Source organism: Sceloporus occidentalis, unplaced genomic scaffold (genome assembly GCF_023333645.1).
Source record: "Sceloporus occidentalis isolate IW3139 unplaced genomic scaffold, rSceOcc1.0.p SCAF_99, whole genome shotgun sequence".
Classification (NCBI taxonomy): domain Eukaryota; kingdom Metazoa; phylum Chordata; class Lepidosauria; order Squamata; family Phrynosomatidae; genus Sceloporus; species Sceloporus occidentalis.
This window is the reverse complement of record NW_028317079.1, coordinates 3,526,945-3,639,077: the sequence shown is the minus strand read 5'-3', so window position 1 is coordinate 3,639,077 and position 112,133 is coordinate 3,526,945. Positions and strand designations below refer to the sequence as shown.

Sequence of the window (112,133 nt, the reverse complement as noted above, 5' to 3'; positions counted from 1 at the left end):
AATACAGTGGTCAAGACAAAGAAAGAAAAAAATCAACCTTAGCATGGTTCAGGTTATGACCTGAAAAAATGTCCTATATTTTAAATGTATCTTTCATACGATAGACAGGGGGGGGACTATGATTAAGCCTTTGAGTAAGAGCCATGAGGCTCTGAATATGTTAGGCCAGATCTCTACTCCCTGCTATTTGTCCCCCCTGTCTATCATTAGCAATAAAGTCCTTTTCGTATCCGGATTCCGGAGGTGTCATTCAAACTATTTTCTGTTTTGCGGTCCTATTTCCCACAGCGTCGGATCATTTTCTCCACATCCTCATTTACATTTCCATACCTAGGAACCCTAAAGTTTTGTTTTTGCTTCAAGTTTTACATCTTATTGCAGGGGCACTGCCTTATAGTCTAGGTAGATTGTGTAAAATTACTCCCTTTCTCTCTTTCCCACTACTGTAGTTAGTCTCTGCTCTGAGACCTACATTTCATGTTCATATATAAGACTTCTCGAGGGCTGTTCCGAGCTTTTCAGACTCTTCCCTTGTCAATAGTCCTTCAAAGTCTTGAGACTTTTTCAGGGAAGCCTATCAACTGACAAGTTAACTTCTATTCCTCCCTCCTAGCTCTGCCTCACCCTTTGTACCCTTACTCCTGCTGTCTCCCAACATACATCTTTCTATTCACTGAGTCTATTCCCACATGTTGGGCAGGCTAGATGGGCCCGATGGTTCTCATCTGTCGTCACTTTCTATGTTTCTATGTCTAGTAAAATGTTTTTCAACTAAGGCTGGAAATTCATAGGGGCAGCAAAGCAAACCTAGAAAATATGTACATGACTAACTATTTAACTTTTTTAAACATAAATCAATCCTTTAGATAACTAATTTTCAAAGCTGATTCTAGTCAAAGGGTAGAGTTTCTTATTTTCTACTGATGTATGCAACAAGTCAATAGACACACAAAATCCCAGCCTGATAGTTTGTTCAGTAATAAAAAAAAACTTCATCTCTTGTTCAAATCAACCTGAGTCCCTTTAGACTGTTCAAACAAGTGCATGTCCATACAGTGAGCATTAAAAAAGCCAGAGTATAAATTACTGTGTAGTGAGGTTTACCCAAGAAACATTGTCTATTAAGTAGCCACCAAAGGATTAAAGTCTGAAGAACCTAATCTCCCACTTAAGTCAATTGTTTTGCTATTTTCCTTTAATTTCTCACTTTGACAACCTTTTACCCTCTGCTCTAGGACATGATAGGCATTTAAATAACAATGTACATGAAGAACACGTTTGACCAGTGGTGATCATGGTCCCTTGGTGGTTAAAATGTTACAATGTACAATGGCTTCATTGTGTTACTAGCAACGACATTTCTGACTATGTTACAGTGACTAAAAAGGCTGAAACATTTTGTTGGACTATCTCTGATCAACTGATAGCACAGAGTTTAAGCATCTGTTCAAATTATATACCTGTTTGTCTACATAGAGTGGTCTGAACCCAAGTGTATAAAGTAATAATAAACTTCATTTCTGGGCGTCTGGCTTCATATTTGCACATATTGTATATGCATAGACATAGAGAGATAGATGGATCCCGGTGGACAATGGTATCAATATATCCGTAAAATATGCAGGATGTGTACCAAGGGACCTCATCTTTTCCAGGACACATACAGTACATATTTTCACATAGTTCTGACCAGGACATGTAAAGTGCCGCCTCATAGTATATGTTATAAATAGACAGATATGGGAATCATTTACACAATTATACATCCAACTTACAGCACTTTACTAGTGCTTGTCAGCAACATGTATAATGTGGTCTGGTAAAAATGCACCATAATTCATATTGAACACTATGCATTGTGGAGTTCTGGTTTTATTATCTAGCAGACAGTCCCTTGTATTCACTTACTCTTCCTCTATACTGTTACCTGGGGATTTATCTTAGATGTTGAAAATGTTAACCTTATTTTTTTTAACTCAGGAGAGCTGTTTTTGTTACTATTGTCATGTTGTACCAGACAAGTAATTCTTTCAGGGTATACTGTAAAACAATTAAAATTGTTCAGACTGTATTCAATACATCAAATACTTAAATGAATCCTATGCCATTTGATTTTGATAATTTTCCCTTATGTAAGCTCTTTGTGACTAAATCTCTGTTATACTTAAAGGACCCCTGGGAACACTGTGCTGAGATATAGACATCATACATAGTGCATGCAGAAAAGTTTGTCCTGCCCATGATTGGTGCAAATAAAGTACACCAGAGTACAAATGTACAATACAAACTTTAAGTTGGAAAAATTTTGTAGAAATATTATGTCCCCCTACCCTGGATGCCTAGATGGTCTCCAGATCAGCCTCTCTCCTAGTATTGCAATCGCTGTCCTGTGATGGGCTCTATACAGGCCAAGACTGGACATCTCACCCAATCTGCTGTTTAAGCAGCCGATTGAGTGTTCCAGTGTGTGACCATCGATGATTATGCAACGTTGCATGTTATTTGAGCATAAAAATGTATATCCATCCAGGTGGCTGCACTTACATCATTAGGAGCCATCAGTGGCCCCTCATTATTCCCAATCAGCCCATGGTCCACAACAAGGGCAATTTTGCCGAGTGAACCTTCAAGTTACTTCAAGACAAGAAAACCACCATCGTCAAAGACACAAAGGGATGCAGGGGGTGAGGGACACATCAATTTGGACTGTGGTTATGCTTCCCCTTTGCAGGACCACTTACCCTTTGCAGGACCACCAAGGGGCAGGAAGAATATTGTTCCTTGGGTCATCTGATTTGAAGATTTTGGGCCACAACCTGAAGCTTTTCTGAGTGTTTTATAGAAATTTTAAGTGTAAGCAGCCAACATGTCTAATGTAAAAACGGCTTTTAGTGGCATTTATGACATGATCATTTTGGGGGTTTTGCATACATTCTTCTTTTGTAAACATGTTTAGGACAGGATCATTGCACATGAAGCATGGTCTCTGCCAGATGTATTTTGTGCAGCTTTGTTAACAGGCTCTTGTGCTTGACTTGGCTCTAAACGTTGCTAGCCCTGATCTGCCTATTTGACATTTTTCCACAGAAGTAAAATGGATATACTTCTAATATTCTATTTTTTATGCAATCAATTGCATGTTATATTCCAAAAAAATGGTATTTTAGGATTGATACCCTCACTAATTAAGGCAGGTAACACAAGTACAATTTTCTAAAATAAAATCAAGGGTGATAACTGCAAATAAGAACATACATATAAGGTATATCTCTTTTTTTCCCCACATCATTACTGTTTTATATAAATCCTTCTGACTTAAATTAATTATATTCTCCAGCTTTGTTTTTCCATTTTCCAAGTAGCACCGTATACTAAGTAATGCAGTTTATACAAAAATATATGTAGCACTAAAGTCATGACATATGCATACATGTTGAACTCATTCAGTACCTTTAAATTGCATTGACACAGGACATAAGGTCCTAACTGTACCAACCCCAAGTGCTGCATTTGAAATCAGCTGTTGCTTTACCCATTTACTTGTCTAATAAATAAAGATGGACTAGTCAGACTGTATTTTTTTACTTACCTATTTTGTGATATTAAGCATCTGTCTTTCCCATTTGCTTTCAGAAGACAAAGAAAGCATCCACTGCAGGTACATGACAGACCTTAAGTCCACAGTGTTGCTAGAAGTCTCTAGATTTTCATTGTATTCTTGTTAAGTAGCATGTACTGATACCGAACAGTTTTGCTACCAGCGTGTTCATAAATAGATTTAACCCGTTCTGCTTTGCTGTAGTAAGACCTAGAGCAGTGGCGTGTTTGAGAGGTTGGTATCTAGTGTGGATGGATTGCTTCCAGTCTCTAGACAATAGTGGGAAATAGTAACCAGCTTTGTGTGTGATTCTGGCAGAGCTGGGGAATTGCTGGTCACCAAAGCAACTGCCCCCCTGCAGGGAATACACACAGGAAACTCTGAAGCTAGTCTGTATTCATGACCAGCCAGAGGGAGAAAAACAAACATAGCTAATGCATGCATATACTATAGGCTTTAGCAGACAATGTGCAGAGACAGAGAGAGAGCGAGAAACCCACAAGCACGTTCTTATAGAGAAGCGGACCTGCCTGCATGGCTGGTGAAGCCCCCGAGTTTGACATCCCCCCACCTGGAAAGCAGAAAACACACTGGTGTTTATTCAAAAAAATGACAGACCAAAAATATTTAAAACCATAACATAGAAAATAATTAACAGGAATATATAAAAATAAGGGGAGGTCTGTTTAGGGTATACCTTTCTAATTTACCATTGTTTATTGCATACTGGTGTTCCACCAAGCACAGTAGCAACTAGGCCGCTTTTGGCTGAATCCCATTAACCTCAGGACCTCAACCCTATTATCAAAAAGCTGCCCTAGGAACCAAAGGATCATACTGTGACAGAACCCTCCATCACTGGGGCCCCTGGAGAGGCCTGAGAGCCAGCCTCCTCCCTATCGACTATGGGCCCAGGCATTGTAGAGACTCTGAGTAGTAAAACATGGGGAAAATCAGCAGAAACTGAACCCCTGTATCTACACACAGAAATCTCTACAAGGCCTGGGCCCATAGTCGATAGGGAGGAGGCTGGCTCTCAGGCCTCCCCAGGGGCCCCAGTGATGGAGGGTTCTGTCACAGTCTAAAAAAAAATCTGCCTCATTAATACTTGAAGTGAAACTTAAATGGTATTGATTATGATTAACAAAAACTATAAATTCATCTGAGATCTTTTGACCCCTGCCAAATAATGAGAACATCATCTATGTAGCGGCGCCAGAGCACCAGGTTTGAGCTGAATGGATTTTTGGTCCAGATGGATTTGGCCTTTTAATCTGTCACATTTTGGTCCTTTCCAGCTCTTGCTAATAGTATTTTAGTTCTCGGGGAGGAGTACGGTGGACTGTCCAGATGCGCTGTCCCTCTGCAGGTGCACGATGGTTTTGATTTTGTCATCACGCAAAGTGGCCGGTCCATGGGAACAAGGAAGTAAATTATCTAGCCATTATAAATGAACATTAGACGGAGGTGCCATTTTTCTTCATTTTGCGGGAGACTGTTTCAGAGGATTTTACATTATTACTATTGTTCCTCCTGAGGAAGCCGGGTCCAAACTTGGTAAAACGCCTTGAGAGATCATTAAGACATCATTAATACAGGTAGATTAACATTCATTCCTACGAAGTGGGAATCTGTCTATGTTAATGACTGTTTGTGCGTGACATATCCGTTGTGGCACTACCTCTTGTAAGTGTATTCTCATATTTCTATTGAGCTACCAGTGCCATTGGAGTTCTGTTACTGTTACAGATTTTAAAGAAGATATTAGACATCTTTTCTCTATATTTCTTGATGAGCTTGCTTCAGACTTCATGTTTGTGAGTGTTATTAATCTATGATTTTTTTTTGCTTTTTGGTCCATACAATATTGCACTATTACATTTTCATTTTTCATTGTAGATACACCCCATGCTGTTTTGACCATATTTTTAATACTAGAGGAGTGTTTCTTGGGCTGCAACAGTACTTTGGGAAAGTTTTTTTATTATTTCTATTTACTTCCTCACGTGGGATTGTTGTTGTTTCCACTATCCTAGGTACCAGCTGCTTGTCGTCATTTCACAGGGTACGGGGCCTAATCTATCAGGCAGGTGGCAAAGCCTAGACCTGGAACCCCTAGAAGCCAAGACTGTCCAGGAAGTAGAAGGAGAAGGCCTAAGATTCAGACCCCTAACTAGTTACCAAACATATCCTAAGTGGATTTTTCATAAGTGGACAGATGATAGGAGTTACACTAGGTTTTCCAGCCATCCTTGGTCATCATGCTTGCCTTCAAATTATTCTAGGAATAATGAATCACCATAATATCTTCCTCTCTTGCAGGTATGCTTATTTGAACACGTCATCTGGTACACCCTGTACCCCTCATCTCTTTCTTAACCCTTGTTTTTACCTGGTATACTTATTTGCATAATTCATCTGGTACTCCCTGAATCCCTCATCTCCTGCTTAACCCTTGCTTTTACCTGGTCTGTCTCTATCCTGCTTGTCTCCATACCCTGCTGATTTCAAAATGTTAACTCTGGTGCCCTCTTGTCTAGCTTAATTACAATTGTTAAGACAAGGTGTAAAACATTTTAGTATACTATATGCAATCACCTTATCTGACTACTTGTGAGGTAGTCCTATGAATTCCTAGGCCTCACTTAGAAGTGTAGCTGCAGTGGACTCTTCATAAGTGGACAAATGATAGGAGTTAAACTGGAAGGAAACTGCAACACATTCTTCCCTGGCACTCAGCAAGCAACCCACCTAATCTGTTATCCCACTTGCACTAATTCCTCATGATCAGGCCCGGACTGGGACAAAATATAGGCCCGGGCATTTCAGACTGAGCAGCCCATTTTTATGAAAAAACATATATGTACATACATATACATAATACTTGGTCATTCAACATGGGAAGCCTGAAGCCACAATTTAGTGCGACTAATCCTTGAAATAAATATTATAGAGTAAATAACACAATATCTTATCTTTTCCACCAAATGATTTCAGGGCCTTAAATGTTTTGTCCCCTGAAGTCACTACAAATTCAGGAGGCCATTTTATCTCTGGATAAGTAAAAATGAAATAGTTCCTACTGTAATTTAAGGAAACAGATAACCAAACACACACACCCGGACAGGCATTTCCACACCGACACCCGGACACACACACACCAGGACAGGCTCTGCCACACCAACACCCAAACACACACCAGGACAGGCTTTGCCACACCGACATCCAAACACACACACACACACCAGGACAGGCTCTGCCACACCGACATCCAAACACACACACACACACACACACACCAGGACAGTTAAAAATAGAAGAAATGGTTCAGCACTCAACTCCCAGGAAACTGGGAGCTAGCAGGAAAAAAGGGCAAAACAAAAACAGAAAGCATAACAAAAATAGCAACGTTTCGGCCAAACAGGGCCTTTTGAGCTTGACAAAGGCCCTGTTTGGCCGAAACGTTGCTTTTTTGTTTTGCTTTCTTTGAATAAAGTAACCTAAGGATTGGAAGCTGATTGGAGTGCTGGGGTTCTTTTCTGTGTTCGTACACACCCCAGGACAGGCTCTGCCACACTGACACCCGAACACACACATCAGGACATGCTCTGCCACACTGACACCCAGACACACACACCAGGACAGGCTCTGGACAGGCACACCGACACACCAGGACAGGCTCTGTCACACCAACACCCATACACAAACACACACCAGGACAGGCTCTGCTACACTGACACACACACACACACTAGGACAGGCTCTGCCACACCGACACCCACACACACCAGGACAGGCTCTGCCACACCGACACCCAAACACACACACACACACACACACACACACACACACACCAGGACAGGCTCTGCCACACCCACACCCACACCCAAACACACACACAACAGGACAGGCTCTGCCACACTGACACCCAATCACAAACACCAGGACAGGCTTTGCCACACTGACACCCGCATCCGGAGGGTTTCCACGGACGGTTTCACTCAGCCTGCCTGTGGCATCTTAGGCACCTTAAAAACAGCCTGCCTGTGGCATCTTTGCCACCAAAACAGCCTACCTGTTGCATCTTTGCCCCCCCTTACACATCCATGCTATCACACACACATATTCATTCACTCGTTCACAAATATTTATTCACTAATTCACAGATAATCATTCACTCATTCAGATATTCATTCATACATTGATACTCATTAATTCCCTCATTTAGATACTCATTTACATATACTCATTCACAAACATTAATTTACTCACTCCTTCACAAATACTAATTAATTCACTCTTTCATTCAATTTCACATACGCCATACGTTTTTTTGTAGGACACTTTGTTAGTCTCTTCTCGCCAATTGTCACGCGTGTTGCTGCAATCTACCGACCTCCTGGGCCTATTTTCCAAAATCTTTCATAACTCTGCTGCGTGGCTCTCTCACTTCCTTTCCACCACCATCCCTACACTAACCCTGGGTGGCTTCAATATACTGATTGACGACCTCCCCTGCCATCTCCAAACTGCTGTCAGTCTCCTCCTCTCTCGATCTCTTACAATGGCCCACCTCCCCCACGCACTGTGATGACCATCAAATTCATCTAATGTTCTCCCATATATGCTCAATATGTTATTTCTACAACTCTCTCTTCTCACTTATCACAGTCTGCTAACACTCAACCTTGCAATACCCCCCACACCTCCTCTACCCGAAAAACCACCACAGACCTATTGAAACATCCGTGACATTAACACCCCACAGCTCACTAACACACTTCAGCCACTTCTTTCATGCATTTCTACCTCCTCCTGTCCTGATGTTGCCACAATTTTTTACACTGATCAGCCATAACATTATGACCACCTACCCAATGTTGTGTAGGTCCCCCTTTTGCGAACAAAACATCTCTGACCCCTTGGGCATGGACTCCACTAGACCTCTGAAGGTGTGCTGTGGTATCTGGCACTAAGACCTTAGTAAGAGTTCCTTTATGTTGTGAAGGGGGGCCTCCATGGATGCATCCTGGTGCCATGTGTTATCCAGGTAAGGGCTGCACATGCACCCAGCCATCCACGCGATGTAAAAGAAAACATGATTCATCAGGCCAGACCACCTTCTTGCATTCCTCTGTGGTCGAGTTCTTATGCTCATGTGCCCATTGTAGGTGCTTTTGACAGTGGACAGGGGTCAGCATAGGCACCCTGACTGGTCTGAAGCTACGCAGCCCCATACGCAAGAAACTGCAATGCACAGAGTGTTCTGACACCTTTCTATCAGAACCAGTATTAACTTTTTCAGCAATTTGAGCTACAGTAGCTCTTCTGCTGGATTTGACAACACAGGCCAGCCACCTACGTGCATCAATGAGCCTTGGCTACCCATGACACTGGTTCACAGCTTTTCCTTCCTTGGACCACTTTTGATAGGTACTGATCACTGCAGACCGGGAACACCACACAAGAGCTGCAGTTTTAGACATGTTTTGACCCATCTAGCCATAACAAGTCGCTCAGATACCTACTCTTGCCTATATTTCCTGCATCTAACAACTTTGAGGATGAAATGTTCACTTGCTGCTGAATATATATCCCACCCATTGACAGGTGGTATAACAGGATTACCTTTCAGTGGTCATAATGTTATGACTGAACAGTGTATAACCATATGCTAGGCTCAGTCCTACATACAGTAGTTTCTGTAGCCATGGCATTCAACACAGATGTCTCCTCCAAAAGTGTTCATGTACCACTGAGAGCTCTTATGCTCTGTTCATATATATCAATCCTCCATCTCACCAAACAAACCTACTTAATCTCCCTCTCCCATAACCTTAAACATCTGTTCTCCACATTCAACACCCTCCTCTGTCCTCTAGCACCTCCCTCCCCTTCACCCCTACTGAAGTTTCTGAGGTTCTTGTCCTCCCACTATGTCTTTACCTCTCATTCCTCTGGCATATTCCCTAATTTAAACATCAGCTACACATCCTGAAGAAATTTGAGCCCAGATTTCCATCAAATTACCATCCAGGTTCCCTTTTCCTCTTGGCATCCAAACTGCTGGAACAATTACCTTATAATCAACTAACTACATTTTACCTGCACAAACTCTCTACTTGACCGTGGTTTCAGTTCACAGCATTCCACCGAGACGGCGCTCAGTAAAATTATAACCTCATCACCACTGAAACCAAAGGCAATTTCTCACTGCTTATACTCTTGGACCTCTCTGCAGCCTTTGACACAGTTGACCACCCCCTCCTTCCACAAACCCTTCATGCTCATGGCATCTGTGACACACCTCTTTCCTGGCTCAGATCCTACCTCTCTGACCATACCTCTCCCTTCCTCAGGGCTCAGTTCTTGAGCCTCTACTCTTCTCCATCTACACCTCTTCACTTGGACAACTCATATTTTCCCTTGGTTTCCAAAACCACCTATAAGCACATGACACCCTAATCTATATCTCTTCTAACTGGCCTCATGCACTGTCTTTCTGGAATTGCATTATGGATGGCGTTGCATTACCTGAAGCTTAACATCTCCAATACTGAGTTTATGGCAATGTTGCCATCTGCACTGTCCACAATTCCGGCCATCTCTACCTATAAATATTTTACATTTATCCTACCGACTCGGATTGCAAAGCACGAAGGAATCTGGCAGAGTGATGTAAATAAATGTAATGTATGTACATCCCTCAGCCCTTATTCAGCCACCTCACATACGGTTACCACCAGCTAACCAAGGTCTGCCCTGCTAGGCCAGCTCCACATGAGAAATATAATTTGAGATATGCAGGGATGCCTCATATTCCAAAATACATGGTTTCATTGGGTAAATAGAATTGGTCAACTTCATAGTGCCCTATTTTTGGGAAGTTATAAACATTGGATATTTCTAAACTCAGGATAAATATTAGAACCTATTTAGCAGGTTTTTCTATAGCTTTCTTAGATGAGTAAAAGATTTTTCAAATAAGAGTCAGAAAAAGTGTTTGTGTTTTTATTTTAGTGTTTTTTTTATTCTTCAAATGTTCATCATATTTTATTTTTTTTATAGTAAATCAGTTTCACAGCGGCCAAGGCTCATTGCGCCCCCTCTTGCATCAAAGGCTGGCCTGTGTTTTCAAATCCAACAGACAAGCTACTGTAGCGCAAATTGCTGAAAAAGTTAATGCTGGTTCTGATAGAAAGGTGTCAGAACACCCAGTCCTGTCATTCATTTGGATGTTACTTTGACACGTACCACCAAACTAAGCATTGTTGAAGACCACGGACACTGTATTTCCCGATGGCATTGGCCTCTTTCAGCAGGATAATGCACCCTGCATCGCTTCAGGAACACAACTGGTTCAAAGTGTTGATTTGGCCTCCAAATTCCCCAGATCTTAATCCAATAATGCATCTGTGGGACGTGCTGGACAAACGAGTCTGATCCATGGAGATCCCACCTCACAACTTACAGGACTTTAAGGACCTGCTGCTCACATCTTGGTGCCAGATACCAAAATCACACTTTCACAGGCCTAGTGGAATCATGCCTTGACGGGTCAGGGCTGTTTCGGCAGCAAAAAAAAAAAAAAAAACACAGGTGGTCATAATGTTATGGCTGATTGGTGCATAACATGCGGGTACAGTAAACGAGAAGAAAATTACAGCTAAAAACATTTTTGCAGTGCTTGTAAAAACAGCTTGGTCCTTAAAGGGTTATAAAAAAAGTGCAAGCCACCTACAACCTCATTGTATAGTACTAAAAATAAGGAGGTTTCAAGATAACAGGTGAGAGGACCAAGTGTAAGCAATTACCCCCTAAAGAAAGCGTGGAACAAAATTTACAAATGATCTTATGCTAACGAGGCTGGATACAGATATGTATCAGCCATACAAATAAAAGAACCTCTAATACATGGGCTTCTACTACCAAATTCTAAACATACTCTGGAGCTTTGAATGTGCTTTATAACATATTAATATATTAACATTACAGAGCTTTATAAAAATGTTTACACTAGTTACCACATTATTTTGAGCAAAACCAGGATAATTCATATTGCCATTTTCAGAGGAAATATTTATATTTGCAGGGCTCATCTTTGGTGTGTTAAAGGTTGAGCATTCTAACTAGAGAAAGGGGTAAGGAAAGCAAGCCATTCCCAATGCTGGGGGATTGTATATTAACATAATAGAACCAGGGTTGCCACCTGGCCAGTATTTTACTGGAACAGCCGGTATTTAGAGCACCCTGCCGGTATCAGCATATTAAGAAATACCAGCAATGCAATGGCCGGTATTTTTTGCAGGGCAGACCGTCAGGAGGGGGAGCACCCATTAGAGCGCTCCCCCTCTTGCCGCTTTCTTCAGCGCAGTGCTATGTGCCGCAACGGTGTGATTGGCGGAGGCTGATCGCTGGGGGGGAGCGATGTTTAATTTCATGACGTCACTTCCCCTAGCGCTCTGGAGTCTGGCAGCATCTGCAGACCGGCCGGCCTGTGCACTCTGAGGAAAAAGCCTTATGTCCCTACTACTCCTGCCCGCACTGATAAAAGTAACTAAGGTAGGCATACATTATGTTTCTGTGATAGGAAATATGGGGGGGGTAGGCACACATTATGTTTCTGTGACAGGAAATATTTTGGGAGGGAAAGGTAGGTGCACATCATTATTTCCTCTCACAGAAACATAATGTGCACCTACCCCCCCCCCCAAAAAAAATATTTCCTGTCACAAACAATGTGCAAGTACCCCCCCCATATGTTTCTGTGACAGGAAACATTTAGGGGGGTAAGGTTTCATTATGCAAATTAACATGGCTGTTTTTTTTGGGGGGGGGGGGGTTGTTTAGGGTGGCAACCCTAAATAGAACCAGGTGGGGGATTGCCTAACATGTCTTGTAGGCATTGTCCTGTAAGTTAAACTTACTAGTTTCTGGGTATGCCCACTCCATCCACCTTTTAACTAGAACAGATAGGAGAGCAAGGGGGATATAGAGCCCTTATCTGATGCCCATTCAGGACTGTGAATCAATGTTATTAAATATTCAGATATATATATATATATAGATTTTATGGGAGGAGGGAAAAAAAGAAGCTGTAAATGATAATTCTCATTAGGCCACAGATCCAAAAAGCCATAACATAAAAATCACATCGCTGGAAATGTAATTCAGCTGGTCTGGTGGAACATGAATCAAAGCAATCAGAAAATCTAAAATAAGGACCAGGAAGATTGTCCATGCTGAAGACATCAGTAGTTTATTGGTTTAGCTTGAACACATTCAAAATATGGAAACTGAAGTAAAAATACTCTCCATCAGCAACACAGTTACTAGTGTCCACTGGCATATAATGTTTAACATATTACAGCAAACAGACGGGAGAGATCATTCAGCACGTCTCCAACACCTATGTAGTCAAAATATGGGAATGCAAGATGGTGTCAATAGAAATTCAATGATTGGCTACTATTGAAAACAAAACATAACACCTAAACAAGAATGAACATTAATGGAAGGGAAACTACAACTTGGTTAGTGAGGTACATTTACTGAAAAGACAACACTGAAATGTACACAGAGTAGGTGAACAATCACCAAGTAAACTTTTCAGATATGTATTCAAGATATAGAAACTTGAAGCCGACTCTTAAGCGTAATGGCTCTGATGCTTCTCTAGAATGTTACATTACACTTTTGCTTAGTCCAGGTTCCCCTTTGTCGTAACACAATTGAGATGGTGACAGGGAGTTAAACGGGGGAGAAAAAAAAAAAAAAAAAAAAAAAAAAAAGAAGTACACAACTTTTGGCAAATTACTTCAGTTGCTAAATTTAAATGAAGATATAACCAGTCCAAGATTTGCTGTATCTTCTAAGGAATTCAAGTACAATACGTCCAGGTAACAGATCGCAAATGTAAAAATTTATAACACAAAATATATATATGTATATAAAATTATAACCATGAGAAATCTGCGTCCCAGAAAATTTATGAAATAGTGCAAGACTTGCCATTAAACACAATAAACCTCGACATAAAAAAAAATAAAAAAAATAAACCCTTTATTTTGCCTTGCGGACTGGAAAAAACATTGTGCACAATCGTTTTAGAAGAGGCTCAGCAAACAGTTGCATAAGTCAAAGCAGCGTGTTACCTCATGTGTACTGTTATTAAATTTTCCTTAACGGAAGGAGTTCCTCCGACATGTCCAGAAGCAGCTTTATGTGTTCACACTTTTACCCTCTTTGCATCACTGAACATGACTGCACCAGGCTGATCAGTATCTTCTGTGGTAATATGTTGGAATGTGTGCATTTTGGCAGGCAACCGTCATGATACGGTACATTTCAGAAGTCCAGCAGAGATCGATGGATACTAAATGAGGTGGGGGAAGGAATTAAACCCTCCCGGTCATTGAGGGAGCAATGTGCATGTTAAAAGTCTTGTAAAAACCCTGTTAGATACTATAAAACGCAGACACTTAAGAGCTGCTGCTGACAAGCATTGAAATACATCCTCTGCTCCAAGGATCAACAGAGCGAACAAGTGAACAGAAAATGCAGCTGGACATTTGCAGGGCAGCATATACAAACAATCCAGAACTACGTATGCACTTCTAGGAGCTACACTTACAGCTATTGACACAGACATTACCATTTCATCTCATACAACAAAGTATACCCCACGCTTTTGGTAAGTAAATACCAACGGAACTGAACTGTAGGAAAAACAGGAACTCTTAACTTCTACTGATGTACATATACTGCAGTTTGGTTAGACAGGCGTTTTTTTCTTTCAATGATTCTTGAATGTATTGAAGCTGTTTGGCTTTGCAGCACAGTAATTCATTCACTGTACAAAGGAAAATAAAAATAAAAAACACCAGCAATGACTGGAATGATGTATTAGTAGAAGGCACCATCATGCTTATTACATTACCAGAGAGCTAATACATTTGAGTATGTTTTTTTTTTTACTGTACAAAGCTGAAGGGGATTCGGAGGGGATGGAGTAGGTTGAGCAGCCAGCCATCTCCATATCAAGGGTCAAGTGCAAAAAAAAATCTTCATGTAGGAAACTTTCCCTAGTAATTCTGATTATGCCTTCTGGAGTATTGAAACACTGCAAGTTCAGTAAGTAACCAAAACTATTGGAGAATTTATATCTGTTATGGTTTGCATGTCTTTGCCATGTAGTTCATGGTCAAACCAGATGTCATCATTAGGATCTATTTCTAATGGATTAGTGCATTTTGACGAGTGCATAACCATTGTTTGTTTTTGAGCCAAAGCCATAAAAGAAATGGATTTGTAGGCGACCAGCACTGCCCATTTGTTTCCAACGGTGAAACCGTAATACTAGCCATGTGCAACAAAGGGGTTTCAAAAGAGAACCTACTAGGACAAGGCTTTCCAGGGTCTATGTGATTATTTGCAGTGCTACTGGTCCTCTCAGTCCTTAAATTTCCAAAGTTGGGATGCACAAATTAACAGTTGAAATCCTGCTGGGAAACTGGGAAAAGAAAGTTCACCTCAATTGAAAAGTAACAAAAAAGATGTTTTCACATCAAAGAAATGAGGAAGAAAAATTAAAGGCTGTGTCACATTCCAAAGCTAAAAATTAACAAGAATGCAAACACGACGAACAATGTACCACTGTAGGTATAACTGTATTAGACTTATTTCAGCGACGTTGCCCAGTGAAACGGCCATCCATAGGTGCAGCACCTCTTCCTGTGCCCAGCTTTTGAGTCATCCCACCACGGAGAGGAGGACCTCTACCATCCCGTTCACGCATCATTCCTCCACCAATGACTCCACGGGGTCCTCCAGCTCCTCTTTCATTGCGGCGTATCTCTCTGCGGTCATCAGAGCCTCGAGTTTCCCTTTCACGGGCAGCCCTAGTCTTCTTCTCTTCTACATTCAACCTTACTTCTCCACGGAACATAACTGGCTGAAAACAGAGATAAAGCTTTAAATGAATATCAAATTGTAGACATACAAAAATTGTGTTGCTGGGGTGGTTTCATTATCTTTATGCAATGACAAAACATGACCACTGTTATACCTTAATATTTCATTTCAGTAAACCGTTAGTTAACATGCTAGTGAGTTTATGTTGCAAAAGGTTTAGTAAATCTTGCAGCTTCGACCAAGATTTAGGCAAATCCTTGCTTTGAACACAAGTGATTTAATAAGCCCCAGCCCGTCTGAGCTGCTGTGTCCATGCTGGAATTAGCAGAAAATCTGGGATTTGCGGACAGATGGAAGACGGACTCCAAGAAGGCAGGAATTATTACTGAGAAACTGTCTGAAGTAAAGGTATCGTAACATAAGGCAGCACTGTGCGAATAGCCCTGGAAGTTTAATGGTTTTCTTTTTGTGTATCATTGTGAAGACATCTGCTGTTTTGTTTTTTTTAGAAGATGTGACTGTTTACTGAAGGCTACAAGCCTTTAGCCGCTTGTGGCACACTTTACAACAGAGGCTTCTCCTGGACCAATACCACTACATCAACTTTGCTTAGGTGAGTTGTACAATACGACTCCTGGATATTACTATGCGCTACAAATGGCCAAGCCCAGTAAGCTTCCGGTCCTGCATAATGCATAACTAAACTGCTGAGAACTTTCATGAGATGCCTCAGCATTGTATTATGCAGGCTCATTTCAGGCCACCTGCAATGGATTAACAAATCCCTAACAAATGGATTTTCAACTCATCTAGATCTAGGCAATGGATTTTTTAGTGGCCTAGCATTCATACTTTTGCCTGCAAAATCCTCTGAACAGGTTCAGCATCGTCAAACACAACAAAGCCAAAGTTTGGAAGCTTCCCGCCAACGCCTTTGGTATTAATCCGGAGTTCCATCACATTTCCATAACCTGAAAGAAAAGAAAAAAAATAATTTTTAACGAGTTGCTTTTAAGTTTGCCCCATCTTCCACCCACCCACCCACCCAGCTATTCTCTCTGCATACAATGCATTTTGGCCAAACATCTGCCTGCACGTTATATATTGACCTCCCGTCAGGACCAGCACTCACTTGGTGAGCGCTGCTGGTGTGTGGGCCTGTGCAGAAAACACTACCGCTTTGAGCAGCCAATCAGTAGCAAGAACCACTGGCCTACAAAGGGGGAGGGGCAGCTGCAGCTAGTGTATCAGGCAAAAGATTATTTTCCATCTAGAAAATGTACCAATAAAGAACTTTAAAATGCATTTTCTTTGACTAGGGCTGTCAGGGACATTGTTTTTTTCCCTCTCATCTAATGCAATTTAAGTTGCCTTCAGTTAACCAGCGAGCTATAATGTCTCACAGATGATGTCTGAAAATCTCATATCTCATCCTTATAGTGAATATGAATGCAGTTCTAGGGATGCTGCATTTAGTGTTTGGATTAAATGCTACTTACTCATGAAAAACTCTTTTAATTCACTTTCATCAATATCGTGTGGCAAATTGCCTACAAAAAGTTGGTGGCTGTCAGGATAGCGGAACATACGACGGTTATCCGACTCCCCTTGTTCGGTCTCACCTCGTCCTAAATCAATTACAAAAAAGTGGGTGGTGATTGTATGAAATCATTCTGTAGTAAATATGTTAACAAAGAGGACTTAATAGCTTCTGAAAAAGCTGTGTAAACAAATGTGATGTTAGAGAAAAAGAAATTTAGTTATAATTAACTGGAAAGTTCTAGCTCCTAGAGAAAACCGCAGCGCGTATTCTGCTGCAAGGTAGGGAGGAAAATTCAGATACTAGCAAAAAAAACATTCAATACAACACAAAAAAGGTATCTTTTAAACAAAAACACGATTTACCAATTTAAGAAGATTTAATGAAAAACAATCCCATACAATGGTATAAGTGCAAATCTAAACTGGCAGATCTAGAACGTGCAACTATCCCAGATAATGGATTAAGGCATTTTACCTGCTCTAGGACCTCTGGGCTGAAAACTTGGTCTTTCACGGGGACGCTGTTCTCTCACACGGGAAGACTGAATTTGAGAGTCAGCCTTATTTTCACCTCTTGCCTGCAATATAGAATTTTTTAAAAAAGTGATTACGCTTAACGGCTGTGCATGGAAGAAAAAATAAAAATGAAAAATCGAAGACAAATCGCTGTGTGGCAAAGCCAACGTTGAAGCTTTAAAGCAGGGGTGTATGACCCTAAAAATAGCAGGTTTATCCCGGATTTGAAGCATCACTCCATAACAGCAGCTTCTAGCAGTGCATTCAATATTTGTTTAAATGGGTACAAATTAATCGAACTGGGGTTCACATCTAAAATGATATCATACATTTCAACAAAAAAGTCATTGATTAACTAAGTATATAAGGAAACGTCTACAGACCGGTTACCTGCGAAGCAGGAGCTTTTATTACGTGGGGAGGAATTCCTGATGACGGGACAGTGCCACTTGGAGGCAGGTTTTTACTGGTCACTGATGCCCAGGAGAAAGCCTACAGAAGATGATACATGCCAATACTTATGAAGCTGCAAAAGAAACCTAGATTGTTGACAACCAAATACTAATGGCGTTTTGAATTATTTGAATCTGTGAGCAGATAATATGGAAATATGTAAAAAAAAACAACTAGTTGATTAGCAGGAGACAAAAGAAACAAAACTGGGAGTCACTAGAAACATTGGAATGGGTGCATTGTGTTATTTTGTGACACCTATAAATATACATACTGTAAAATATTTGGTATAACATACAAAGGTGCGTAAAACCTGTGTGTATAGTTTTACAATTTTGTAGGAAATAAATGAAAAGCCTGTAGGGACTAAAGACACAAGCATTCACTTCTACACTCCCCGAGATTTTACATTTTATCTTCATGACCCAAAAGAGATAATCCAAGCCCATGATTTGCCAGTTTATAAATGTAAAGATAAGGCAGCAAAGTCCGCGAGTGAGCACCACATACACATGAAACATGCAAGGCTATAAACTGCTGTTTTGTCTGCCAGTATGCCAAGCCTTTCATGTAATTTTTAGAAATTATGTGACAATAAGGTTCTCCTAAAGAAAGTACCAGTGTTACTATGCTGCCTTATACCAATAAGGCAGATTCCTGACACACAGATCAACAGAATGTCTTAAGAGTGTCAAACTAAACTAATAATAAAGTAAGACAACTGAGTAGGTGTGCTGTAGCTTAATTTTTTCTCCTTTGAGTTAAGGAATGCACATTAAAGTAATTTAATATACATGTTTATAGGGCTGCAACAACTGAAAAAAGCTTCTTATATTTGATATGCTCTGAAAAATACCCCTCATCTTATAGTGGACGTTGTCTTATAATCAGACCTCAAATAGGAGGTTGGACTATAACACTAAGATCCAGATCCCCCGCAGCACTGCACTAAATTTTGAATAACCGGAAAATGTACATATTTTTTAACCAATTAATCGAAAAATCGGGAAACTTATAGCTGGTGGGAACGCATGAGGCACTGGAACGTTACTTTAACGTCATATCTTGAGAAAGTGCTGCAAATAATTCTAACACATACAAAACGACAGATTATTTTTTTGTAGTTCAAGAACCATACATTGATCTGTTAAAAATAGCAACACATTAGAAATAAAATTATACTACAGCTTTTATACAGCTGCTGTCTAACTAAGACAAAATAATAAGTGATCTAGTATGTTAAGCACATAAATCTTAGCAAATCTAATTTTGTTCTTTTTAAGCTGAAGGCTTAAAACCAGAAAGCACAAAAAAAAAAAAAACAATCAGTTTCTATAGCAACAGTCTATAAGTGCCTGCTTTGGTGTTGTATAGCTATTAAGTGTTCATGGCAAAATTATGTAATTGAAAGTATCTCAGAGTGTCTGCCGATGCAATGCATTCTGAAATTACAGCGAGGGGGGCATACGATGCTCCATAAATGGACCCTTCTGATTTTAAGCAACTAAATCCATGTTATTGACAAGTATAAATATTACGACTACAGAGAAGTAGAAGGTTACCTTGGGTGGTTCTTGAGGAAGAATGGTTGGTTCAACGGGTGGTGGTGTTGGAGACTTCTCCTCATGTTCCTCCAGGCTCTTCTCTTCTGGTTCTGGTTTGAGCTCTTCATTCTTTAACTCTGTTTCAGGTTCAGGCTCAGGAATAGGCTCTTCCAATGACTCTTCAATGCCATTGCTGAAAGAGAATAGCAATTAAATAGGACAGTCAAACATGAAATTACCAATATTATACAAGTATCGTGGGCAGTTATACAACAGGCAACAAATTAAGACTGAAACTTTACAAATCTACAGGCTAAGAAAGTTTGCTTATAGAAAACTATGTTCTCTAGGGCATTAAGCATCTCTCCATGCATTTCCAAGAAACAGAGCTACACAAACAATTAAGACACATGCACAAAGACAAATACACGACATTCTGAGACTGAAGAAAAAAAATCCAGATACACTTGTGCTTTTAGACAATGTAAACGTGCGCTTGCATTTACACTATATGGACAAGAGGCATTGGGACCATTACACAGACTTATGTCATTGCATTCTAAATACATAGACATTAATATGTAGTTGGGTCACCCCTTTGTAGTGTTTCTGTGGGAATTTTTGCACATTGAGGCACTGATGTTGGACAAGAAGGCCTGGCTCACAATCTCCGTTCCAGTTCATCCCAAAGGTGTTTGATGGGTTTAAGGTCAGGGCTCTGTGCAGGCCAGCCAAGTTCTCCAACGCCAAACTCACCCAACCACGTCTTTATGGAACTTGCTTGGTACGCTGGGGTAAACTCATGTTGAAATAGAAAAGGGTCTTTCCCAAACTGTTGCCACAAAGTTGGAAACAAAGCATTGTCAAGAAGCTCTTGGTATACTGAAGCATTGAGATTTCCATTCACTGGAAGGAAGGGGCCCAACACAGCCTCATACCATTATCCCTCCATCACCAGACTTGACAGTTGGCACAATGCATCCGCCAAACACAGACTTGTCCATCAGACTGCGATGGTCCGAAGTGCGATTCGTCACTCCACATAAGACGTTTTCACTGCTACAGAGTCCAGTGTAGTGGCGTGCTTTACACCACTCGATCCAACAATTGGCATTGTATTAGCGACGTGAAGGCTTGCACGGCCATGGAAACCCATCCCATGAAGCTCCAGCCACAGTTTTTATGCCACTAATAACGCCAATAGGAGTTTGGAACTCTTCAGCCATGGAATCAGCAGAGCGCTTGTGACGTATGAACCACGCGCTCCGTGACTTTATGTGGTCGTGTTGCTGCTGTTCCTAAACGCTTCCACTTTAACTGCTTTATTTTATACACCTGCGGCAAGGGGTCTGACGGAAACACCTGAAGTCAATAATTAAGAGTTGTTTCCCAATACCTTTGTCCATATAGTGTATATATACAGACACACACACACAAATAAAAAAGTTTCAGCATACGTCACAGGATGTGCATCGTAATAAGAGTTGTTTGTGTTTTCTGCGACAGGCTCAGGAGACGGCTGCAATTCCTCTTGCTCCTCCTCAACTTCCTCTTCAGATTCTGCAGAAAATATCAAATCAAGACTCAGAGTAGTTGATCCACACTGAAATCAGTTTATAAACGTTTATAATAAAAACCCAGAACAGAGAATAACATACCATGAGACAAGCAGCTGTTTGACCTTTGAGTGCCATTGGTTGTGACATTATTCCATCTTGGCAGGCCAATTACACAGTAGTTATATGCCAAGTCATTTATAAATGAATGTTTACACCAATGCACCCCTTATACAAAAAAAACATTTTCAGACTAAACATAATCCTGGTATAGATGGAAAGTGACAGTTACACAAAAGCTATAACTAGAACTATTTTACTACACAACAAATCTGCAGTTCCAAGACCTACTGAGAAGTTGGTTCATCATAGCTTTGGTGAGGTAGCAATACAAAATAGATTTATAGACACACACTAACTCCTAAGCAAGAACTATTTTCACACAGACATGCTTAACAGATAGGAAGGTAAAAAGGTAACCTTACCTTCTTCCATCTCTGCCTCGGAATCACCAAATACCTCATCCTCATAACGGAAAACATCATTGTGAACATAAAACTTGTTAGGAACTGATCCCTAAAAGGAGAGGGGGGAAAAAAAGCCTTAATACAATAGATAAGCCTCATGTTTCTCTTTGTGGGGTGTTTGGCCAGATTTTTTTAAGTGAGAAAACCTGCAGGTGGGCCATTATCAGAATGGAGTAAGTGTAGCAAATATGATTTAATATACAGCTACATTTCACAGAAAGAGAACTCTTTAGCATTTTGCTGCAACATTAAAAACTACCAATACTTTTTTTTTCAGGGAAGAAAATCCCTTTTCCATCCTAACCAGACTAAAACTCCTAGGCCTACTGTACAACAGATGCTGAGTTCAACTTACTTCTGGGGCAAGAACAAAGGTCTGCATGAACTTTCTCATTGGCTGGCCATTATTTGAAAGTTCACCCATGACCTGAACAACAACCCCATCGCTCAAAGTAGCATGAGCATCCACGTGCCGAATCTTGGTGCGGCATTCACTAAACTGGAGGGACATCACCTTCTTGTGGATTTCCTGTAGAGAGATTTTTACAAGCTTTGAATACAATAAATATTGTGTCCTCTCATGAGAAAACACAAATTCTCTTAGAAAATCAGCATGAAGAAAGTGTTTACCGAAAAACTAATTTAGGCAACATAAAAAAAAAAAAAAACAAAAAAAAAAAAAAACACAAGTGTATTATTAGACAGGTGTTATAACAAGTCCCACAACTGCATTTATTAAATACAACAGCCTATACATACTGCTTGGCCATAAACCGCTTCCTGGGGCTTTCCACTGGCATCCAGTCCACCATGTACATAAGAAGAATTTCTTCCGTAAAACCTGAAATACAAAAACAAGGCAAGGCCAATATAGGAAACCCAAGTGCTGCAATATCACTGTTAGTGTAACAGATGCACAGGCTGGGTCAAAAATGCTAATCATCAGGTATTTAATGATTAGAAAGAGTATTGCTGTTTTTCTTTCACAAGAATCTCCTCCTGGGCGCATAAAAAGGGAGCGATCACACAGGGCTTCTGCAGAAGTTTATAGTGTTGCTGAGTGCCACTATATTGACAGATTATAGCAACACGGCTTGGGAGGATCGATTTCTGAGCTTGTTTAAGACAATGACGTGTGAGGCACGTCAACTGTCATCAAGGGGAAAAGGAGCTTTTTGTTTAGCTAAAGTGTCATCAAAACAACGTGATCACAAAATGTTTATAGAACCTTGACCTTCCACATCCGGAAAAAGAATATTTCTTTAGGATAAAAAAAAAAAGGTCTATACATGCAGAAACATTTTTTCATTGTAAATAGGAATACTTAACATATTTGTATCTCCATCAGACTAAAGCTGTTGGTATGTTATGAAAAAATGGGAACGTCTCAAAGTTGAAATGTAGCCAAGAAAAAAAAAATGCGATGCCCAGTCCTACAATGGCAGTGGTTATTTAACAATAGCTTTCTTAATGCGAGTCTTGAGGATTAGGACGTCAGAGGTTTGGTTAACAGCCATCCAGCGCCACTCCAAATACTCACCTGTGTAAGAAGTCTGGAGCTTTATTTAGAAGAGTGTAGTACTGTCTGACAAACTCCCGCCCTACCAGCAGGGGACTTGGCTTCTCCATCACCATTTCTTTGGTACAGAAAGTGATATGCTGTAGTGGGAAAAATATATACATACAAAAATAGTCATTTTTAATTTACTGGCAAATCATAAGAGCACTTCCACATTAAAGGAATGAAAAATATTTCTCTACATACGCATGGGGTGGATTCTGTTGGATTCTCAATGCTTTTACAAGGGGGACACCAAGAAAATGTAACCTTGTAAAAAAATGTCAGCCTTTGACGCCAGGGGGTCCTGTTGCTTCAAGCTAAATCTCTGACAAGAGCTCACGTGGCCGATTAACAACTCTTCCCCTTGCTACCTGGGCGCAGAAATGTATTCCCATGAATTGGCTTGCAATACACAGATCTGATTTTATTTCCTTTCTGATAGTATGCCAGCAGATGGACATACTATTCAAGCTATAACTTTATAACTTATTTGGACTCCGGTGTGCTCAAACAGGATTTTGTTAATGCTAACTTATTAAAAAAGGCCTCCCCACAGAAGTACACCAATCTTGCATTAAAGCCAGACATTTAGCTCCCATACAGCAGTCACTATGTTTATGACACAGCAGAATTGCATTTGCAGCAACAGAGTTAATATATACAAGTGCACACGGCCTGTGCTGCTTAAATTTCCTTGAAGTATATATACACCGATCAGCCATAACATTTCGACCACCTGCCTAATATTGCGTAGGTCCCCCTTTTGTTGTCAAAACAGCCCTGACCCGTCAAGACATGGACTCCACCTTCCAGTGAAGGTGTGCCAGGTGTATCTGGCACTCAAATGCTAGCAGCAGATCCTTTAAGTTGTTAGGTGGGACCTCCATGGATTCGACTTGTTTGTCCTGCACATCCCACAGATGCTTTATTGGATTGAGACCTGGGAATTTTGGAGGCCAAATCAATACCTTAAACTTTTTGTTGTGTTCCTCAAACCATTCTTGAACCAATTTTGCTTTGTGGCAGGGCACATTATCCTGCTGAAGGAAGCCAATGTCATCAGGGAATAGAGTGTCCATTAAGGGTGTATGTGGTCTGCAACAATGCTTAGGCAGGTGTCACACGTCAAAATAACATCCACATGAACGGCAGGAGCCAAGGTTTCACAGTAGACCATTGCCCAAAGCATCAGACTGCCTCCGCCAGCTTGCCTACTTCCATAGGGCATCCTGGTGCCATGTGTTCTCCACGCACCCTGCCATATATGTAAAGTAAACGGAGACGTGATTCATCAGACCAGACTGTCACACCACCTGTTGTAATGCATACATGCACTTGCTACTCGGTAGAGATGGTATGGCCAATTTCAGTATGTGAGGGGTTAATTCGTTTGTATAGGCATGTGGTGCCAAAAGGTCTTTTAAGATAAATTGGTCTTTTGAAGCTGGGACTCCAACCAAGGCCCTCTGCAAAGTGTAAAATGTTACAGAGAGGCGGTGCCTTTAAGTCTACTAGCCGAGTCATTCACCATATGCCTGTATCCCCTCAGATACTGGATTCTTTGATATGCTAAGTGACCACTAGCAGTCAGGAAAACCATTTCATATCCAGGTCATATCCAACACATATCCATAACTCATAGATTCATTATCATACCTCCTTGCGTGCATACCTAGAACGGGGAAAGCGCACCCTACAAAAAGAGTACAAACATGGCGGCGCAACTTAAACATTTTGGAAGAAATCTACAATGTTCAGTACAATAAGTAGCAAGTGTGACATATCTATGGACTTCACAATTTACAAGAAATTCATAAATGCATGAATTATTGCTGTGGCGAGTACAGTTAAGACGATAAAATGAAAAGAAGTTATTTTGACCGATATGTTTCCACCACACAAGGGGGAGGTCACGTATTGTACACCTTCCCTCCGCTTATACCACCTCTGGGATGGCTTGGAAACTCGAGATGGACTGGGAAAGAATATAAAGTTAATGAGAGAAATTGGTCATTGTGCTTACTAGGGGCCAAGATCTAATTTTCAGTAAGTCGCCATCTTTCCTTGCTGGAGCCCTACGGACAGAAAAAACATTACTTTACCATTCAAGTGAGTGGTTAGGTTTTCTGTAATTTTCTCCTTTTTATTTTATCTGTTGGTGTAAATCTGTTTATCATCTTTTTTGTATGCACTGTGATTTTTTGTTCATAAATATTCCTTTATTAAGTTCTGCCTTTGTCTGGTAAAGACTCACGTTACCTGATTAGACCATTTTATCGGTAATTTAAAATCACATAATTATTGTGTGGGTTTTTAGCCTGATTCGCTTGGGGGCCAAGGCACCCCATTTACAAACTGTCTTGGTGGTGGCAGCTTTATTTTGATATTAGTTATATCATTATAGTTAATTGCGGGTGGATATTTGTATTTTTATCACTATTCCCAGTCTAGGGCAGATAGTGAATTTTAACCCTTTTACCACCAGAACCAAGTGACGCGCACGCTTGGAGTAGAGTGCGTTCGTGACACAGACTACCTTCTTCCATTGTACCGAGGTCCAGTTCTTTTGCCCGTATGCCCATTGTAAATGCTTTCCGCAGTGGACAGGTGTCAGCATGGGCACCCTGACTGGTCTGCGGCTGCGCAACCCCAATCACAAACTGTGATGCACTGTGTTTCCTGACACCTATCAGAGGCAGCATTGACTTTTCTAGCAATTTGAGTTACAGTAGCTCGTCTGTTGAGTTTGACCGCACAGGCCAGCCTTCATGGCCCCCCCATATGCATCAATGAGCCTTGGCTGCCATGACACTGTCACTGGCTCAGTTTTTCCATCCTTGGACCGCTTTTGATAGGTACTGATCACTGCAGAACACCCGACAGGTAGAAGTTTAGGAGATGCTCGGACCCAGTCTAGCCATCACAATTCGGCTCTTGTCAAAGTCGTTCAGATCCTTATGCTTGCCATTCTTCCTGCTTCTAAGACATCAACTTTGAGGACGAAATGTTCACTTGCTGCCCAATATATACGACCCACTGACAAGTGCCATGATAAGATTATCAGTGTTATTCACTTCACCCGTCAGTGGTCGTAATGTTACAGCTGATCGGTTTATGTAATTTGGGTGCCAGGGCTGTGATACATGCCTATAATTTAGGGTTTCCATACATGATTTGATCTTTATCGTCAGTGTTGAATTTGCATTTTTCAGTTGCTATAAAGATGCGGGGCTGGGTATGAGTTATTTAGATGATCTTTACCTGCAATGCTGTGTTGATTAGATCTATACTTGAACTACATGTGGGAGGAAAAGAGCCACAGAACAGTGAAGGAGAGAGCAAAGGCATGGGGGGGGGGGGGCGCCACCATTTTTTGCACCTATCTTAACCCAGCCAGACCCTCCTACAGCTCATGGCTGCCATAGGACTAAAACCAGGAATAGTGCAGAACTCCCTCTGCTGATCTATGTGACCACAGTAAAACCCAGGGAGCACTACACACATACATATATCACACACAAACACAAGAGATTTAAGTAGGTGCATAAACATGCTGTAAAGTAAGAATGCTTTCAGACACATTATTTTTAGCATTTTATTTTGTTCACTTAAATCTCTAGTTCTGAGAGAATTCTTACTTTACAGCATTTTTCACACAGTACACAGTGAAATATATATAGTATTCACACACACAGGGCAACTAGAAGTCACTTCCTGGCACCCAGGGCTTTGCAGGAGTAGGGGATAGTGTGTTCTTCAGATTATTGTCCTGCTGCATAACCCAACTGAATTTGAGATTTAGGTCACAAACTGATGGACGGATATCCTTAAAGGATTTTTCGTTTGAGAGCAGAAATCATGCTTCCATCAATTACAGAAAGTTGTCCAGGTCCTGAAGAAGCATCAACATGTTTAACTGTTGGTATGACATTCCTATTGTAGAATGGTGTGTTAGTTTTATGCCACATGTAACAGGATCCATATCTTCCAAAAAGTCCAACTTTTGACTCATCAGTCCATGGAATATTGGGGGTCATAAAGATATTTTTTGTCAAAGTGAGATAAGCCTGTGTTTTCTTTTTGGTCAGTAGTGGCTTTCACCTTGCAACTTTTCCACGGATGCCATTTTTGCAGTCGCTTTGTATGGTATTAGCATGAGCGTGTGTAACTGTATGGTCTTATCGTAAGTGTGTGCCAAGGGTGACCCTAGGGCTAGTGGCACCTGGGAGACGAAGAGGACTAACGGCGAGACTGCAGATCTCAGATGTGAGGTGCACACAGTCACCCAGCATCACGTGACATGTGCACGAATGAAGGATACGCAAGACAGAACTGACAGGGAGCGTAAGCTCCAATCCAGGTAAAGTCACGTTGCTTCCTTTATATTTAAGGAACATGCCACAAACATTGAACACCTGTCCTGTGTTAAAGTTAAAACGATTTGTATGCCCTAATAATCGAACGTCTAATACAGCGCATGTGTGCATGAATGAAGCTGCGCAGGGTCGTTACTAGTCTTCACTCAATGCCATGGCAATATTTTCATTATCGCCAGTTTTCAGTCTCCTTTATAATTAGGTCACAGGGGTCTTGACTAAGACTTAAAACGGGCCCACGTGACCTACTCTAGGGAGCAAAACATGTGTGATTTTAAGCTAATTATTACAGCAAGAGACTGACAGTTAATACATGGAAATATTTTATTTCAGAAGCCAGTCAATAATACACAGGATAAAACTTAAGCGCCATGAATTAAGCTGTAGGAGCCCTAGGATATATTCAGCCACGTGAAACATGCTGGCAAAGCCTACCTGGCAATTGCTAGAGGTACAGACCTCACCAAATAACACAGGGACCACAAAAATGGTTGCGCTGCTGCCTCACATTGTAAGCTTGTGAGCAGGGCCCTCTACCAAATGGATCGGCTGGTCTTAGTTTGATAGTTGGAGTTTTGCCAAACCCTTTAAATGCAACTACTGCAAGGAACTCTTTTGGTACTATGTAAATAAGAGTTATTAATAACAACATAACACCAGAGAATGGGGAAACAAAATTACACTGTGGATATCCTCCAGTAATGTTTTAACAACAAACAACATAATAAAAACTAGAAGAAGAAGAAGGGCCAATCCATTGCACCCCCCCCCCTCCTCCTCCTAACTTTTAAATTATACCGGTGGCGTAGCCCGGAAAGCTGCTACGAGAATAAATAGCAGTGCATCCGGTCGTTTCTCGGTATACGGTACAAACAAAGGGGCTTCCGTGTATAGTTTCGCGTCCGAAAGCTAAACACATTTGCACAAAAGGCCATGTTCATACATACAAAGCACCGTGCTGTGTACCTCGGTGCATACATACGGACATACCCTGGTATGTGTCTATTATCAAGCACACGAATGCATATATACATAACACAATGTCGCACTCACCTCAGACAGAGGCAGTCAGGCGGCCTCAATTCTTGCGCCCCGTTTGATCCAAACACGTTGTTGTTGTTGTTGTTATTAATATCGAGCCGCGGGCGGCCGATGCAGGGCGGAATTATGGCGCCGGCTTTGTGACGTCACCTTAGTGACGCAACGTTCAGTTGGTGGCGCGGGAACCGCACACTCCAAGCCCTTACAGTCCGTATTAGATGTATACCACAAACGCACGGTAACAACCGGCGCCCCGCCCACCCAGTGACGTAAACACGCTCCCCTTCTGCGGGGAGATAAGTCCACCAGCCTGTTTTTTCAATTTTTCGAAAAAGCTTTATTGGCAGTATACTGACCGAACAAAGGACAGAACGTTGGCACGTTTATTTAATTCGATTTGGGACAATCTCTTCTTTGTGCTTCATGAAAAACTATAATTGAAAGAATATTATGTAATATTAAAAAATAATCATATGGAAAAAACAGTCTGCACATATTGTGAATATGGTGATTATGGTGACCCCAGCAGCCATTTTTTCCAAGCTACATAAAAATAATCACATCGCTAACCTGCACAGGTAAAGTTTTGCCCAGTGATATATGGGATTTAGAATGGCAATTGATTCGCCAGCAGCATTTGTGCTGGTGGGCAATATAGGAAAAATATTCCGGTCCTACAAAAGTGGCTGAATGTGGTCACTCTAAAATATGAATGGCAATTTTTTATGTCAATGTTAAGATTATTGTGTGGAAGACACTTACTTAATACCTGATACCACTACAATTTGCTTCAGTGATAACTGTAAAAAAAAAATCATGGCTGCTGATAAGTGTGGGACTGTTGTATACATTATTATTATTTATTGTTTTATATAGCGCCATCAAATTCCGTAGCGCTGTACAATGGGTAGACAGGATATTACACGTAGTATGTAACATAACAAATTGACTTAGAGGCAACAGGTGAGGAGTGCCCTCCTCAAACAGCGTACAGGGCCTTCTTTTTTTATGTTCAATCTAACAGCCACCAGCCTACATACGCTCTGCTAAGAGTGTTTCTTTGCCAAACGCTCCGTAGAGACACTTGGCCATCTTTTACGGTTACGGCAGTGGCGTGCCAGCTACTGTAAGTGCAACAGGGCTCTCTGTATGTACCTGCACATGATGAATATATCAGGGTTGCTGCCTCCAGTATGTCAGCGTTTGTAACTGCTATAGAGTAGCCTTTAACCCCTTAAGGACAATGAGCGGTCCCAAAACCCATTGAAAACAATGCATTCATGTACAGGCTTTGTCATTAAGGGGTTTACCCCTTCATTCCCCTATAGACGTACCGGCACGTACAAAAAACGCCTTTTAAGAAACCCCTATGGACGTCCAGGTACATCCAGCCCTTCGTGCAGCGTCAGGGACACATCCCTGCCACTGCACGGGAGACCAGGCTGTCGTTTGACAGCCTAGACTCCCCACTGACAGCAGAAGCCGGCATTGCCGGCTTTCTGCTGTCCGATCTCCTGTAACAGCTTCCGGCATGAAAGCCGGTAAGATGTTACACTGTAAACTGCCCGATCGCGCAGTTTCAAACGCGCGATCGGGCATTCCCTTCCGGGTTGCATCACTGCTGAAGTAACCCGGAAGGTCATGAGGCACAGAGACGCTGCAATCTCTATGCAGGTCTGTGAGGACCTGCATAGAGATCACAGTGTGATCGGTGCAGGGGGATCGCGGGGAGGGGAGTGAGAAACCATGTCTCTCACTCCCCCTCCCGTCCTGAAAGAGAAAAGCTGAAAAAAAAAAAGTTAATTCATTAAAAAAATAATATTAAATAAATGTCATGTCACAGCGTACAAGGAGACACCGAAGTCAGGTAGGACTGGCAAAGGATGGTTCAGAGAGCAGCGGTCAGGATACCGGAGAGCAGGAACGTCGTGGGAATAGCCGAGGTCAGGATACCGGAGAGCAGGATAGTCGTGGGAATAGCCGAGGTCAGGATACCGGAGAGCAGGATAGTCGTGGAATAAGCCGAGGTCAAATAACAGGTAAACAACAGGAACGCGTACTGAGATAGACACTACCAAGATAGGCACAACCATCAGGAGGCAATGTCTCTGAGTTAGGAAGTCTCTTAAATAGGCACAGGAGTTTAGGCACTAATTGGAGATTTTACGTCACTTCCTGCGCGGCCATCTTGTGTTTGGCAATTTCGTAATCTCCCCATATAAGTCGAGGTAGTAACTGCCAGCGCCACTAGGTGGCGTGAAGAAGAACGAGTCCGGACTCCAGAAGAGGACCTGTCTCCTGGCTGCTGCTGCTGGTCCGAAGCGGGGGGGTCTCCCTCTTCTTCGCGGCAGCTGCGGTTGCTGACCGGAAGGTCTACCCGCCAGGTATGTAACAATAAATCATTAAAATAATAATATAAATAATACTAAAAAAAATTATAATGTGAGCTGTGATGTCATTGTGACATCACTGGCATGTTCAGGAGGTCCCTAAGAGGACCTCTAACCATTTATGTGTTAAAAAAATATATAAAAAATACCAAAAAAAATGTAAAAAAATTAAAATAAATTAAAAAAAAAATATCTATATATAAAAAAAGATTAAAAAAAAATATTAAAAAACCTTACTTCCCATTGCCCTAGCATAACATCTAGCCAGTATAACCCTCCTGCCCCCGTTCACAACCCCCAAACCCGTTAAGCCATAGGCATAAAAAGTATACAAATTTGTACACCTTATAGTATGCTCCCTGGTGCTGGGAAAGTCTGGAAAATCTATATAAATTAGGTATTTCTGAAATCAGGACACCTGAATTAATAAACTTGGAGGGGATTTTCCATCACTTTACCTAATTTTGTGAGGATTCAGAGGGAAAATGTAAAAAAAATTAGTTTTTTTTTTCTAATCTTCGCTAGTTTTTACTAAATTTCTCATTCTAAATTTTCAACTAATCATCCAACTATGGTATCAAACGAAAGCTCTATCTGTCCTTGAAAAAACAATATATAGTTTACATGGGTACACTATTCACAGGAAAGGAGAATAATCGCTAAACCGACATACCCCAAAAATGGCAAAATTGCTCCGGGCTTTGAGGTACCAAAAACCCCTGGGATTGAAGGGGTTAAGAGCACTATTGTAAATAGGGGTGGTTAGGAATATGACAGGGTGGGGTTCCCTCTGTATTCGTGTCATTTAGAATGCTAGTAGGGTACACTATTTTGATGGTTTCATTTATGAACAACGTTTTCTGCTTTTCCGATAGACAGCGACGTCCCTTCGAATTGGCCCATTGAGCATTGGTGCATTAAGGAGCCTGATTGTCCAATAGGCAAAGGCCAAAATACGCCACTAAGTAGATGCCCAAATTAAGTGGGTAGTGGCAAGAGATTACACCACTTTCTGCCCATACAACTCGAACACTTTTACAGACGTGCAGTGCATAGTTTTGACACAGTGTATCAGTAACTACCAAGTCCATTCATCAAGACCATCCTGGGACTTCAGGACTGTTAATATTTATTGTTTTATATAGCACCATCAGATTACGCAGCACTGTATAAAAGGGTAGACAGGTCATAAGAATTAGTATATAACATAACAAGATGACATACAGAAACAACAGGTGAGGAGGGCCCTGCTGATATGATCAGGGGAGGGCTGGGACTTTCTGGCCCAGGGATGGAGGTGGTCAAGTGGCCCCCATTGCTCCTCCCTGTAACACTAACACATACACACTCACTATAGCATTAACACACACTTACAGACTAATGCTAATGCACACACTTGCATATACTGTACTCATTCATGCTCACACACACATCCACATTCATGTTAACACACACATACACGTACAAAACTAGGCCAACACATACAAAATTACACATACACGCTCACACATACATTCTAAGTCTAACTTACAAACATACTCCCTTCCTTACCTTACCGCAGCTTTTGCGGCTGCTATGAATGAAATAATCAAGTGACAGTGTCAATAGAAAACAAAACAAATAGTTTTGTTCAGTGTGCTATATAAATGTATGTAATATTGTTTACATATTAAAATTAGTACAATATATCTATCAACAACCCACATAATTTGTAAACAATGGAAGCAGCTATATTTTGGCTTCAAAGGTTTGCAGATGAAAAAGGAAGAGTTTGGAGAGGTCTATGCCAGGACAGCACAGACTATGGCAGCTGTTAAGGGAGCCCAACTTAACCCTGGGTATAGGCAGCTGTATTACAGATGGCCCGGGGGTAGATGTCATGTAAGAGGTATTATAGGCTTATGTTAATACATAGATTATAATTTCTTCTTGATTGATGCAATATTTGTTTACCTATTAAGATTTTGTGTACTCACACTTTCATTTATAATGTAAGTATACTAATATATATCATACAGCTATAAAGTATGATGGTTAACTGTGTGTATTTGCACTTTGTGCTTAGTTTTTTGTATTATGATCTTACAGGTAGTTTTTGCAAAAACAACTTTAAGGACCCGTTCAAGGTCTTGCAGATGTCCATTCGTCTTAAACTTTGTGTGTCAAGGTTATACCGTGTTATACCATGCGGCAATGCCAACTTTTGCCCAAGACAATGGGTAAATAAAATAAGATAGCGGAATAGTAAGTTTGTGGGGGGGTGAAATACTGCACTCATTGAGAGACGGATCACACGGGTATGCTGCAAATGATTATCTTTATTGGCAAGCATTATACTTATATTTTGCTTTATAGATTATTTATTGGATTCAAATTAATCATTGTTTTTATGATATATACGCAATAAACATAAGAGTTTGGTTTACATTTCTCAAGTCACTTTATTTTATTATACCCTCAATTATTCGTTATGGATAGAGGGACCTTACCATTTATATAAATGTATTGCTTTTGTACCTGTATCATAAGATCTGCTAAATCTTAAGAAATAAGATGTTAAAAACACCTTTGAAGAGCTCTGAGCTGCCCAACATCCATGCTCAGACACACATAAACATCCATACATACACTCACTGGCCACTTTATTAGGTACACCTTGCTAGTACTGGGTTGGACCTTCAGAACTGCTTTCATTCTTCATGGCATACTTTGTACCAGGTGCTGGAAACATTCCTCAGAGATTTTGGTCCATATGGACATGATGGCATCACGCAGTTGCTACAGATTTGTCGGCTGCACATCCATGATGCGAATCTCCCGTTTCAAAACATCCCAATAGGATTAAGATCTGGTGACTGTGGAGGCCATTGGAGTAAAGTGAACTCACTGCCATGTTCAAGAATCCAGCTTGAGATCATGTAAGCTTTGTGACATGGTGCATTACATCCTGCTGGAAGTAGCCATCAGAAGATGAGTACGCCGTGGTCACAAAGGGTTGGACAAGGTCAGCAACAATACTCGGGTAGGCTGTCACATTTAAACAATGCTCAATTGGTACTAATGGGCCACACCGTTACACCACCACCAGGAGCCTGAACTTTTGATACAAGGCAGGATGGATCCATGCTTTCACGTTGTTTACACCAAAGTCTGACCCTGCCATCTGAATGTCGCAGATGAAATCGAGACTCATCAGACCAGGCAACGTTCTTCCAGTCTTCCATTGTCTAATTTTGGTGAGCCTGTGAGAATTGTAGCCTCAGTTACCTCTTCTTAGCTCACAGGAATGGCACCCGGTGTGGTCTTCTGCTGCAGCCCATCTGCTTCAAGGTTTGACGTGTTGTGTGTTCAGAGATGGTATTCTACACACCTTAGTTGTAAGAAGTGGTTATTTGAGTTACTGTTGCCTGTCATCTTGAACCAGTCTGCCCATTCTCCTCTGACCTCAACAAGGCATTTCGTCCACACAACTGCCGCTCACTGGATATTTTCTCTTTTTCCGACCATTCTCTGTAAACCCTAGAGATGGTCGTGCGTGAAAATCCCAGTAGATCAGCAGTTTCTGAAATACTCAGACCAGCTTGTCTGGCACCCACAACCATGACACATTCTAAGTCACTAAAATCAAAGTAGTTTATAAACTATTTAACAACTTAGAACCGGTACGAGGTAACAGTGACCCCTGTGGTTACACCGCTGGTGACATGCGGCAATCATCCTCCCCCACTGCGCCGAGAAGTGATGTCAGGATCCAGTCGGATTTCTGCTTCATGGGACGGGTGAGAGATGTGGGCCAGTCACGACTCTGGGGCTCTGGAGCAATCGCTGCTGTAAAATAGAAAAATGGAATATAAACAAGTCAAACCAGAACACTAATTAAGTTAAAATTAAGATGTTACATATTCATCGCACGGTTGCCTAGTCCTGGCCTGGAGATGATGATTTGATTGAAGGTGATGTGAGGACGTCAGTGGTGTAGAGTTTGGGAAGACAGATGGTTTATTTAAAACACACATGTTGTGGATATTAGGAGAATACGTTGTATGTTCGCTTGAACAGGTGGATTCTTAGTGTGTTTAATATTAGGCTACATAGATACAGACTGACAGAACCAAGGACGCCTAAAACAATTTCTTAAAAACCTAACTACAGGGGCACCGAGTCACGGGTTATTCCGAACACACAGTTAAAACCTCGTAATCGGATATTAGCGAGGATTATAGTCTTATTTACGACGGACCATGTAGAAAGAAACCCCCTTGTCACGTGATCCAAAACCTCGCCCCCTTGACCGTCCAACATTCGCTCTGACACGTCACCGCCACGTCCCTGACGCATGCGCATTCCGTCAATTGCGTTTCCGGGTTCCTTCCCAGTGTACCCTGTCCCACGTCATCATACCTCTGCGCTGTATACACAGTGTGAGCGCCCCGCCTCCTTTCCTGCTTCACCTCTGTCCCTGCCGCGTCTCCCTAGCACCGGGGCCTGTTAGGGATTTATCGGTAACATTCCGTGTCCGTACCCAGGCCGGCGGCGATACACCCACAATACCGGGGAGTCCTCCTTTTTGCTGAGGTGCAGGAGACACACGGTCCAACATGAATTTCCTTAGAGGAGTAATGGGAGGGCAGCAGAGCGCTGGACCCCAGCCATCCGGAGCCGAAACAGTGAGTTGACAGCAACCTGTATGTGTATGTGTATGTGTATGTGTGTGTGTGTATATATATATATATATTATATATATTATATATATAATGTGTGTATGCGTTTATGTAATGGTTTACCTTATCTGTATATGCCCCATATGCAGTATATGGGTCACCACTGGCATTGCTGCTATATGTACCCAACCCCTATAGATCACAAAATGTTTCTTCTATGTGTGATTCAGATCATTTCGAATGAGAGAACAGTGCAACGCGTCGCATTGCTTGCAGATGAGCGGAATGCTGCTTTGGGGAGCTATTGTTATGTTTGACCCAGCTGGTCTAGGGATCTCCTCTCTTCTTTTGTCTATGAAACCAACATTTAAAATCTGTGCATTTTCTTTTACTTCTGAGTCTTCACCTAATGTATCGGTTTGTCTTAGTCTGTCAATTCTCGTCTTGTTATACCCCTTGAATATATGTATTGTATTAAGCGCTGTGTAAACTGTTGGCGCTATATAAATAAAAGAAAATGAATAATATTTTTTGCTGCAGTTTACCCACTCACCAGGAAAGAAAGGTGTATATCCTTCACACACTATAGCCTTTTCTCTTTATTGTGTGTCTTAATATTTAAACCATTCGTATACGTTGCAACCGGACATGTGTTATCTCTGGGTATAAATCCCATCATCTACAGCTTGCCACAGTTTGATAGAGGTGCAATCTATAATATGCCACAACTGTCCCAATTCTGCATCCAACCTGCATGCCGTGTCTGCATGTTGTATGAAGGCAGATAACTCTAATATGGTCAAACATCAGGATGCGTTTGTAGTTCGAAGTACCGTATTTGCTCGATTATAAGACGAGGTTTTTTTCAGAGCAAATGCTCTGAAAAATACCCCTCGTCTTCTAATCGGGGTCGTCTTCTAATCAGACCTCAAATAGAGTCTGATTAGGAGACTAAGATCCAGATCCCCCGCACCGCTGCAGGGGACCTGGATCCTCCTGTCTCACACCCCCCCCCCCATCATACACACACTTACCAGAGTGGCATATAGGGGTATAAGGCATTTCTGGAGGCAGAGTGCTCTATACAATGCCTTTTAACTCCCTTAATGCCACTCTGCCTCCTGAAATGCCTTATACCTCCCTATATGCCACTCTGCCCCATAATATGCATTTTAACCCCCTAAATGCCAGAATGGGATATAGGGGTATAAGGCATTTCTGGAGGCAGAGTGGCATATAGGGGTATAAGGCATTTCTGGAGGCAGAGTGGCACATAGGGGGTCAAAAGGCATACCATGGGGCACAGTGGCATATAGAGGGTTAAAAGGCATATCATGGGCCACAGTGCCATATTGGAGTGGCAAGCCTGGGGGCAGATGTGCGTAACTGGGGGACAGGTTGGAAAATACAAGAAATAAAAACAAAAAAAATATTTTTCTCAATCATAGCTTTTATTAAAAAAAATAGTTTACATGAATTAACATTTACTGGTAAAACTTTTTTCCTTTAGGGTCGTCTTATATTCAGGCTTTTTCTTTTTTTCCTAAGTTAATATTCAGATTTTGGGGGGTCGTCTTATAATCAGGGTCGTCTTATAATCGAGCAAATACGGTAGTATGTCCTCCAAATCTGTCAGGGTTTGAGTCTGGTAGTACAGCGTCATATGCCCCGAGTTAAAGGGTGCGTTCACTAAACGATGAGCTTGTAGCAGAGTTGAAAGCTGCATCTTCCTGTTATCGTTATGCATTAAAAAAGGACCAACATCATTGATCTTCTGCATAATGCATGGTGATATATAATGTATGCAAAATGTTCAGTTCCCCTTCAGACACCAGTGTTAGTAAATATACTCCTTAGCCTCGCTTATCCCATGTACCGGCGCTCACACCAACGCCCTCAGAACATATGGAACTATAAAGACCTCTATAGTGAATTTAGAGTGTTTAATACATATGTGCAAATGATATTTTATACATAATATTTTATACGATGTATCTTTTGGGGTAACCATAGTCCATATATGTTTTAAATTCCTTCACTGTATAAGCTTCTACCGCTTCTGCTGGGACACTGTTCCGCTTATCTACCACCCTCTCATTAACGTAAAAATAATACTCTTGTTGAAACTGAGAAGGTGACCCCAGCTGTGCACATGAAAAAGGCTAGCAAAAGGCCAATCATTCTAATAAGCAGTTTAGTATAGCGCTTGTATCAGATTGTGGAATCCAGCTGTCTAAAGCATTGTAAGACTTCCTAAATCATATACAATGGTAGTGGGTTTTTTTTTGTTTTTTTACTGCATTTTTGTTATTTTTTGGTGTTTCTATCTTATTTTGTCTGAAGGGCTATTGGTGAATTGTAAATAGTGGTTAGCATTTATTGGCATTTTTAAATTATTTTTTTAATTATTGTTAAACCGAGAGAGGGAATGAGAGAGTGCAAATAAAAAATTTGGAGCTCTCTGCTTCGTTTTTGTGTGTTTCCTTGAGGGTCTCTCATTGGTTTCAGACATTTGGACGAAATTTGCCATTTCCATTAAAATTTATACAAATCAGAATGCACAGGTCTCCTGGTGACTTAAAGTACAGTATATAATAAAACATAAAACTTGACTTAAGTGCAGAACAATCCATAGTCGGGGACTTACTGGCTTGGCAAAATATATGTAGAATAATATATATATAATATATATTAGTATGAGTGGTTGTGTGTTAGCAGTGCTGTAAGTAATGGCTCATGAGATTTGACCCCCTTTGTATGTGTGATCTTCATTGTTTGAAGACTTTTGTGCTGATAATGTGCTTCTCTCTTATCTGCGTTAGGCGTTATTTACTAATTGATTTGTGAAGCTTTATTTTTGTGAGGTCAGGAAAAGCTATGAGATTTATTACTTGTCACCGTTAGCAGGTAGGAAAGCGCTGTTTGTCATGTCCCCATGTCACCTCTCATGTTTACTGGGTTACCGTATAGTAGCAAATCTTCACATCCGTGCTGAGGAATCTCACCCCTGCGGGATCTGAGAAACAATGTGTTTGCTTCATCCGAATATTTAGGTTATCTAATTTAAATATCAATTTATTTTACTAATTTATCATAATGTGTCTATATGTTAAGGATGGTTCTTGAGGATATGTATCATACGTTACCTGGGGATATTATGGGCTGACTCCATAGGCTTAGATGCCGGTGAATACAATACATTCAGTTTAAGGATATCCACTACATATTCCTTATTAAGTAGGCTTAATATATTTAAGGGGGGAAAAATCCTTAGTCATTAAACACAGAATTTGACCGCATTCTGTGTGTATCTACAGGCAGTATGTGTGTGTCCAACGCTTATTGAGGCTGATCGTAATAATCCATTAATGAATGGCTTTTGTGTTTGTTAGTATACGTTAGGACTGAGTGATCACGTAAATTGAGGATCGTGGTGACACCAGAGTTTGTGGATCTTGCTACATGTAACTTTTAGGATGCTGCTACCCCTTTCTTCCTGATTTGTGATCACCACGTGGCTCAGACACGAACTGGGCCGACTACAAATATTTCTTCGGGATCTGACTTCCGTTTCATCTCTTGACAGGCAGAAAATGTTTGAGAATGAGTCAGACATCCTCTCTAAGAAACGTATATATGTGTTTTTATCTGGGTTAAACGTGCCAGCTGTGGTGCGTGCCGGAAGGAATTGCCATGTGTGTTGTATAAATAGAGGCACATTTGTGATGAAGGGTGGGGGTTACATCCATGTGGGTGGAAAGCTGTCACAACTGCTTGCAGCCTTCACGTTTTCCATAGCATCCTACATCTAGATGTCTACTTTGAGTCAGCGTATGGTTAACGTCCTGCCTGTTCTGTGTTTAGCGTGTAATGTCCAGGGTGGGACATTTTTTTACTCCACCACCTTTCTCCACCTTCTCCAACATCATCCTGTCTCCTCAGTAAAGTTGTCTTCGCTTGTCAAAAGGGCTTTAAGAGGACATTCTAGCCATCATGTGCCCTTTGATGCATACGATAGCTGAGAGGCCCCTTTAAGTCTTTGCTCTGTCCCTTTTGCAAATGCACGGGCGGTTATGCGGTTTCCTGCCTCTTATGGTTTTGCCCCTTGAGCCATACCCCCAGGTACTTTCCGTGCACATTGTGCGATCAGTCAGTGACTTACAGTGGTAATCGACCCGATCTCTATAGACCCCAAAAGACACTGCTGCATCACAGGGATGCCTTAACGGACCTCGAGCGCTGCTACATTCGATCTGCTAACTCAGGACGAGACTAGGCGGTCAGATTTGACGGCCTGATCTTGGTTCACCAGCAGGGATTTAACCCTGCCGGTGCCAAAATCCCATGACGTAGGGAATACATCCTTGGTCCTCTAGGACCATTTTTTGTGATCTATCCTCTGTCACCGGTCTTTAAGGGATTAATAAACTTGTACTGTGTAGGACTATAACATGTATACAGGGCCATACTGGTAGCCCCAATTCCTACATGTTTGTGCTATAGGAATATATCTTGAAGAAATCTAAAACTTTCCATGTAGCTAGTAAGTTAACCGTTAAAATCTTCCTGGCTCATCAATCCCTGTATGTCGGAGTGTGTGTGTGTGTGTGTGTCTAGATAGATCATATATATATATATATATATATATATATATATATATTCTGTTATTAATATGCATGATTTCTTTTCACAGATATAGTTCCTTTCATGCAATAAAGTTTTGAAATATATATTTTGGTTGTCTTTTCCAGATCCAGAAGTTATGTGACAGAGTAGCTTCATCAACTTTACTTGATGACAGAAGAGATGCAGTACGGGCTCTGAAGTCTCTGTCAAAGGTTTGTGTCCTTTTAAACATTAAATGTACCTATAATTACCTTACCTGGAAGATCCCGGCCTTAATCTCTGTAGTGTCTAATGAAGTGTTCAGTTCTTTTCTACATTTTATTATGGTCCAAATTTAGTTTGTGTTATGTGTTTATCACTAACAGAAATATCGCCTTGAAGTGGGAACGCAAGCTATGGACCATCTCCTGAATGTCTTGCAGACTGACCGGTAAGATCTCACCAGTGGAATAATTGAGGATTAGGTAAATTAGGATTCTTATTTTTAGCTCTTGGTGTCATGGAAGGAAAAGAGTATGTATAGCCCGTAGTTGCAATGTAAGATTGATGGTGGCGTTACTCAAAAAATTGTTACGTGGGGATGCTGCAGCATAAAATCTGCAATATTTCTGTAATTGGGCTGGATTTAGAACTGTACAGTTCATACTTTTTAAATTACATTGAAATCACATTTTCGTTTGTTTGCTTCATTTGGAAACTAAGTTCATCTAGGCAAGAAGAGGGGACCCACTTTGCAGAGCCCATTTAATATCAGGAGTCACCTTTAAGTTTTAAGCACCTTAGACTGACAACATCTGTTAAAATATAACCTTTTCTATTTTTTTCAGCTCTGATTCAGAAATTATTGGCTTTGCTCTGGATACTCTGTATAATATAATTTCAAATGACGCAGAGGAGACTGGTAAGCTATTTCTCATCTACTTGTAAATGCCTCAAGTCACACCTTTAATCTCCACCCCATTTAACATACACGAAAATTTACGGAAGTGCTTATTACTCACCTAATGTCAACTGGAATTTGATGGCGCTATATAAAACAATAAATAATACTAATAACTGTATCCCTTACAATGTGCAGCTAACAGAATGTGCCTTGTCCATTTCGTCTCAGATAGTTACTCTTTTTGGTTATCTGGAACATTAGATGTTCTGTACAAATGATGAGCAGGCACATTCAGTTGGTTGCTATGGTAATTGCACTAGTTTTACCACATTGCACATGAATTTATATCCAACACTCATTGTTCTGTTAAGGATTGTTAACTGTAACAAAGAATATCCTTTCTGTCATCTTTTTACTCATTTTATTCTATTCTGTAATCTATATGATCTCAAACAACTTGTTCATGTACATACATTGTCTTACAAAATACCCATTTTCTTATGTTACCGAATTACTGATGCTACGTTGAATTGTCACTCTGCATGTTTTCTTTTGCTTTAAAAATATTAATGTGACCTTATAACAGCTGATTCTTATTTTTTTCCTTTGAAAACTGAGTAAGTATGTTGCTTGCGTAACCAATGAAGTGTTTACAAAGATAAGGAAATTGCCCCAACAAGGGCAGAATTATTGTTCTCCCCTTGGAAACCTTTAACCCTTAGAATGACCTGATGTCAGCTGACCATCATGGGGAAAAAAAAGTCTGATCCCTGCGAACATGGATAATATTGCAAGTTCTCCCACACATGTAAAAATAAAATACCCCAAAAAGAACACACAAAAGACCTGTGCGTGTGTATGTAATATATATATGAAAAACCTACAAAATGTAGATGTTGTCCCCTTATATGTGTACAAATAAATACACAACTCTAGAGAAAAGGCTTTATAAACAGCCAAATGATTTATACCCGAGCTTCCAAGCTAACGACTTTTCTATGTAATTTTTTTCTGCTCTAAAACTTGATGTAGCTAATATGGAGGGTTTCACAGATTAACCCTTTACTTTTGTTGTGGTTATTATTACAGAATAAGTCTTAAGTTACATAGTTCTGTGAATTTGTTTTGAAGTACCCTCTGGTTACTCCGTACCTCCTTATTTTTTTCACCCCCTGCCCCCCCAACCTCATTCACGCAGTGTGCCGATTCCGTTCATGGAGCCTCCTTCCAACAGAGAAAGGTGACCTGCCGAGCCTTGAGCACAGCATTGCTTCTGGCAGGCGGACAGGCTGCTTCTGTCGGCTCCTGGCATCACGCGCATGTATCAGATCTGTCTCCTAACCCACCAAGTTTTCCTAAGTTCTTATCTTTGCGTTGGAGCAACGTTTTGGTCGATCTTGACGCAAATGCGTGCCGTAACATCAAATGCAGCAATTCCAGTCAAAGTATTGCTTTGCAGGAAAACCAAATGGCTTATTAATTGTTTCCAGTGCATTTATTACCCTGGATAAACACCTTACAGAGTGTAGCCGATTGCATGCGGTCATGTATGTAAATAAAATGGCACCAGATCTCGTGTTGGGATGCGAAAGAGTGTCCTTCTGCAGTTGGCTTTCTTGTGTTTCTGTGAACTTATTGTCTCTTTTTCTTTCTTTCCTGTCTACTTTTTGCAGCAGAATCTGAAGGTAAAGAGATGTTCATCCTTTTGTTTGTGTGTGTTGCGCTTTGAACTGTCGCTAACCCGCTTCTGGTGGCGCTGTATCGCTTCTTTCATTTGCGGTTCCAAATAGATCACTTGGTCTCATAAAGATTCATGCTTTACTGAATTTGTCAAATCTTCTAATAGTCAATGTGTGGTTTTTTTTCCCCAGTTGTAGGACTGTAGCAGCAATGGCTAATAAAAACTAGACCCCTTTTTCATGGCTTTTTAGCTGTTTTGGCAATGTTTTTTTGGGGGGCCTTATGGGTATATCTATTTCCTGGCTTCTGCCTAACTGGCTTCCAAACCCTGTGTAGATTTTCACCCTTTTTCATTAGTTATATTTTCATCTTAAAGCAATTATTTTGTTTACAGCAAATTTTCGCTTTTTTTAATTTATTTTTACTTTCCCAAAAGAAGCTCAAGCTAATGAAGGTTTTGTAGACTAGACCTATGGAACTGTACTGTATATTATCTCGGCCTGTTTCTTTTGGAACTGCCATTCATGAGGCAGGCCTCGCTTTATTTTCCTGACTTTGCTTTTAAAATGTATAATCACTTTTTTTTTTTTTTTTTTTTTATAACTTCCATATGATTGCTTTCATTTTAATGGGTTGACGTATTATAGTTTAGTTTCTAGTTATGTGTTTTGCTGTTCCCTGAGGGATATTGTGTGTGACATACGCAAACGTGTGTGACAAGACAAATAGTATTGCTGGCAATGCTGGGAACTATTGGCTACATGTATCTCTTGGATTAATACACTTTAGTACACTGTTCAGTTGCAGGTAACTCCTTATTCCTTATTAAATTTCTTTTGGCGTGACTGGGCTGTAGGCCAATAGGCATGTTTCATAATGAACCGACAATATGGTCCCTGGTGCTTTACAGGTAGACCCGACGTAATAGTGCATTATATTTCATTTGGACTTAAAGAAAAAATGAGAAGGGCTCTGCCAGAACAAGCATAGACTCTAGAAATGGCCAGGTCTCAGTACTGGGTCAGCTGCTGTAACGTAAATATCAGCGGTGTGCCGATTTATGTCCACGTCAACTTGGCAACATCTGCATTTAAGCGAGTTGGAAGCCATTTGTGTTCATTGGGCACAGGAGATGTTTCCTTTTGATTCACGTCAGATGGAGCGGCTGAATGAGAGATATAGCTGAAATTAATATTAGGGGCACTGGCTTGGTAATTATTCAATAAGCTAGTTTAACCCCTTAAGGACAATGGGCGGTCCCTAAACCCATTGGAAACAATGCATTTTGAGCCCGTACATGTACGGGCTTTGTCATTAAGGGGTTAACACCTGCGGTAAACCAGTAAACGGCAAATTGAAGTGATCTGGTCAATTGGCTGTATTGGCCAACATCATTGTTTTCGGTGTTCCTCGGTCCCTATCGCTTATGGCTGTGTTTCTGTAATGGCAGTTTCCTCAGTGGCCAGTCTTAAAATGTGAACTTACATTTGTCAAATTTGTGTTACAGAGGAAAATCAGCAGGTACAGAGCGATGATCTGGCAGTTCAGTTTGCAGAGGTGTTCATTAAGCAGCAAGAAAATATCACGCTCCTGCTGTCTATTTTGGAGGTGAGTAGATGTTTAGTAGACACGTAATATGCATTTAGTAATTCATATAACTCCTGCTAGGCAAGTAGCAAAACACTATTTTCACATTGCCTTTGTCGGTCTGCCTTTCTTTTGTTTTCTTAATAAATCAGAAGAATAGAAATTGTGTCTACATCTGCTATCAAATCCTTTAACCCCTTAACGACAATTGCCGGTCCTGGCACGACACGGAAAAGCATGTGCTTTACGACAATTGACGTGCCAGGACCGGCACGTCTTTAAACGGGTGCAGAAAGCGATCTGTTTTCGCTTTCTGCACCCAAAAAACGTTGCTGAATGCCTCGACCTCGAGGCATTCAGCAACGCCGCGATTGGAACGAAGGGGCCATCTCTGGCCCCTCCACGGGGCGTCAACATCCGCCATACTTTGTATGGCGGCGGACGCCCGTTTTAAAAGCGTTTAGGAGGCGATCGACGATCGCCTCCTAAACTTAAATGGTGTCGCTGGAATGCCTCGATCAGGAGGCATCCAGCGACACCAAACACTTACCTTTCGATGGGCTGTGACCGCTCCGGAGAGCGGTCACAGCCGCAGCTGCCGATGATCTTCGCCATCAAGCAAGATGGCCGCTGCCCTGTAACAGGAACCAACAAATTTTAAAAGTTCGCTAGATGGTCCAGACCATCTAGAGAACTTTGGCTCCACTTGCAGGTTGAATACAGGTACTGCATTCACCATGCAAGTCAATGGAACCCAGCTTTCTAATCACAGTGTGATTAGTAAAAATAAATTAAAAAATAAAATTAAGAATAATTAGAAAAAAAATAGTAAAAACTAGTAAAATGTAAAAATCATTTCCCACTGATGTCACTATCAGGCGAACCTCCAAGTTGAAAAAAAATGTAAAAATTTTTTTTTTAAAAGACAAAAAAAAATATATATATATAAAAAATATATTTTTGTGAGCAAGTCCTAAAATTAGCATATTAGCTTAAAACAATTCTCGCATGGAAATAGTTAAAATACTGGCATATTAAATGCCCGTGGGGTGTCTACTTTTAAAAAAGGTATGATTTGATGGGGTAAATTGAATTGGCCAGGTTCAACAACGTCCCAATTAACACCGGGGGAAGGATGGCCACACACCTAATTTCCAATTAGAAAAATGCACACGTACCAAATGTGGCCTTTTAGTTCCCACAAAAATGACACACCCATGCATGTGGGATATCACTGCACTCAGGAGATGTTGCTGAACACATTATGGTGTGTCGTGTAACAGCGGCATATACCAGGAGCTGTAAATTCATACATAAAGTAGGTGTGTGTGGGAAAAATACACACACAAAAATACTACTGCAAACTTTGAAAACATGCTGGTGGTAAAATGTGTGCATGCAAAGAGTTAAAATACCAGCATTTAAAATACCCTGTGGTGTCTAGTTTTGAAAAATATATGGTTTTGTTGGGCACACTGAAATGGCCCGGCTCAAAGATGTACCAAATAGGGCATGGGCAGTGGATCCCCAAATGCCAAAGTTCAACATTGAAAAATGCGCATGCCCCAAATGTGGCCCTTTTGCCCCCAAACGGCCAGGCAAAATCATTCATGTGAGGTATCGCTGTACTCAGGAGATGTTGCTGAACACATATTGGGGTGTTTTGTGATAGTGACATAAACGAGAACCTTTTAATTCATACCTGAAGTAAAATGTGTGTGACAAAACAAATGCAAAAAAATGACTACCACAAAGTTTGACAAAAACTGGTGGTAGATATGGTGCATGGAAATAGTTAAAATACTAGCATTTGGAATACCCTGGGCTGTCTAGTTTTCAAAAATATATGACTTGATGGGGTAAATTGCATTGGCCGGGTTCAAAGATACCCGAAATGGCACATGGGGGGAAGAATTACCAGATTTGGAAAAAATGGCTTTGAAATAGCAAAACGCTACCTGTACTTATTGCCCCATAATGGGTAGAAAAAAGCAAAAAAACATAAAAACATTGGGTATTTCTAAACTCAGGACAAATAGTAGAATCCATTTAGCAGGTTTTTTCATTTCCTTTTATAGATGAGTAAAAGATTTTTCAACTAAAAGTTAGAAACAGTCATTTTTTTCAAATTTTTTCACCATATTTTATACTTTTTTTAGTAGTAAATAATATGATACAATCAAAACAATGTCATCTAAAGAAAGCCCTTCTTGTCCTGAAAAAAACAATATCTAATGTGTGTGGGTTCAGTAAACGGGAAAGAAGAAAATTACAGCTAAACACAAGCAGCGCAGAAATGTTAAAACGGCCATTGTCACGAAGGGTACAAAAAGTAAAATCAGCCTTTGTCACGAAGGGGTTAATGGAAAGCCTAATGGCGGATGTTTTGAGGTTTCCATTACTTGCTCTACAATCTCACCTTGTTTCATCGAGCATTTATCTGATGCTACCTAAATTTGGATGGGCACTATCGAGATACTGTAAACATAAAGTTGAAACCTGATACCTTTTGAATTCTATACCCTGTAGGCCAGTTTGAAAGATGCCTGGCAGTATTTAAAACTCAGACCCTTCACACTCATTGACTACATTGCATGTATTCTACATAGTGTTGGGCAGCATTTGTTACATGTACAATCTATAGGTGAGCTTTTTAATTCTTTTTTAAACTTACAAAGCCATCAGATGACTGAACCAGCCATTTAGCTTTTGGTCATGTAAATGAACATAACCAATTTTATACTTGCTCCAGTGGGGCTGTGGAACTACTAGAATATGCTTACTCAGACCCTCTAATTTATTATGTACCAATTGCCAGAAAAACATGTAAGCATTATCAACAGCATTAATGTCAACCTGCCTGCGATTATGATCCCCCCCCTCCCCTTTCTATGGCCTTGCCTCGAAGACTTACGAAAGGTTGGATATTGCTTGATTTATGGAGTGAGCTGGTTGATCATTAATTTCCTTTTATTGATTTTGTTCTATTTTCCTGATTTGTGCTCTAAAAACAAGTTTGAATAGAAAAATAAAGGTGGCCACATTAATCCTGCTAAATATTTATTTTGTGAGCACACCAATAAAAAGTTATATGGACCTTTACAAACATATGGTTTCATTTTAACTTATTTTTTTTTACACCTAGCCTTAGGAATATTTTGAGAGTATGTGAGTAGCATATCAAAGAAAGAACTATGGAATCCTTGATATTATAACCATTTTTGAAATGGCTTTCCTAGTAAAAGCTTCTTTCTGTTTACATAAGTAGCTCAAATTATTATTTATTGTTTCACATAGTAACACCATATTCCACTTTGCTGTATAAATCAGTTGCCAGTTTTGGTTGAATAGCTATATTTGTATGTTTTCTAGCTCCATTATCTTAGCTCAGTCTACTAGACTAACCCCCTAACTCCATGTGCTACTGCCTTTTTGGTAATTGGTTCAATTAATGGTCGAATTCTCCTCAGAAAGAGTTTTAATTTATTTAGATCATGCGCATAATCGGGACAAGGCACACAACACACATACATCGAAGCGTTGTCTGATTACACGTTTGGATTACATGGTTTATATAACCTCTTATCTACTTCTAATAGCATGCATCATTCTGATTGGTTACTTTTCAAGCAGGTTACACCTTTGAAGCTGCCTAATTAAGAATGGCCTAGACATAACCCTTTGCACATATATATATATATATATATATATATATATATATATATATATATATATATATACAAAGTCCAAAATTAACAATTGCACACCAATCACATGTCCTGATGAAAGTCTAATAAACAGACTGAAACGTTGATTAGGAAACTGCAGTTTCTGGAGTGATTATTTAAAGAAGTCCCTGGAGTGCCAGTAACTATTTTTGGATGTTATATATATATATATATATATATATATATATATATATATATATATATATATATATATATATATATATATATATATATATATATATAGAATAACATAGAGTAGATGTGTTGGCGCAAACTCAACATTTTCTGCTTTCTTATGTCTTTGTCAGCAATAATATTTACGATAAGCATTTTTCTAACAGTAATCAACACAATGGGTCAGTCTCAACCACCCATCAGGACACTATGAGGTTTTTTTCACCAAAGGAAGAGTTGTGGTTTTAACGCCCCCAAAATACTCAAGCAAGAAGTATCGAGCCCACACTGCTTAATTGGTGGAAAGACTTTGGAGAACTCTCACTAACTAAACTATACATAATACTGGGCCAGCCAGGCTCTTCCTGCACGAAAAGCTTCCTGGATATGGGCCTTCATAATGTAAAGTGAAGCCAAGTTGTTTGAAACCACACCTCTCCCTTTGGTAAAAAGACCCTTTGACTAATGAATGTCTGTGGAGGAATGGACAATTTTTGGCATTGCAATAATGAGTTGACCCAATGAGTGTGGTTTTTGAGTAGTGAAAGTCATGCAAAATATCATGACAACAAGAGTCTACAAGCTTATTGGAACAAAATCAAGTAAAACCAAGTTTCCATCAGTGCTTACCCATATTTCTGGAAACAGCACTGTATTTTATGCTCATCGAGATTTCTTTTCCGTGACATCCACTATAAAGGGCATTACAGAGATGTACACATCTAAAACATTCATACATCTTTCTTGTGGGGTGGGCTTTTCGTAAATGTTGAATTTCTGCCTAACCTTGCTGCTCTTTTGCTTACAGGAGTTCGACTTTCATGTTCGCTGGCCTGGAGTGAAACTACTGACTGCTCTTCTGAAACACCAGGGTCCCCAAGTTCAGCAAATTGTATTAGTTAGTCCGATGGGTAAGCTTCAGAATATTTCTCAGCATAGGTTTAGCAGTGGTATCAATTGTAAATAATAATATTTCAGTTTATTTCATTCCAAAGATGTTTGGAGCATATTCCTTTGCCTTTTCCGTATGATATGGTATTTATAAAGCTGCTCACATCAATTGATTTTGACCTATGTCAGCCATGCAGAGCAATAAAAAAAAAAAAATGCCTTCCTAATTCAGAGAGTCTTGTGGTACTAGTTTGCTTCTATTTCCCAGGCTATTGTTTCTAATATAGTTTGCCTGTATATGATTTTGTACAAAAGGGATTTTTAGGATCACATTATAAACAGTGATCGATTTCTTTTCCAGGTGTCTCAAGACTGATGGATTTGCTTGATGACTCTAGAGAGGTCATTCGAAATGACGTAAGTAAAACATCAAAGAAAATATGCTATCCTCTGTTTTAGGTGTATATATTTTTTTATTGTATGTTCCGTTAGGAAATAGAAGGTGTGTATTAGCTAAACCCTTGGATACGTTGACCTTCTATTAACCTTTGTACAAATTCCCCTTACCTGTATCTTGCTTTACTCATTACTGCCCCTTCAATAAGCTATTACCCCTGTCAGCAGTTTATTATGATGGTATTTCATGTTGAGGAAAAAGCTGTTAGTGCTCTACTTGGTGGATTCGCTGGAACATTTTCTGGTGTCACATGATACAGGAATCTGAACTGTTTCATTCTTGCGCTTCATATCCCTTGAATATATGCATTGTAAGAAGCCCTGCTAAAGTCGTTCGGGCTATATAAATAAAAGATAATAATTACAGATATTAGTGGCACGGTTTAATCCACTTACAGTAAAATACATTACAAACTTAACATAACATGTGGTTCCAACAACTGCTAGCGATTAGTTAGAAACTGATTTCAATCAATCTTTGTAAGTGCCTCTCTCTTCAGGTTTAGATCTTCCTCATCTCCGAGTTGCCTGTAGGTGACCATGTATCTTTCAATGTTTAATAACCCTAACAAGGCTCATTCACGCCCTTCTGTTCCACTGAAACAAGAATGTTAGTTATAGTTCGCTATGGCTGATTCTGTCAACAGTATATGTCTTTGTAAACATCACACCACAATTTGTTACAGTAGAGCACACATATAAATAAAATAAATAAAAATAACAATGGCGTCTTTCCTTCTTATTTTATAGGGACTTTTATTGCTACAGCAATTGACAAAAAGTAATGCTGCTATTCAGAAGATAGTCGCATTTGAAAATGCCTTTGAGAGACTTCTCGACATAATCACTGAAGAAGGAAACAGTGATGGGGGTATGCTGTGTTGTGTTCCTGTTTTTTGGCAATATCAATGTTTTACTCAGGAGACATGATATCAAGATCGAAACCACCCCATATTTGTACAGGACACATTTTGGGAACTTGTATGCTTGTGCATTTTGTATACTTTTCTCAGGCACATTAAGTTTTTGTTTTCCAGAAAACATTTAACAAAGTTTTCTAACGGTTACACATTTAGGGTGTGTGGTAAGATTGTTTAAGCCTATTCTACTTATGTGTCACTTTACAATACAACTAAACGAGCTGGGGCTAACGGGGTCTGTGCTTGGATGATGGCTTTAGCCCTTCAGACGACTGCTGATTGTCTGAGCCCACATAGTCCTGTCCTCTAAACACTCCTTTTTCTTCATGTAAATCTCCTGTATCAAATTGCAACTTCTATTACTGTTCCAGGGTTGAAGATTGACCATTTTGTTTCTTATAACGACGATAAGTGGTGTGACCTCTGTTTAGTTCAGTTGTTTGTTTCTTAAGCTTGTCATATATTTTTATTTTGCGAAAGTTTCATGTACTTTATTATTACAGGTATTGTCGTAGAGGATTGTCTTTTGTTGCTGCAAAACCTCTTGAAATATAACAACTCCAACCAGAACTTTTTCAAAGAAGGTTCATACATCCAGCGCATGAAACCATGGTTTGAAGTAGGAGATGATAATTCAGGGTGGTCTGCTCAAAAAGTAACAAATCTTCATTTGATGCTTCAGGTATATGTCACTTTGTGTAATGGAGGCTCTAATAAATGATCACTATATGGGGTTCTTCCGGTTCATATTTTTGGGGTCTGATACCAACACAGAATCCTACGTAAATGTGTGACCTCTTACTCTGTTTTGTCTGCAGCTTGTCAGAGTACTGGTGTCCCCAGTTAACCCACCTGGTGCCACCAGTAGCTGCCAAAAGTCTATGTTCCAATGTGGCTTGCTGCAGCAGCTCTGTATAATCTTAATGGCAACTGGGGTTCCCGCTGACATTCTAACAGAGGTAAGCAAACACAGGTTTATTTATTCATTTATTTATTTTAATTATGTCACAGTATATTACAATTGTTTATGGTCTAATAATGTCTGTTACGGTGACGTATTTTAATCTGGGTTGGTGAGAAACCTCCATAGCTTTTAATTTTTTTTATAAGTATGCTGTATATATATATATATGTGTGTAAGTATATGTTTGTGTAAGAAGTAAACGCCCTAACTATTTGTCTTTTTCGTTTGGATACAAAATGTATTGATATTATTTTGCTTTTCTACCCATTCAGACTATAAACACAGTGTCTGAAGTTATCAGAGGCAGTCAAATTAACCAGGACTACTTTGCTTCTGTAAATGCTCCATCGAATCCGCCAAGGTAGTGATTTCAATATGAAAAAATGGACAGTGTTATCACAAAAGTGTGTATGTGTATGTGTGTGTGTGTGTGTGTGTGTAGCTGTTTGCCTATATGTGCTTTATTATTAGTGCTATTTTGATTTCTCTGGGTATTTTAAAAATAAATGTGCATTTAAAAAAAAAAAAGAAAATCCCATCATGCTCCTAAATTGTAAGTACATTTATCTCCTGCTGGTGTTTATGTGGCTCTACTTGCTTTGTTTTTGTTTTAATATATATATATATGTATATATATATATATAGTCACACTAAATGTATGCATTTTGTCTTTTTCCATTCAGACCAGCAATTGTAGTGCTTTTGATGTCCATGGTGAATGAAAGGCAGCCGTTTGTCTTAAGATGTGCGGTTCTGTACTGTTTCCAGTGCTTCCTTTACAAGAATCAGAAGGGTCAAGGAGAAATTGTGTCAACACTGCTTCCTTCAACTATTGATGGTAATGGTTCTCACTCGCTCCTCCTAACCTTATTCTGGTATCACAGGTCACAGCATCTGAAGAATATCAAATGGAAGACTCAAAGAGCACCCCTAAACATGAGCATCATCAGAGCACACACAATAGGATAAAACACAAAACAGGCCTGTTTGAAATGTATTTTGACTTTTTTTATGCTTGGATGAATAAATAAGATATTTTGTTTAAGGGGGGGTGTGTTTTGAGTCTTTGGTAGCATCACCTAAATGCACTTGGAGCATCTGTTTAACATGGTTCCTATCATTCTTTTTTTTAGCCACCTCGTTGTCAGCTGGACAGCTTCTCTGTGGAGGTCTCTTTTCCACAGACTCTCTTTCCAATTGGTGCGCTGCGGTCTCTCTAGCTCACGCGCTGCTTGAGAACTCTACTCAGAAGGAGCAGTTGCTCCGAGTGCAGCTTGCAACAAGTATTGGGAACCCGCCAGTCTCCTTGTTGCAACAGTGTACCAACATCCTCTCGCAGGTAAGTAAAATAATGAAGACTATGGGGAGGACACATACCAGAAGATTCACGGATCAAATTATTAGTGTGTAGGCACAGTGTCCCGATTTTTCCACAATAAACTCATAAAATGAAGGTATAGAGTAACTTCATATTCATTGGAATATTAAACCTGATCCAATTAACAGAACTTTTAATATTTGTGTTAATAACATGCTATTGGTTTGGTTAGAGCTTCACAATGCCTTCATTGTTGGATAAAAATGAAGATCAGGTGGCCACTGGGGAACAAAACTACAGGGCTAGCAAAATTCACTTAAGATCAGAAGAAATCTCCACGTTTCACTCTGACTTTTCAGCAAAGTTGGTCCAGCCTCTCTGCCTAGTTTCACATGCATGGATTAGATAAATCTCCAGAATGCATCAAACATTGAACTTGTAATATAATTTACAGGGGGATAAGATCAACAGACGGGTATGTATATGTTGGCAAAGCTTCCGACAACTGCTTGTCCTATGATACTTGCTTCGGTTGATGTGGGTCTGTTAAATAACGGCTTTGATGTGTTTCTACTCACGAGTTTTCCTCTTGTATTACGGTGTTAACCGTTCTCTTGCTTTTGGTGAGCAACACAGTTTTCTCTTTTCTTTTTATTTTTCACGGTGTCATCGCCTCCACCATCCTTACACTGTGCCTTCATTTAAAAATAGTGGAGGAGGCACTGGGCTTTAAATTAAGGCTGCAGTTTGGACGGACACAGTGGACCTTCTTCAGAGTTGCTTGAAGTTGCATAGTGGTCTCCAGTAGTTTGGCATCTATTTATTTAATTTAAAAATGTGTCAAAGAAACCTCAAGACTAGTCTCATGCCTCCACCACTGTTCTTTAAATGGTGTTTTGGTTTAGGGGCAAAGGTTTAATAACGGAAGCTTTTAGTTTCTGCCGAGCAGCACATGTACCTCTCACACCTCTTGCGTGTCTAGCTTCATCAACATAAAATACTTTTATTTCTATTTCATTAAATGTTAAACAATACTTTATATCCAAGCAATTGGTTACCTGATTTAAAGATGCATTCTCCATAGGTCTCATTTTTAATATAATAACACAGTTTCTGCCATCTCAGGCTCTAAGGAACCCAAGACTAACTGCATCTTTAAAGCAGAAGTTATTTCATTTACTTTTATCACAGTCTTCAACTGAAATATAAACTGATGTCCTACATAAAAAAATTCTCTTCACAGTTTCTATACGTAATACCTGCCTGACCAATATCACCCTAACCCCGATTCTAAAACACTCTATTTGCCCAATGTTACTTGCTCCCCATTTACTGGCATTGGTCCTCTTTTGTTCTTTTCTAGTGTTCTTGGTAATTCTCTAATATAGTTAACACGTTATCAGTCTACCACATCTCTTGACTACTGTGACACCTGTCTGCCCTTGACTCTCCATAGGTTCACCTTGACTTTTTCTTGGTCTTACTTGGCACCAAATCTAAGTAAATTTATTAAAAAAACAAAAGTGACACTGCAGTACATGATAGTGTTTTGATCTTATTGTCGATGGGTTTCCATCACGGCATACAAATGGAAATACAGGTGTAACTTTGTGCCTACCGGATAGGAGCAGGCGTTTTTTAATTCATCATGTTACACTTTTACATCATGTTACCTTTTATGGAGATAAACATTGCGCTTTATGTAAAACAGAAACAAAGATAATAAAACCATGTAATGTATTATTTTTTTTTATCATATGTGGTCACTCTGTAACTTCGAGTAGACCTTGTCTTTGATTGGCTGACATTAAAAAGCATAGTATTGTTTGCTCTTTAAAAGTGAGATCTCTGGGAAAAGTTCTAACTAAATGTCATTAGGAGTTTGTGTAGCGTACCATATAGTATAAGCACTCACGAATAAAGTGGTGACTACCGTGTTATACTGCTTACCTGGGCTGTGACTAAGGAGAATTAGGGTTGGTGTTAGTGGCCCCACTTAGTGTTGGTTGGGCTATAAGGCTATTGTAGTAACATGGCATTTGTAATCCCTACAAAATATTATAGGTCTGTTTTCCATTAAAACTGCAAGATGTCCTACAAAATAATATCGTTGCAGGTGTTCTCAGACATACCAGTTTGTACTCTTCATGCACCATATAAAGCGTGAATTATCTTGAAAGGATGAAGTTTAATATAACTAGTATTGCATGATGTAATTACCGCTATGTTCCATTATGGAATAATTTTATTTATGAGTGAGAATTGTTTGCTGTGACACTAACAAATAGTATGTATGTAAGTTTTCCTGACTTTACTGTGGCTTGGCAAGTCTGTAAGCCTTTTGCCATATTATAGTACTACAGAGTTATATCGCCAGTTTAGTGATACCCGATTCTGCAGGAGACCATAGATTCTTGCCTCAGCTATGTTGACAAGTCCTTTGATGTGATCTTTGCAGGCTAACTTTATGTACATTGTCCGTTTTCTAGCTACCAGTGGACCGCCGCTATGCTCAGTTCAGAGCATATGTCGACAAAAAAGTCAAGCTAAGTTGAGAAAAGAGTTGAAGTTATTGAAGTAGGTCTTGCAGGCAGGTTTAGGTCATTTTATTGCATGCAGTGAATGGGAGGTCATATGGACATGCGTTGTTTATGGCTATGGTTGGACATTTACATCTGTTTAACCTCTGAATAAATGGGAATATTGGTCAGTATTTAGAAAGAGAAAACTTTTCATAAAGTGAACGTTGTATAACTCTCCACCTCATTGTCATAGTTATTGTTCTAGATTTAGTCCTGTGTCAACTATTACTCTTTATGAGCAATAAGCCTCACAGTGTCAGATCCTGCTGGAAAAACTACTGCAATGGGTGTAACTCAAGAAGTACTAAACACCAACCAATCATCTGACCAAGTAACAGCGTCTACAAGTTTAATTGTCTATTTTTTTTCTTCTAGGGAAGCAAGATGCAGGCAAGAGTTGGACTCTTAATGCTGCTTTGCACATGGCTAACCAACTGTCCCATCGCCGTCACACATTTTCTTCACAATGCAGCAAATGTTCCTTTTGTATCCCTTTTCTGGTATGAATATTGAGTTCCACATAACACAGCTGTGAGCTATAGTTACAGATCACAGTTCAGTTTCACAATAGAATACTATCTGGAACATATTTCATGAAAGTGAGCACTCATTGTATTTATTGGTTTATTACCTAAACTGTGAGTTGTGACTTCCCTAACAAAAAGACAGTACATAGAGAAGATGGCACGTTTGAACTTTCTGCATCTAACCTGCAAACTATTAGCTAAGTGAATAAACATCGAATGTGAGGTTTTTTATATGGGATTTGCAGACGCAAAAGAAGTGGGGAAAATTTGTTTGGAACTTTTTTTTAAAAGTAGATCTGTGAATAAAAAGGCAAACTATCACATCATATGCAGCTCACAAAATTGACCATTACATGCTTACCAACACCATATCCACAACAGAACTGTATCGAGGCTTATATTCTCTTTAGACATGTCATGACGCTGCAACTGCGACTTTAGACATTGGGTCTATCGTACACTTGCTCTACCTTTTATAAATCATACCTGTTGTGTTCTAGAAATGCCTCAGTGCTCTCTTGCCGGATTGCGTGTTGATGCTAGGTGGTGCGTTTGATTTCCTTAGTTAGAGTTTCAGCTTACAGGGCAGATCTCTGAAAACCAGGGAGAAGAGGAGCATCTGGTCCAAGGCCTGTGTGCACTGCTGCTCGGCATCTGCATTTACTACAATGATAACTCACTTGAAAACAACACCAAGTAAGACCATCACCTTCACAGTTTCTTGCTGTTTGTTGATTAAATGACGTGTGATCAGCATAATGTTCCTAAGCCAAAAACAAAATGTAGAGGGCTGGTCTTGTGGCGTTCATACATGTTTATGTATTTGTGTGTTTGCATATGTATAAGTTAATTACCCTTATGCCATGATAGGCAATCCTTAATGCACTGAATCCACTGCAACTTATCATAGTGTGAATATATATATGAAAATTAGGGACATGCAGGACCTGAATAAGCAAAAAAATAAGTTTAATTCAATGTTTGTGGAGGGAGTGAAACATTGAGCTTACGTTTGTACCAAGTAGAAAAATAGAAAAAGGTGTATATATCTTGAATGAGTGTACAACCAGAAAGTGGAGTCTTGACTTAATCAAGAGCAACTCACTGCTCCTGTGTGTAAGCGCTCTGGTGTCTGACACTTAGTGTGTCTCCCTTGGTAAATGACATGCTAAGTGCCAGAGCTCCACCGAAATCCCCTTTAACATTAATGATCGAAGGAAAGAGGTGGCCGGTTAAATTAACACACTAAACAAGCAGGATCTGTTAACATTATAAAAAGGAAACCTCTGGGCTCGATTGTTCTCAGCGTCTTCCAAAGGTCCACAATGGTATTCACTTAATAGTTCCTGGAGATCTACATGGTGAGGACATGGTGACGTTTAAAAACTGCACATGCACACTACACATTTTTGCTCCGAGAGTTTCTTCAAGGCCGATCAGCCGTAACGTTATGACCATTGACGGGTGAAGTGAATATCACTGATAATCTTACATGGCGCCTGTCAGCGGGTGGGATATATTAGGCAGCAAGTGAACATTTCATCCTCAAAGTTGATGTGTAAGGATCTGAGTGACCCAGCTATATTGTGATTGCTAGACTACTGGGTCATGAAGGAGTGAGATTTTCATTAAAAAGATGGGGCAAGTAGACTAAACGGGGAAGTTCCCCTAATCACTATTGTGAGTGCAGCACTTGGATGTTTTACATTTGTACCACAGTACGTTACGTTTTTTCTCTCTCTTTCTTATGCGAGTCATGCTGAGCTCATCATCTTCTATTATTGCATGTTTTTGCCTTGTGGAGGCACCTGGCATGTATTAACTGGACAAAAGTGTCTGCAGGGTTATCTAGCTTTGTTATATTTTACATACCTATCATCATATAATATGTATATTGTCTGTTAGACTTGTACGTTCGAATTTGTGCGAATTGGCAATGTTAATAAAATTTGACGAGGAACCACCAATAAAACAAACGAAAATCAATGTCTCCCTACTATCTCCACAGCTTCTGTCTCCCTGTGACTGCTCCATGCAGCTCCGCTTCTTATCTTGCATCTTCTTGTTTTTCTGTCTACATTCTTCTGTCTTCCACTGCTTCAAAAAGTCTTAGTTCTTCGTCTGCATCTCTGATTGGAGAAACAGGGAGAGGATGTGCCCCGAGGCTTCACATTTTTGCCCAAAGTAACGCCCGAAAAATAAGCTGCAAGATGAGAAGTGGAGCTGTGCAGCATGGAAACAGGGACATGGAAGAGGTTGGTAGAGAATGAAGACATATCGGAGAAGCGGAAGAAGACAGAAGAACAAGAAGATGCAAGATAAGAAATGGACCTGTGCAGCAGGTTTTTGGTCCATAACACTAGGCTCTGTTTTCTGTATATTTTAACATAGCTATTCCACAGAAGCCAGTATAGAGAAATATTTGTTTGGTAGGTATTGTTGCTGTTAACATTGCCAATGTTTGCACCGCTAGCCAAATCAGGGGTTGTCTATATGTGATTGGTAGGGAACGAGCTAAATTACATTTGGAATCTGTTACTCCTGTGAAGGTTGTATTGTTTTTAGTATCACATCTTATACATCATCTCTAGTGTTGTTTTCAAACAAGTGAGTCGTTCTTATCTGTTTTAGAGAGAAGCTGAAGCAACTGATAGAGAAAAGGATCGGGAAAGAAAACTTCACAGAGAAACTAGGTTTTATTACCAAGCACGAATATTACTCAAAGGCAGCCCAGAAACCCCAGCCTATCTTTTCAAGTCCTGACCAAATGATGTTTGATCACGAATTTACCAAACTTGTTAAGGAGCTAGAAGGTGAGCCTTGTATATTTGTGTGTAAATAATTCACTGGAAATGTGGACCTGTAAGGGTATGCGGTTTCACATGCAGGACCGTGAAAAGGCAGGTGGAAGTGGCTGGAGGTGGACAGACTGCTGTGTAATACATAGGGCAGGGCTTTGGAGAAGTGACAGGGCATGAAAGAGAAAAAATAAATAGCAGATAGCTTTCTTTTACTTCTCTATACATGATGCAGAACCTGATCTGGTGATATTTTAACCTCCTAGGCGAAACTAGGCAGGCAGGCTGTACATTATTATATTTAGTTTTTTCCTGTAAATAATTGAAATTTTTTTTTATGCACCATTCTATTTGTAATTGGAAAAAAATACAGACCAAATCATTTAAACTAGTGATATGGTTTACTATTTGTTTCATTCTCTGTTTATCCACAACTGATATGTAACTTTTTTTATTTTTATATACCCCTATCCAGCTGTAATTACAAAAGCCATTTACAAATCGAGTGAAGAAGACAAGAAAGAGGAAGAAGCAAAGAAGTCTTTGGAGCAACAGGACAGCATTATATCTCACTACAAAAGTGTCATCAGGGAGCAGGTACAAAAAGCAAAGCTATACAAACAGATCTGGGATAGTATTAGCAAAGGTATACGTGTTTATAGTGGACCTACATGCTAATCAGTGTTGCAGATGGTAGCCAGCTTGTCTATCTTATTGTAAATGGTGTATCTATCCATATATATATATATATATATATATATATATATATATATATATATATATATATATATTTTGTATTTAAAATTTTTTGGGTGTAGGATTCACAGATGGAAGAGCTGAAGCAAACGGTTACTTCATTGCAAGCTAAAAATGAGCAGTTCCAGACAACAATTTCCCAGCAGTTGGCCCAAATTCAACAGCACAAAGACCAGTACAATCTTCTCAAGGTACAGCTAGGTATGGAGTTATAATATGTCATTTCATCTTTTCTTTTGAATAAAATTATGAATACAAATGAAATTCTTAACAGAATCCAATTTGACAAATCTTTGAAATACATGTGGTGTAAAGACACGCCAACTTTTTTTTTTATATATACAAAATTCATGTATTTCTGCATGGAGATTGGATTATGTTTATACGTTTCCATTTATCAGGGAAAGACAGTCAGCATCATAACAGCAATGCACAAATGAATGGATTCCAGCCTGAAGAGGTAACCAGGTTAAAAGAAGAAATGGAGGAATTGCGGAAACAACATGATTCACTAGAAGGGGAGCTGTCTGAAAAGAATGCTTTAATCGAGACATTGGTAAGTAGTTCTGTAATTGCTACCTGAACAGGTATAGCTTTGATCATCTAAGTAGATGGGAACAATAACTAGTACTGAATTTTAAAATAACTAAATGCCCAATCACAATATTATATCAATACATTTGATGAATGGATATGATAGCTGCATGAGCCCTTCAGATTTTCACGTTGTCCGTCTTGCAAATGCATAAATTCTGCAATTTCAATGGGAAAACTTTCTTGCCACTGATTGATAGCTTCAAATAGCCGGTCAGTGGCAAGAAATGACAGCTCATGGAAGAAGGTGGCAGCTTTTGCAGCATGGCTCTGTTGTTTGTGTTGGAAGAATACATATGAATATGAGACTCCTAAATTTTTTGGAAGGCTGCTAAATTCAAACCAATGCCTGCCATATGCTAATGTATAATATTATAAAAGTAGCCTAAAAGTAAAAGAAAACATATCCATCCACTTTTAAAATAGCAACATACACACCATAAGTTAAATTATTTGAGGCTTTGTTTTTTCCGGCTTACACGTATTTTTTTTTTAGGTCAACTAAGTACCAGTTTGTTTTTGTGATCTACGATTCTGGCTTCTCTGTCTTAGTACTTGATTGTAATGTCTTGTCTTTACAGAAACAGGGTCAGGTGGTCGCTGAAATAGTGCAGCCAGCTGGTGAATCAGAACAGATTGCAGATCTTAAAAAGGTATTGGTCTTCTCTCTTTATCACACAAGATACGTTCTTTTTTCTGTGCCTTTTTGTCTGGGTGCGGGAGATTGGCAATAGGTTCCGCAACCATTCTCATCTAATTAGTTGCAATTTTAATACAAAAAGGACGCAACTGGAGACCAGTTTAAATATCAGAGAATAGAAGCACTTGGGAGTAATTATTTCTAAGGACTTAAAAAGTAAGCAGGCAATGCAACAAACCATTAAGAAAAGCAAGCAGGGCCCTTGTTTTTATAACAATAGGCAGAAAGAGGGCAGGTGTTTCTGCCACTTTCCAGATTTTTTGTTAGGAAATGTTAGAACAGTAGGTCATATTCCAAAACTCGAGGCTAAGAGGCTTAGTTTTAATGTAAAAACACTTTACTTTACTGAGGGTGGTAGATTAATGGAACAGCCTCCCACCTGATGTGGTTTAGGTTAACACAGTAAGTGAATTTGAAAAGCATGTACGGCAGGGGCGTCCAACATGCGGCCGCGGGCCAAATGCGGCCCGCGGAACCTCGAGGTGCGGCCCGCGTGAGATCGGCAGCCAGGATCATAAGAGCCCTGCTGCTTACTTGTGGGAGGGTCTATTCTCTGCTCCAGTCCTGCCTCCTCTGTGGGGAGAACGAGGGAGGCCGCGCCCCCTGCTGAAGTCTGTGAGCGGCATCGAGAGCTGTAGAGCAGGTAAGGGGATGGGGTAGGTTGTGTGAATGAGTATGTCTGATTGAGGGAATGAATCTGTGAATGAATGAATTTGTGTGTGTGTGTGTGTGATAGCATGGATGTGTAAGTGCTGAAGCCTAGGCATGATGGGACTATGATTGCTGTTAGCAATCACACTTCTATCATGCCAAGTCAGCCAGTACATGCTGAAACCTGGTTAGCTGCCCCCCTTGTGTATTGATGCTGCCAGTAGTATGGGGTCTGCACTTACAGCCACCCTGTACCAGCACGTATTGGCTGACTTGGGATGATAGGAGTGTGATTGCTAACAGCAATCTGCTAACGGCAATCACACTCCTATCATGCCAAGTCATATTGTTGATTTTTTTTGTACAATTTTGGTGTGTTACTTTTAATAAAAGTGTGGTTACACACTAAAATTGGACAAAAAATACAATGCCCAGCCAATCAGTACATGCTGGAATCTGGGTATGCCTGAGATTGCTGTTAACAATCATAATATATAATTTTTTTTGTACAATTTTGGTGTGTAACTTACTTTTATTAAAAGTGTGTGTGGGGGGGGTCGTTTTCAGTTTCGGCTAAGTGAACCCTGAATTTTTGGTTTTGGTCCAGAATTTTCATTTTAGTGCATCCCTAAAATAAATAGAACTTTTATTTTTACTTATCCAGAATCCTGAATTTGTAGGCCCAGAAATCCCAGAAATCAGTGAGAGAAAAGTAAAGGTTTTGTGTCATTTACTTTATTTTAATCTGCATATCTTATTAAAGGCCATATTTTGTCTCAGTGAAAAATGAGTGCGGCCCTCGCATGTATACAATTCTGATGAAGTGGCCCACTGCAGAAAAAACTTGGACACCCCTGATGTATGGGATAGGCATATTGCCATCCTGAATCTAAGGTGAGATCAAGTACTAATTAACCCCTTAACGACCTTTGCCGGTTCAGGACCGTCATGGAAAAACGGTCGCTTAACGACCTTTGACGGTCCTGAACCGTCAAAAAATTAAATAAGCTTAGAAAGTGATCAACGATCACTTTCTTCGCTTAAACGGCGTTACTGTAATGCTTCGATGTCAAGGCATTCAGCAAGGTCGAGATCGGCATCGGGGGCCATGTCTGGCCCCTCCCCGGGGCGTCAACAGGACGCCCGTTTTAAAAGCGATCAGGAGGCATCCAGCGACAGCAAACACCTACCTCTGGATGGGCTGTGACCGCTCCGGAGAGCGGTCACAGCCGCAGCTGCCGGTGATCTTCGCCATCAGCAAGATGGCGGCGGCCCGGGAAAAAAAACAATAAAGATGAAAGAGTTCGCTAGACTGTCTCCAGACCCTCTAGAGAACTCTGGCTCCCCTTGCAGGTTGAATACAGGTACTGCACTCAACCATGCAAGTCAATGGAGCCCAGCTTTCTAATCACAATGTGATTAGTAAAATATTCAAAAAATAATTAAAAAAAATGGGGAAAAAAAATAAAAATGTGCTAACATTTAAAAATAATTATGCAGTGATGTCACTAGATGAACCATCCAGTTCCAGCAAAATGTGTAAAAAAAAAAAATATAAAAAAAAGTATTAAAAAAATAAAATAAAAGAATAAAGTTTATTATTTTGAGCAAGTGCTAAAATTTCTCAAATACCCAAGGAGTGTCTAATATATAAAAAAAATGGCTGATGGGGTAAATTGGAGTGGCAGAGCTCAAAGATAGGGCATAGATACAGACTGACCAAAATGGAGAAAAAAAAGCGCACTTCCCAAATGTGGCATTTTAAATCTCAAACAACATGACAAACCCATGCATGTCGGGTATCACTGCACTCAGGAGATGTTCCTGAACACACATTGGGGTGTTGTTTGACAGTGACATATACCAGAACCTGTATATCTATAACTAAAGTACAATTTGTGTGAAAAAAATAAATAAAACAAATTACTATTACAAAGTTTGACAAAGTGTAGTTGTATAATTGGTGCATGGAAAGGGTTAAAATAACAGCAATTTGAATACCCTGGGGTGTCTAGTTTTCAAAAATATATGGTTTGACGGGGTTAAATTGAGTAAACCAGATTCAAAGATATTCTAAAGAGGAGATGGAGGCAGAATGACCAAATGACCACCTGAATTACGCATGCCCCAAAAGTAGCCTTTTACCAGCCAAACAATCTGACAAACCCATGCATGTGGGGTATCGCTGTACTCAGGAGATGTTCCTGAACACACATTGGGGTGTTGTTTGACAGTGACATATACCAGAACCTGTATATCTATAACTAAAGTACAATTTGTGTGAAAAAAAATTAAAAAAAAAAATTACTATTACAAAGTTTGACAGTGTAGTTGTATAACTGTTGCATGGCAAGGGTTAAAATAACAACATTTGAAATACCCTGGGGTGTCTAGTTTTTAAAAATATATGGTTTGAATGGGTTAAATTGAGTTAACCGGCTTCAAAGATGTTCCAAAGAGGAGATGGAGGCAGACTGACCAGATTTTTTAAAAAAGGTTTGGAAATCATAAAACGCTGCTTGTACTTATTGCCCTATAACTTACAAAAAACAGCAAAAAAACATAAAAACATTGGGTATTTCTAAACTCAGGACAAGTAGTAGAATCTATTTAGCTAGTTTTTTTACTTGCTTTTTTAGGTGAGTAAAAGATTTTTCAAATAAGTCCATAACATGTGTATTTTTTCAATTTTTCACCATGTTTTTTTTATTTTTTTATAGTAAATAAGATGATACGATCAAAATAATGGTATCTGAAGAAAGCCCATCTTGTCCTGAAAAAAACAATATATAACTTATGTGGGTACACTAAATGGGTGAGGAGAAAATTACAGCTGAACACAAGCACCACAAAAGTGTCAAAACAGCCTCGGTCCCACAGGGTACAAAAAGAAAAAACGAGCCCGGTCCTTAAGGGGTTAAGGTCTCAGTCTTGACATCAGGCAAAATGGGCAGATTGGATGGACCAGTTCTTTTCTGGCATCAAATTCTGCGTTTCCAATTTCACAAGATTGTAACGTTAGGTTGATGTTGTAATTGTTATTGTACTCCTAATAACTTGCTCTGAGCCATGGGAATTTTCTTCTCTTTCACAGGAAATGGAAACTTTACGGTCACAGTTACACGTTCAGTCTACAGAAATCAACAGATTGCAAGCAGAAAGAATGGAATTCCTTCAGACGATAGAAAATAACGTAAGCCCTTAAACAGCCAGTAGGCTGTACTGTAAATGTGCATTTTTGATGATTCCTTTGTATTTTGTCGGTGCATATCTTTATTTTAAGTCATCACATCACCACTGACACCTGTGTCTACAGGCTCCAGCTTCTGCATCGGGTGTCCACACGGTGTCTGCATCTTCGAAAAACACAGAACTGGAAGAGAAAGTGGGGACATTGGTACAAGAGATTACAACTTTAAAGGTCGGTCAATTTAACAGTCAGGTTTACAGCACGGAATGTAGTGGGAGCAGATCCGAATAATTTGTTAAATATGTACACTTGTAATGTGACAGCAAGTATACAAAGTCCCACTTTATAATTGTTGTCATGACAAAGATTTCAAGTGGAAAAAAAAGGGCCTGGTTTAAAGCTTTTTTCATGTAAAGCAAACAATATGGGGCTCTTTGTATATTAAAGGGACACTAACTACTAGACAATTTGTATAAAATTGAACTGTTGGCCAAAATATGAAAACTGCAGTATTTATTTATTCTGTATGTTCCTTACCTGGCACACTCTGCTTCTCTACTATATTACTGTAGAATATCATATGTTTAAAAAAAAATAACTTGAATGAAACAAAAACCCAGCTGCAGTAATGCAGGTCAGCATTAATAAACAGTACCTGCTTTATCTCATTTTGTTTCAATGAATGTATCTGCATAATTGTTAGATGGTATTGTAGTCAGTAATGTATTATTTAATATGACGTTTCTTGCTTACACCACATTGACCAATTAAATTTTGTGGAGTGATGGACTTTGTTAGCATTTCCATTAATATTTGGCTAATTTAGGGCTAGGTACCTAAAAAAACCAAAACATTACATTACATTTACATAGCGCCAGCAGATTATGTAGCTCTGTTACAATAAGTGGGATAATTTAAAGTCACATACAATAACAAACTGTCACAAAAGGAGATGATCTGTTGGAGTTGTTGATCATTCAGATGGCTTGATTAGGGTAATGACAGAGTGTTAGGAATGACAGATAATGACAGAGTGTTAGGAAGAAAGGTTGTACGCTTCTTGAAAAAGGTGGGTTTTCAGAAAGCTTTTGAAGGGGGTGCAGCACGGGTAAAATCCTGAATATGGGAGTAATGACAGTAGAAGAGAGAGGCAAGTCATGAGAGGAACAAAAAATGGCGGCTAGGGGTCTATTTGGATAGGAGGCTAAAGATATTGGGGACTGCAGAGTTGTTAAGGGCTCTATGTCGGGGTCAGAAGTTTACATTTGATTCTGAAGGGTATGGGCAGCCAGTGGAGTGACTGCCACAGAGGAGCAGCAGATGAGGAACTATGACAGAGAAAGATTAATCTAGCTGCAGTGTTGAGAATGGATTGGAACAGTGATATGTGTGAAAGGGGGTGACCAGTTAGGAGGGAGTTGCAATCTTGTGTGAGGAATGGGTGGAGAGATTCAAGAGAATAAGTAGTGAGAAGTGGCCTTTTGTTTTAGGCGATAATTAGTCATCTTAGCGAATGCAGCCTCTGTTGAATGCTGTGGACGGAAACTGGGTTGTAGAGAGTCAAGAATAGAGTTCGAAGTGAGTAAATTAATTGATTAATAAGATGATTGATAAGTTAGTTGTTGCAGCAGTTTGGTAACGGGAGAAGGGAAACTGAACGGTAGTTTTGATGGGTATGTGGGATCAAGGGAAGGTTTCTTCAGGATGAGAGAGACTGTGGCATGTTTGAATGTGGATGGGAATACATCAAAGGAAAAAGAGCATTTAAAGACATTGGTTTGGGTTAAGGACACTAGACAACAGTGGTAGAATAAGAGGACCTCAGAAACGTCGCTAGGTGTGACTGGACTGAAGCAGTTGATGGTGGCTTTAGGCAAGGAGGGAGGTGGAGATACCATATGCTCAACACCATGAGGCAGGATGTTATCCCTAACGTTGTCAGTTTTGTTTTTAAAGTAGTTGGCATGCTTTTGGATGGAGAAGTTGGAGGGCAAAGGAGGTGCTGTGGGACAGAGAAGGGTATTAAAGGTGGAAAATAGATGTTTAGAGTTATGGGAAAGGGAGGATGTTAATAAAATATTTTGGATAGGGGGAGGGCCAATGTATAGGACTGGAGCATGACTTTGTAATGAGTGAAGTCAGGTGAACGAGACTTCCTTCACAGACGCTCGGCGGTACATGAACACATTTGGGAGTTCCCCTATAACTAAGAAAAAAAGGTATATACAAAGTAAATCTTTATTAAACACTGATTTAAATACATATAAAAAATATATAATATAAAAGCATCTCGGCACCAAGACACATATAGGAAGGTACATATGAACAGGGGCACAGGACTACAGGAACTAGGATGGAAATACGTATGTATATGTGGGCACAAATAGGAAACACAAGGATGACCAAAACGATAAAGTAAAAAGGAACAAATGAAATAACATACAGCAATGGTACATCGGTGCTCAAAAGTTACTAACCAAACCTAGAAGGAAGGCTGAAAACAGCAGAAAGCCTGGTAATGAATGGTGCCAAGTCCAAACGTACCAACCCCAACGTCAGAGCCGAGATGTTTTTATATTATATATTTTTTTATATGTATTTAAATCATATTGTTTAATAAAGATTTACTTTGTATATACCTTTTTTTCTTATGTGCTCTCCTTGCAATAGGTTTTGGTGTTTATATATGTACAGTGCACGTACCTCTACCACCATTGGTAGTTTGTTCGTTTTTGGTGACTATAGTTCCCCTATAACTGTAAACAATAAATATAGTTTTCTTCTTGTTTCCAGGGGGAACTTAAAAGCTTGTCTGAGGAGAAATCATCTTTGATGCAGCAGCTAGATACAGCTCAGAGTACAGCAGCAATTTTACAAGATGAAAAACGTAAAATGCAGCAAGAATTGACAGAGTCAAAGAAAGAGCAAGATGACCTCTTGGTACTTCTTGCAGATCAAGATCAGAAAATCTTTTCTCTTAAGAAAAAACTCAAGGATCTTGGAGAGCCAGTAAGTCATCTGAAACCTATTGAAATAAATTACTACATCTTGAAAAGATACATCTGGAAACTTTGTAAGAAATATGAACAGAATGAAAAGTAAATCTATTGAAATGGTCTGTGTGCTGTAGTTGATATAATATCCCAAAACAAACTTCTCTTGGGAACATCAGGGAGTTTCACTATCCCGTGTATCAATAATCAATGGCCGTACTGTCTCCACACCTCTAAATTATCAAGGTTCAATTCCTTTTTGAAGTCCAACATATTAATACCAATAAAAGTCTTTCCCAGGTAGTGAATGGCCATACTGTCTCCACACCTAACTGGTGGAAAAGAAGATATGTGTTTCCCCACCTGGACTACATGCTGGAGCTATAGACCTGGCTTAGGCAAAGGACAATGTGTGGGGGAAGGGTGGTTTGGGTCCTTCAAAAATGAAATTGGGTTATTCGCATAATCCAACATGTTTATGCGTTAGAATTAACTTCAGCACCTCCCCAATGTTTCTGCATTGCTCGTCCTACAAAAGATCCTCTAAAACGAGTTTGTCTATCGTAAAAGAATTCATCCGTCAATCGGCCCTTGTCCAAGTTCCTGCTAATTAAATTTCCAAAGGGACTTATTCACATGTCTTCATTGTCCTGAAAACTTTTACAAAGAGATTATCGAGTTGGTTTATCTGTTACAATATAATTTAATAAATATGCACCTGCAACCGTGTTTTTTTCTCACTTAATTTCCCTAAAAGGTGAAACCTTGTAAGAGGGTCATAACGTTTTACAATTGTGCCTAGTTGCATTAGTGGCTTTATGTTGATATCTTGTGTATAGACAATGTGTTTTGCATAATATTCAGAGCATATTTTAATGTCTATGTATGTGCATGCATTAATAGAACATGAGATATTTTAATCATAACACCGATTTTTTTTTTGCCATAGGTGGATGATGAAGATGAGGATTTGGAGTCCGGCGATGCAGGAGACTTAGATGATGACGACGACGATTATGAAGATGATGAAGCAATTAATGATGATGAAGCTGGCAGAGAAGATGATTAGAAGCAAAAAATATTATCAAAAAAGAAAAATAAATCCATAGTGATTTCCCTAATGCATCATACTGCAGTGAGGGAATCATCGCCAAAGGGACTGTTATCTTGGTTTGAGAACTGTTGCAATCTAAAACCCCAAGCCCAAGCCACAAAAAAAAACCTCTTTGGGTCGATTATGATTTAAAGCCTGTCTGGAATATCATTCCAGGTGTTATTTGGGGTGTTACACAATACTAAATTATGGAATTGCAATTCTATCAAACTCGTGTTTTCAGTTTCCACATTGAGTAAGGACTGTCTCTGGACCACTCTGGATCTCTGTTTTACGTAAGCCAACTTGTTTGCTCTTTCAAAAGGTAAAAACTACAAAGCTTGCTAAATAAGAAGTCTATAAATCTATTCCATGTTTTGTTTTGGCTTTTTTTGTTTTGGTTTTTTAGCTTGTTCAGATATGACTGTGGCAGACATGAAAAAGAGTGTTTAGTGCCTTCACAGCTAAAACAACTGTGTGATGACCACATTATACTTTGCCACAAATGCAAGGGCATCAGTCATGTTGTCATGTTAGACATTTTTATTTGCGCCATGTATTTTTAATTACAGACAAAATATAAGAGGTAACAGAATACTACTAGCAGCTTGGTTTTAGACTAACCACTTGCAATTCAAGGCTGTACTGTGCAATTGAATAAAAGTGAGGACAAAAAGTAATTTATTGGCTTAAACCGAGCCGCGTTTAATTAAGTTCAGTATAGCATTTTAAAGCATTGAGTTAAAAAATACTCTAATTTGATGTTTTACTAATAAAATAGATTATACATTTATGAAAAGTTATCAGATCTAGTCTTTTGTATCTTTTTGGGGTTTTCAAACATTTTGTAACACACCTTTAATTTTGTATTTCATGAAAGAGTAGAACCAACAGAATTCCATCTGTTAAACCACAACACTATACTTTGCCTTCACTAAAGTGAGATTGGCAGGATCCCTTGATGTGTTACACCAGGACTTGGACAGAAGTGGATAATCGCAGTTTAGTATGGTGTTTCTTGAAGGTGATTCTGTCAGCTGCATAAAACTTAGGGTTACGTAATAGCCAAACATATTAGAACACCAGGCTACCCTTCCCCGATTGCAGTTTTCTTTGGGTTGTTATATTCGAGAGTATTTTAATTATTTAATTAAACGTCACATTTTGACACATCCAGCTGCTTCCTAAGTGTAAAATCAGTTTTGCTGAAATGCCTTAAGTCACTTAGCAATACAACACCCTCCAAAATTGCTCTGTGATTTGTTCCAAAGAGCAACCACAATCGCCTTCAGTGAGTGACATTGCTGCCAATCACAAGATGGCGGAACCGAAGCAAACGCGTTCACAGATTCTGTTCAGATGCTCCTGAGAACTCTTCAGCTGCATTCAGCCATGCAAGTTAATGGAGCTCAATCACAATGTGATAAGTAAAATAATAATAAAAACATTTTTGAAAAATAAGTAAGAATTTGGTGACATATATAAAAATTATTGGGGGGGCGGAGTTAGCGCTCGAAGAAGATGGCCGCTTAAGCCTCTAGCTCCGCGCACCGTCCGACTTTTTCGCTTCTTTCCGCGCCTTTCTCTTCCGATGGGGAAAACTAACCGGGTGGGGAGCACCCCACGATCTTCGGGGACGCGAGACAGACCGTCTAATCCCTCCGTGAGGTCTTATTTTCAAGGTCCGCCAGACCAAGACTCCCGAGACTCGGAGCCCAAGATGGCGCCGTCTCCCGCCAGCCAGCAGAGCGAATGCTCGGAAGAGGGCCTTCGCGATCGTGAGGCGGGCTCTCCCCCTTCGCTGGCGGGTGGTCCACCCTGGCGAGAGCCTCTGGAGGCGCTTCCCACGAAAGCGGATTTGGTGACCGTGATCGATTCCTCGCTGGACCAGGCCCTGCGGGGCGTGCGGGCCGACCTTGTGGTCATTAAGCATGACCTGAAGCAATTGGGTGACCGCGTGCTTTCACTGGAGGAGTCCTATACGACCGCCTGTGACCGGATTGACTCTCACTCTACCACTCTCCATGCACACACAGACACCATCCATCAGCTCCGGCGACAGCTAGAGGACCTCGACAACCGGGGAAGGCGAAATAATCTCCGTATCCGTGGCTTACCTGAGTCGGTCCCTCCTGAGCAAATTCGCATGGTGTTGCGGCAGGTGTTCAACACTCTTCTCGGCTTGCCGGAGGATGCACCGATCCAGTTTGATAGGGCTCACCGTGCCCTGCGGCCAAAGGGTCCTCCATCTTCTCCTCCACGGGACGTGGTGTGCTGTTTTCATGAATACTCGGTCAAGGAGGCGGTGTTGAGGGCTTGTCGTACCGCCGGCGCTGTGGAATATGATGTGGACAAGCTTTCCATCTACCAGGATCTCTCACCGCTCACTCTCCAAAAGCGCAGAGCATTGCGGCCGGTTACAGCAGCGCTTCGAGAGGCTGGGGTGCCCTACCAGTGGGGCTTTCCGTTCATGCTGATCGCCAGACGGGATGGCGCTACTTTTACCCTGCGACATCCGGGTGAGCTAAAATTCTTCTTGGAGGATCTGCGTCTTCCAGTGGTGGAGGTTCCCGATTGGGATGAGGCTTCCGCACCTTTGCCACCTTTGTCGGATCCGGCTGCCTCCTGGACTATGCACTCCAACCGTCGGAAGAGGTCCCGCCGCAATCATGCGACTCCGGAGGATACCGGCTGAGCTTATTTTTTCCGTGGCACCCTGATGGCTTCGCCTTCATAGTGGGTCTCATCGGCGCGTGAGTGTTTCTGTCCTTCTCCCGCTGAACTTTGCAATCCTCTGGTTGTCATCACGGTCTGGACTTTCGCAATCGTTCGGGTATTTCGTTTATCGGCCCTTTTTTTATGTTTTTCCGCTGTTTTTCGATCCGTCTCGGTTTTTCGGCGTTCGTTTTCAGTTTCGCATACACTACACGTACTCGTGCTGAGCCTGTCAGCAACTACCCTGCTACATGTCGCCTACACTTGGCTTAGTTGCCGCTATGGCCTTGCTATATGGGACACGTTTATGTATACGTTACCTGCCCTGAAGACCCTACTCTGCTCGCCTGGTTCGTCGGTCCTTGGCGTCAGGCTTGCGGTGCCCCTTATTTTGGGCGCCCCCCCTCATTTATTCTGCTTCTGTGCTGTCTCCCCGGTCTTCCTCTTCCCCATGTTCTCCTCTCCTCTCGCCCATTTTTATTACTCTTGCCTTGTCTGCTTTTTTTTCTTACCGTGTGTGTGTCTCCTCTTCCCCATACGGCGCCTTACGCATCCCCCCTGCGGGGTTGCGAGGGAGTGTTCGTTCCTCCCTCTGGTCCCCTGCGTTTGGCGGGGGTTTCCCCCCTTCTTTTCTGCCCTTTCGGACGGTGGGGCGGTAGTGGAGGTTTTCTCCTCCTTTCGTGCTCTCTCCTACTCCTCCTGTCATCTTCCTTTCTCTGTTTGCCTTTCCTTCTTATCCGCTTTGGTGGGCCTTCCCCCCCCCCGAGCTCTCCTGTCCTCCTGTGGACAGCGATTTTGGGACTCTTCGTAGTCCCACCGCTCATTATTCGTCGACACTCTGTGTCGTAATGGTAGGTGCTTCTAAGCCCTACTTCCTTTTCACACTTCGCATCTCATACACTTGTTATTTTTGTTGTTGTATTTTACTGTTTGTTATTTTTGGTTTATTTGACCTGTGGTGGCTCACTTACCTACTCTTGTCCTATGCAAGCTCCGACTATGTCTTCCCACCACCTAAATTTTGTGACGCTTAATATAAGGGGCTTAAATAAACCAGAGTAACGCTCTAAACTTTGTTCCTTTCTCCGTTCTTCTAAATCCCACATTGCCTTTATTCAGGAGACCCATTTTAAGCGGGGCTCTGAGCACCGGCTATATGATCGGTCCTTTTCTCACGCCTTTTTTTCCAGCTCCCCTTCCTCGAAAACGAAGGGTGTGGCTCTCCTTATACATAAAGTGGTTCGCTTCCAACTTCTAGACGAATGGGCGGACGACGAGGGGCGCTGCGTGTTTGTCAAGGGCTATGTGGGTTCCCAAAAGGTTACCCTGGCGAATCTGTATGCCCCCAATAAATCTCAGGGTCGCTCTATTATTGCAATACTTAATAAACTGGCGGACTTCCAGGAGGGGGTTACTGTCCTGGGTGGGGACTTTAATATGGTTTTTGATCCTCTTGTGGATACTTCCTCTGGTCGGTCGCGCCTCCCATACTCTAATATTCGCAAGGTTCTCAAGCACCTTAAATTCAACCAGCTTGTTGATGCTTGGCGTACCCTGCACCCTGAGGAGAGGGATTATACGCACTTTTCTGCTCCCCATGCCACCTATTCCAGGATTGACACCTTCTTCATTTCCCATTTCCATCTCTCCTTCTTGCGCTCTGCTATGATCGGCCCTTCTACTATTAGCGATCATGCTCCGGTGTTTATTAGGCTTTCCTTGATTGCTCTTCCCAGGCCCCGGTGGAGTTGGAGGCTTAATGAGTCTTTGTTGGATGACCCCGGTAATTTGTCGGCTCTGTCGTCTCATATCACTGACTACTTCACTGAGAATACCACCCCTGACGTTCCCACCCCAGTCATATGGGAGGCCCATAAGGCGGTTGTGAGGGGGTGCCTGATTGGTATGGGGGCCGCGGCTAAACGGCAGCATTCGGATGCTGTTCTGTCTCTGGTTAAACAAATTGAGTCCCTGGAACTGCGGCACAAGGCCACCCTCCTTCCGTCGCTCCAGCTTCAGCTTACCACTCTTCGTGCTCGACTGGCGACTATGCTAGACACCCGTATCAAACGTAACTTTTTGCTGACGCGACATCTTTTCTATGAGTTCGGGGATAAGCCGGGCAAGTTGTTGGCGAGGGCTTTGAGGGCGAAGAGGGCTCAAACCTATCTAACTAAGATCCGAGATCGGCATAACAAGCTGCATTTCCACTCTCATAAAATTGCCGAGTGTTTCCAACAATACTACTCCTCCCTTTATAACCTTCCCCCTGAATCCCGCCCTGGCCTAGACATTCCAACCGCTACCTCCGACTTTTTGGGCGCACACCTTACCCGGGTTGTTACTGCGGAGGATAGCGCGGCTTTAGAGGATCCGATAACTTTGTCGGAAATCGAATTCGCTGTTAAAAATTCCCCCCCGGGCAAGAGCCCCGGCCCGGATGGATTCACGGCCGTTTACTATAAAAAGTTCCTCCCGCTCCTGGGCCCCCATTTGGTGACCCACTTCAACGCTATTGCCAGTGGTGAGCCCTTCGACCCCCGGGCGCTCGATGCTAGTATTGTCGTGCTTCCGAAGCCTGACAAAAATTTGGACCTCTGTAGCAGTTATCGGCCGATCTCGCTGATCAATGTTGATGTCAAGTTGTTTGCCAAGGTCCTTGCTAATCGCCTCTGCCCCCTTCTACCTGGCCTGATTCACCCGGACCAGGTGGGGTTTGTGCCGGGGAGGGAGGCGCGAGACAATACAATCAAGGTCCTTGACTTGCTGTCACATGCACACAACTCTGGTACCCCCCTAGTCTTAGCTTCGATGGACGCCGAAAAGGCGTTTGATAGGGTCTCATGGCCCTATCTGTTTCAAGTTCTGGAGGGCATTGGCCTGGGCCTTAGGTTCCTAACGTGTGTACGCGCTCTCTATTCCTCCCCAGTCGCCCGGATTACAGTAAATGGCATACAGTCTGATCAGGTCACTCTCTCCAACGGTACGAGACAGGGCTGTCCCCTCTCCCCCTTATTATTCCTCTTGGTGGTTGAGCCCCTCGCGGCGGCTGTCCGCGCCCATCCGGATATCATGGGGGTTGACGTGTCTGGTCGCTCCCACGCGATCTCCCTGTTCGCCGATGACATCCTAGTGACGCTCTCTGATCCGGGTCGATCCCTCCCTGCATTGCTGTCGGTTCTCGACCGCTTCTGCTTTATCTCTAACTATAAGATTAACCTCTCAAAATCGGAGGTGATGGGGTTTCGTCTAGCGCCGGAGTTGTCCCATCGTATCCGCACCACTATGCCTTTCCGTTGGAAGGATGATTGGATTAAGTACCTGGGGGTTCTTATACCCGCGGATCTGTCCCGGATACGGTCCCTCAATTTTGATCCCCTTTTGAGTTCTCTCCTTTCTGATCTCCACAAATGGGCCTTCCCTCACGTGTCCTGGTTTGGGAGGGTCAGCGTCCTCAAGATGAACGTTCTCCCCCGTTTTTTGTATCTGTTCCAGACGCTGCCTATTTTTCTCCCTCGGTCGTATTTTCGAAAATGTCATGGGGCCTTCCTCCGCTACATTTGGAGGGGCAAGCCGCCTAGACTTTCCTTCTCTTACCTGGCGAGACCTAAGACGTTGGGGGGGATGGGCCTTCCTAACCTGGAACTCTATTGGAGGGCTGCCCATCTTCGTCGTGTGGTGGAGTGGTCCGTTGGCGCGCGTCGTCTCTGGGTGTCTGTAGAGGCTGCTGCCTTATCCTGCCCGATTACCGCTCTCCCTTGGATTACTAATCCTCAGCGCTGCATCTCCCATGCTTCGCATCCCTTGATAGGCCCCACCCTGAGAGCCTTTGGGCAGGCTGTGCGTATGGGGGGTCTAGTGTCTGTTCCCTCACCCCTGTTTCCCATCTCGGGTCACCCGGATTTTGCCCCGGGCTGTGATGTGGCTCGCCTAGCGCCTCTTCTACCTGCCGGTGTCTCCACTCTACGTGTCTGCCATGTGACGCGGGACTCCACTCTTAAGCCCCTGCCTGAGTTGACTGGGACGGCGACCAACTCCTTCCTGACCCTCTTTCTGTACCACCAACTCAAACATTTCCTCTCCTCCGCCGGGGCTCTGGGCGGGGGCTCTCGCACGCCCACTGTTTTTGAACAAATATGCCTCGAGGCGCAGGAGCCTCCGCACCTGCTCTCTGCCTTATATGCTATTTTACTTTCCCCGGCGGTTGTTGCTAAACCCTATTATTTTAGCCTCTGGGAAAATGATCTGGGCCTCTCTTTCTCAATGGGGGATTGGGAGAGGATGCTTCTGATTGTTCACAAGGGGACTGTGTCCAGCAGGGTGCAGGAAACCCTCTTCAAAATTGTTACCCGGTGGTATAGGGTGCCCCTTGATCTACATAGGTTTCTGCCTCAGATCCCCCCGACGTGCTGGCGGTGCAATTCCCATCTGGGTTCCCTCTTCCACATCTGGTGGACTTGTCCAGCTATTAGGCCCTTCTGGGACAAGGTTGCCGGGGTTATTCGGGAGGTGTCGGACCCTACGTTTACGGCTACTCCGGCCGCTATACTCCTCCACTATACCTCAGTCCCGTATCAGGCCTATAAGGGCTCGATTAAGTTCCATTTGATAAATGCCGCGCTTACTACCCTCCCCCGCTCCTGGAGGTCCGTCGTTCCTCCCTCCGTATCTGCCTGGTTTCGCCGGGTGGAATTTATCTACCAAATGGAAGCCCTTTCGAGCGCCTCCAAGGGCCAGGACCATACGGTGGAGCTCAAGTGGTTCTACTGGCGATCATTCATATCCTCCCTGGATGGTCGCTCGGACCTCTCTCTGATATGACTCTCTCCACTTTTACACCTTCACACCGGGTCTCCGATTTGATTTGACTTGATTTATTCTACATTTTCCTTTTATGCCTTTTTATCTGCCGCCACACAGGTCTTTGTTTTGTTTTGTTTTGTTTTGGTTTGGTTTACTTGGTTATCGTACGTACCCGTCCTACCTGGGTCTTCTGACTCGATCCTACTACTGTTTAGGTATGCCATATTCTGGAGCTTGTTGCTTTCTCAGGGTACTGTGTTTATTTCTTGCTCCGTGTGCTACTTTTGTTGCCACATGTCTGTTACACAATTCCACCTGTTATTGTCTGTAACTGTAACCATCTATTGTTAGGCACTTCGTTGTGATACTCTTTCAGACTGTAACTGTGGGCGCTTGTCGCTCTTAACGTGGTGCTTATTGCCTACCTTACTTGTGCTTTATTATTGCTGTGTCGTTGTGTAATGTCCTGTTGTTTTTCAATAAACGGAGAATTAACAAAAAAAAAAAATAATTATTCCCCACTGATGACACATTACCTCCTGCAATGCCTCGACATCAAGGCATCCAGAAAAAAAAAATGCAAAAAAAATTACTATCAAAGTTTGACAAAGGCTGGTAGTAGAATTTGTGCATGGAAAGAGTTAAAATACTAACATTTGAAATACCCTGGGTTGTCGAGTTTTCAAAAATATATGGTTTAGTGGGGGTAAATTAGATATGATCAAAATAATGGTATCTAAAGAAAGCCCTTTTAGTCCTGGGAAAAAAAAAAACACAAAACAAAAAAAACAATGTAACGTGTGTGGGTACACTAAATGGGAGAGGAAAATTACAGCTAAACCCGAGCACCGCAGAAATGTTAAAATGGTACAAAAAATAAAAGCAGCCATTTCCATAAAGGGGTTAAAAATCACTGTGCGACTTTAAGACTTGGTGTGTCAGGAGATGATGTCATTGACCTGATCCGCCAATCGCCACGCCCCCAAGTTCAAGTGAGGGCAAAATGAGGGAGCTTGCCGTGATGTCACTGTCGTAACTACAGGGGTCCCGACTGGACCCGTGCCTCTAGGGGTCCTGGTGTGACCCCCTTCTTCCGGTCTCCTCGTACCGATTCAACATTGTTTAGAAAATGCCCTTTCTAAACAATTTTGAACCGGTACTGGCAGGCAGAAGCGTATGAAACCGAGGTTGCTCCCTAATCTGGCCTTCGATAAGCATAATGCTATCCTGAATCTAAAACAAGATCAAGGACAGATTAAGACCTGAGTCTTAAAAAACCCCCCAAAAAAAACCTTAGTCCATAAGAGGTTAAAAAAAACAAAAAACAGAATCACATATATATTTCAAACTCTCTTTAATAGTATGCTTTCGTATTGTGCCGTAAGTTTTATATCATACATAATTAAAACAATTACTTTAATTATCTCCCCTTGTCAGTGCTTGATAGCCCCTGGTAATGGAGTCTTCAACAGTTCCTGGTATACATGTAACTATAAGTGGCTCTGTCTTTGCAGTTGGCATAGTCGGTTTTGTCTGAGGAGGCTTCAATGTCATAGTTAATACTGGATGCTTCCTCTGTGATGAAAATGAAAGTAAAAAATTTAGTCGTCACATAGTTTATATATGCTTTACTTAGCTATTAGATTTGTGGTTTTATTACACTAATCCTTTTTATAGAAATATGTTTTGATTTTGATATAAGTTTGTCTTCAAAAAAACAATTTTGCAATGTATATTCCAAAAGATTATGTGGTCAGAATTCTGTTTTGGAAATAACATTCCATTTCCAAAAAAACTCTTTCTTTTGGGTATATAGTTGTAGGCATGGATATGGAAAGGGTTTTCACCAACACTTTTTTCTGTGAATTAGAGACCTATTGTCTGCCATTTATTTAACCAAATAGCGAGTAACGCATATTATTTATTTTGTAAAGATGTTTCTCTTGTTAATATACATATTATTGTGACTTTTCTGGCTGCACTGATTACCACAAAAATATTCTTAGCATCTAGCAAAAGGGAGATGTAGGAGGAGGGACTTGGATGAAGGTATATAGGTCCTACAGAGGGACACTTAGGTGATATGAAAAAAAACTTACACAGAAAAACCAGTGAAGGTGATGAAATCCAAAATTCTGGGGTAGGGGAAAAAAAGGCAAAATTAATGTGGTATATAATGTCACATAAAACTTTAAATTATGATGAACCAAACACCTGGGCTATGATGTTATACCTGGTTTCTTGCATGAAAAAGAAGCCCAGAGGATCTCCTCAGACTGGTCTGGGTACAACTACCTCTGTATCTACATCACTGTGTAGCACCACTTAGCACTGGGTCACTTTAGCCCTAATGCTCTTTTAGACTAGCATTAAGTCTGCCCAAAGAAAGTTTAATCTGCTCCGAGAGTGAGTGAGGATCTGACAAAACTCTATGTACATTGTTGGCTCCTGCACAGTGAGAGTCCTGCTTTTGCTGAGAAGACCAGTTATAATGCTGCAGACAGAAGCAAGCATCAGCAGGTAAATAAAGGAAACCATTCTGAGTGTAAACCATTCTAGTAATGGAAGTAAGCTTAGCCGAATTATTTACTTAAACGTAAAGTGGCAATACACTTTCTTTTTAAAGTGTTGTCTTGGAAGCAGAAGGTGCTTGCTGCCTCTGAGGCATATATATCAAGGTGTGAATACCAACTGTACCACCAATAAAGCCTATGCAAGTGCAAACTTTACATGAGGGGTTATTGGTTTTCTTGAGCAGAAGTTTTATATGTGTTTTGGATGTGTAATCGGCCCTTACAAGTGGGATCTGTCTGATGTCATGAAGATTTGTTTCTCTGTAAGAGCGCCAGTGGAAACATTTACATTTATAGAATATACCGGTATAAGACATGAGCTTATACAAGAAACCTTACCCTTTGTGAGTACTTATGTTTATGCCCATGGTGTGGGTTGATTCTTCTTTTCTACGTAAATAACACAAAGTCACATCATTTAGAACACAATCACAATGCCTAAAAGACAAATCAACAGTTTGAAACAAAATTTCATATAAAGACCCTAAGGTTACCTAAATTTAGCATTTTGAAATAGTTTGCTTACCAACAATGCCATTGGGCAGGTATACTAATAGTTCATTTGGCTGCTTTTCAAACTTAAAATTACCAATTTAACATTAAACAATTTAAGCTTATAACCACTAAACCACCCAATATGAATATGGAAATCCAATACAAACAATTACTCCAGAGTCCAGATGTTGCAACAAGATTTTTTTCACCAAGAATGTTTCCGAAGATTTTGTAACTTGCACAGTGTGCAAACAGCCAGAAGAAAGCTGCAGGTGAGGTAAGGGTTTCAAAGAGGGTGTGGGAAGTAGGGACTTAGTTTATATGTATGTATGTATGTATGTATGTATGTTTGTGTAACCATGAATGCATCTGTGTGTGAGCATGACTGTTTGTTTAAGTGAGTATGAATATAAATGTGTAAGTGTATTAATGTGAATGTGTAAGTATTTGTGAGCATAAATATGTATGTGTAAGTGTGTGAGAGGGTGTGTTAGTGTAACATGCGTGTGTTTGTTAACATGAGTGTGTGCGTGGGATTGTGTATGTGAGGTGCAAGGGGCTAATGGGAGCACTTGGCTTTACCGGCCCCCTGGTTCTCCTGGACCCAGGCCTAGTCAGTATATACACTGATCAGCCATAACATTATGACCACCTTGCTAATATTGTGTAGGTCCCCCTTTTGCAGCCAAAACAGCCCTGACCCGTCGAGGCATGTACTCCACTAGACTTTTGAAGGTGTGATGTAGTATCTGGCACCAAGACGTTAGCAGCAGATCCTTAAAGTCATGTAGGTAGCTAGGTTGGTCCTCCATAGATGCATCCTGGTGCCATGTGTTCTCCAGGTAAGCAACGCACAAGCACCCAGCCATCCGCATGATGTAAAAAAAAATAAAAAAAGCGTGATTCATCAGACCAGGCCCACTTTTTCCATTTCTTTGTGGTCCAGTTCTTATGCTCACATGCCAATTGTGGACACTTTCGGCAGTGGACAGGGGTCAGCATGGGCACCTTGAATGGTCTGTGGCTACTCAGCCCCATACGCAACAAACTGCAATGCACTGCGTATTCTTTCTATCAAAACCAGCATTAACCATTTCAGCAATTTGAGCTACAGTAGCTCATCTATTAGATTTGACCACACGGGCCAGCCTTCATCCCCACGTGCATCAATGAGCCTTGGACACCCATGACCCTGTCAGTGGTTCACTGCTTTTCCTTCCTTCCTTGGACCACTTTTGATAGGTACTGACCACTGCAGACCGGGAACCACCACAAGCGTTTTGGAGATGCTCTGAACCAGTTGTCTAGCCATAACAATTGGGCCTTTGTCAAAGTCACTCAGATCGTTACACTTGCCCATGTTTCCTGCTTCTAACGCATCAACTTTGAGGATTAGATGTTCACTTGCTGCCTAATATATCCCACCCACTGACAGGTGCGATGATGAGATTATCGGTGTTATTCACCTGTCAGTGGTCATAATGTTATTGCTGATCGGTGTATACATGCTCAAGCGCTCCTTCTAACATCATACACTGACACAAACACATTCTAGCACCAGTTACTCATGCAACGATCATACAATGACAAATATACTTTATCACCCTATGCTGACACACACTCACCATACCGCAACATACAAACGCATGCTATACTCACACACACCCTAGTGCCATACAATAACGCATACACAGACACCATACTTTTACACATATTATACAACCAGATACACACACACTTCCCCTCATAGCCATCCCTCCAACAGGTCTCTCTCTCTAGCTCATTCAACCTTAATAGCTTTCCTTCCCTTTATCTCAGGCTTATATCTCAGGCTTTCCATGTGACACCTCTCCTTCTTTTATCTCTTACCTTTTTAACCATATTGAATACATCATTCAAACATTCATAGTGTGGGTTGGAAAAGGTATGTGAACCCCTAGGCTATCCACTAAGGCTAGTTTGTCAGGAGTTAGCAAACCTGCAGTCCAATCAATGAAACAGGATTGAAGTTGTGTTTTAGAGATACTTTGACATAAAAATAAAACACTCATATTTTGAACCATGCCTCACAAAAAAGAAATCTCGGAAGACCTACAATCAAGAATTGTCGCTTTGCATAAAGCTGGAAAGGGTTTTCATATTTGAAAGCATATATTGACAGCGGACCCAAAAAGATCTGTCAAGATAAAAAAAAAAATTATAATAATAATACTTACTGCAGTACATGTGGCCAGCACTAACAGGAGAACAAAGATACACAACAGCTTCATCTTTTACCCTAATAAGAATCAAAAGTTGTATATTTAGATAAAGTTTTAGTGGTTTTACTATAGTCTTTTTTGACCCTCTTCAAATTTTTTTGGTTTCAAAGAGGCATACATGAAGTGCAGAACGTATAATAAGGGTGAGCCCAGGGCCAGCACTAACAGGAGAACAAAGATACACAACAGCTTCATCTTTTACCCTAATAAGAATCAAAAGTTGTATATTTAGATAAAGTTTTAGTGGACTTACCATAGCCTTTTTTGACCCTCTTCAATTTTTTTTGGTTTCAAAGAGGCATACATGAAGTGGAGAACGTATAAGGGTGAGCCCAGGGTTTTTGGCACCTGGGTGCGGGATGCTTGGCACACCCCCTTCCTTTGCCACCCTCACCCTCAACTTACACACACACTCAAACATAAACCTACTCTAACAAAGTACACTAATATTCATATAGAAAACATAGCTGTCACCAAATTCTCAGTTAATTATGTTAAAAGAAAATAATTTGGGTCATGGCCTATATTGGCGGGATTCAATTGAACCCTAGTTTCATGTATCCCAGTTATCCTAGGTCCAAACGACTCCCTGCATTAGTATAAAAAAGCCTTCTACATACACACACTCTCTCACATCAGGTTTCTATAGATAGCCTTGGTGATAAAAACACTCCACAAATGGTGCATTTAAATCATAGTTTATACATAACATAGCCCCTACATTGTAGGACATTTTATTATAGTCTTCTACTATCAAATATACGTTTAACTCTGTTTACCCCAAGAATACTCTCACTTAGCTAACTTTTAAAACAGAAATAAGATAAAATAGATTTTAAAGATATTCAAGTGATTCCTAAAATTATGGAATATAAAGAAATACATATAAAGGATTATATATACTGTATATATATAGAATATACATATATAACAATATCCATTTTTTTTCTTCTTCACATCTAGTACACAGTATGACCTTAAAAAGACACAGCAAGAATCACAAGAGTAAATCACTAGAGGAAAAGTTTTAGTTACCAAATTGACAAAAAAATAATGCTTAATATAAAATAATAAAAATGTTCATAAAAATATTTATAGTATGTTGCAAGTTACACATATATATATATATATATATATATATATATATATATATATATCTACTGTACTTCAGCATCAGAAGTATTTGCTGATTAGAATGAAAATGTATGTCTAGTAAGATTGCACAGCTGTACAGAGGTGTGTGCATCAAGTCATTATTCTTGTTTTTTATTTTGTTTAGTTGTGGGTCTAACTCTAGCTACCCAAAGGGTATGACAATTGTATTTCCCCCCCAAAAAATGATTTGCACCCTAAACAAATTTTCAGGTTTTAGTGCAGATTTAATCACTGTGTAATATAATAATGGGAAGACATCTTGGAAATATACCAATTTACATTACTTCCATCTATAAGCATACACTAGAACAATTAACACATTTACACAGTGGTTTTATCAACTGTTAAATAGCAGGAAAAAATGTGAAGAGCAGAAAGGCTGATTGGTTCTAATTTGCCATCAAGTTCCATGTTCCTATATCAGAAAGAAAAGAGAGACACCTTACCTTAGTATCCTTTGCAAATGCTAGTACTCCCAAAAAGGGAACAAGTTATATACACAACTTAGACGTGACTCTTAAACCACAGAGTTATTTTTTCGTGGTTACTATAACTGTTGAATACTCATTGCATTTCATAATAATTTATAAGCCATCCTTCCTGGAACAGTCTAGACAGGTGTATTGCAACATTACTCCTAAAATGTTGCATATCTCATATCAACAATTGTTACAGAGAAAAATCAAAGGGGCAAGCCACCGGGAAAGAGAAATGGGGGAAGCATAAAACATGGGAGTTTGCAGAGAAAGAAGGTCTACTTGAGCTCTCCAAAGCAAAACAGCCAAATCCGTGGGACCCCATGGGATAGACCCAAAGCTCTATATTTGACTGGGTAAATGAAATAATATACCAAAGGGGAGTCGTGGATATAGTCTATCTATTTGACCTGTCCCTGCTAGAAGACTCATAAATATATTGCAGTGCTGGGTTTTCACGTTAAGATAGTTGAATGGATAATAGAGAATAACAAACTTCGGACATAAACATTCCAAGGAAGAATATAGCATCACGGGCAATGTTCTGTCGTGGCAACAGAAGAGAGGGACTCTCTATAGCTTTAGAGCTATCCATATTTTAGAGAAAAGAGGAGAGAGGATATTTAACTAAACACAGGGATTTAACAAAGTACAGGAGGAGATTTTATGTCAAAGGAGGAGAAATGTTGGAAAAAAAGGTAAGTATATATTGTTTCATGGGAGTAGGACTGCAGAGGCTTATGGTGAGAAAATAGACTTCACTTTATTGCTACCAGACAGGGCTGTTTATACCAGACAGGGGTCCTTGAATGCAATCTCATGTTAAACACTAAATGCAGTTCTCCATCAAGTCCTTCTCCCATACACACCCTTGTGTTCCTGCTGAAACAGGCCCCAGCCCTCCAACACACACACAATCCCCTCAGACTTCCTGGCACCGATGCCTTTTGCGACCCCTTGTGACCAGTGTTCCCTTTAAGCTGTGTGCTTGTGCGCGCGCACATAGCTTTCAGAGGGAGCGCACAAGAACAAAAATTGTGCGCACAACCAGTAGCGTACCGAGGGGGGGGCGGGCGGTCCGCTACTGGTTGTGCGCACGGCACCCCTCCAGAGACGGACAGTAATGTCCGCTGCTAGAGGAGCAATCTCAGTTGGGGAGATCAAGGATCTCCCTCTAACCGTCTTTAAAAAAATCAAGGGAGCTGGAGGTCTGTTAATGCAGACCTCCGATCCTGCTCCCTTTCGATGCGTGCGGCAACTGATGCTGTGCGTCGGGATTTGATGTCATATCCCGGCGCACAGCACTGAAGCCACGCCCACCGCCTCCACTGCAAAGGAAGGAGAGGACACAGAAGAGGAAGAACGAAGAGTAGGAAAAGTGACAGGTAGGAAAACATTCTGTGAGAGTGAATTAGTAAGTGTGTGAGAGTGATGGGTGTTATGCTGTAGTTTAAACTGAATGTTTGTGAATGAGTGTGTGTGTGATAGCATGGATGTGTAAGTGTGTGGGGATAGCATGGCATAGGGAGGCTGTAATCATATTCCTATCATGCTCAGGTTCCAGCATGTACTGGCTGCCTGAGCATGATAGGATTGCTGTTAGCAATTATATATTTTTTTGTTCAATTTTGGTGTGTTAACCACACCTTTATTAAAAGTAAGTAACACACCAAAATTGGACAGAAAAATTTGATAACAATATTAATATATATATATATATATATGATTGCTAACAGCAATCCCACTCCTATCATGCCCAAGCAACCAGTACATGCTAGAACCTGGGCATGATAGGAGTGTGATTGCTGTTAATCATATATATATATATATATATATATATATATATGTATATATATTGTTATTGATTTTTTTGTCTAATTTTGGTGTGTTACTTTTAATAAAAGTGTTTTTTTTGTTTTTCAAGGTGTGGGGGGGTCATTTTCGGTTTCAGTCAAGTGAATGCTAAATTTTCAGGTCCAGAATTTTCATTTTGGTGCACCCCTATATAGATATATATAGTATATATATATATATATATATATATATATATATAGATAGATACTAGGCCAGACACTAAAGTGGTAGGCCTACACCACATCAATGTTTGGCTTATTATATAGTGATTGGGGTTATGCTGCATTATTGTCAATGTCTGGCTCAATGTATAGTGATAGGTGTTATGTTGTACCACGGTCAATGTATGCCTCTGTATATAGTGATAGGTGTTATGCTGTACCACCATCCGTGCGTGCCTCAGTATATAGTGATAGATGTTCTGCTGTACCACTGTCAGTGTTTGCCTCAGTATATAATGATAGCAGTTATGCTGTACCACCGTCAATGTTTGCCTCAGCATATAGTGATAGCAGTTATGCTGTACCACTGTCAATGTTTGCCTCACTATATAATGTTAGCAGTTATGCTGCACCACCGTCAATGTTTGCCTCAGTATATAATGATAGCAGTTATGCTGTACCACCATCAATGTTTGCCTCAGTATATAATGATAGCAGTTATGCTGTAACACCGTCAATGTCTGCCTCAGTATATAGTGATAGGTATTATGTTGTACCACCGTCAATGTCTGCCTTAGTAAATAATGATAACAGTTATGCTGTACCCCTGTCAATGTTTGCCTAATGATAGAAGCTATGCAGTTTTAAAGTGTGTGTGGGGGTCCCACGTACAGGATCCGCCCCAGGTGCCAAATACTCTAGGTAAGCCCCTGCGGACAACAGTTTTTCCCAATTTTTTTTTATCCTTTATGCGGCCTGGATCCTCCGCTTGTGATTCACTCATAATTTACTTATGCAGTGAGAATTTCACCTTTAAAAAAACATTACAGTAAGTAATACTGTTGTGTAACTAATACTACATTATCACACTATAATGTAGTGTTATTAACCATGAGCGAGCTATACCAAAAATATAGAATAATTATTGAAATTTAACATTTGCAGAAGCATATTGTGCACACAAAATTTTGGCTCTGGGAAAAGTTTTGCACAAGAGAAATTTTCTGCACACACCACCTAAGAAAAATTAGAGGGAACATTGCTTGTGACCATCTCACCAGGGGTAAAACGGACTCACTCTCCTAACCCTGACCAGCAACTCCCAAACCTAGCTATCTGTGTACCAAATTGCATTGTCCTAACTCCACGGTGCCCCAAGAAATCACCATGGAAAGAGTGACATTATGAGTATAAGGTATAGCTGGCAGGGTATTGTGTTTCTAAGTTAATCATGTTCCGATATAATTTTGTTATGTATATAAACCTATGTATTGTTCAAAAAAACAGTTCCTTTGTTATTCTAACATCTGTGTTGGCTAGTGATTTGGGTAAATTGTTATATACAGCTATTCTCATGGTTCCAGTGATGAGAAAGTAGTGTCTGATTGAGATACTCTACTAGGGTACCAGTGAGTCTGTCACAAATTGGTCCTCAGATTTGTATCTATTTCCAAAGAAACAATGAGAGGAGGTTGTCCTGGAAATATTGGATGATATGTACAGTGGCAAACAGGCCCGGACTGGGACAAAAAATAGGCCCGGGCATTTAAGACTGAGCAGCCCATTTTTATTTATTTATTTATTTATTTATTGTTAAACCAAATTCTGACAAATATAATATACCATTTCTTGTTGTCTATTAGTTATATTTCAGCATGCTTTTGTCACTATAATCAATTAGCATTACATAAATATATACCATATTTGCTCAATTATAAGACGACCCTGATTATAAGACGACCCCCCAAATCTGAATATTAATTTAGGAAAAAAAGAAAAAGCCTGAATATAATACGACCCTATAGGAAAAAAGTTTTACCAGTAAATGTTAATTCATCTAAACTATTTTTTTTTTATAAAAGCTATGATTGAGAAAAATATTTTGGTTTTATTTCCTTCTAGTTTCCAACCTGCCCCCCAGTTATGCACATCTGCCCCAGAAATGCCTTTTACCCCCTATATGCCACTGTGCCCCATGATATGCCTTTTAACCCCCTATATGCCACTGTGCCCCATGATATACCTTTTGACCCCCTATGTGCCACTCTGCCTCCAGAATATGCGTTGTCTGCGTCCATCGCTCAGACCTTCCCCGGCTGTCAGAGATCAGAGTTCCCCGCACTGGCACCGGCGCGGGGAACTCTGATCTCTGACAGCCGGGGAAGGTCTGCGAAATGGACGCAGACAACGCCCGCTGCTAGCCACACCTCCTTCCGGCTGCAGCGTAAGTGCGTGGGATCTAAAAAAAGTTTTACTAGTAAATATTAGTTAATGTAAAAACTATGAGAAAAATGCCTCGTTTATATTTTTTTTTTATTTGCCAACCAGCCCCCCAGTTATGCACATCTGCCCCCAGCTTGCCACACTGCCCCAGGAATGCCTTATACCCTCCTATATGCCAGAGATGCAACTGTGCCCCCTGATATCCCTTATACCTCCTATATGACAACTCTGTCCCGTGATATGCCTTTTACCCCCGATATGCCTTATACCCCCAGATATGTCTTATGCCCCCCAGATATAAGAAAAACTGACAGCGCTAAAATAGGTATGAAAATATATGCTTTAATAAATAGACAAAAAAAAAGATGATAATACATAATACAATATCAATATATATAAATATATCGACAATACAAGCAATAAATCAAATATTACAGCAATCAAAAAAAAATTAAAAAAAATTAAAGAATGCACATAATTAATAGATCCCGAAAAAATTCTATCTGCCCACCAGGGGTTAATATATCAACAGAAGAAACATGGGGCAAATAAGCAAAAAAATAAAGATAATACTCCAGGCTAAGCTTACCCAGTGGTGCTTATTTGCCCTGTTTTTCTTCTGTTGATATATTAACCCCTGTTGGGGCAGATGGAAGTGAAGTAGTGGAAGTTGCACACTAAAATCCAAATTCCCCGCAGCACTGCCAACTGAATTGCGGCGCTCAGCCAATCCTCTAGGCTGAGCAATGTGACTAAAAAAAGTCATCATACACGGGACCCCTGAAGCCACAATCTAGTGCCACAAATCCTTTTTAATAAGATACGCAGGTTGAAATAAGAGTAAATAACACAATACCTTTACTTTTGCTGGGCCTAGAATGTTTTGACCTCTGAAGTGACAAATTCAGGAGGGCGTTTTATCTCTGGATAAGTAAAAATTAAATAGTTCAATTTAATCCTACAGAAAGTAAAGAGCCAGAAAACAGATGACTAAATACACATCAGGACAGGCTCTGCCACCCAGTCAGTCACACACACACACACACACAAGGACAGGCTCTGCCACACCAACACCTAAACACAAACACCATGACAGGTTCTGCCACACTGACACCCGCATCCGGAGGGTTTCCACGGACGCTTTCCCTTTGATTTAGGTGATGGCCGCAGCTGGCTCTCTTGTGTATTGATGCTGCCAGCCCCCACATGTATTTATGCACTCAAGAGAGCAGCCCCACTTTAGTATTGATTTATGTGATGCACTGATGCCCCAGCCAGCACTCGCTTGTGAATTAATGCCCCCACACCCTTGCGTATTGCCCCGTCAGCCAGCCCTACATTGTGTATTTATGCCAGCCACCCCCCTTAGTATCAAATCAGACCTGGCACCCAGACCTGCCTAGGACCCAGATTGGAAGAATAGGACTTGCCATCTTTGGCCCCAAAACAGCCCGCCTGTGGCATCTTTGGCCCCAAAACAGCCCGCCTGTGGCATCTTTGGCCCCATAACAGCCCGCCTGTGGCATCTTTGGCCCCATAACAGCCCGCCTGTGGCATCTTTGGCCCCATAACAGCCCGCCTGTGGCATCTTTGGCCCCAAAACAGCCCGCCTGTGGCGTCTTTGGCCCCAAAACAGCCCGCCTGTGGCATCTTTGGCCCCATAACAGCCCGCCTGTGGCATCTTTGGCCCCATAACAGCCCCCCTGTGGCATCTTTGGCCCCATAACAGCCCGCCTGTGGCATCTTTGGCCCCAAAACAGCCCGCCTGTGGCATCTTTGGCCCAAAAACAGCCCGCCTGCGGCATCTTTGGCCCCAAAACAGCCCGCCTGTGGCATCTTTGCCACCAAAACAGCCTGCCTGTGGCATCTTTGCCACCAAAACAGCCTGCCTGTGATATCTTTGCCCTCCTTACACATCCATGCTATCACACACACACATATTAATTCACAAATATTTACTCACTAATTCACAGATAATCCATTCACTCATTCATATATTCATACATTGATACTCATTAATTCCCTCATTCAGACACTCATTTACATATACTCATTCACAAACATTCATTCACTCACTCCTTCACAGATACTCATTAATTCACTCACTCAATCTCAAACACTCCTTCATGCAGCCTCCCCTTACCTGAACAACTGAAGATTTAAAGAGTACGTGCCGCTCAGCGCTCGCAGACCAACCTGTTCTTCTGCACAGGAGGAAGCAGATGCGCAGCAGGGTCATGTGACGTACGTCACGTACGTCACGTGATTCTTTTGGATTCCTGCGTCCCCGGCATCCTCGGCTAGCCAGTAAGTAGCGGGCCCCCGCGGAATTAATCGTGGGGGTTGCACGGGCCCCCTAGAGTGGCGGGCCCGGTCGCAGCTGCTGCAGGGTTAAGGGGCAGGTGCCCCTTTTGCCCTGCATTATAGACGGCCGTAGAGGCCCAGTCAGTCCGGTCCTGACTGGGCCTATTTTAAGGTAGGGGCTTGGAGCTGCAGCTCCATCAGCCCCTAAATCAATCCGGCCCTGCCGCGGCCCGGCCCACCGGGCAAATGCCTGGTGGCAAAACACAAAATTGCAGGGGCCCCTATAGGAGACTGACGGTGGTGACCCCAAAGCTCCTCCTACCTATACAGTGTTATACTTATGCACACTAACACTTAAACTCATACTAATGCACACACATTAACACAAAAATATAATTATACACACACTGTAACATACTCACCTCACACACCTTGTCAGGATTCCACCCTGTCACCCAGACCTAATCAGTGCAACCAGCTGAGCCTCATTGACTGGACTGAGCCTGCCTATTTCATCCTGCTCTGCCCTTCAGTCAGGGCCTTTGCATTGAAGTAATGGGACTGTGTTGCTCTGGCCCTGTACCTGATCCTGACATGTTCCTGGCTTCCTGTGTACCTGATCCTGCTTTGTACCAGATCCTGAATGTTTCCTGCCTTGTGCCCTGTCCAGTGGGCTTCCTGCCTTGTGCCCTGTCCAGTGAGCGTCCTGCCTTGTGCCCTGTCCAGTGTGCTTCCTGCCTTGTGCCCTTTCAAGTGGACACAGGACAGACTGCAACTGTGGTAGGAAATACACCTGACTGTGTGGAAAGAGCAATTAGGTGAAAAGTCCAAGGGCTGAGGGGTTATGAAGTAATCTTTGAGCAAGTGGAGGATTAGCTTGCGACCGTCTCAGACAGCAAAAATCTCTTAAAATCTAGGGCTGTTCTTTTTGTCCAACAATACCATTAATATGAGTCAACACAGTCTTAAGGAGGACAGATCATGTCAGATTAAGTTAATTGCATTCTTTGAAGAGGTGGACGAAAATATAAATCGCAGTGTTTCAGTGGATGTCATTTATTTAGATTTTGTGAAAAAACGTGATACAGTGCTACATAAAAGGATGCTGTACAAATTGAAATATGTAGGCCTGCTTGCACTTGAATTGATAACTGATTTAAAGATAGAAAGAGTTTAGAGAGTTATTGTTAATGGAAAATTGTTCTACTGAATGAAGTAACTGTTCTGTCCCAGACCAACAATTTTTAATGTCAATGAGCATTGAAAACAAGTATCTGTGTCTGCATATGACACACAATTAGGTTAGGTAATACAGTCTGAACCTCCAATATTTTCTGTTTCAAGGCTAGGGAAAAAAAACATATAGAAAGGGCAAGTAGACTGGATATGCTCCGTAGTTTACTTTACTTGTTGAGTATTAAACAGTCTGCCACATTGCTTACTGGGTCATTATTGTTTTCAGACGGTTGGTGGACTATAGGATATTCATCATGAGTAACTACACCTGCTACAGTAGATGGCTCTCCAGCCGGTATATCACGTTTTAAATAAAATGCATTTGGTTTGTTGGGACCTGTGTTTGCCTGTGGAATCTTTTGCCTGTCTTTGGGACAGGTCAATATACTCATTAGTTTGCCTGTGGCTTTCTTCAACCTTGCATCGTTCTCTGTTGTCGTTCCCTCTTCCTGTATATTTCTTAGTGGCAATTTAACTTTTTCAAAAGCAATGTCATTTTTCTTTGGTGACGTTGATGTATCTTGGAAGAGCGGAAGGTAATTATCCGCATCTCCTCTAGCACTACATGGCCTTTTGTCAACTACTCCGAAACTGCGATATGTATGTTCTGACTTCTGTTCATCACAACCGTTTGTAACACAAGATATGGCTTCAGAGCACTCACCTCCTGAGGATAATATATTTTCATTGTTTGAATTATTGCAAGCTGGTGTTAGAGGAGGATCAATTACGTTTCTTGTATGTTGCCTGTGGGTTCTATCCTGATATGGCAGCCATTCATTATATTCCTGTAAGGTTAATCCAAAATTAGAGTTTTCTAATTTTCCTATATTGCCTTGTTCTGCATGTGTGTGTTTACAGCAAACATATAACTGGCCAGGGAGTCCACTTGTCGGATCATTTTCATTAACAGGTAAATAACAAGTATAATGCCTAGACCCTGTGTGACCGATTCCTGGTTCTCTCTGATATGGAGACTGACCTCTCATACCAGAGGGGTACCTATCATAATTTGCATTGTCTTTCTGGGTTGCTGCAGAATTATCTGGATTGTAAACTCCTGAATGCTTTTCTGTAAAAGGAGATAACTGTAGATTAACAGGGTCAACTTGACCAAGGTGAGGGTCATGTCTAATAATGTAATATACAGTCTCTATTGGCTCAGATTGGATGTTTGTGCTATAGGGACTATTTTTATTTTGGGTCTGTGATTCAACATTGTAACCTGCAAAATACCCATTGTGATCCAAGGAATCAATTACTTTATGGATAGGACCATCTATAATCTGATGCAAAGGTTGGTTACCAGGAAAGTAAACTCGTTCTGTGTGCATTGATGGCTCTGGATTGGATAATAACACATATTTACTTTGATTTTCTGTCATTCTGTCATTGTTATGTAATTCTTGCCTAATTTGATTTGCATGGGTAAGGTGGGTTTCCATCGGGTCGTGCAAGTTAGGCTCAACTGCTGAAAATTCTAAATGGTTGACCCAAGGTTGTTTTCCTGTATAAGGCACAGTGCTACTTTGACCATGTATTTTATTTTCTGGATACATTCCATTCCTATGATGTAGTGGGTTAGGTTGTTGGTTATTTTGTTCATTTTCCTCTTCCACTGCATGGTTTAATATATCTTCTGTTCTTTGTCTATCATCAGGATGCACTGGAGTGTTATTTGAGGCAAAGGGGCTTACAATATATATTGTCCTCTGTTGCTGTCCAGAAGGTACTTTAGTTATTTGCGGACTGCCTTGTCTGTTCATCCACGGGCTATCCCTGAGGAAAACTCTTACATCTTTTTCATAGAAGTTGTCATCTGGGAGCTGTTGAGGGGGTATTTCACTTTGAATGAAAGGGGTGTCACTGCTTAAAAGAGCTTTGCTGTTTTGGCCTACAACATTAAGCTTATTTTTCTGATTGCTCTCATTCTGAGTCTGAAACTGAATGTTCTGATGATTGGTAAGCAGGCCTCTAGGCATTGTTTGTTGACCTTGAACATTTAGCTGTCTATTATATTCAGCTAAGTATTCATTGCGTTGTGGGTCAAGAATAATCATTTTTGGTTTGGGTATATTGTTTTTATTAATTTGCCAATGGGAATGTTCCCTTGTTTGTCTGTCTTCATGTTTTCTTCTGAAATTTCCAAGATTTTGTACTTTATTATTTCCAGTATGTGGTTGTACACTTTCATATCTAGGTAGCCTGACAATATTTTGTGATGTACCTCTTGGTCCATCATTGTGACTACCTTTTGGTATAGTTGCTCTGCCTGAATGTTTCTCAGGATCAAAGTGTTGGCTTTCTCTGATATAACCCAGATTTCCAGAATTTTGGCTGTTAGTAAAACTGCCTTTATTTATTAAGTGGGTAAGTAAGTGGATATGATTATGATGATGGTCTCCACTTCCTACTTTGTCAATTGTATAATACCTCTGTTGATTGTTACCTAAAACTGTCTGTTGAAATGGCTTGGAAGCATGGGCTAACATGTTTATGTTTTTTCCATGATTAAAGGGGCTTACAGGTACTGGATCTGGTGACACATTTTGGCCATTTAACCTAACATTTTGAGAGTCAACGGGTAGACTAGCATTTGGTGTTGTGTTATTTCCTTGGCTTGAGTCTACAGTTGTTGAATTAGTGTCAGCTGTTGAATTGCTTGTCTCTGTAACTGTACTTTCTGCTTTAGGGGACTCTTTCTCAGGGGCTTCTTCATCTTCATTTATTTCCTCAGAATTATAGGGTGGCCTTCCTCCCATTCTGAAATACTCTAAGTAGTTGTTCAGCTAGAAATGTCAAGAAAAAATATTTTTTGGTAAAGGAAAAAAACTAGAAGTGTATTCTAGCAAACTACTATGATACATAACATACTTAACATAATATAAATATTAATATATACGTTCATATACTTAATATAAATATATAATAATTATATTTACAATGTACAGAGCCACACAATTATCATTTTATGTAAATATTATCTCTTAAGAAAATATTGTTTATGGCTGTAGATCCTAACCAGAGCCATATTCTTATTCCAGTATGCAGAGCTTGACCAAAATAAGAAGCGTTTAGTGTGCTGGGCTACTCTTGAGAACTACTGTATATGTTTTGTCTGTGGCTCTTTAGGCTAGGTGTGGGTCAAGATCAAGTTACAAGAGGCCCTTTCCAAAATTATTTTAAAAGCCTGAGTGCAGTAGTAAGCTTTTAGCTGCTTAATAGGATCATTACATTTCCTTTTAACCTCTACAAATCTGGAACTTTTTTAACATAAGAGATAGACATGGCACAATTCAGCCTGGGATTAGAAGCCTCAGTCAGTCCCCAGGAATCAAATTTAAGTGCAAAAAAATAATTAAATTAGTCATACTAATTAGGCAAAATGTGATGACGTCCTCTCCCATGATTGGAAGATCGGAGAGACAACTTTAACTAAAGCACAGCCATATTGCCCTCAGTTCAACGCTTCTAGTGAAGTCCTCTCCCCAATTGAAGGATAAGAGAGGACGTCACCGCAGTGCCGCCATTTAAGCAGAAGTTTCAGCAGTTTCTGTCTGCGGAGATGTGGACAAAAAAAATAAGATAGCAGATTAAGGATTAAAGATAGAATAGAGAAGAGGGAAGAGAAGAAGTCAAAAGAAGATGCAAATAAAGATGACAAAGTGGTCAGCAGAAGTGGAAGTGGTGGGTGGAGAAGGTAGGGAAACATTTAGAGAGCATGAGAGAGTATAAGTGTGTGAGAGTGAATGTGGGCACTCCAGTATTTTAAAAGTTAAAAGTATTTGATGTAACAAAATTATAAGATTTTGACATACCTGTGGCCAATATTGCTGATAAGGATTGATTTCACCAGGAAATGGAGGGAACATCTGTAGGGTAAATGTATGCATATTAAATTATGTTTCATTAAATAACAAAGTCGCTTGTGCAGCTTATCATCGATGATATAGTAATTGTTGACTCCATCTATGGTGCAATATTTTCACAGCTGCCAACTGTCCTGCTTTTTCCCGGGACAGTCCTGGGATTTAGGAGCTTGTCCCGGTACTTTCAGTGTCCTGGGAAATCAGTATTGACATGTGTAAAAAATACTGCATGCTCAATTGTCTCCCTACCTTCTCTGTCTCGTTTCCCACAGCTCCGCTTTTCTCTTGCTTCTTCTATCTGTCTACTTTCTTCTGTCTTCCTTCTTTTTCTACTTCTCCCCACAGCTCCATAACCCAAGCCTCCTGTAGCACTCGATCCAAATGGCACAGCCTCCAGGCACACTGTTTCCCCGTTCCTCCAATTGGGGAAGTGGATGTACCCAGAAACTCTGCCTTTTTGCAGAAGTGCTCCAGAAGGCCTGGTTCACAGAGATGCTTGTCCAAGGGCTCTCTATATATCACACCAATTCTGACAACCACGTTGTTTAAAAGTTCTAAAGTTACCTATTTTGTGTAAAAGGGCAACACCCCTCCCTTTCTGCCATATCTATTCTTTCTATGCTAACATGTATCCTAGTATGGCAACATCCCAGTCATTTTGCTCACTGTACCAGATCTCTGTAACCACCACTAAATCCACATTATCACTTATTACCAATGCAGCCTTTGTACCTTTGTCTGCGCCATCTTTGTCTTCAAAGAGCTTGTTTGTGCAACAAAAAGCCAATTTATGTCATATTTGCCACCAAACAGCTTGTCTGTGGCCCCAACCAACCTGCTTGTGCCATCAATCTCAATCTGACTTATTCTAAACAACACTGCAGATGAGTTGAATTGGTGGCTTAAAAACATGCTAATGGGATATGTGCGTACGTTTTGTTTTTATGCCCATTTCTCTCATTAATTCCATTCTTTAAATTCTTCTTCTATATGTTTAATTTCTTATTTTCAGCCTTTTTTGCTATATTTACTCCCCAATATATTTATTTTACTGTCTGTTCTATAATGTAAACATATATCTCTGAGTGAAGCACATCTGCACAAGTTCTTACTCTATTTTTTCTTATACTGACAGTGTGTCACCACTACTACCCAACCCATCTAAACGTGTTAAAATGTACCTGGCTGATATAGATGCTGTGCTACAAATGTGTCTACTGCATACCAAGGATGTATGGTAGTGTTGCTTAAGCGGAGTGAGGGGAGCTTTGAGCAGTGGATGTGGTAAATTTTCAATTGAGTAATTGATGTGTGCTGCAAATTGTGCTGGATTTTTTTTTCCAAATGTTGGCAACTATGTATCCTATGTACTTTTGTAAAGTGGCTTTGAAAAATACTGTAATTGAAACATTAGTTTTGATATATTTTTAGAAATTTCTAATTTTGGATAGTGACAGTAAAGACAAACATAATTTGTATCTACAACCATGTATGCCCCATGGCCACAAAGGGGTAAATATGGGTCTGATCATCATAGCCACCTATAGACTGGTACTTTTTACACATAACATCCACAGTATCCATAAGGTTAAAGGAGTCTAAACTCCAAGTCCTTGCATCAGCCCAATAAAACATGAAACAAATCAAGGAGCTACATCTAGTTAGTATTTTCTTTAGAAGGCATAAAAAAGCTCTGTGTTATACATTTCACATAAAAAAGGTATGATGCTTTTATCCATCTTTGTACTTGCCCATTTTAACATATATTATAAATGTCTGATTTTATATTCTTCAAGAGAGATATACTGTGCTCTAAACAGTTCCAAGTGCAGGTCAGACTTACTTGTGGTATCTGGGGGCTGGGTGCAGGAGGTAACTGAAGAGCTTGCTGAGGCTGTTTAGTTACATGTTGATGTTTGAATTGGCTGTGTGGTCCTGTGAATTGTGGTTGGTGCTGGTGTGGGTTTCTTTTCTGCAATTGCGGCACTTGGTGGGGCATTTGTTGAAACTTGGCTGCATTTTGTGGAAGCCATGAGAAGGGTTGCCAGGCTGAAGCTTGATGTAATGGGACCATCTGTGAGTAATGTGGGAAACCTAGTCCATACATAGAGCCCACATGAGGCATCTAGAACAATTGAAGTCTCATATTTAGTTGACTATAAAAACATGAACATGAATACATAATTCATAGATTGATATCATCTAGATAAATTAATACCAGACCACTTTTATTAGTGTTGGTATATTTTACATAACACAACCCTATGACTGAAGATGAGTAACCCTACACAGCTTAGGGAGATGAAGCAAAATATAAATTAAAACTGACGATAGCTTTCAACAAAGTGTAGTCTTGCTATGGATCACAGAAAGCATTACATTTCCATAATGTAGCCTTAGTACATTAGAAACTATAAAGGTCAATTCATAGTGAAGGCTCATTAGCTCATTTGATTCCAAAATTAAATTCTTTGTAATCCCTGTCTGACTAGATCACCTTCCCCTATTTTTTGGTTTAAACTATTTTTCACAGAATTTCTATATTCCACAAAACTGAAATTCAGACTATGCCCTTTGATTCTAGCTCTCCAAGCTACTGAGTTACTAAGTACTACACTATATGTACTCCAATGTCTTTTGTGCTCATTGCAAATAAGAATGAGTCTAACCATTGGCAATGCTAGCGCAGAATAATATGCATCAACTTTGATACCATTGTTATGCGCTAATATTACAGATATCTGGCAATGCAGCAGCTCAAGGGGAGCTAGGTTGTTTTTTATAGATATATTGATTTCATAGACTCTAAAAACATAAAACTGCCCTGAACATGGCAATGTTACGGACACTGTATGTTTCTGTAAAAATAAGGGAATGCCTTATGGGCAATCACCATCTCAAGTATGAGTAATGAAAGTGAAAATGATGCATACACATTGGAATTCAGTACTTATAATAATATAATATAATAAGGACAAGATGTTTAATCATAATATAAATTTAATATGAAATGGTCTCTCATTCCTATGAATTGGTCGCTTAGACTATTTGGAGTGTTTAATAAGTTTATATGCTATGGCATGTGTTTTCTTCAGTATTTTTGTAATTTATTTAGAAGAAATTAGCTACCACACATTACCCTAAGCAGGACTAATGATACTAACACTAACTGGAAACCTTGTGAAAAATATACCCCTTACCTCTTCACTGTTACTCCCTGTGTGTCCTAGGTGCATCTGCAATAGTAAATCACTGTTATTACACAGATGCACTACAGAGGTAAATATGGTAACTATAGTTCTATATGTAGTACACATACTTACAGGCATGGTATTACATGACTGCAGGAGTGAAAGGAACACAATTAATCGTGACATTTTTTATTCTATCTAAGAAGAAAAATAAAGAAATGTTAGTGAGATGAACTGATACTATATTAGAATCCTCTTGTTCTATTGTACACCAAAAACAGTGTACAAGGATAAGAAAAGGCTATCTGATCCTTAAAAAAAAGTTAATCACAAAAAGCATATTAATCACAAAAATCACTTTCTTCAGGTGTGGTAAACTGCCATATAGAATTCTTATGTAAACAACTGTAAAGTAAAATCAACTTTTGATGTTTCTCCTTGCCTCATATTTTTGAATGAATTAGAGTTATTTTTTTGACCTTGTAAGATTTCTTCACCTTATTAAATAAATCATGCATTATGCAGGGGCTGCTCAGCCCTTTGTGCAGAGAAATGGATGGCCCTTCACCATGCATAGTGATTAAGGGAGTTCAAACCACAACTCACATGACAAAGTGAATAAACCTCAGAAAGTGAGAGAGATAAAAAAAAAACCAAGTCACTGACATTCCCAACACACCTAAAGACTGCCTAGTACATTTACACAGGGTTGTATCCCCATTTTGGTGATAACATTTTAAAACAACACAATATGGACAAAGAAACAAAATAGATAAAAGATATATAATGTTAAATTTGGATTTGAACCTGTATTAAGGCTATAAAAAAAATCCAACTTAAAATAATAACAGAACAGTTAAAAATGATACATTACCTTAGATTTCTGTGTTATCTTCTCGAGTAGATATCAGAAGTGTTGATGACTATAAACTTGTATAATGTCCTTCCCTAGTCTGATTTCCACCTCAGCAGTTAAGAAGTGCTATTTGAACTGAACAAGACCAATCACCATTCCCAAAAGCCTTACTCGGGGCATTACAATGTTGTGAACGTCACAATAACAAAAGTGTTACAATCAGTCTCTCCAAAGCAAATCTTCTATAATAGGTAATTAGTAGTCAGTGAATTTAGCTTAGAACAGTATGTTTCAGGGGTAGGAGAACAAATCAAACCCTTTTAGAACTCTGTATATCAGCATAAGTGTAATTAAGTAATAGTTTAGGTTTGCTTTCTTAAAGATGTACATGTAATTATATAACTACTTTTATATGGATATATATATATATATATATATATATATATATATATATATGGGTTTACCTGTACCAGTCCAGTAGACACAATATAAAAAAAGTATGTACTGATACCTTTTTTATTGGACTAACATGATAAGTAAAAGACAAGCTTTCAAGAGTTTTCCTGTCTTCTTCAGGTTTGAAGCAATACTAGTGATGTTGTTAGAGAAGGGGATGGAGGTGAGTGGGGTGTTATAAATATGGGCCTGGGAGTGAAAATGAAAACTGTAGAGTGGTTAAGAGATAACCAAAAGCTGGAACAAATAAACATAGGATAACCAATAAATACATTAACACATCAGAGACAAGTATATCAATCAGACATGGATTGGACATTAAGATGTATGTTCATATGAAGTTCTGGTAGTGTGTTAGGAAACCAGAATCCTCAAGTCCGTCCTTTATGGTGTTGAAATATGTTATCATTTTCATCTCAAATGATCTGCAAAAAAGAATATCAAAACCAGTGTAATGTGTACTAGAGGACTGCATTGGGAGGCGGGTCCCGCGGGCCTTTAACCTACGGATTTCCGCTCCCGTTATCTAACGCAGCATCGGAGGGGTTAACAGGAGCGGAAATCCATAGGTTCGCTGTCAGGGGTTACAAAGGCCGTGCGAGTGAGCCTATTGGTCACCTGCAGGGTCTTCCTCTGGCATCAACCAATTGGTTGATGCCAGAGGAGGTCCCTGTAGGCGACCAATAGGCTCATTCGCACTGCCCTATAACCCGTGACGGCGAACCTGCGGATTTCCACTTCCGTGAACTGCCGCGATGCCGCGATGCCAAGGTAAGTTAGAAGGGGGGGAGACTGGTAGAGGAAGACGAAGACGATCACGAAGATCTTCGTGGTGTGTGTCTTCGTCTTCGCCTACGTTTTACCACCGCTGTCTTCTCTTCGGCGTGTCTTCGGAACGAACACGAAAATGCTTCTCTTCATGTTCGCCCGAAGACGAATGCACAAGTCTAGAATGCATCACCAGAAATACTTTAAGTGGCACAACAATAAAAGCCTTTTGACCCAGGTCCCATTCAAGTGTTAGGACGATTTTCAGAATTAGAGGGTAAGCTGGGAGCAATACAATTTTTAATATTGGGAGCTCTACTAAAGATGATCTGGGATTTGTCATGTAAACTAGGTCTCAAGATTGGGTCTGCTGAAAGTATGCCCCGATATTTATTCAGGGTAGATCTAATGTTATATTGAGTAAAAAAAGAAACTTGAAAGTCCATATTAGGGGTTTTGGAAGCTTTGGATTGGAACATAGTAGCACAGTCAAGAGCTCCAATGTCGTTTTCAATCTTAATTAGGCTGTCCTCTTTGTAATGTTGCCTTAAAACTAAACTCTGTGTAAAATAGGTGTCCAAATGGCTACAATTTCTCTGTATTTGTAACACCCTTGGTAGGTATCAGGAGTAGGCACCCGTTATGCAGGAGAGAGCTTGGAGATAGAGTGGTACCAAAGGGTTGTAAGAGAACATTAAAAACATGGTTTTTGATTGAGCTTCTGTGCAGGTTTATTCTGAGATATAGCTTAAGGCCAGTTTCCCCAATGTAGCACCCTTTTCACATGCTGAGCACTGTATCATTTACACAACGTTTGCAGCTGTGCTTGAGTATGATTCCTTAATGGTATATTTTGTTGTTGTGGCTGACTGTGTTATTATCACATATACTGTATTGCAGCAGGATTTGTTGCATCGTATATTACCACTGTATGTTTTTTGACGTTGTGTGTATGTGTATATATATATATATATATATATATATATATATATATATATATATAGTATTCTTTTACTTTTCCTATAATTTTGTGTCACAATAGTATTGTTCAAAAACTATTCTGTTTTTCAAAAATGGGTATTTTTTATCGTTTGGGTATTGTTTCAGTCTATTGAAAATTATTTTGAAAAGAGTGACTATAATTCTTCAATATACATTGATGACTGACACATCCGTATCCACCTTTCTTAGGGTGAAGTTAAGAATTTGCTGTCCCGTAATTTTTTTCCAAAAAAATCTATAATTAGTACCAGCAGAACTACTGCATACTGTACCAGATAATTATTTTGTCTAAATGAGGAAGAGATGCTGAGTCACTGAGAAATACACATTTGAAAACTTCAAAGCAGAGACAAAGGTTAAACTGCTCATTACATAAACATGTCTCTTAATTACTGATACTAAGGACCTCTATGCCCTTGATGTTAATTTTCATGTCTCACATCTCTCGGAGTGCTGTCATGTAAGTAAACACAATGAAAGCAGACAGACCATTTGTTTTTGCAGAGTCTGTGTCTATTGATAGGTATGAATCTGTGCAGGACAAAATTTCCTTACCTAAAAATAAGAGAATTTGCATCAACTGGAAGAGAAAAAGTGCTGAGGAAGAAATGCATGGTGCTCAATCTTGGAATTAGATTCAAAAAGGGAAATTGAGGTGAGACAAAGAAATGTCTCCCTTTCCATTTACCAATACAAAGCTCCAGAAAGCAGTATCTGATGTTTATGGCAATCATTATTATTTAGTATTACTTATGGTACTTTAAGACCAGCAGGCAATAAATGATGAAAATGTGGCTGCACGCTGGATAGACACTCTTACACTCACCCAGCGCGCATCCATGTCTATGTAGCCTTGCCGCCACCAGGCACAGTCCTACCAGGCTTATACTCAGTTTGCCAGATGGTTACTCTACCTGCTTATACTTGTTGAGAGACTAAGAAGTGCTGTACAATTTTCCAGATCAAATTAAATAAATCTTTTCTTTTTGCTCTGCCTTCAGTTTTTTGCTTTTATTTGTTTGATACTTCTGGGATTTAATTCCCTGCTTATCTGAAATGATACTCCACCTAGCCATTTTTGTGAACTTCTGACAGTAGGCTACCTAGAGCTTCTAGGGTGTGTTGCTTAATTCAAGAGACAGGACTAGTCATGTATATGAGTGGGACTAGCCCCAGTTAGATTTAAGTGGGCATGGATGAAGTGGGACCCAGGTGAGCATCACCAAATGTTGTTCCCCTGCCTAAGAGTTAATCAAAAAAATACCCAGCATACAATATTGTTTTCTCCATCTTGTCCAGATATGGAATGAGCTGGTGTTTTTATTGGACGTGGACAGAGCTCTGAAAGGTATTTGTAGACCTCTGAACTAAATTTTTAGAGAGGCAGGTCAGTTTTTTCATCATTGTCATTCCATGAGGCAACATTGAGATTAGAAAAAAGACCTATTGTTTCTTTGGGGTTTATTCACTAAAGGGAGAGTTTGAGGGTATGCGGTGGTTACAAAAGTTGTCACTGTTCATGGTTCATTCATGGAAGAAGTGTCTGGTTAGTCAAGTTAAGCCTTGACTTGACTTATACTAGCTTATTAAATAGATCCAAATAAGTAAACTAAGTCCTCAAATGCTATTAATTTAAAAAAATTGAACAGACCTACTTAGAAAGATATCACATTTTTGTTCAATTGTGCCAGAGAAATGAAAATTCTCTACAAGCATATCATATTGGTCTGACCCACAAATTAAGTTCTGATCCTAAATGCATTGCAAGTTTCCTCTGCACCATAGAACCAACCTCCCATGACCTACTTTCAGCATTCATGACCTTGTTAGAGGGTTGCAGTTATAATTTATTTTGGCGTAGCCGGACTGCTCCCTTTCCAGTGCAGACAGCCCGCAAGAGAGCTACAGCTTTCAACCAGCCTTCAAGGCCTACTGGGAGCACATGCAACTATTTCCTAATATGCCCATATCTGATGATCCCTTCAGCAAGACCTCCACATAGGGCAGATAGTGACACCACACGCCCTGCCACAGTGGGTTAACCATAGCGGTCACAGCTGTGTGACCTAGTTCCTGTTTCCTGGTACCGGTTCAAAATTGTTTACAAAGGTCCCTTCTGACCTGGAATGCACTGATCCTTTCTAAACGATTTTGAACCGGCATGGGAAGAGAGGAATGTATCTGGGGTTACGTTATCTCATGTGACCCTGCGGTGAAACCAAGGCTGCTCTCATAGTGTGCAAGCAGCCTGAGAGAAAGCTGCTGGAGAGGTAAGAGGTAAGCGGGAGCTGGAATATGTGTATATATGTATGGATGTATGTATGGATGTGTAATTTTGTTTGTGAGCATGGATGTATAATTGTGTGTGAGCATGGATGTGTAATGTGTGTGTGTGTGAGCATGGATGTATAAATGGGGTGAGGCAGAGCGTGTGTTAGAATAAATGTGTACATGTGTGTTAGTGTGTGTAATTTGTGCAAGTGTGTTCCTGTGTTCGGTTTGGGCGAATATTCTTGTACATTCTTCGTGTTCATTTTTTTCGTATTTTTTTGCTGTTTTTTGTAGAAGGGGTTAATACGGGGTTAACGCGGTACGAACTACGCAGCAGCTTTGGCGCCAGGATTTTAAATGTGAGTACGAGCAACTCTATTGGTCACCTTCAGGGGCCTCCTCTGCCATCAACCAATGAAGTACACGTGTACTTCATTGGTTGATGGCAGACGAGCCCCCTGCTGGCGACCAATAGAGTCGCTCGTACAGACTTTTAAAATCCTGGTGCCGCAACTTGGCTGGCAGAGACCACTGGTCTCCCTGGTCCAACAGTTAAAGGTCCGTGGCATGACAATTTAGGCAATGCAAGGCATTTCATCTTACCATTAGATGGGATCATATGGATATTGTCTCATGGCTTTGTGTTATGGCCCCTGTTCTCAGGATGAGGCTTTGCAAGTGAGTTCCGTGTGTGTCTGGGTATGTGACTATGTGTTTGTGTCTTGGTATGTCAGTGTAAGTGTGTGTGAGTTATTGAGATGCCAGTGGAAAGGTGGGTTTTATGTTAGTAGGTGTATTCCAATTGCTGATTTCTTATTTTTACTTTGAAATTTTTAGTTTCTTTATCGACTGAGTTACAGGCTTGCCATCAGTGGTTTTCTATCAAGATGATCATTGTTCCAAGATCAGATCCCCTCCAAATGTTTTGCTATTGCATGCCGGTGGGATAGATTAATGCAGGAGGCCTGTAGTCAAGCACGTCCCCTGTAGCATGGAGTCCCTGTCTTTAAGATATGTTGAGCAGTCAAGTTAGCCGAGCTGGAGTGAGGGCAACTTAGGATGGATTGACTTAATTTGGAGCACTATGGACCCATGTTGTGCTTAAATAACAAGGTTGTACCCTAGAAGGGGGATCGTGACAAGTGCCTATGTCTTCTGGTTGGTTATATGTGTAAAGTTAAACTGGAATTGTTATGTGGAATTTATGTAGTGGAATTTGCTATATGGTAAGCCATCAACCATTGTCATGTATAAATAACAGATTTGCATTACGTAAGTTGTATGTACTTATAGATAAGTAGTCTGTTTCATAAAAATGAAAACCAATGATTAAAAACATAACTCAACATTATGTAACACTCTTTTTTATTAAGTCAAACATAACTAAATGCAGAAGCAGATACAGTTATTCTCACATATATAAGGAAATATATAGATAGAAAACAGAATTCTCACAATTACATACAACATCTCACCCACATTTATATAATGCATGAAGCTCAAGAAATAGCTAATACAACTTATCTCCTTGGTCATTTTGAAAATTACCAATAAACTACATGGTATTATTATTTAATAATATTTTATGTTGGGGAACAAGAAGCTGCCTTCTTACCTAGGAGGCCAATGTTAATTTTTAACACCTATCTTTCTCAGCTGAGTAGTTGCTTGATAATTAGGCCATTTTTTAACATGATCAGCCAAGGTCATATTACAAACAACTAAGCAATAATGGAAGATCTTCGTGGAACCATTAGAAGATACTGATGTATTTTCATTAGAACCCACCCTGATGTATGTATATAGGCCAAAATAACTTAATCAATAAATGGTAAAAATGCAATGTGTTTATATTGGTGATAACATTTAAGATCAGTTGATCTTTTTAATATCACCAACAAATAGTTTTTACAACATTGCTAGTGACTTTATGAATAAAGTGATAATATATCATGATGATGGAATGATGTATACTAGTATGGATCATCTATTGACTCTAGTATAGTCTCACAAGTATTAATGTGCCTTGGGGCATAAACAACTTGATAACTAAATGCTTATGCTACATATTTTAATAATGTATAACTTTATCAGCTAACTTATATAATATCAATTGTAAAAAGAGAACACCAATTAGTACTTAGAAGCAGTTTTGGCTTTGCTTAAACTCTATGCACATTCAGGGTTCCTGGAAATAATGATTTTGCAGATGGACATCATTTGGTATTATTGGTGTGTCAATAGCATTATTTGCAGGAGTGACTTCTATATTCATTGCAGGTTCTTTCTGGAAGCCATAGGGTATTGTTTCATCGCCATACGGTGAGAAGCCTACACCTGTATCATGGTTTAACTGTATTGCATTTGGTGGGGTGACACCTGGTGAGAATTTACTTTGCCCTAATGGACTAAAGGCAAAGTTAGGTACATTAATATTAGGGAATACCATAGCTTCTCCTTGTCCTGTTGGGTTTCCCTCCAAAACTGGCACTGGTGGATTCAAACTAACAGCTGTTGGGCTGTCGATTGGGCCCTGAGCAGCTCCCTGACCCATAGGCTTCCCTCCTGCTGCTGGAGAGTCATCTTCTACTGTAAAGTCTCCTTGAAGGGCTGGGTTCTGTGGAAGTCCAGGCCCCATTCCTAGAACTCCTGGATAGAAGGCTTTAAAAGCATGTGCAGCCCCAACATGGCTACCCTGCAATCAACAAAGTAGAAAGATTACACCATAATGTTCTATTACATTTATGTGATTTTTATGTGAATTAATGCGTAATGCAATGTTACTAAATCTACTTGCTCTTTACCAATGACAGCCTACTCTGCATTTGGCCCCTAAGTTTCCTAAATTCCCCTAATGGTAGTTTTAATGTAAATATAGATAGCAGTGCTATTGACATTTATGTACCTCTATGAATTTTGTGCCAAACATTGAAACAATTTATTTCCTCTGTTAATTACTTCTGTGGAGTTTTGTACTAAATCATTTCAAATAATAACTTCAAACTGCTTACCTGCATTTCCTCAGAGCTCATTACCCCAAGTCGTGCTGGAGGTCCCTGTAGGAGAAAGTTATAACCATAAACGCTCTACTCCAGGCAAACCAATGAACTAGGAGGGTTCACCCCTTGAATCTTATAGTTTCTACACCAATTCTGGTATCTCAAATGAATATACAAATTCTCACACAGCCCAGAACTGGCTCCTTGTATTGTAATAATATTACACAGGCAACCTAACGTACTTGTTTCACTAGTATATCACTGAAATCCCTGCATGGATGCAGGTGATTTATCCCTGAATATACTTACCACCTGATAATGACTGGTGTTAGATCCATTTAGTTATAATAAGAAATATAAGAAATGCTGTGTGTAACAATGGTGTACATGCACAAAGTTAATGGTTATGGTTACACACTTTTGCCTCCCTCAGCTCCATAAAAAAGTGGGCTCTGGGCAAGTGATTAGTCTGCCTTATGAAAACGTCAGCCCAAGAGACATTGTTATTGGTTAATCTATTAATAAGAGTCAGGGTTCTTTGTTTCAATAAACACCCTTTTGGTGAACTGTAATAAGTTGTGTTGTGCTATGATTAAATTAGCATTGTTGTTGCAGTAAATTGTGCTGAGTATAACTCAGAAGTAGAGTGTGGAAGCCTATATCATTATAGTAATAATGTACTACAACAAAACTTTTTTTTAACTTTGTAATTTTGTCTGTAAAGAGTAAACTTCTATATTGTTATATGTAGCCCCAAATAGAGTCTTAAGAAGGTAATGCATTATAAAAAAACAAAATACTTTGACGTTGGATTCCTCTAAAAAGAGATGGATAATACACAGAGATAGTCTGCCTGCTTATTGGGTAATGCCATGAAATCTATTGTGACTATTGACATTTTGGTGAATACGCTGCAGGTAATCCAAATGATTTATTATCCAATGCTCTCATGTCCTCATAAACTGTTGTAATGGGCCCTCACGGGAGGCCTTTGCTTTTGTTAGAAAGCTTCTTACAACAAATTCATTCTGATTACTTACCCCAGCTCCTCCACCATACTGCATAAAGACCAGGCCAGGGTATGGCTACAAAAATAAATGAATTAATACATTATAGGTATATGTTTGCTTTTAATAAACTTTACTACTGAACAGAGGTCTACCTGCTGCTGTTGCACCCCTGGGACTGCTGCTGGAATTCCTAGGTCTGGAACAGTTTCTCCTCCCGCACCTTGTTGTAATAATTTGTTCATTATTGTCTGGTACTGGAAAATAAAATAAAATAAAGGAATGTGGCTTTGGCATGCTCTTATGAGACATTTAAAATAGCTGGTTACCTACTGTGTTCAATTAAACCCTTCTACAACTAAATACACCATTCATGGTACTGTGGACAAAATTCTTCTCAGAAATAATTGTTTCATTCAACATTTTTCAGGGAATGGCCATGTGACACCAAAGTACGCACTGATGATCTATTCCCATGTAAGTTGAAAATGCTTCTTAAAAATGTCCGTGTTGTTTTTACAAGATTAAACCTCTTAAAGAAAGAATCCAATGACAAGCCTGCTAAGGTTTCTTTACCTTACATCTAGAGACATCAGTTATGTGTTTGACTAAGTAGGGCAGCACCTACTATTATATACTATGCAGCTATGAAAGATGTGAGGCAATCAGTTCCTTAAAACAGCTTGATGACTTGATGCACGGTAGGATTTTCTCACCAAAAAGGAAAACATTTAATTTATTCTAGAAATAGAAACCAGCAAAGTAGAAGTAAACAAGCTCTATCTTGCAAAATACTTTTTCAGATGTAGGCCACTTGATCGCCTGTGAAGAACAGCCGAATTTTACTTTCAAAAAGCTAATGCATCTGCTGAAACATGTGCATTGGGGATAGGCTACATCTTTTGTATATCTGCAGGTCCAATGAAGCTGGCTGCTGTTTTGGGCCTGGAGGATCATTGTGACTGGAGCCAGGCTGATAAACTGGTTACTTTACTGTTAGTATTTTATCGGAAACCTTAAGAGTATCGACTAAGATACAGGTTGTAGTATTTAGCATGTGTTATAATGTTGATACCTATTTTGATTTGGAACCTTACCAACAATTTACAAATATCAGTACGCATACAAAGGCCCAAGAACCAGCTCAAATGTTCAAATGATAAAAAATACAAAACAGCTACATTTTAAAGATAAATATGTTTACATCTAGTTACTAAATTCATTAACATGCTATTGGTGAGGTAATTTTTTAAAGAATGGTATCTTTGGGCCCAGAAGAACTGTATATTGACATAATAGCAAAGACAATGATTACCATATACAATGCTACCGTTTGGATTTGACCATCTGCCGGTGTCCCTCTTTGAGGAGTTAGTGTAGAGTCTGCTTGTTGCAGATTTGGAAAACCCATGGGCAGAAAAGGCTGGTGCAGAAGCTGTTCTGCTTTGGAAGGAGGAGATGGCGGCTCTTGTGGAACATTCTGAGCATCTTGAGTTGGATTCTGTGGTTGAGGTGGTGCCTGTGCTCCCGGCAAAGGTGGAGGATGTATAGGTAAGGCATATTCAAACTAAAATTAAGCAAGAAGAATTGGCACAGTGAATTATATAATGAGTAACAAAATAAACGGTAAGTAAAAATATGTGTAATGAATCACAGTTGAAAAAGAGATTTGAGTTTTCAAAGACTAAAATCTCATTCACTTGGTCTATATATACAGGTCATAATCTGTTACCTGCTGATTGTCAAGAAGCTGTGGCTGTTGATGAAGCCATGGATATGAGGAATGTGGCGGAAGGAGACCATGCAGCCATAATACTGAATAGGGATCATTATATCCAAACCTTGAAAGCTGGACATATTACATTTTTAAAACATAGGATCAACATATATGTCCATATATCAATGTGTAATGTAAAGAAGGTTTAACCAAATGAAGTACATCACAAACAATTACATTACCTGGGGGAATGCTGTCAGTTTATCAGCTGCTTGGAGGTTTCTCATACTCTAATGGTTTAAAATATATAAGATAAAAAGATATACCGTAGTTTAAATATTTAAAATAATTGAAATGTACATGTTGCTATTTCTCTGTGTTTTCAGAGGTAAACGTCTTAGAATGCATTGTAATTATGATTTTTGCCTCTATTAAAAATGTTACATTTTCTCCATATAGGCTAGACTGATTGCCTTCCTTCTCCATTGTTCCTCTGTCATTAAATAGTGTCCAGTCTCTCAGCATATACCTCTGATAAGCAATGTTGCCATATGTTAAAATTTAGGCATTTACCTCAAGGCTCACGCTGGCCAAGCCATGTGCCCCAGGTACTTGAGGATGCATCTAAGGAATAAAAAATGTGTTAAATACCACTAATTGTTGAGCTTTTGTGCATCTATCCATTTATTACACTATAAGTTATCATGCAGAAAATATTTTTGGCAAGTTTTAACTATGGACAGTAAGACTTACCGGGTAGGCGATGACTGAACCCAACAGGCAGAGGGTCAACAGAATTTCTTCCATCGTTCGCAGCAGATTCTAAAAAGGAAACATAAAACACATTGTTTGTAAGCTTACAGGAGATTGAACTGTAGATTTCTTACAAACATGACAAAAATTCATGTTGGCACGCAAAGAAACCAACTCCACGTATGATTTTCAGAAGTACTTGCCTTGGATTTCTTCTTCAGCTCACTTAAGATAGTGAGAACCTGTGTGTTTTCAAGAAGTTAAAATCTGTTGAGCTTTATTCTTTGGATAAAATTTAAGTCAAGTTTGAGTCTCCATACAGCCAATCACAAGCAAGACACCTACAAACCTTTATGTAATTAGTTCAGTAGATTTTCCTGCATACAAAGCATTTCACACAATCTTATTAGCTTTAATTGCACATTGAAATCTGTACCAACATCATTTTCTCCTTGTAATGTGCATTTTTAAAGTCCATAATTTTGAAAGAAGAAACAAAACATGTTTTTTTAGTTTTAACAAGTTTATATGTATTATATATATATATATATAATTGAACATATCTTAACATATAACATGTAAAATACAACAAAAATAAATGTAAATGTCATTGTGTGTTCTACCTTGCAATTTATGGAAATGTCACATTAACAAGTGTAATTCTAGTGGATTTTGTATCAGTCTGAAATTCCCAATTGTTGAGTAATTACCGTATTTGCTCGATTATAAGACGAGGTTTTTTCCAGAGCAAATGCTCTGAAAAATACCCCTCGTCTTATAATCGGGGTCGTCTTATAATCAGACCTCAAATAGGTCTGACTATGAGACGACTAAGATCCAGATCCCCCGCAGCTGCAGGGGACCTGGATCCTCCTGTGCCCCCCCCCCCCACTTACCGGTGGTTCTGAGTCCCCGGTGTGCAGCCGGGGCAACGTGTAGATATCTACGCGATTCGCCCGGCACCGGTGCTCTGATCTCTGACAGCTGGGGAAGGTCTGCGCGATGGACGCAGACAACCCCCGCTGCTAGCCACACCTCCTTCTTGCTGCAGCGTAAGTTCGCGTAGACATCTATACGCTGCCCCGGGTACATGACAGGGGAGTCAGAAGCACCGGTAAGTTGGGGGGGGGAGTGTTAAATGGGGGCATAAGGCATTTCTGGAGGCAGAGTGCTCTGTGAAATGCCTTTTAACCCCCTTAATGCCACTTTGCCTCCAGAAATGCCTTTTCAACTCTCTATGCGCCACTCTGCCTCCTGAAATGCCTTCCACCTCCCTATATGCCACTCTGCCCTATAATATGCTTATTAACCCCCTTAATGCCAGAGTGGCATATAGGGGTATAAGGCATTTCTGGAGGCAGAGTGGCACATAGGGGGTCAAAAGGCATATCATGGGGCACAGTGGCATATAGGGTTAAAAGGCATATCATAGGGCACAGTGGCATTTAGAGGGTTAAAAGGCATATCATGGGGCACAGTGGCATATAGGGGGTATAAGGCATTTCTGGGGGAATTGTGCATAACTGGGGGGGCAGGTTGGAAAATAGAAGGAAATAAAACCAAAATATTTTTCTCAATCATAGCTTTTATTAAAAAAATATTTTTACTGGTAAAACTTTTTTCCTATAGGGTCGTCTTATATTCAGGCGTTTTCTTTTTTTCCTAAATTAATATTCAGATTTGGGGGGTCGTCTTATAATCAGGGTCGTCTTATAATCGAGCAAATACGGTATTATTTACATGAAAATAGGGCAGGCACTGGTAGACAGAGACATCCAGGCACGTGGATTGTCATTGGTGAGACAGAATTTAAGGTCGCATCCCTGATGGCCCGATGGCCGCCTAACGAGGGCAACCAGCTTACAGCTTTGGCTCTTGCACAATGTGCAAGGAAAAGTTTCCTCACACAGTGTGTTAAAGGGGTGCAGGAGGTTGAATGATCGATTGAATAAATGAGTGAAGTGTTTAGTAAGAAATGGCACAGACAGGCTGTTTTGGGGCAGAGATGGCAAAGGCAGGCGGTTTAGTGGCACTGACAAGCTGTTTGGGGACAAAGATGGCACAGACAAGTTTGGGGAACAGATAGCACAGACAAGCTGTTTGGGGACACATGTGGCAATGTGGGATTTGTTGCTTGCAAAGCCAGGACAATTTTCACACTGGAGCCCTGATGTTCCTAATTACACCCCTGGTGTGGCG

General features: G+C 40.4%; 3 protein-coding genes across 4 annotated transcripts; 1 reads left to right on the top strand and 2 right to left on the bottom strand.

Moving 5' to 3' along the window:
• Nucleotides 1-15,281: 15,281 nt before the first annotated feature.
• Nucleotides 15,282-23,299, bottom strand: LOC149284124 (ras GTPase-activating protein-binding protein 2-like). 2 transcript variants are annotated; one of them, XM_089497140.1, is made up of 11 exons: nt 23,190-23,299; nt 22,409-22,490; nt 22,005-22,178; nt 21,608-21,698; nt 21,024-21,126; nt 19,585-19,759; nt 17,960-18,061; nt 17,529-17,631; nt 17,011-17,139; nt 16,364-16,482; nt 15,282-15,551 (listed from the first exon to the last, which is right to left on the bottom strand). In XM_089497140.1, the coding sequence occupies exons 1-11, from the start codon at nt 23,282-23,284 to the stop codon at nt 15,282-15,284; spliced, it is 1,443 nt and encodes a 480-aa protein (XP_089353266.1). In that variant the 5' UTR covers nt 23,285-23,299. The 2 variants fall into 2 exon arrangements, with proteins under 2 accessions (XP_089353266.1, XP_089353264.1); XM_089497138.1 differs by lacking the exon at nt 17,960-18,061 and having other exon boundaries at nt 23,190-23,284.
• Nucleotides 23,300-35,615: 12,316 nt separating this feature from the next.
• On the top strand, nt 35,616-68,765 carry LOC149284123 (general vesicular transport factor p115-like). Its single transcript, XM_089497158.1, has 25 exons — nt 35,616-35,684; nt 40,430-40,516; nt 40,670-40,734; nt 41,132-41,205; nt 42,861-42,872; nt 44,375-44,475; nt 49,165-49,267; nt 49,609-49,664; nt 50,454-50,574; nt 51,127-51,305; nt 51,442-51,582; nt 51,860-51,948; nt 52,271-52,425; nt 52,721-52,926; nt 55,863-55,973; nt 56,592-56,710; nt 58,646-58,827; nt 59,288-59,409; nt 59,631-59,776; nt 59,980-60,124; nt 60,744-60,815; nt 64,608-64,706; nt 64,830-64,934; nt 67,497-67,712; nt 68,646-68,765. Exons 1-25 carry the CDS (start codon nt 35,616-35,618, stop codon nt 68,763-68,765), a joined length of 2,895 nt encoding a protein of 964 aa, XP_089353284.1.
• A 36,872-nt stretch (nt 68,766-105,637) lies between these two features.
• LOC149284122 (ameloblastin-like) lies at nt 105,638-109,988 on the bottom strand. The gene is made up of 9 exons (XM_089497133.1): nt 109,935-109,988; nt 109,755-109,805; nt 109,424-109,471; nt 109,197-109,313; nt 108,780-109,031; nt 107,620-107,721; nt 107,498-107,542; nt 106,470-106,514; nt 105,638-106,153 (listed from the first exon to the last, which is right to left on the bottom strand). Exons 1-9 carry the CDS (start codon nt 109,986-109,988, stop codon nt 105,638-105,640), a joined length of 1,230 nt encoding a protein of 409 aa, XP_089353259.1.
• Nucleotides 109,989-112,133: the final 2,145 nt, after the last annotated feature.

What these genes read in the sequence shown, in the direction of transcription:
- LOC149284122 (XM_089497133.1), bottom strand. Translation starts at nt 109,988, where the DNA reads ATGGAAGAAATTCTGTTGACCCTCTGCCTGTTGGGTTCAGTCATCGCC. An exon ending in GTTCAGTCATCGCCTACCCG is followed by an intron (nt 109,806 to 109,934) that starts GTAAGTCTTACT and finishes TTTATTCCTTAG; the next exon opens with ATGCATCCTCAAGTACCTGG. An exon ending in TGGCCAGCGTGAGCCTTGAG is followed by an intron (nt 109,472 to 109,754) that starts GTAAATGCCTAA and finishes TTAAACCATTAG; the next exon opens with AGTATGAGAAACCTCCAAGC.
- LOC149284124 (XM_089497140.1), bottom strand. Translation starts at nt 23,284, where the DNA reads ATGGTGATGGAGAAGCCAAGTCCCCTGCTGGTAGGGCGGGAGTTTGTC. An exon ending in GCCCAGAGGTCCTAGAGCAG is followed by an intron (nt 17,140 to 17,528) that starts GTAAAATGCCTT and finishes TAATTGATTTAG; the next exon opens with GACGAGGTGAGACCGAACAA. An exon ending in ATTAAAAGAGTTTTTCATGA is followed by an intron (nt 16,483 to 17,010) that starts GTAAGTAGCATT and finishes CTTTTCTTTCAG; the next exon opens with GTTATGGAAATGTGATGGAA.
- LOC149284123 (XM_089497158.1), top strand. Translation starts at nt 35,616, where the DNA reads ATGAATTTCCTTAGAGGAGTAATGGGAGGGCAGCAGAGCGCTGGACCC. An exon ending in TGTATTAGTTAGTCCGATGG is followed by an intron (nt 49,268 to 49,608) that starts GTAAGCTTCAGA and finishes TTTCTTTTCCAG; the next exon opens with GTGTCTCAAGACTGATGGAT. An exon ending in CCGCTGACATTCTAACAGAG is followed by an intron (nt 51,583 to 51,859) that starts GTAAGCAAACAC and finishes CTACCCATTCAG; the next exon opens with ACTATAAACACAGTGTCTGA.